Source organism: Notolepis coatsorum, assembly GCF_963971535.1.
Source record: "Notolepis coatsorum genome assembly, chromosome: 8".
NCBI lineage: Eukaryota > Metazoa > Chordata > Actinopteri > Aulopiformes > Paralepididae > Notolepis > Notolepis coatsorum.
Window position 1 is genome coordinate 56,088,380 of NC_140172.1, and position 144,179 is coordinate 56,232,558.

Genomic DNA, 144,179 nt, shown 5'->3' on the forward strand with positions numbered 1-144,179 from the left:
ACCCACAGGAACACACACACATGCACTGAGTCGCTGGCGAATTGTTCTCTGCACCTCCCATCCCGTCGTCCTTCCCCCCAAGGGCAGCCGGGAGCAGACGAGGGCTTGGTTAAAATAACTGATACACTCTAAAATGTCATTATTATCCTGGCATGTCCAAGAAGGAGGATAAAAAACCAAGGCACTCTTATGTGTTAAAATGTCATTATTATCCTGGCATGTCCAAGAAGGAGGATAAAAAAAAACATGCACAGCGGCTTACTTTGCCTTCATCAGGGTGTGGACTAATAGGCTGTCCCTGAAGAATATAGATTAAAGGTGCTATAGATAACATTCAGCCACTAGATGTCTGACTAGAGCACCAGCATGTAATTGATCCACGCAGGTGCATTCCACATGGGTAAATTGGAAATAGGGAGGGGATACATGCCTGCAACATGTAAACAACAACATTGATTTTGGATCCGCACATTTCTTTTTATGAATTCATTAATCAATCATCTTTTTGGTGAAAATCTTTTATTTTGCACCTTTCTAAAAGCTCTGTGGATATATTGTTATTTTTAAATGATTACTTTATATACAAATGTTATGTATAGCACCAAAAAACCCTGACCCCGTGGCAAGGCCGTAGCAGCGGGGCGCGGAGGAGGCCCCGGCCCCAGCCCCAGGCCATATCCCGGGGGCCAGGACCCCCCGAAAAAGGGGCCTGGGGAGGTCAACGAGGCCGCGGCATCGAGACCCCACCAGACGGTCACTGGTGACACCCCCCCCCCCACATCGCCAGCTTATCGGACAGGGCCTACAATAGGTGAAGGCCCTTCTCCACCTGGCACACTGCTCCGAAGCGCTCCAAGGAGGCTTTCCCCCCACAATGTCGTGGGGCCAGCTGGCGCACCGGAGAGACAACCCTCCAAGGAGGTTGATCCCTCAATCCAGGCCGACAGGTCTTAACAAGAGCAGAACTCGACCTGCGCCCGGAGCACTGCGGACTAGACAGGCACCTAAGGGGCTAACTGTAAGAACAGTATCCCGGCGGAAAGGGTGTTCGGTATGCCGTGCACCATGTCACAATCTCATGGGGTCACGAACCTCGCGGAGTCGGAGTTAGCCAACTCCGCCAGCGAACAGATTCCACCATGAACCCTGACCCTGCCAATTTATTAATCCTGCGGGGTCGAGGTTCAGAGAAAGAGTTTGACACAATTGGCAGACATCATGAAACATGCGGGGGCATACTCTCGGGCAGCCGGGGTCAGACCCGTGCTCAACTGGAGAGTCGACTCTGCTACCAACACACCAGGGAGACAACCACCCCCCTATGTTTATTAACAGAAAATGGTTGCTCCCTTAACCCATTAAGAAACCCCGGAAACATAACTGCGCATATACACAGGCTATACAATGCAGTTCAAGGCGTTTAAGGTTTAAAAAGGGTTAACCCAGGCCAACAGGTCAATGAGGGCAAGGCCCGACCTGGGCCTGGAGGACCGGGACCTACACAGGGATGCATAGAGGAGTTGACAGAAGCAGCCTCCCCGACAGCCCCCTCCCATCCCCGGTTTAGCAGGGAGGGAGGGGTGAAACGAATAGAGAAGGACCAACCCACCTAACAATGTGCAAAAAGGTACAACATAGTATGGACCAATGCACACCACTGTTAAGGGCAACTTGTAGTGGCATCTATATGACACACACATTCATGACATCAACCCCTGTGACGTCTGGCCCGCCCTGGCATTTCCCCCCCGGAAAAGCTCAGGGTCCTTCGGGGTACCAGAACTTGTCTGCGCCCCGGCAGACAACGGGTTAAACTGATCCGGTCCGGCGCGACCAGGACAAGTCCCGTGCCCTTGTCACGCCGCCGCCCCCAGTCCTAAGAGGGGGGTAGGTACGCGTGTCGATCCAAAACATCACAGGAGGCGCCACCAAGACGTTCAGTACACGAACGCACCGCTCCCGGTGGCCCACCTAACCTAATGTACGCGAGTCCTCGAGTCTAACCTAGTGCACTGGCGCTCGGTAGAGATAAAAATCTCCTTCCCAGCCGACCGCATAAAAAACGCCATTTTTATGATGTTGGGCAACCAAGGTGCGCCGGTCCCAAAAAGCGAATTAAATCATTGAAAAACGCACTGGGCCAGTGCTGATCGGTCTCGTAAGACCAAACGCTGATTTATGAAACAGCGTGTATGCTCGTAAAGAACCCGAGAACAGTGACGGCGAATTTCTAACAAGAAAGAGCCCCACAATGTTTCTCCTCTCTGTGTGGGGGACGAGCAGCAGGAAGCCGAGACACGGGCTCTTATACGACGAGCCTGGGAATAAAAACCGCGTCAATTCAGATCTTTATGTAAGAGGGGAAGACAGCGGTTTTCCCAGAGAGACCTCAACGTGAGTGAAACAATTGAAAAAGGTTCATGTAACAGATTGGACCAAGTAGACAAAACGGCCCAATATACACTACTGTTAGAGAGCAGAGCAGAAGGACCAACAGTCTCGACTGCATCGCATCATATATCCTTTACAATGACAGCGGTCTGTAGCACAGGCCCTGTAACTCACGGACATGTCTCTTGGCCAATAAGAAAACGCGCCTGTGACGTCTTCAATGGCCTCTTCTTCTGTTTCTTCTCAAGCCTTGGAATAAAACCCCTGTCAATTCTGCTCTTTATGTAAGAGGGGAAGACAGCGGTTTTCCCAGAGAGACCTCAACGTGAGTGAAAACAATTGAAAAAGGTTCATGTAACAGATTGGACTAAGTAGACAAAACGGCCAAAATATACACTACTGTTAGAGAGCAGAGCAGAAGGACCAACAGTCTCGACTGCATCGCATCATCTATCCTTTACAATGACAGGCAGCGGTCTGTAGCACAGGCCCTGTAACTCACGGACATGTCTCTTGGCCAATAAGAAAATGCGCCTGTGACATCTTCAATGGCCGGGGAAATCCCGTGTCCCACTATCCTAATTTGGTGTGGGAGACAGGGAAATCCCCCCCCCCTCCCTGTGACGAGAGAGAGAACACCTTCGTCAGGGAGACTGATAGGTAGAAAGGCACAACCTCTCGGCCAATCTGTTTCATAAAGGATAATAACTAAATCCGGGGGGGGGGGGGGGGGGTTATTTGTCCACCCCCCTCAACCACCTCACCCCTGATACGATGCAATAAAAAAGGCAGAGCCGTGACACCAGTTGTATAGTGCGCTAAATGAAAGCACATACACCTGTAATGTAATAGCTTCACATCCTGTCATAATCACGGCGAGAGCCTTCTTCACTCCTCCTCATCCTCCCCCACATTCACCACGGAGGCCCCACACCTTCTTCACTCCTCCTCATCCTCTCCCACATTCACAATGGAAGCCTCACACCCATATATGGGCAGCACCTCTTCCCCGGATTCACACGCTGTCAAGCTCTTCACTCAACACGGCTGTACCTCATCCCCTGATTCACACGCTGTCAAGCTCTTCACTCAACACGGCTGTACCTTATCCCCTGATTCACACGCTGCCAAGTTCTTCACTCAACACGGCTGTACCTCATCCCCTGATCAGCAAGACGGTACATCTACCTGCAGATCCTGACCAGACCTCGTCGTAGTGTTAATCTAGCTACCTAGGTACGACGACTCAACCTAAAGCCTTGCTAACCTGCTCGTATTATTATTCCTTGCTCTAACCTTGTTTCTCTGTGTGCCCAGGACCTCCGCTCCAGTGCACCCCCCTGCCTGGACATCTTGTGCTGCACAAGGAGTCTCCTGCTCTCTCTTCCACGACACAGACCTGTGTCTTCTGCCCACAGCTGCACAGGGAGTGCACCGGTCCTCACCCCCCAAGAAACATTCCCAATACCTGTCTGTTGCACATTTCCTGATGTAACTCTGCTTGGGGAAATACAATTAAAACACCCTAAAACGCGCCATTCTCTCTTCTCCTGTGTTCAGCTATTGGGCTCTGCCTAAACCCATTCTCACAGAACACTACGACCACGATGACAAGTCCAGCTGCACATGAGCTCGAAGAATGGAGAAAGTTCCAGAGGGTCAACGGCCACACCCTTCTGGTAAACCAACTCTCACACTCAATGGATGTAATCACTGCTCAGCTTAACGCGCTCATGCTCAGCTCCGCGGAGCGAGACAAACAATGTGACTGTTTTGATGCATACGTCACAACCCAGCAAGACTCGCTAGATGCCCCACCTGTGGCTGTGGTATCCCCGCACAGGGAGCCCCATGTCCCCGCACCAGAGCGTTATGACGGAAACGTCTCTAAGTGTCGAGTCTTTATTTTTCAATGTTCATTAGTATTCGGGCAGCAGCCACAAACCTTCCAAAGAGATAAGTCAAGAGTCTCTTACCTGTCGGGTTTGCTCACGGGTCCCGCGCTAGAATGGGCAACCGCTCTCCACTTCAGTAATTCCCCCCTCTGCCATTCATACTCCGCATATATCGACGACATGCGCAAAGTCTTCGACCACCCTCCTGGGTGCTCGGATAGAACCGCCAGCTTGTTCACAATCCGCCAAGGAAACCGCAGTGTGAGCGAATATGCAATTGAATTCCATATCCTGGCAGCAGGTTCCGATTGGGGTGACACGCCATTACGAGGGGCATTTCGCCAAGGCCTCAGCGACGTCCTAAAAGATGAAGATGAATTGGCGTCTAAAGAGAAGCCGGATTCCCTAGACAAGTTAATTTATTTAGCCAGAGAACTGGACATGCGTCTTCGCGAACGCCGCAGAGAAAAGGCTAGCAGCGCTCGCCCTCCATTGTCCAGCTCACCTCACGGGCGCACCGTCCGAGCCGAAAATAGTTCCTCTGAGCCCATGGAACTAGACCGCTCTCGCCTCCCCCCCTCGCGACAGGGGCATGTTTGTACTGCGGCCAACTCGGCCACTCCGTTGCTTCATGTTCGATTCGCCTAAACGACAGGGCTCGGCAGTGACGCTGGGCGCATGCTCGAGCCTTGACTATGCTCCCAGCTCCGGTCCAAATATGCAATTCAGTGCCACGCTGTGTCACAATGGTCAATCGCTCCCGCTGTCCGCACTGGTCGACTCAGGCGCTGACGAAAACCTCATTGACGCTGGTGTGGTTTCCCGCTTCCGCATTGCCACTGATACCCTACCAATACCCCACGACGCTCACGGTTTAAAGGGGAAGTTGCTCACGCGAATAACTCACCACACCGAACCTCTCTGCCTCCTGCTGTCAGGGAATCATAGCGAGATTATCCGCTTTCATGTCACTAACTCCCCCCATAATCCCATTGTTCTTGGCATGCCGTGGTTAAAGCTACATAACCCTGTGATAAACTGGCCAACAGGCCTGGTTACGAGTTGGAGCGCCCACTGTCACGCCTCTTGTCTACAATCAGCTCGGCCACCACTGGAGGTCGCTGGTTCTCGTATTCCCAATGAACCCATTGACCTGTCTGCCGTTCCTCCTATTTATCATGATTTAGAGGCTGTTTTTAGTAAACCAGTGGTTCTCAAACTGTGGTACGTGTACCACTAGTGGTACTTGGGCCCCCTGCTGGTGGTACTCGGAGGGATCCCTGGAATCTCACGCCGGTCCGTGACTTCATTCTTAAATTGTATTACTTAATGGCCCGCCAGCACCGTCAAACAAGAATGAATTATTCATAAAAGTTCAAGTTGCAATTTCTTTCTTCACCTCAGGGTAGCAGCACCTTCTCTAGCAATAGCTGTCTCCACGTGACCACCATATTAAGTCCGGAATGCTGGCAATGAATGCTGCGAGCCAACCGTATACTGCGCACGTAATACTGGAATACAACTCCATTCATTCAGCGAGGCCATGTATCCTGCAATATAGCCATGGCCAATGCACATAAAAAAGATATTAAGATACTAAATACAGAAGCAAGTGGGTGTGCCTAATTTGCAAACATAGCGTTGCCGTTCAAAGGAAAACTGCACCAAAGCAAGCCATGAAGTGGCGATGTGAATGCAAAACAGCGCAACCCTTTTACAGAAGGCGAGTTTAGACTGATGAAGGCAGTGGATAGCATTTTCCCAGAAAAGAAGCAAGAGTTTGCTAATATGTGTCTTTCTCAAAACACCGTGGCTATAGGAGAGTTGAAGAATCAGCGGACATTAAGGTCGCTTTCACACAGGGGCTGTTTGGTCCGGACTTTCGGACCAGAATTCGATAGTCCGGTTTTTCGGGTTTGTGTGAATGCGTGTCGAACTCGGTTCGCGGACCAAACAGGCGAACTCTGGTCCGCCTGAAAACGTCGGTCTCGGTTCGGCTTCATCGAACCAAACGCGAACCAAATATAGGAAGTGATTATTATTACCACTGCTCGCAGCATTCATTCACTGCAAAACAAGCACACTGCATCTATCTCTCTATCTATCTATATATCTATATATCTGTGCATCTTGGGAAGAAGGAAGAAAAAATGCGGCTTATTATATTATTAATAAAACAGCTACTTGTGGGGCACTCATAAAAACACCGTGGTCTACAAGTTGTTTAGCGAGAGGATGGTGGTAATGTGCTTCAATAGAACAATGGATCAATGCCATGTCAAAACTCGCCTCCGCTACGCTGCGATCTGGAGGGCTTGCACTAGTCCACACACAGACACACACACGCGCGCGCGCGCACACACAGGCTCGCAGGGAGTCGCAGCCACACACACATTTCCACTGTCCAATAGCCGAGCGCCCTTTTCGACCGCGTGACATTGTTCAGAAGGTCTCGGTCCGCCTCACAGATTTCGATGTGAACGCAGGCGAACCAAATGTCCACCAAAATTATATGTGAAAGCGACCTAAGAGACAAGTGGGACAACTGTTTTTTCAATAGCCAGCTATGGCTGGTGATCAAAGGGGATTCGCTGCTTTTGTCATCTCCATTCTCCGTGGACCCCGACACTGTCTGTCCCGCATCAACTGCATTGAGATGCAATGCGACGATGAGTTGCGAGGCCGACAGCAGCATATCTCACTTTTGAACTTTTACAGACAGCTGGATAAAAGGTAAATACCCCAGAAATGAGAACATTTGCAAAGATAATGCTGAGCTTGTTCGGCTCTACATATAATCTGTGAGCAGACATTGTCTGTTATGAACTTGAACAAGCGTCGCGTGAGGTCCAGACCGACTCCCACCTGCTCTATATTTTACGCATCTCAACCACTGCTCTCAAACCAGACTGTGCATGTGTACTGCAGTCCAGATCTCAGTTTCACCACTCTCATTAGTTTCAGTAAGTTGCTTGTCTCTTGTCTTGCTCATGTGAAATTGATCATTTGTAGTTTCTGCGTGGTATGAGTGAGTAAAATGAAGCCTACATGGGATGTTTCTCAGATTCACAGATCTTTAAGGATCTCTATTTCTATGTGTACAATTCTCTCTTGGTGATGGGTGTCTAGACGTGGGTGAGATGAGAAAAACACTGATTGTTCAGTAAGAGACCTACACCTGGTGTCTTGGCTACACTGTCATTTGAAAAAGAAAAAAAGTATATTGTCATTGCACTGTAAATCTTGTAATCCAGTAGTTGTGGCTTTGTTGTGTTCAAACAGTATGTGACATTTTTACATTTAAGTTTTACATTTTTAGTACATTTGCTGAAATACAGTTTAATTAACTTAATTTTCTCACTTGCTATGTGAGAGTTATTATGTTTTCAATGCCCCTTGCATTGTATGAGAATTGTGTGGAAGAGTTTGCTAGTTCTAGTGCTACCCCTTTGTACATTGTGGCTGTGTCTGACAAAAGTTAACAATAAATAATGTTATTAGGAATAAATTTGCCTCCTGCGTGAAATGTGCATAGCTGAATAGTATTTTAACGTCGGCCATATGGTGGTACTTGGAGAGCCAGCTACGTTCTCAGGTGGTACTTGGTGTAAAAAGTTTGAGAACCACTGTAGTAAACAACAGGCTCTCTCCTTACCACCTCATCGCCAGTACGACTGTGCTATTGATCTGCTCCTGGGAGCCCCGCTCCCCGCTAGTCGCCTGTTTAACCTCTCACGCCCGGAGAGGGAGTCCATGGAAAGATACGTCCACGAGTCCCTGGCCTCAGGCATTATTACCCCCTCCTCCTCTCCTGCCGGCGCAGGTTTCTTTTTCGTTTCCAAGAAGGATGGCTCCCTTCGCCCCCTGTATTGACTACCGGGGTCTCAATAACATCACGATCATGAACAAGTACCCCCTGCCATTGATTAACTCTGCTTTTGAACCCTTGCAAGGTGCCACCATTTTCACGAAGCTGGACCTCAGGAATGCCTATCACCTTGTCCGTGTCCGAGAGGGGGACGAATGGAAGACGCTGTTTAAGACCCCGCTCGGTCACTTCGAGTACAAGGTAATGCCCTTTGGGCTGACCAACGCCCCTGCTGTCTTCCAGGCCCTTGTCAATGACGTTCTCCGTGATGTCCTTAACCGCTCTGTTTTTGTTTATTTGGATGACATTCAGATTTTTTCCCGCTCTATGGAGGAGCATGTCCAGCATGTCCGCCGGGTCCTCCAATGCCTACTGGAGAACAAGTTGTTCGTCAAGGCGGAGAAGTATGAGTTCCACGTGTTCTCCATCAGGTTCCTCGGCTATATTATAGAGAGCAGCCGGATCCGGCCGGACCCCGAGAAGATCAAGGCGGTGTCCGACTGGCCCCGGCCCACCAACGTCAAGCAGCTCCAACGCTTTCTGGGGTTTGCTAATTTCTACCGGCGTTTCATCAGGGACTACAGCCGGGTCACTGCACCCCTTACCCAACTCACCTCGCCCTCCGTGCCCTTTGTCTGGTCTGACAAGGTGGACTCCGCCTTTGCCGAGCTGCGCCGGCGCTTCACCTCCGTGCCCATCCTCGTCCAGCCGGACACGTCCCGCCAGTTCGTGGTGGAGGTGGACGCCTCAAGTACCAGAGTGGGGGCGGTCCTCTCCCAACGCTCCGCTCTCGACCAGAGACTGCACCCCTGCGCCTTCTTCTCTCGCCGCCTGACCCCAGCAGAGGTCAACTACGATATTGGAAACCTGGAGCTCCTGGCAGTCAAGCTGGCTCTGGAGGAATGGAGGCACTGGCTGGAGGGTTCGGAGATCCCCTTCCTGGTCTGGACGGACCATAAGAACCTTGCCTACGTCCAGACGGCCAAGCGCCTGAACTCCCGCCAGGCCCGCTGGGCGCTGTTCTTCGCCCGGTTCAATTTCACCCTGACCTACAGGCCAGGCTCCAAGAACACCAAGCCGGACGCCCTCTCCCGGCAGTTTGTCCCCGAAGGAGGGTCCGCACACCCTGACACCACCCTCTCCTCCTCCTGCTTGGTAGCCTCCGCCACCTGGGAGATCCAGTCCGTCGTCCGGGAGGCTCAGCACGTCCAGCCTGATCCAGGTAACGGTCCACCTAACCGGCTTTTTGTCCCCGACCTTGTCCGCTCCCAGGTGCTCCAGTGGATCCACGCCTCCCGGTTCGCCTGTCATCCTGGGATCGACCGTACCCTGTCCCTGCTGAAGCGGCACTTCTGGTGGGTTTCCATGAGGGAGGACACCCGCGCCTTCGTCCTTGCCTGCACCGTCTGTGCTCGTGGGAAGGCTTCCCACCGACCACCCGCCGGGCTCCTCCGTCCGCTCCCTGTTCCCGGTCGGCCCTGGTCACACGTCGCCCTGGACTTCGTCACCGGTCTGCCCCCCTCACACGGTAACACAGTCATTCTCACAATTGTTGGCGGTTTTTCGAAAGCCGTGCACTTTGTTGCTCTCCCCAAACTCCCCTCTGCTTCAGAGACCGCAGACCTGATGGTGCTCCCGGTGGACATCGTCTCCGACAGGGGCCCTCAATTCATCTCCCAAGTCTGGAAGGCCTTCTGCTGGGCCCTGGGGGCCACGGTCAGTCTCTCCTCCGGATACCACCCGCAGACCAACGGCCAGTCGGAGCGGGCCAACCAGAACCTGGGGTCCGCCCTCCGCTGCGTGACGACCCGGGACCCCTCCCGCTGGAGTGCTTTCCTGCCGTGGATCGAGTACGCCCACAACTCCTTGTCCTCCACGGCCACAGGTCAGTCCCCCTTCAAGTCCTCTCTGGGCTACCAACCCCCACTGTTCCCTGCGCAGGAGGAGGAGATCTCTGTCCCCTCGGTGCAGGAGCACCTTCGCCGCTGCAGGAGGGTGTGGGAGGACACCAGGGCCGCGTTTCTCCGCTCCGCTGACCAGAACCTCCGCTTCGCCGACCGCCACCGGACCCCGGCCCCCGACTATCAACCAGGTCAGATGGTTTGGCTCTCATCTTGGGACCTGCCACTCAAATCAGTTTCCCGAAAACTCACCCCCCGTTTTGTTGGTCCCTACAAGATTCTGTCACTCATTAACCCCTCCGTTGTCAGACTCCAGCTTCCCTCCCATATGCGAATTCACCCCTCTTTCCATGTCTCCCAGCTGAAGCCGGTGGTCTCCAGTCTCCTGTCTCCCCCAGCTCCGGAGCCTCCACCTCCGCTGGTCATCGACGACCACCCGGCCTACATTGTCCGGCAGTTGCTGGACGTACGCCGCCGCGGCTACCAGTACTTGGTCGACTGGGAGGGCTATGGCCCAGAGGAGCGCAGCTGGGTCTCCCACCAGATGGTTCTGGACCCGGACCTCATCCGGGACTTCCATCGGGCCAACCCTGACAGGCCTGGAGGGCCGCTAGGAGGCGCCCATAGAGGGGGAGGTCCTGTCATAATCACGGCGAGAGCCTTCTTCACTCCTCCTCATCCTCCCCCACATTCACCACGGAAGCCCCACACCTTCTTCACTCCTCCTCATCCTCTCCCACATTCACAACGTAAGCCTCACACCCATATATGGGCAGCACCTCTTCCCCGGATTCACACGCTGTCAAGCTCTTCACTCAACACGGCTGTACCTCGAATGAATGAATGAATGAATGAATGAATGAATGAATGAATGAATGAATGAATGAATGAATGAATGAAAACTTTATTTAACAGATTGCAGAATGGGTACAATACAGTACGGCTCAATACACACAATTGTTAAGGGGATGCAGACCAGAGAAAGACGTTTGTCTTGTTTACATCAGGGTCCCCCATTTTCAATTCATAGTGACATTTATGACATACACAACATACATGACATTTATGGCATAGGGACATACATGACATACAGGTATTTAGTACTGTTACATTTGTGACATATACAATATTCAAATATACAGTACTGTGTTACCCATAGATCCTGACAGAGTATATACATATGATGGGGAGGGGACTGTACATTAGGAGGGGGTGGGTGGGTGGGAGAGAAATATACATACGGTGGGGAGAGAATATATACATACAGTGGGGTGGAGACTGTACATTTGGAGGGGGTGGGTGGGTGGGAGAGAAATATACGTACGGCGGGGAGAGAATATATACATGCGGTGGGGAGGAGACTGTCTATTAGGAGGGGGTGGGGGGGTTTGGACATTTACGGTGGCCAGTTTGAATGTGGGTAGGGATTCACATTCCTTTACAGCTTTGGGTAGGGCGTTCCACATTGATGTGGCATAATTGCGAAACGTGTTTAGTCCCTTGTTTGAGCCGAATCTGGGTTTAACATGATTTGTTGAGCTTCCTCTGGTGTTGTGGTTGTGGTATTCACTGACCTTTGGGAAGTATTTTGACATGTACATCGTAACGTTGTATAGTGTATCTTGTAGACCAGGCCCATTGCAAGTTGCTGTACTCTGTCGTCTACTCTAAGCCATCCTAGATTGTCAAAGTGGGCAGGGGTGAGGTGGGTTCTAGGGGTAAGGTCAAGTAGAAGTCTGACCAGTTTGTTTTGTGATGTTTGTAATCTTGTTTTTAGCGCCTTTGAGGTGCTTTGGTACCATGAGGTGCAAGCATAGTCGTAGTACCCTTGAAAGAGTGCTCCTGCCAGAGTCTTCAGGGTATTCTTGTTTACCAGAGAGGAGATCCGGTACAAGAATCTAGTTCGTTGGTTGACTTTTTTTATTACCTTGGATGCCATTTTGTCACAGGAAAGATTTGCCTCTAGGATGGAACCTAGGTATGTAATTTCATCTTTCCTTGTGACAATATTCTCACCCACTGTAACTGAGAAGCCGTCGGTCTTGCTGAGTTTGTTATTTGATCCGAAGAGAATGGACTCTGTTTTACCCAGGTGTAATGATAGTTTGTTATTAGCGAGCCAGGTGCAGATTCTGCCGAGTTCAGAGCTGAGGGTTTTTCAACCTGTAACTTGTTCTTGTCAGAGAACAGCAGGGCTGAGTCATCCGCGAACAAGAACAAGTTGCAGTCACAAGCTGACGACATGTCATTTGCATAAATTAGGAACAGTAGCAGTCCTAGTATGCTTCCTTGTGGAACACCACAGCTCACTGTGAGGGGGGGGATAGAGTACCATTTACCTCCACCATCTGTTCTCTCCCCTCCAGGTAGGATTGCATCCAGTTCACTGATAAACTATCAAAACCAATTGCTTTTAGCTTGTCAATCAGAATGGAGTGATTGACAGTGTCGAAGGCCTTTTGTAGGTCCAGCATGACCATGCCGCAGTATTTGCCCGCGTCCACCTCTTGTTTGTTGTGGTTGTTCAAATAGAGTAGGCATGTGTCAGTGGAGTGGGATGTTCTGAAGCCAGATTGGAATTCGTAGATTTGATTTTTTTCCGCCAGGTACTTTTCGACCTGTTCGTAGACTATTTTCTCCATGACTTTCGAGATGGCGGTAAGAATAGAAACAGGGCGGTAGTTGCCTTGGTCTAATTTGCTGCCCTTTTTGTGCAGAGGGGTCACTCTCGCAATTTTGAAGTCCTTGGGGACGTGTCCCTGTTTTATGGAGAGGTTTATTATGTGTGTGATGACTGGGGTGATGGCGGCTTGCTGAGTCTCTGAGGAATTTGGAGGGGATGTTGTCATGGCCAGTGGCCTTGTTAGGTTGGAGGGCGCTCAGTTTTTTTAGTACCTCATCGGTTGTTACCATTTCTAGTTTGAAGTCGTCTTTGTGGACCCCTAGGTTTTTGTGTTCTACCCCATAATGCCCTGAGTGGGGGGGTATTTGTTTACCAGTGTTGTGGCTATGTTTGTGAAGAAGATGTTTAAGTAATTGGCTACATCCAGCTTGTCTGTGATGAGCGTGTTGTCCGTCTTTATGTTTATGTTTGCGAATCTGGTTTTAAGTTTTTTACTGCAGCCTAGTTGATTATTGAGTAATTTCCAAAGTTCATGTGGTTTGTTTTTGTTTTCCTCAGTTTTGTCATTGATAACATTTTCTTTTGCGGTTTTGATCATGGTGTTTACGTCATTTCTTAGTCTGTTTCTTTGAATTTTTTGTTCAACCATGTGGGCTTGGAGTTCACTGTTTGAGCTTTTGGAAAGCTTTGTCTGACTTTTATGAAGTTCAGAGCATTTTTTGTCTCTGGTTTTCATAGCGGCCAGTATTTCAGTGTGCATCCATGGCTCAGCGCGATTTTTAACCCTGGTGGTTCTTAGGGGTGCCATGTTGTTGAGTATTGTTGTGAATTTGGTTTTGAATCCAAGCCATGTTTCTTCAACCTGTGTACCACTGAGTTCATCTGACCAGTCCATGCTCTCCAGTTCTTGGTTAAAGGCCTCTCATCCCCTGATTCACACGCTGCCAAGTTCTTCACTCAACACGGCTGTACCTCATCCCTTGATCAGCAAGATCCTGCAGATCCTGCAGATCCTGACCAGACCTCGTCGTAGTGTTAATCTAGCTACCTAGGTACGACGACTCAACCTAAAGCCTTGCTAACCTGCTTGTATTATTATTTCTTGCTCTAACCTTGTTTCTCTGTGTGCCCAGGACCTCCGCTCCAGTGCACCCCCCTGCCTGGACATCTCGTGCTGCACAAGGAGTCTCCTGCTCTCTTTTCCACGACACAGACCTGTGTCTTCTGCCCACAGCTGCACAGGGAGTGCACCTGTCCTCACCCCCCAAGAAACATTCCCAATACCTGTCTGTTGCACATTTCCTGATGTAACTCTGTCTGCTTGGGGAAATACAATTAAAACACCCTAAAACGCTCCATTCTCTCTTCTCCTGTGTTCAGCTATTGGGCTCAGCCTAAACCCATTCTCACACATTCTGCACGCCAACACAGCTCGTTTGTGTAAAAAACTGGTTTTATCCACGGCTCTGGCTTACGTGCGATAAACTTGCCACCCGCTATTTTTTATCTTTACCCTTAAGCAAAGAAAAAATATCAGACTGAAGAGAGGGACTCAAAAAGTCCTTGGTTTACATGCTACATATGTACAACTCTGTAAGCTAACAATAGCACACCATAGTTGCGGACTCAATGCTACGTTTTATCCTAAAACATATTTACATGAAACACACAACCCTCATCGTACAATGAAGCCGTCAAGTTCACTTTTACCACGTAAGAAAGAACACTGGCTTAGGTAGAGAGAAAGGACATAAGCCCTTGGCTAAGTGCTAGAAATACAGGCCTTGCAAGTGTAGTATAATTTGACTGTTAAATTATACATATTCTTAAATAACTATTACCTCCAAATTGGGAATTCAGGAGGAAGCCATTTAGAGAAAATCCTCCAGTGACCAAACAGCTAAATCAATAAAGGGGACCAGTTGTCCCAGGTCATGCGAGCCAGGATGTCTCCACAGAAACTAAATTTTGTATACAGACACCTCAGTGAGCTTCAAAGCAAGGCAAAACAGAAGAAACCAAGGAATATGATTCATCCCCGAAGACTCAAACAATGGTTCGGCCAATAACGGTGATAACATTCAAATCACATGTATATGTAATAAACAGCTGTATCAACACAGTGTTGTGTGAGCAGCTAGGCTGCTCTTGGAAAATCACTTAAAATATAATCATGAAATAAAGCTTCTGGTTGAATCAAGACTTTAAAAAAAAGTTTTTAAAGCATTACATCTTCAAAGTATTATGTGGGATAAAGTATATATCTTTTAAGATTAACTCATTCTGTAACTAATGCAAGTAATCAGAAAATACTGTGAGTAGCTGGAAAGGGAGACCAAGGCATTTGCATGCAAGCAGGCTCAGCAGCTGTTTCTCTCAGAGGTGGGAAAAGCTCCAACTTCTGCTGGGGCACAAATAGACAGGAGGAAGGAGATAAGGTTTAGAAATTAGGACACATTAGAAATGTATTTTTCTATATTCAATTTAAACCAGATTAAACTACAATTATCACTGAAATGATGTGTTTAACCTTGATGTGTGTAAATTTGGAGTGGTTTATAGCCAAATGTACAGGATTAAGGGAGGTCAAGTGATTTTACTAAAGTGCAAAACTATTGTGTAAACTAATTAAGTTTGAGTATCAATGGAAACTGGTTGAATTAGTATAATTTAAGATAATTATTTAGAAAAACTCTGTTTTAAAGAAATCTAGGTAAATAAGTTTAATGAATAAGTCAAATAAGGTAATATAGATCTTGATACTCTGAACTGGAAATAACTCCTGAGAGAGATTAAGGAGGCATAATGTGTCAGACCTTATAAGGAAAGTTTGATTGATTGTAGCCACGCCCCTTTTGAGAAGATTTATGGCCCCCTAAGTCCCGCCCCCTTCTCTGATTGGTCGAGGATTCAAGGAGGCGGGACATCCGGTTTTGAGGGGAGGGACATCCGGTTTCGGAAGGGGAGGGACATCTGGTTACGGAAGGGGAGGAGTTTTCAGATTTTTTTCAAAATAAAAGTTTTAATTATATTTTTTTTCAAAATAAAAGTTCTTCGAAATAAAAGATTCAAAAAATAAGTATTTTTTTATTGTCAGAAATAAAAGATTCAAAACGTTTTTTTTAGATTGTATTTGTGTATTCCAAGGTTTTCAGAATAAACATTTCACAATATGTATTCCAAAAGTCTTAAGAAAAATACAATATCTTCACAATATGTATTAGTGTTTCTTCACAATATGTATTTTGTGTGTTCCAAAAGTCTTAAGAATAAATGTGTTTTTTTTTCAGATTGTATTTGTGTATTCCAAGGTTTTCACAATATGTGTATTCCTAGGTTTTCAGATTAAACATTTCACAATATGTATTAGTGTATTCCATGGTTTTAAGATTGTGTGTATATCTTAAGAATAAATGTGTGTGGTTTAAGTTACAGAATTAAGAATAAAGTTTCAGAATAAATGTAAAATACAATGTATTATTCTTCAGAAATGTTCAATATATCTGTGTTCAGAATAAGTGTATCTTAAGAATAAGTGTATCTTCTGTCTGTTTGCTGTTGGTGTGTAGAAAGAATTCTCCCCATGCTCTGTCTGTCTCCACTCTGTAGACTGAATATTTCTCCCTCTGTCAAACTACAGCTTCTCTGAAGTGACAGCCCCCTTAGCTGTCATAGTAGGCGGGTGTTTAACGAGGGCTAATGGGATGGCTCAAAACTGCCGTATGTAGCTTCTGTCAAAGTAGATTTATGACCCTCCGACTTCTCCTTTCTGCAGAAAAAAACGGCCCCCAAGGTGTGGGTGTGCGTGTATGTGTCTGTGTGTGTATGTGGTCTAAGTTACAGAATTAAGAATAAAATACATTTTGTGTATTCCAAATGCCAAATGTAAAATACAATGTCACAATCTTTAGATAATTGTGTTCAGAAAATTACAAATGTAATGTGTCTATATTTTATAGTTTCATATGGAAGAGTGTGTTTAAGCAAAAGTCTAAATAAAAGAAAATACAAATGCAAGTGAATAATAGGTTGATGTAGTTTGAAAAAAAATTGTGATAACTTGTAACCACAATAAGTATGTATGTATGTATGTATGTATGTATGTATGTATGTATGTATGTATGTATGTATGTATGTATGTATGTATGTATGTATGTATGTATGTTTGTTTGTTTGACAAGTCTGAACTTGTTACGTCTGCCTTTTTTTTTGATGCACCAGCTTCCTAGAATGATCTTCAACTCACACTAAATTCTAAAACATTCTAAAACATTATCACAAACCTAATTCTTTCTAATTTTAATTTGATCTTTGTTGTTTTCTCTTTTCACTTGAGTCTTTGATAGTGTCCTGAAAATATAAAGTGCTGTAAATATCTGTGTGTGTGTGTGTGTGTGTGTGTGAAAGGTGTGAACAGGGGGCCCGGTAGGTGCTAAAACACTGCATGGGGGTGTGAAGATTAGGGGACATGCAAACTCAACTATAGTCACATTTACAGTCATCATTCAAATACAAATGGTTTATATCTTTGTAACATGAAAGTTAGTGTACAACATTTTACTCATAGCATATTTTTTGTTCACACAATGGAAGGGGTCACATGAACACAATTTAAAACAGGTACTAGAATTAACGGATCAGATCCCAAATCCACTGTAACCTCAAGCCTACTCACAAAGGCTATGGTTAATAAAACGTTCTATTATTCTAACCTATATGGGCACTTGTACAATGGACATTCAATTCCATCCATTTAATTCACACAACATATATATCTGAGTTAAGGGGCTAGGGGTTAATGTTTATGAATGTAGCATAAAATCATTAGAATTGTTAACGTGTAGCAATAAAACACAAAGTAGGTTCATGAGAAAATGCAGATTATTTATTAATTTCAGATTATTTGATTTGTTCCAAGACCAGATGACATTTGAAGGAAAGTCAAGATATTATATGAGATGTTTTTAAAAGGGGGAAGGAACTCATTTACTAGATTGAGTCAGACCGGGGTCTGAAGGTGTCCAGGGCTAGGGGTGTCTGTCTGCTGACAGTTTGGGACACAGTGCTTACAGAGAAGCTGTAGTTATTATTTCTTATTTCGTAAAACTAATACAATGTTGACTGGAAAATGAGTCTTTGACAAGGTTAAGAGGTAACAGATCAGAGAAAGACTTTTGTCTTGTTTACATCAGAGTCACCCATTTTCAATACATCAGGGCATACATGACATACAGATAGACATTAATGTTACATCCAGACATTTAGGACATACCAGATTACAAATACAGCACTGTTTGTGATAACTTGTAAGGGTCTGTCTGTCCAAGCTGTTCTAACTGTTTCAATAGGGTATTTCATCCATCTTTAATTAAGACTTATTTTTGGATATAGATCACCTCAAGGCCTGAATGTCCATACACTGTATCAATGCTAAGCCTACATTTCTAGGTCAAATACCCTTTTTAGCATGGTTCAGACCTAACCAACACATCTACCCCAGTGTATTACAAAATCTTTGTATCTAATGTAAACAATATACAATTATATAATTGTCACCTGAAAACATATTGCAGAAACTATGGTAAATGTACTTTGTTTATAGGCTGAGGGTCAATGATACACTTGAAATAGACATCTAAAATCATGAAACAGGTCGATTTTTAGTAGATTGAATCATTAGACAGAAGGATAATGTTAATTTGTCAAGGGGTTGGCATATATCACTCCCTTGACACCTCCCTACTTTTGTAAGACAAGCAGTTTGATGTTTGTTGTATAGTGTTATTGCTCGTTTTCCTGTTTTCATTTTTATCAATCTACTTTTTGTGTATTTTTAGGTGTTTGGTTATGTTTTATCTGTCATTTGGACCAGATCTAGCTAAAGGGGGATCTATGATCTCAAATGACTAAGATTTACCAAGTGTCATGCAAGAATGCAACTCTAATGTGCTACATAAGTAAAACAGACTATTTGCAAACAGCATTGTTCTAAACAGTGTATTACAAATACAGTGTATTTGTATTTATATTTTAGCTAAATGTAAAAAACATGAGAACATAATCCTAGTGAATTCTGAATTTGTTGTTTATTAATTGAGTGTCAAGTCTGCACATAAATTATAAACATCTAAAACCATGAAACTGACTGATACACTTAAAACAGACATGTCAACATAGTTTTTTTTACCTGTTTGCATAATGATAAGGTAAAAAAAACAAAGTGTTTCAATACAAATGTATTTTTTAGAAGTTTAGTACGATCAAGCCCCAAAGGTATTTTCTTTAACCTGATCTAAGGTAAACAAATAGCACATTTCTGAATTACTTTGCAGTGTCTAGTTTTTTTCAGGTGTAATAAGAAAGCCCCCTGAGTTTTATGCTCTCAATATTTCGATAGGCATTAAATCCTACACACGATAGGAAATATTCAAACAGCTCAAAGATGATCATTCTAAGGCAAATACATTTTAACTCACTCACCATAGTTAGTGTGTAGTATGGCTAACATGTATGAAAGTAGCATAAAGCCGTTATTAGAGTTGTTGATACAATATTATAATTCATAATAATTTTGCAGAAAAAAGCTAAATACAGAGTATTACCGGCGAAGTTGTTTGATCTTTGTCCCGATGATCGAAGGAAATTCACTTTAAGAACCATTTAGCATGAAACATCTTAAAGCAAAGATGTATTTTATACATTATAACCATGAAAATAATGCAATGGTAGGTTTTACCGTGATTATAGTGTTCACAGATAGGAATGTATCCAGGACACATTCAGTAACATCAACATCAGTAACCCTGAACAGACTTGTGAAGTCAGAGATAGGAATGTATTATTCACATTCAATTATCCAAATGTACTCTGTTTGAGTCAAATTTACTCTGTGAAATGTATTGTGTAGCAAAAACAATTCATATTGTTTCAGTGATGGTCTTGTTGATAGGTCTATTGTCGACTTGTCTTATTTCTACATGAAAGATTTGCTTCATTCACACAATAAATATGCTGTTTGTGAAAAAAGAATGTATAATATCTGGACTGATTCACTGTATAGTGAATCCAGGGGTATACTGGATCGATTATATTTTGTATGAAGCACCTTAAGACAATGAGGCATTTCATTTATAATATCAAAACATGTCTTATGTTCTATAAGATGTTCTTATATATCTACAAGTCTTATATAGAATGATGGAAAAAGAGTTCTACTAATATATTTCACTTAAAAAACGTGTACAGAAAGATAAATATACGACCCCCGGAGCCCTGTCGGAGTGTATACAGGTTCTGTACAGTATACCATATGCAAATCCCATATGGTCTAGTGGTAAGGATGCCCTGGTTTCAACAGGGAGGCGCAGGTTCGACTCCTGCTATGGGAATTACACCTTTTTCTATACATAGCAAATGTGTTGGTATGCTTTATTGTAACTGTTGGACTGTTTGGTTGTTTTAGTGCAACACTACTGTCACCAACATCTAAGAAGGATCTAGGGCAGGGGTAGGCAACCCTAGGCACGCGTGCCTGCATAGGCACGCGGGGGCATTTTCATAGGCACAGGGGGCAGCATTAAAAAAAAAAAGAAAAAAAACATTATAATATTTATTTTTTATTTTCTTTGCTTTGAAATATTATAGTGAAATATTTTGCACTGTTGTCGCATTTATCTTGTTGAAATCCTCCCACAGGTTCTTTTTACTACCACATATTTAATTGAGACCCTTTATTTGTTTATTATTTCAATTTAGCTGGAAATACATTGCTACATCATACAGTAACATTTGCAGAGCCTTATAACAAATACATTATTACGGTCACCATTGTTACCAGTGGGATTAATCAACAAATTTTATTATTTATTTTTCTATTTCATTGAACATTGCACATGTTAAAAGCCATTTTTTTACTCAAAATGTGAGTATTACCAAGTCAACTTGTGTTCTTAAAACAATGACAATAAACATAGTTTTATTAGGTTGAAATAATGTGGTTGTGTACTTATTTGTCTGTTAACTTATTATGGATTGAAAACTGAAAACCTTAATGCACAGTAACTGAACTCAATATTTTAAAGTTCTGGTAACTTATTATTATTTATTTTTTTACAGTGTAGTCTTGCGATCAATCAAAACTTATTTACACGATATACCTCACATTCACCCTCCATTCACATCCTGGTGTTCTCCTGGTGTTCTCCATTAGGCCTGTAGGTGGAGCTATGACAGCACACGTACAGTACACACACCGATGGTGTGTGATGTGTCCAAAAATGAATGGACATGAATGAGTGAAATGGACACTGCATTGCATCCCCCCCCCCCCAACTCAGATTTAGGGTTGATACAACCATCATAATAATATTGTTAATAATAACAATAACAATAATGATGTAATAATGTAAAAATTATCATTAAAAATACCTGATTATTAGAAGAAAAAAATTACGATGCATGGAATATTGTTGAGGCACACTAGTTGTCTAGCACAGTCTCTGGAGCGTAACAGTAAGAAGCATTTTGTATGAAAGTATTCTGTACTTCTGTATGACAACTATTAAAGAACTTGAACTTGAGTTACAACTATATTTCAAACAGGCACTCCATGTCAAAAAGGTTGCTGACCCCTGATCTAGGGTTATCTCCTCAACACTAGGTCTGAGATGCATTTAAGTCCTATTGATAGGTTTTTCCATACCTTTGCAAGGATATGTATGACTGTGCTGCATTCATTTATTTTAAATTTGGTGGACTTTATGGTATCTATGGCTTATTCATGATTTAATGTGATACTTCTTATTGAATTGTTTAAAGAATATGTGTTTGACCCAAGGGGGCATTAATGTATTGTAGGACCTTACAAATATGATTTGATCCTAACAAATGTTAAAAATGTTTTCAAGCATTACATTTAACAGACAGTGGTGACATTTCGAAGTTTTAAAGGGTTCCAATTCACATACCTGAATATAGTTAGACAACAGGATAATATTTGTATTATTACTAGGATGAACTTAAAATCATTCAAAAACAATTATTACACTTTTGAGGTAGAATGAAACGCAGTTGTGTATATTATAATTTTTTTTATTAAAGAATATTGCAGATCATGCTGTAACCTTTTTTATCAATAATATAAGCGTGCATAACATCAATAATGTGATTAATATCTAAAGTTTCTAAACACTTATGATTTTTCAGCTTAAAAGCCGTAACATCCACTATTACGGTGTATAAACATAACAGGTGTGCTCTGTTAAAATGACCATTCATATGATCTAAAATAGTAACTAAGCCATTTTCAGATAGAAGACTTTCATCCTCTGAGAGTGTCTCTATCATATATTGCCAATTATTTAGCAAGCCTTTCTCTCTCACCAGCTTCAACATATTTTCAAAAAGCCTTAAGCGCAGGCTATTGACATTCCCGGTTACAGTGTACAAGTGGGCATCGTTGACTTTATTAGCTATAGCATGTTTTAAAAGCAATGCAAGATCATAGTTTATAGAGCTCATAATACAGCTGCTAGTCCTGCTGAAGAAATTACCCATTTCCTATGCTACGATCCTGGTACTTTAAACAATAGCTGATACTTCAAAGTTTCTGTCAAGGACTGCGCCTGTCAAAAAGATTATGTGGGTGTGTATTACTGTATGGGGGTGGGGGCGAAGCTGCGGACGGGTCTGTATGACGCTATAGATGTGTAGGATAAAAACCTATATATTTAGAGAGTTACCTCTTAGAGAGACCCTAGAAAGAAAAATGGCGAGCAGTCTAGCTACATCTACTATACGCACGTCAGCCCGAGTAGCGCATTTTAAGGCAGAGTTACTTGCACCATCCAAATTTGGTAGTGTGTTTTACACAGAGATATGGCCCCTCAGGGAAGGTGTGCTAGGATTCTGTTATGATGTTAAATTTGAGAGAGTTGTCTTCTACAAGACCTCCTTGGAGAATTTCCAGGGTGTTGGAAGAAGATCTGAGATAGACCTATCGGAAAGTGAATTTTGGCAACTAAAAAAAGCTTCGTATGAGGCTATGGACGGATTAGTGGGTAGAACGCTTAAGGACGGGCTTATATTCACCCTGGTAATAAGCTCAATAGACTACGGGTATGTGTATTACGGGCGGATATCTATAAAAAGTACTCTGGCTTTTGGTGTAGAGACTAATCTAACCATCTTCTCAAGGTTCTTTAATACAAGTCATGAGTATATCCTATTCTCAGTACCGGTACCGGCCTGGTTAGAATGTCTTAGGACTTGCGGAATGGTTACTAAAGAAGGGGTTAAGGTGAGGACAGATCTGGCATATTTTAGAAGAAGGCTCCATCCAGCCGACGATTTAGAGGAGATGGATTGGGAGTGACCAAGCGAGGGGGCGGAGGATGGGGCGTGTCAACCCTAAATCCTCCTTTAAAAAGACTTACAGTGCATTTTGTACTTTTAGATAGCAATCATGGCTTTGTATGTGTCACATGAGGCTGATCCTGCTAACTCTGCATTGGATACACTAGATAGCCTGTCTCCACTATACACGCCTGACGATGTTGAGACAATACCCGCTGGCAGTTATAGATTCGGTGACCCTACTTCAACGCGATCAAACTTTGCTTGGTATGAGGCTGATCCTTCTAAGCATGCCTCGGATACACTAGATAGCCTGTTTCCACTATACGCTCCAGACGAGGAAGTTGAGACATTACCCGTACCCCTGTATGGTTCAACTAAAACTTTTTCATTGCAAAGCCTCCTAGACACCCCTAGGACTAGTTACAGCCCTCTTACAACGATTTGGGAGACTTCATCGCCGGATTCACCACCGTAAAACCCCGTCAGGTGTACGGATCCTAATAGCCCCTGGTACACGGGTCCTTGGGAGACTTCGTCGCCGGATTCATCACAGCCAAACCCCTTCAGGCGTATGGATGTCCCTCCTAATAGCCCCCGGTACACCCCGCCTACATCAGAATCTAATGTATTCTACCCCGACCCCGAAGAAATACCTATCGTTGATGTAACGAACAGAGCATCATCACTGCCATCCCCAACCGGGGGTACAGTTAAGAGACTGTGTCCTACTAGAAGAAAAACCTTCCACTTCCCAATCAAAGTATCTACTCTTAAAGCCTTAGTGAAAGCCGCGGAGCTGTCAGGACAATTGTACATCGATGGGTAACCGGGAATGTCAATAGCCTGCGCTTAAGGCTTTTTGAAAATATGTTGAAGCTGGTGAGAGAGAAAGGCTTGCTAAATAATTGGCAATATATGATAGAGACACTCTCAGAGGATGAAAGTCTTCTATCTGAAAACGGCTTAGTTACTATTTTAGATCATATGAATGGTCATTTTAACAGAGCACACCTGTTATGTTTATACACCGTAATAGTGGATGTTACGGCTTTTAAGCTGAAAAATCATAAGTGTTTAGAAACTTTAGATATTAATCACATTATTGATGTTATGCACGCTTATATTATTGATAAAAAAGGTTACAGCATGATCTGCAATATTCTTTAATAAAACAAATTATAATATACACAACTGCGTTTCATTCTACCTCAAAAGTGTAATAATTGTTTTTGAATGATTTTAAGTTCATCCTAGTAATAATACAAATATTATCCTGTTGTCTAACTATATTCAGGTATGTGAATTGGAACCCTTTAAAACTTCGAAATGTCACCACTGTCTGTTAAATGTAATGCTTGAAAACATTTTTAACATTTGTTAGGATCAAATCATATTTGTAAGGTCCTACAATACATTAATGCCCCCTTGGGTCAAACACATATTCTTTAAACAATTCAATAAGAAGTATCACATAAAATCATGAATAAGCCGTAGATACCATAAAGTCCACCAAATTTAAATTAAATGAATGCAGCACAGTCATACATATCCTTGCAAAGGTATGGAAAAACCTATCAATAGGACTTAAATGCATCTCAGACCTAGTGTTGAGGAGATAACCCTAGATCCTTCTTAGATGTTGGTGACAGTAGTGTTGCACTAAAACAACCAAACAGTCCAACAGTTACAATAAAGCATACCAACACATTTGCTATGTATAGAAAAAGGTGTAATTCCCATAGCAGGAGTCGAACCCGTGCCTCCCTGTTGAAACCAGGGCATCCTTACCGCTAGACCATATGGGATTTGCATATGGTATACTGTACAGAACCTGTATACACTCCGACAGGGCTCCGGGGGTCGTATATTTATATTATATTTATATTTATATTTAACTTTCTGTACACGTTTTTTAAGTGAAATATATTAGTAGAACTCTTTTTCCATCATTCTATATAAGACTTGTAGATATATAAGAACATCTTATAGAACATAAGACATGTTTTGATATTATAAATGAAATGCCTCATTGTCTTAAGGTGCTTCATACAAAATATAATCGATCCAGTATACCCCTGGATTCACTATACAGTGAATCAGTCCAGATATTATACATTCTTTTTTCACAAACAGCATATTTATTGTGTGAATGAAGCAAATCTTTCATGTAGAAATAAGACAAGTCGACAATAGACCTATCAACAAGACCATCACTGAAACAATATGAATTGTTTTTGCTACACAATACATTTCACAGAGTAAATTTGACTCAAACAGAGTACATTTGGATAATTGAATGTGAATAATACATTCCTATCTCTGACTTCACAAGTCTGTTCAGGGTTACTGATGTTGATGTTACTGAATGTGTCCTGGATACATTCCTATCTGTGAACACTATAATCACGGTAAAACCTACCATTGCATTATTTTCATGGTTATAATGTATAAAATACATCTTTGCTTTAAGATGTTTCATGCTAAATGGTTCTTAAAGTGAATTTCCTTCGATCATCGGGACAAAGATCAAACAACTTCGCCGGTAATACTCTGTATTTAGCTTTTTTCTGCAAAATTATTATGAATTATAATATTGTATCAACAACTCTAATAACGGCTTTATGCTACTTTCATACATGTTAGCCATACTACACACTAACTATGGTGAGTGAGTTAAAATGTATTTGCCTTAGAATGATCATCTTTGAGCTGTTTGAATATTTCCTATCGTGTGTAGGATTTAATGCCTATCGAAATATTGAGAGCATAAAACTCAGGGGGCTTTCTTATTACACCTGAAAAAAACTAGACACTGCAAAGTAATTCAGAAATGTGCTATTTGTTTACCTTAGATCAGGTTAAAGAAAATACCTTTGGGGCTTGATCGTACTAAACTTCTAAAAAATACATTTGTATTGAAACACTTTGTTTTTTTTACCTTATCATTATGCAAACAGGTAAAAAAAACTATGTTGACATGTCTGTTTTAAGTGTATCAGTCAGTTTCATGGTTTTAGATGTTTATAATTTATGTGCAGACTTGACACTCAATTAATAAACAACAAATTCAGAATTCACTAGGATTATGTTCTCATGTTTTTTACATTTAGCTAAAATATAAATACAAATACACTGTATTTGTAATACACTGTTTAGAACAATGCTGTTTGCAAATAGTCTGTTTTACTTATGTAGCACATTAGAGTTGCATTCTTGCATGACACTTGGTAAATCTTAGTCATTTGAGATCATAGATCCCCCTTTAGCTAGATCTGGTCCAAATGACAGATAAAACATAACCAAACACCTAAAAATACACAAAAAGTAGATTGATAAAAATGAAAACAGGAAAACGAGCAATAACACTATACAACAAACATCAAACTGCTTGTCTTACAAAAGTAGGGAGGTGTCAAGGGAGTGATATATGCCAACCCCTTGACAAATTAACATTATCCTTCTGTCTAATGATTCAATCTACTAAAAATCGACCTGTTTCATGATTTTAGATGTCTATTTCAAGTGTATCATTGACCCTCAGCCTATAAACAAAGAATTCAGAATTCAATAGGATTATGTGTTATCACGTAACGAGCAATAACACTATACAACAAACATCAAATGCACTCACAACACACACATCCAAACGCATACATTCACTTTAAACAAACAACACATTGCAGCACCCATTCTCCACATTTTAGAACACCTAAAGACACTTTATATTTATTGGTATTGGATTTGCAATGCACCCCATACCTTTGTAGACCTTACTGTAAATTGTACCTAAATTGTACCTCATCCCATTTCTGCTTTGCACTATATAGTATTGTATATTAGTACATTGCATAGTATATTGTATGGTAACTCTGTTACTTCTATTATGCAACGCACATTGTACATATGTCTATACTGAACACTGTGACCTCTATTTTTACTTCTATTTTACATGGTATACTATTTTATTTCATAAAATAACAGAAAGCGTAGCAGATAGAAGCATTTTGTATAAAAGTATTCTGTACTTCTGTATGAAGTTGTATGAAGTTTTTACATGCACCAAAGTACATTTACCATAGTTTCTGCAATATGTTTTCAGGTGACAATTATATAATTGTATATTGTCTACATTAGATACAAAGATTTTGTAATACACTGGGGTAGATGTGTTGGTTAGGTCTGAACCATGCTAAAAAGGGTATTTGACCTAAAAATGTAGGCTTAGCATTGATACAGTGTATGGACATTCAGGCCTTGAGGTGATCTATATCCAAAAATAAGTCTTAATTAAAGATGGATGAAATACCCTATTGAAACAGTTAGAACAGCTTGGACAGACAGACCCTTACAAGTTATCACAAACAGTGCTGTATTTGTAATCTGGTATGTCCTAAATGTCTGGATGTAACATTAATGTCTATCTGTATGTCATGTATGCCCTGATGTATTGAAAATGGGTGACTCTGATGTAAACAAGACAAAAATCTTTCTCTGATCTGTTACCTCTTAACCTTGTCAAAGACTAATTTTCCAGTCAACATTGTATTAGTTTTACGAAATAAGAAATAATAACTACAGTTTCTCTGTAAGCACAGTGTCCCAAACTGTCAGCAGACAGACACCCCTAGCCCTGGACACCTTCAGACCCCGGTCTGACTCAATCTAGTAAATGAGTTCCTTCCCCCTTTTAAAAACATCTCATATAATATCTTGACTTTCCTTCAAATGTCATCTGGTCTTGGAACAAATCAAATAATCTGAAATTAATTAATAATCTGCATGTTCTCATGAACCTACTCTGTGTTTTATTGCTACACGTTAACAATTCTAATGATTTTATGCTACATTCATAAACATTAACCCCTAGCCCCTTAACTCAGATATATATGTTGTGTGAATTAAATGGATGGAATTGAATGTCCATTGTACAAGTGCCCATATAGGTTAGAATAATAGAAAGTTTTATTAACCATAGCCTTTGTGAGTAGGCTTGAGGTTACAGTGGATTTGGGATCTGATCCGTTAATTCTAGTACCTGTTTTAAATTGTGTTCATGTGACCCCTTCCATTGTGTGAACAAAAAATATGCTATGAGTAAAATGTTGTACACTAACTTTCATGTTACAAAGATATAAACCATTTGTATTTGAATGATGACTGTAAATGTGACTATAGTTGAGTTTGCATGTCCCCTAATCTTCACACCCCCATGCAGTGTTTTAGCACCTACCGGGCCCCCTGTTCACACCTTTCACACACACACACACACACACAGATATTTACAGCACTTTATATTTTCAGGACACTATCAAAGACTCAAGTGAAAAGAGAAAACAACAAAGATCAAATTAAAATTAGAAAGAATTGGGTTTGTGATAATGTTTTAGAATGTTTTAGAATTTAGTGTGAGTTGAAGATCATTCTAGGAAGCTGGTGCATCAAAACAAAAGGCAGACGTAACAAGTTCAGACTTGTCAAACAAACAAACATTTGAGTGGGTCAGATAAGGTCCATAATTCCATTCTAGCATAATTGTGCCTTAAAGATAAAGATAAACAGATACCAATGCCTATTTCACCTCTCTGATAGAGAAGACCAACCCACCTTATCATACAGGATGAATCTTAGATTCCAGTAATGAATCTAAGAGAAGACTGATAGACTGTGTAAAAATACTGATTATACTAAAATACTATTACACTATTATACACTATTACATTAGCACAATAGTACACTATGTATAGAGACACACTATGTACACTGTATAAAACATACATTAAACATTACAGTTAACACAAATCAACACATTTAACCACTTAAGCGGGGGCTGATCGCAACGAGAAATGGGTATTTTGAGATACCCTTTGTTTTGACTAGAGCCTCGGAATCAATCTGTCCTTTATTCATTTGCTTAGATTTCTTGTACAGGTGATCTCAAGAAGGTGCTGAATGAGCTCAGTGGCAATTGTTCACGCCTGGTCAATGTTAGCATGGTGTTATTCACTGTCAAAGATGGAAAAAACAGATATTTTTTTATATCCTCTATCAATATAACAAAAATAATCACACACACCCACAGACACACATAGATACATACATACATAGATACATACATAAATACATACATACATACTTATTGTGGTTACAAGTTATCACTTTTTTTTCAAACAACATCAACCTATTATTCACTTGCATTTGTATTTTCTTTTATTTAGACTTTTGCTTAAACATATGAAACTATAAAATATAGACACATTACATTTGTAATTTTCTGAACACAATTATCTAAAGATTGTGACATTGTATTTTACATTTGGCATTTGGAATACACAAAATGTATTTTATTCTTAATTCTGTAACTTAGACCACATACACACACAGACACATACACGCACACCCACACCTTGGGGGGCGTTTTTTTCTGCAGAAAGGAGAAGTCGGAGGGTCATAAATCTGCTTTGACAGAAACTACATACGGCAGTTTTGAGCCATCCCATTAGCCCTCGTTAAACACCCGCCTACTATGACAGCTAAGGGGGCTGTCACTTCAGAGAAGCTGCAGTTTGACAGAGGGAGAAATATTCAGTCTACAGAGTAGAGACAGACAGAGCATGGGGAGAATTCTTTCTACACACCAACAGCAAACAGACAGAAGATACACTTATTCTTAAGATACAATTATTCTGAACACAGATACATTGAACATTTCTGAAGAATAATACATTGTATTTTACATTTATTCTGAAACTTTATTCTTAATTCTGTAACTTAAACCACACACATTTATTCTTAAGATATACACACAATCTTAAAACCATGGAATACACTAATACATATTGTGAAATGTTTAATCTGAAAACCTAGGAATACACATATTGTGAAAACCTTGGAATACACAAATACAATCTGAAAAAAAACACATTTATTCTTAAGACTTTTGGAATACACAAAATACATATTGTGAAGAAACACTAATACATATTGTGAAGATATTGTATTTTTCTTAAGACTTTTGGAATACATATTGTGAAATGTTTATTCTGAAAACCTTGGAATACACAAATACAATCTAAAAAAAACCGTTTTGAATCTTTTATTTCTGACAATAAAAAAAAACGTATTTTTTTAATCTTTTATTTTGAAGAACTTTTATTTTGAAAAAAAATAAAAGTAAAACTTTTATTCTGAAAAAATTCTGAAAACTCCTCCCCTTCCGTAACCAGATGTCCCTCCCCTTCCGAAACCGGATGTCCCTCCCCTCAAAACCGGATGACCCGCCTCCTTGAATCCTCGACCAATCAGAGAAGGGGGCGGGACTTAGGGGGTCATAAATCATCACAAAGGGGGCGTGGCTACAATCAATCAAACTTTCCTTATAAGGTCTGACACATTATGCCTCCCTAATCTCTCTCTCTCCTGTGAATGTCAGCTTTGTGGTTTACTCTGGGACAAAACAGTTAATGTGTTATGTTGAAATATGTGTCTTTGAGAGAAGTACCTTAATATTCATATATCATGTGTTGTAAATGTAATAGTAACAATGTTTTAGTCTTAAAATGAGTTGGAAAGAAATACTGTCTTCAGCAGGGCAGTTAGCGATAAGCCAAGCCTAATTGCACAATTGGAGGGGGGCTCCCCACCCTCCAGAACATTTACAACAAGCGTTGCAGGGGCAAGGCTAAGAGAATCATTAAGGACTCCAGTCACCCGAACAACTGCCTCTTTGAACTGCTGCGGTCAGGCAAGCGATACCGGAGTCTCAAGGCGAGCACAGAAAGACTCAGAAGAAGCTTCTATCCCCAGGCCATCAGGCTGCTAAACGAACAATGAATGAACACTACACAACAACAACCACCAAACGCACATAGCACACACATCCACACGCACACACTCACTTTAAACAAACACACTGTAGCACCCACTCCACACACTTTATAGCACACACCCACTTTAAACAAACACACTGTAGCGCCCACTCCCCACACTTTATATTTATTGATGAAGGATTGCACTACAACTCGTACACCTTACTGTGAATTGTGCCTAAATTGTACCTCATCCCATTTCTGCTTTGCACTAGATAGTACTGTACATTGGTACACTGCATAGTATTGTATATTATATGGTAACTCAGAACATTGTACATATGTCTATACCGAACACTGTGACCTCATTTTCTTCTTCTAAATTACATGCTATACTATGTTATTTGATACTATCTTGTCTAGCACAGTCTCTGGAGCGTAACAGTAAGAAGCATTTTGTATGAAAGTATTCTGTACTTCTGTATGACAACTATTAAAGAAACTTGAACTTGAAACTTGAAACATTTTCAAACTGAAAACTAACTGTTTGTAGATTGGAGGAAAACCTGTTATGATGTCACTAGCTATGATGTCATCAGCTGGACCCCGGCCTGCTACAAATACAGGGCCATCAAGACACTAGATGAGAGTTGAAAGAGAAGATGATGAAGAAGAAGAAGATTACGTCGGACGGACTGCCCCATCGGTGAAGGATAAGCTATATCTATGTTGCCAATGACGGAATACGATCAGCGGACATTCTTGTTAGATTAGTTTGGAGAACGCTGATTCAAACCTTGAATTATTGTATACATCCAGTGTTTTTTAGCGACAGCAAGTGTTTTTAAGAAGCAGTCATTGTGTGCTTTTGTTAATAAACTTGCAAGAAAGTCAGGAGCGCATGTCTGGACATCCCATTCTTAACACTTTCAGTGCCACCAGGGGGCGCACGACTTAGTGCTTGAATGCCACCATCCACTTCAATGTTAACGTTAATATCGCCTAATCTATCCCCGTCGCTTATCAAAGAATCATTTTCCAGTCAGTGCTGTCAAGGCAGATTGGTTTTTTATCGCTTCATTTCCGTTTGAGAGCATTTTGAAAAGCACCCGTTTTGAGGTAAAAAAACAGCCCATTCTGGGCCATTCTGTGATAATCGTCTTTTACTGGAATATTCCAGAACGTTGATATTTGTTGGCCTATTTATGAATAGTTTTCAAATAAACGCTAGATGATCAATATTATACGTACACGCACGCCCATTCGAGGCGCGCACTGATAATAGCCGTTTTCATTTCCTCATGGATTTTACAGTGAAACCGCTGGAGCACATTTCACAAAACAGCTTATATCTTCATCAAAACGAGTCTGATTATCCTAACACTGATAACATAGATTCCTTACCTGACATCAGATGGTATCCAACTGGTATATTCCAATTCCTGATCACCATTCAAAAAAATCGATAAGTGTATAGATCTAACGTGTATACAGTAGAACTCATGATCCGCGGCGCTCAGAGGATCCAGAATGAACTCTGGTAACCCCGTGGACTGGAAAATGTGGACTGGAATAATTTTTTTTCCCCATCCATTTTCATTGAGTCCATTTCAAAATCCCTGATGTCATCTGGGAGACGATAGGGGGTGCTTTTTTCACATCTGATCGCCGGCGGTCCTTGGGTAGGCTAGGGTAGGCTCGCGTGATGCAATAATTATGATTTCAGATCGCTAAAAAAAAGAAAATCTGAGAAATCTCGTGAGTGGCTTTTAACGTAACTATTATAAATCCGAGAAAACTCGTGAGTGGCAATCAAAGTGTTAACAAGAGTATATTGCTGGTCTGACAACAACGCAGGTACCTAGTATCATTACCAGATACAACACAAGTTATACAAAACAGCAACCAAAGCACATTTCGGAGAAATTTGCACAAACTCCCAAGCAAGAACGCGACCCTAGCATTTTTAGCTGTGGGTTTATATTGCACATGTCATATCCCCCAAAATACAGTGAAGTAAACACACGTTTTGCAAAACAAAAAACAATCCCCCTTTAGGAGGGACCCTTTATGTTATTAACCAAAATCATTTTGGGGAGGGGGGGGGGGGCAGAAGGGGTAATGTGTCCTACCTGTACCCCCGGGTCACAGGACGACTGGCAGCAACAATGGTGGTCTCCCCGTTGACGAGGCCTCTTGCTGGTGGGGCCAGTAGTGGCGACGGCTGGAGTCCTGCTCCGGCGTTTCGCCCATATCCTGCGGCCGGCCGTGGTGCAGGCCGACGACATCTTCTGCCAGAGATGACGCTGAATCCGAGTGTCCAGGGCCCGCTATCTCCCTGCGGCTATCGCTAATGGTTAGCCACAGGCTAACTGCTAGCTATATCAGGCTAACGGCTAGCTACTGAAGCTGCGTTAGGTGGAGTGCAGGCCTGGTCAGGCCTAGACTCTCCGGTGGTGACAACATTATTATTTCTTTCTCCCGTAAATTAGTGAGAGAGGGAAAAACAAAAAACAATGTCAACACAGCTCCAATAACTAACTAACTACTTCAGCACTGAACTTGAAGAGGTGCACTGCAGCACGGACTTCCAGGTGGTGAAAGTAGGGAAGGAGCTGGTAGTATGGCCATCACCCCGCTTATATGTGAGCGGATGTGGGCGTGGTCAGGCAGGTGTAGGTGTGTGCACGTGGTTGAACGTTTTCATGATAGCATATGATTAAAGGGACAGTTCCAATAGAGCAGAGCGTAAAGCCATATGAAATATAACCAAGATGCAATAACAAACTGCTTGAACTATGTGTTGCAGGATGCCTCCCCCACAGCTGTGTCCAGAACATTACTGACATTATTGTTTGAAATCTTTTTATATAAAAAAAATAAAATTATCCTCTCTTTCTCAGATTTTTCTCTGTTTTCTACCCGTCCCAATTTAGTCGTTGTGCCAAACCAATGGTGCTATTCATTCTGGTCTGTACTCTCAGACTCAGACCACCCAGTCAGACATGTTGTACTTGTCTCATTAAGGATGAGTGATATATAAAAATCCTCTAACAGAAAGTTATGGTATATGGATAGGAGGAAACGTGGCCAGTTTGGTGTGTGGAGGTACTAGAGAAATTGAGATTTTTTGTTTTATATGTAATACAAACTCATAAAATCTAATTTTGAGAAAAACACCTTTAAAGTTTTGTATTGTCTGTAAATCAGGCTATGTATGACATATCAACAAACCCTTTGGCACAAAGAAGCAGGATATAGATATGAATAAATGTGGACGTTTTGGTCCATCTAGGTACTAGGAAAATGGGTATTTCATGTATTGGTGTTAGGGGTGTGCTGTACGATGGGCTACCCAGGCTGAGTGACAAGGTGGCATCCAGGAGGAAAAAAATTCACAAACTCAAAAAAAGAAGATGGATGATATATAGATATTTTCTCATGGTTTTTCATGTTACTACATTAAAAAACTAACTTTTTGTTAGAGGATTTGTTGATATGCCACCCGAACAGGGATTTATGACCTTTTACATTTACATTTACATTAGTCATTTAGCTGACGCTTTTATCCAAAGCGACTTTACAAGTTCTGTATGACAAGTCATCAGGAAGGGCACAACTCTATCAGCTGAGTATTTTTTATTTTTTTTTATGACCCCCTAGTCATAAAAAATCTATTTTTCGCATACATTTTTTGTATAAAATGTTCAAAAAATCTGGATGAGTGATATATCAAAAAATCCTCTAACAGAAAGTTGTGGTATATGGATAGGAGGAAACGTGGCCAGTTTGGTGTGTGGAGGTACTAGAGAAATTGAGATTTTTTGTTTTATGTGTAATACAAACTCATAAAATCTCATTTTGTACCCCCTAATAGGCAAAAAAGATATTTGAATAGATATCACTATGAAACTTTCCCAGTTTGTTATGTACATATAAACTAAGAAAAAATATATTGCAAGTTTTCTGAATTTTATGTTTATATATGCAAATGAGGCACTTCCCCATTCAATATATGCACATTTATGGATGCAATCATGCAAAATGAAGCAAAATAAGAAACTAAATGTGTTTTTTTGACGTTTTCTTGTCACTAGTTTGAAAGAAGACATGTAAGGCTATGTGTCCACTAAAAGCCTTTTTTTCAAGGCGGACCGCTTAAAAAAAAAAAAAAAAAAAAGCTCCGAGCGTTTTTCTGAGGCTCGCACCAGCCGCGGCTCCGCCCCGTCCTCGATGAGTTACATTGATGAGCGCGCTCCTTTCCAAAAGTTTAACTAGTTTCAACTTTATGAGCTGGAAGCGCTCCGACCAAAAACGCTGCCGCCGAGAGCTCATAAAACGTGAGGCGCGGCGCTGGGAAGAGGAGCGCGCCTGTCGCGTCTCCAGCATAGAAATTAATGACAGAAAGGAGCTGACAACTCATAAAACGTCCCTGGTGGACACAAGCCCTAAAGGGGCAACATTATACAGAAATTGCCCCAAAATCTGGAAAATGGTATTTTAGGTGGGTGGTCTCCCTTAAACAGTCTGATGGCTGAGGGGACAAAAGATACCGCTGGGTGGGGCTAGGTGGTGGAAGAGGGGACGGGTGGGGCTAGGAATCTGAAATAACCAATTCCAGGTGGATTTCCTCGTCCTGTGACATGTCCATCCCTGTGGAAGTGTTCTTGAGCAAGGCATTGAAACCCTATACTGGTTCAGGGCAATGATTTGTACTGTATGTCAGGGTTCAGGGCAATGAGTTGGACTTTATATCAGGGTTAAGGGCCATCACACATGATTGAAATGTATACATTGTCTCACAGGGATATGCCTAAGAATAACCTTTTAGCAGTCACCCAAGGAGGCTGAAATTTTGCATGGAGGTCAAGTATGTGTTCATGCCAATTAGCTAAAAGGATGCGTGGCAATGGGAGTGACCTATCGCAAAAAGGCGCATGACTTCTAATGGATTCACAGACTTGCACAAGACTTTGTGGAAAGGTCAAAGGACAGCTGATGAACTGTTGATGCCAATTGGTAAAAAGGTGCAGTGGGAGAGGCCTATAACAAAAACATGCATAACTTCCTTCTAACACTTTGTGGAAAGCTTGCTCATGGAGCAAGGACACACACACAAACACATAGATAGACAGACATAAACATACACACAATTTTCCCACACCCCCTTTCATAACTGTAGACACTTGTGGGAGGAGTCATTGGTCTCAGTGGAGAGGGAGTTTCCCCCACCCCCTATACTTTAGCCACACCCCTTTCATAACTCTTGATTCATTTGTGGGAGGCATCATTGGGCTAAGCAGAGTTCCCTTTTCATTTATAAGGGTTAGCCCCGCCCCAATTATTTAGCCATGCCCCCTTGTATAACTAATTAACCGTTTCCCATAGAAACCTGCCGGAGGCATCATTGGGCTCAGTTGAGAGTAGTTATAGATCGTATAGCTTTACGCTCTGCTCTATTGGAACTATCCCTTTAATCCATTCTAATAATGAAAAAACGCTCACATGTACACACCCACCTGCCCACACCCACATCCGCTCCAATATAAGCAGGGTCGTGGCCACACAATCAGCTCCTTCCCTACTTTCACCACCGAGAAGTTTTTGTGTATACACCACTTTAGTTTAGTGCTAAAAGTAGTTAGTTAGTAAAGGAGCTGCGTTGACATTGGATCTTTGTTTTTTCTCTCTCACTATTATTTCGAGAAAATAAAGCGACAATGTCTTCACCACCAGAGAGTCTAGAAGATGATGATCATTCTGACCTCCACCGGCGCTTCGCATTGGGGCGCATGTCGCTGAGCAATCCCCTTTGTTTACCATTGTTTCTTAGCTATGTGGACTTATATTAATAGGATCTATGTCTCTAATTCTCATATTGGCGCATTCTTCCAATTCTCCTCTCACAATATTCACCCTCACTGAACTGAGTCATCTGAAAATGTGCATATCTGTGATGTCAGAGATTTCTCAGCTGCATAATAATGTGGCAGTTGGCACCAGGCCACACAGTGGTTGGAGCCCAGCCTCAAAAACGGCTTAAGATCTTGAGTTAGAATAATTCGGTTTTTAGTACTTGATTAGAAATACAAAACAATGCATTTTTTTTGAAAAAAACCTAGGTGTTCCATAGACTCACAGGAATTGTGTAAAAGTGCCCAAATAGTGAAAGAAATAGTAAAACAGTTCCCCTTTAACATTTTTTAAATAAACATTATTTTTTTAAATGGCTAAAAGTGATTTTGTAATTTTGCAACCGTGGGTCTCACAGGGTACTTTTAACCCTGTGAGGCCCAAATAAAAAAGACATTAGCAACTTCAGAGGCCAGAGGGTGAGACCTATAAACACATGAAGGGTGCCGTGACTGAAAAAAAAGGTTGAGAAACGCTGGTATATGGTGTGGCTCTTTGTGGTACCACAGTAATTTTTGTGGCTCTTAGTCTCTGACTGGTTGGCCACCCCTGACCTACAGCGTTGTACATAGTGGCATGTGTTCAAGGGCTTGAGTTCCTCTCTTAGCTTGTTATTTTTCTTGCTTAAGGGTAATGATAAAAATAACGAGTGGCAAGTTTTCACACATAAGCAGAGTCGTGGATAAAACCTGTTTTCAAACGAGGTTATCGGCTGTGGCTGGCGTACATGATGTACAGCTTTACTCTACGGGTGAGTATGTGCTTCATCTGGCGCGCCATGCGCCTGGTGTCACGGCTCTGCTTTTCTTTTGGCGTCGTATCAGGGGTGAGGTGGTGAGTGAAATTATTCCCCGGTTTGCCCCCCCCCCCCCCCCCCCTCAAATATGATTTTGTTTACAAAACGTGTGTTGATTCACTATATTTTTGGGGATATGGTGTAAACCCTCAGCTACTGCTGGGGTTGCACTCTTGCTTAACACTTTCAGTGCCAAAAACGACTTTATGTTTCTGGGCCCATGTCGTACAGTGCCATAAATGACTTTTTACGTTTCTGGGTAGTTTTTCCTTTTTTTCGATATTTTTATTCATTATCCACCCAGGGAGCCTGTTGTTACCAGGGAATGAGTCTGAGGTCGCCAAAGTGCAATACCGGCCGCATCCAGCTAGACAGCGGTATTGAGCACCCTTTGTAATATTGTATCTTGGCCTGTGCGTCGATCTAATGGGTCCGGGTAGTTTTTTTCTTTTTGCTCAAGCTGAGCGGTTATAACGGCCGGATTGAGAAGAATCAAATGCTCCCGACACATGATGTGTAGTGGATTATGTTGGCTCCACGATGGACATCAATACTTGGAATCACAATCAGATAATTGGAATATTCTTTTTGGGGTACATCCTAGTCAAGGTAAGGGCTATATGATATCAATCTTGCGTTGATCCAAGAAGACTTCATATCGATCAGAACGTGTGTCTGTAACGTTAGTCCACAGTGTATGCCGTTGGTGCCGATCAAAGCATAAAAAAACTACCCCCCCCCCCCCTTTCATGCATTCATGATGAAACATAATACCTATTATATAGATTTGATTTGAGAATAATAGCGGGTCCAGGCAAGAAATGACAGCGGTTATAGTATAATACGGCTATAAGGCTATTCCTCAGCATTTCAGAAATTACCCCAGACCGATCTAAAAACATACTTATATTCACCACGGTATAACGCGCAAATGTATGCATGGAAAATGTTTCTCTTTTTTGCATCTTGACCGGAAGAAAGTCACTGGCAAATGACCATAGTATTGTATCCATAGCTATATTCTAGCTGGTTCCACTCCATATTAGGATGGGTGGGTCACGGGATTTCCCCCGGCCATGGAATAACGTCACTGGACGCGTTTTTTCCTATTGGCCATGAGACATCCGTGAGTTTTCAGGCTCTGTGGTGCAGACCGCTGTCATTGTCAAAGTTGGATGATGTGATGCATTCGAAAACTGTTTGTTTTCTGTTCTGCTCTCTCTTAAAGTGTGTATTGGGTCGTTGGTCACTTGGCCCAATTTTTACATGTATCTTTTTCAATTGCTACTCACGTAGAGGTCTCTCTGGGGGAACTTCTGTCTTCCCCTCTTATGTAAAGAGCAGAATTGACAGGGTTTTACCCTCAGACGCGTCATATGAGACCCGTGTCTGTGTCTTATAGGCCAGCTTCCTGCTGCTCGTCCCAGACAGCATGGAGGAAACGTTGTCTGGTGTTTCTTATTAGAATTCGCCATCAATGTGTTTCGGGTTCTCGACGTGCGTATAGCGCTGGCCCTGGGTGCTTTCCATGTTGAACCACTTTATGGCTGGCGCGCCTTGGTTGCCCAATTCATAGAGAGATGACGGGGAGATGACGGAGTAGATCAAGACATTGGCGGAGGGGTCTCACGCCCATGAGGTGGGCCACCAGGAGCAGTGCGTTCGCGTACTGACTGTCTTGGTGGCGCCCTCTGTGATGTTTTGGATCGACACGCGTACCTACCCCCCTTTTAGGACTGGGGATGGCGGCGTGACTAGGACACGGGACTGGTTCTGGTCCCGCCGGACCAGGTCAGTTTAACCCGTTGCCCACCGGGGCACAGATCTGCTGGTACCCCAAAGGACTTTGTGCTTTTCCAGGGGGAAAATGCCGGGTCGGGCCGGGCGTCGCGGGGATTGATGTCGTGGATGTGTGTGTCATATGTATGCCACCCGGTGTGTTGGTAGCAGAGTCGACTCTCGGGTTGAGGCCGGGCCTGACCGCCTGAATGCTTTTACCAACGCGTTTGTGTTTCCGCGTCTCTGATTGGCCAGGTCATGTGACATGTACGCCCAATCGTGGGACCGCAAGTTTCTACACTGGTTAAGCTTAGGCGCTCTTTCGAAGTTGGTTAAGGTTAGAGTTTGTCTTAGAGCATGGCGATAGAACGCCTGCCCTGATTCCAAACTCTACCCTTAACCAACTTCGAAAGAGTCGCCTAAGCTTAACCAGTGATGAACTAGGCGTTAGGTAGTTTGCAGGCTTTCCGACCCGGAAATAGGCGCAGAACTTGCCGTCCGACGATTGGCGCACATGTCACATGACCTGGCCAATCAGAGCGCAAAACGGGAACCCGGAAAAACGAACGCGTTGGTAAAAGCATAGACGCGGGCCTGACCCCGTCTTTCATGACGTCTGCCAATTGTGTCAGCCTCTTCTTTGAACCTCGAACCCGCTGGAATTGGCGTGTCGGGTTTGTGGAGGTTGTGACATGGTGCACAGCATACCGAACACCCCTTCCGCCGGGATACTGTTCTTGCAGTAGACCCTTAAGCGCCTGTCTAGTCCGCAGTGCTCCGGGCACAGGTCGAGTTCTGCTCTTGGGGCCTGTTGCCTGGATTGAGGGATCAACCTCCTTGGAGGGTTGTCTCCCCGGCACGCCGACTGGCGCCAGTGTTGTGGGAGGGTAGCCTCTTGAGGAGAGTGCTTCAGAGCGGCGTGCCAAAGGGGGGGAAGGGCCTTCACTTGATTTGGGCCCCGTCCGATACACTGGCGATGTGGGGGGTGGTGTCACCAGTGACCGTCTGGTGGGGTCTCGATGCCACGGCCTTGTTGACCTCACCAGGCCCCTTTTTCAGGGGGTTCTAGTCCTCGGGTTGTCCTAGGGCTGGGACCTCCTCCACGCTCCGCTGCTGTGGCCTTGCCACAGGGTTGGGTTCTTGCCCTTCGACCCCGTGATGTTGGGGGCTGTGACGTTTTTTTTTTGCTTTACGTCCGTTCCCTGGTGGCATGTGGGATGCGCGCTCGAGTCCGATCTCCCTCCCGTCCTCCACTAGGGGGGGCCGGGGGGGCTCGGATCCTCCCCGATTCTGATGGTTGTAGGGGGCCTCAGCGGGTAAATTTGTCGAGCTTTTCGCTCTGCTCAGCTCCTGTGTTCCAATAGAGCAGAGCGGAAAAGCTATATGATCTATAACTTAAGGTTATTCTATAACCCTAGTTATACGAGTATAGCGAGCGCTCTGCTCTGACTCACTGAGGACCCCACGGTCTTCTTCTTTGGTGGTGAAAGACTTGGGAAGGAGCTGATTGTGTGGCCACAATCCCGCTTATATAGGAGCGGATGTGGGTGTGGCCAGGCAGGTGGGTGTGTACATGTGAACGTTTTCTCATTATTAGAATGGATTAAAGGGATAGTTATACACTATATATATATATATCACATTTAATAACTTGTACACTGTATATTGCACTTTACGGTTATATTTGCACTCTGGTTAAATGCCAATTCCAGTGTACTGTACTTGTGCTGTGCAATGACAATACATTTCAATCTAATCGAATTACACATTACCACTTTAACAAAAAAGTAGTTTTTTCCCCCTTTAGAATTTAAGACAAGAAACGGATTTAGAACGTATCCAAGCAGAGTTTATTCACTAGAATAAAAAAAAAGAAGAATTCCTCAAATCCAGCATTGGCTTTTATTTTGTTACATTGTGGATGTGCCTTTAAAAGCTTGGTGGTGATATCAATACCCTTTCCAAAACACAGAGTCATTATGTGTATGTTGCTTGTATGTGGGTACAGCACTGTACAGAAAAGTCTGAAAAGGTGGAGGGGGAGGGCTGGGTGTGGAGTGTGGCGCGGAGCAGTAGGCTTAGACCGTCTCGTCAGGGGCGGGAATCTTCTCCATGCTGGGCTCCATGCCCCAGATCTCTCTGGCATACTGGGCAATAGTACGGTCGCTGGAGAACTTGCCACAGCCAGCAATGTTGTGAATTACCATCTTGGTCCATTCCTTGGGGTTCTGTTGAGATGATACATAAAAGGTATGATCAGTAAAAACAATAGAAAAACAGTTCCTGAACAAGCCGTTTGGGCTGAAGACAACGTTGGAACGGTGTCTGTAGCACGAGCATAGACAGAACTGTGGAGGTTATGATGGGGGTATGATGTTATGATGGGGTGTGGCTTAAGAACAGGGAGCATGTTAAACAATGATGTACAGCGATAGGGGGATGAAATGAAAAAGTCTACAGCTGGGGTGCCCAACCTTTTTTGAACCAAGATCTACTTTTTCATTTGCCACCTAGCCGAGAGCTACCAGCCCAAATTTGACTACTCTCTGCTAGTATTAGTAGTAGATTAATAATACCCATTCAATATGCACATGACAGAAAATATTATATGGCATATAATATTTTCTGTCATGTGCATATTGAATGGGTATATAATATAATATGATATTTTATATATCATTGTAACGGTGTAGTGTAGGAATTACAAGAATGTTAATGAAATGAATGAATATTATCAAACGGAATTGTTTCTGTATACACATTTATAAAACGATCCAAAGCATATTTAGCAATTTTTTATGCGTTCACATGCGCTTTAAGAATAAACAAAAACGAGACTTAATGGGAAGGGTGTGCTTGTACATTTGAACATAGTTCCATGATACGTGACTGCGTTGTGCTGAGAAAGAGGCGCAGATCTGCTTCTACTCTGAGGCGAGATCTGTATTTATTTTGTATTAATGTCAGAGCCGAGAATCCCGCTTCACAGAGGTATGTTGACGCAAACAGGACAAGCTTTTTCAGCGCAGCATTACACAGCACTGGGTAGTCGTTCCGGACTGATATCCAGAACTTTGCGAGGGCCAGTCCAGTGAACTTGACTTTCAGTAGCTCGTCACACGAAAGATCGATCAACGCCTCCTGCTCAGACAGAGGGAGGCCTGTTGCGAGCGTCATGCGCAATGAACGGATCTTGGATCCAGTTGTTCAAATTGTCCGTGCTCTCTCTTTCGGGGAAATTATTCCGAAATTGATCAATGAGCCCTTCTATGTGGCTACAGATGATGGGCTTCAAATCATTAAATACGGGCTCTGCTTAAGTTTTTCCACAACTTGGCTCTTAACATCGTCCGACATGCAGTCAATTCTTCTTGAAATAGTGTCAGCTGACAGCGGTATTGTATGGAGCTGCTCTGCAACACTTTGTCCACAAAGGACAGAAACCAAATATTTGGTACAGGGCAACCAAAAGCTCTCTGCAAGTGTGGGGTTTCCCAGTCTTTGCGATCCAATTGGCAACAATAAACAAAGCATGTAGTCCTTTTTCGTTGACGGTTGTTGCCGTTTTCAGCACAGTTTTCTCTGCTCTAAAACCGTAGTTGTGAGTGTCCAGGTTAAATTAATCAAATCAGCTTTATATGCTTGGCCTGGAAAGTCCCCTCCCCCTGGAAGTGATTTAGTTATGAGACAAGTGTCGATCACAAATATCTGAGTACACATTGACTCACAAAAGACCAGACGGTCTATATACCTGCGCAGGGCTGTCACGCACACTCACGCATGCACGTCGCGGCACTTTGCGCTCCTCCTCTGACACAAAAGACCAGACGTGGCCTGCGCTGATGATGTATGAGATGTGTATTGGAATACTGTGCCTCCGTTGATGCAGGGGCGAGACATGGCAAATACACACAGCGGCCAGGTGGAAAACTCGATCCGAGTTGGGCTTGGTCTTTTTTTTTTTTTGCCAATGCGCATTGGCAGGGCTAACCTACACCAATGAAAAACAAATTTTTACTGAGACCAATGACACTTCCCACAAGTGTCTACGACAAGCGGTTCATGAGTTATGAAAGGGGCGGGGCTAAGTAAGACCACCATCACCATTGAATTTGCCAAGCAGCAATACAGGAGTGGAGCTGACCAATGGCAATGAAAAAGGAGTCTCTGTGTAGACCCTGCTGAGAGAGAACGGGCAACTTGGACCGCTCCTTGTGTGGGAACAACACCCTTTGGCCTGCAAACCACCACCGGAAAGGGAGGAGTGTGCAGTTGGTCCAATGGCACGACCTGGCCAGCAGCTGACACTGACCTAGCAGAAAAGCAGCTGGAAATGCAAACCATAATTGCTCTCCTCCTCTGCCATGTCAGGCATGCTCTCGTTACCAGTACAGCCCCAGATACTTGACCCTTCTCAGTGGGGTCAGGTGACTGTTCTTCGAGTTCAGAGGCAGCCCAGTGATCGGAGATGAGCCAACACAGCCTGTGAGGCTAAGTCCAACTCTAATTGCACACATACTGTACAAGCCAGTCAACCAGATAGCTGTAGACCCAAATGATAGGCCCTTGACCTTGATATAGTAGGATCAGCACTGTGTCCATCGTGTAGGTGTGTGGAGACAAAGACAGGCCGAATGGCAGGACGTTATACCCTTGAAAGGAGAGCCTGAGGAACTGCTGTGATCTGGCCCTGTTCCTGACACGCAGTAAAACCTTAAAACCTAAGGGTCTCTCAATATCTGTATTAGATTATACATTAACCCTGGAAATCTATGTGTGCCTAATTAAATTAGTAAAGGTTCCTCCACACACTGCCTGCGATATGATATGCCTTTGATACGATATTGCTAGATCTTGAGTCATATTTGATCTGTAATGCCTAGTTTGAACGTTTGATCAGTCTATGTCCGATTTTGCCGTTTCAGCCTACATAATCTGAATAAACACATATTGGTGCTCAAGTGACATCTAGAGGCTGAAACTACATAGTATGCATTTAAGAAATAATAAGTTGCATGTAGGCCTATAATAAGTTGCATGTAGGCCTATAAAGTGAAAACTAACTGCAAAGTCTGCAAATGTAAACAAATCCCACTCCCCCAGAAATGCACAGTGCACCTTTAAACATGAGGATTTCAACATCAATATATGATTATGTCAATTCAATGTCTACGTCTTGGCAGGATTACCACAAAAACATAATGAGACTGACAAGAATCGATGAGACTGTCGGCAGCCTCTATATTGTATCCATAATGTGAACCACCAGGTCAGAGCCACAGCTGCTCTGCTGAACTTAAAACAAAAACAGCTCCACATTCATGGTTATCAAGGGCTGCTAACCCTCTTTTTTCTTCTTCAAAACAGACAGGAAACAAATGGAAACATCTCCTTTGAAACAGGAAGCAACAGAGTTTATGAGAAATATGGACTTAAGTGTGAGAATTATGCTACCAATAATAAATTCAATTTGTACCGCACTTTATATTTGTGAAAATCTCAAAGTGCTAATCGTCTCGTCAATGGTCTAATTTATTCACAGTAGTTATACCAAGGTACTAATCTGATTTTAAGATCTTAACATGTGATGTGTTTTCATTGTTGACAATTCTATACAGAGTGGCTTTAAGAACACAAAAACATTGGATGAGAACCCAGGGTTTATAAAACCTTATGGGGACTTAATATACTTATATATTTATAGTTATTGGCCCCAATTACTGTCTAATAGGTGAAGCCTTTAACTCATTCATGGCCAACCACGACTATAGTCGGGTTTTCGATCATTTATCGTTTCTTCTTTTATTTGATTTTTTAAATTCTATACAGTCTCATGGACCTCTATGTTACCGTTGAAAGCCATACTGAGACCCCGAGAGTGCAATACCGGCCAGATCCTGCTAGGTGGAAGTATCGCCAACCTTTGAAACCCTGTTCCAGACTGTGTATCACATCTAATGTGGTCCGGGCGGAGAATTTAGACCAAGCCAAGGAAATCGCTTCATCCGAGCACTTTGAAACAAGTTCAGCACACTTGAGGCATATCTTGTGCTACTTCATGTCAGGGACACGATGGACATCAATACTGGAAATCGCGATCAGACAATTGGAATATTCTTTTTGGAATAACCCCGATCAAAGGTAAGGACTATCTGACATCAATTCCATCTTGATCCTACAATGATTTCACATCGATCCAGCCGATGTGTATGTAGTATTCAAAACAAATGCTGGCGATCAGAGCATCAAAAAACGCCCCCCCCCCCCCCCCTTTGATGCATTCATGATAAAACATAATACCCATTATATACCTTTGATTTCGAAAACAGTAGCGTGTCCAGGCAAGCAACACGAACGCCTTTAGCAAAATTCACATATCGCTCAATAACGCAGCTTCCAGGAATTAGCCAGGATCACTCTGACACTATACAATATTCACCACGGGATAACACGGGAACATATACATGAAAAAATTTACTATTTTTTTACATGTTGGACGAGAGATAGTGACTGTCAAATGAATATAGTATTGTTTCCATAGCTATAATATAGAATATAGATATAGCCCTGTAAACATCGTGACGCACAGTGAAAATCCATATCTTTTAAAGCGTGGCCCATTGACTACAAGGATGGATAAAACGGCTGGCGCTGAAAGTGTTAAATAGAGTGTTACCCACCTTGTAGAGAGCATTAACCTTGTCTTGGCATTTGATGTAGTCTTCGTAGTCAGCAAACGTCTTGTATCTAGACAGGAGACAATGTGGAGAGTGAACATGGATACTTTTTTCCCCCATTCAAGTGTAAATCTCAAATAGCTTGTTGTGATTATTTACCCCGTTTGGTACCCATTTATTTATGCTTGCATTATGTCTAGCAGTGTGCAATTTTCAAACTCAGTCGCCGTTTAATATAGCTCTATTGTAAACTAAACTAAATCTGTAATGCGCCCAAAGAGCACACTTTAACGATGTGGGAGATGTGGAATAGTTTGCAGGGTTCCCACAGACATTGCAAAATGAAATTCAAGGACTATTTTTAATTTTCAAGGATTTCACTTGAAGAGGGCGGCTAAGTGGTGCAGTGGGCAAGGCGCTCGCCACTAACGCAGGAGATGCTGGGTTCGAGCCCAGCTCTCAGCGCCGCTACCAGCGTGGCTGGTCGTTCATACTAACACAATTGGCAGTGTTAGGGGTGGGAAAGCTGGTGGGTGGGGATTGGACATTGTGGACAGCGACTCCTACAGGTCGGTTGGTGCGCCTGTACAGCAGAATCAGGAAGTAACGCGTTACTCCTCGCCACGAGAGATTGCGCTGTACAGGTGAAAAGATGCGACAGCTGCCTCCTCGTGTACCGGAGGGGACACGTGATGCAAGGCTTGGTCCTCACTGCAGCCGACCAGTGGGAGGCATAGTCTAGCAACGTTCGAGACAGGGGAGGGGAGAATTGAAGGGAGAATTGGCGAGGCGAAATTGGATAATAAAAAAAAAAAAAAAAAAAAAAAAAATGATGTCACTTGAAGGATACAATTCACCTTTAAATGCTGCATCTTCTTGGCCTGCTGATACTATAGCCTGCTAGAGCAAGCTAGAGCATCATGCGAAGAAATGACGAAAAGCAGTTGGAGCGCACGAGACAGCGACTTGTCAGATTTGATTAAAACAGAAAAAAAAGAAAAACGAGAACAATTTGATCATGGATGAACAAAACATCCAATGAGAATGGTTGATTTGAATTTCAAGGACTTTTTAAGCACCTCGTTAAAAAATGGGCTGTTTAAGGAATTCCAGGCCTTGACTTTTTCTTTTAAATCAAGCACTTTAAGCACTTCAAGGAACTTGTGTGACCTTGTGTGAACCCTGAGTTTGTCCACTTACCAGAGACAAACGGACTGACACAGCTGCAATCACCAACTCGCCTGACAAACTCAAGTTTTGGATTTAAATGCAGCAGGGCATTAATTACTAATGCTTAAGTATTAGTTACTTAGTATTCCTTATTCTTAGAAAAGTCAAAGGCCAGTTACCAAACCTCCATACACACCCCAGGAGTGATGTATTGGTGAGGGGTTCCACAGTACCACAGTAAACCTAGGTGCCCTAGGTAGTGGTTGAACCAAACGGTTTGGATTCTTTACACAAACCGGTCCATCCCTAGTACCACTAGAACCAGCGGATCCGTGTTGCGTCACCCCACCCACCTTTTCAAGCCACAGCGTTACCAAACAGGGACAGCCAGAAAGACTTCACCTTCCACCTGATAGTATTTGCAACTCGGCCAGCCTTGAAAATAGAGCCCTGGAGGTCAGTCTTTACCTGTCGTGATGCATCAGAATGTCGATGATCTCCTTGAAGAGGTCAGGCTCTTTGGGGCTGAAGTGGCCTCCGGAAATCTGGTCAATGCACTGCTTCAGCTCAGGGATGCGGTTGTAATACTCGGAAGCATTGTATCTAGGGAAAGACAAATAGAACATTTGTATCTGTGGGTTGTGTAGAGATGGGTACCATATTATTGGCATATAATGAAGTCAAGGATATTTTATTCATTCTATAGTATAGGGACAATATTGTGGAATTCATATAAAGCTGATGTGTAAGATTAGATTTATTTGTTAGCATTTTTTTATATAATGGATTTTGTGTTTGTTTAAATGCTCAACGACTCTGGTCAATGAGACTCACTGCTGCTACACTGATCAATGAGACTCACTGCTGCTACACTGATCAATGAGACTCACTGCTGCTACACCGATCAATGAGACTCACTGCTGCTACACTGATCAATGAGACTCACTGCTGCTACACTGAGTCAGTGTGTCCACGTTAAGATATGTTGATTGAAAATCTTATGTGATTAAAGGTGCAATCTGTAATCCAAATTTAAACAAAGGGGTTGCCCCACCACTGAAAGCAAAACAATGGGATTTGAGCGTTTTCCCCCCTAGTAAGCTCTTGATAGGACCGACTGTATGTTTGTGTCAACTCAACTGAATGTGTTGTTTACAATAAAATATATTTGTAAATGTTGGTTAACACAATAACTCGCCTAATAATATTGCCTGCCATCAGAATATCGCCAAAAACGAGTTTATTCGCTATATCTATTCATAATTCATGGCTGCAGCTGGCAGACGGTCAACACCGCCCTCTACTGCTTTGCGGAGCTATTGCACTCCATTGGAAATGGGCTGGTGTGTTTTCTGAGCCGATCTGAGCCGTGGGGGTGGGGTTTAAATACTCAGGCGAGGCAGGCCTTTACAACGATGGCATGGAACACTAACCCCGCCCGCCCGTTCATGTATAACACTCGGTAATGTCGGGTACAGGATCGCTGTGGATAACTGGAATGGCGATCAGATAATTGGATTATTTTTTTTGCATTACATCAGAGACAAGGTAAGGACTCTATATATAAAACCTTGCGTTGATCTGATATTTCTTTCTTCCGCGATCAAAGCTATCTGTGTGGACGTGTTGTGCTTTCTACCGTTGGCTGCGGTGGGGGGCGCCCCGCTAAGAGGGCCATTTCATGTATGCATGAGGAGATATGATAATCTAGCGTTGATTTCAGGATGATTAGATAATCAGCCGAAAAATTACAACGTGATGACTGGATTATACTAAAAGGCCTTTTTCACGTCTTTTTCTGGAATTACTCAGAATCACCCAAACGATACTCTTATTCAAAACGGTATCAAAAGGAAATGTACGGATGAAAAAACAATCTGTTTTTTGCATGGTGACCAGAAGCAACTCACTGACAGTCAACAGCGTTATTAGATCCATAGCTATAATATAAAATATAGTTTTAGGACTTGCAAGTCTGGCATTCTAAAACTATATCCATTGAATAAAGACCTGGCGCTGAAGGGGGATCAGCGCCCCCTGCTGCTGGCGGTCAATGTGTTAAAGGCCCAATCCAGACTGTTTTTGTTATGCTAAATTAGTTATCTTGACTGCCTAATGCTCAATGACAATGCTCTGCAGCCTAGCTTCTCTGTTAGTTCAATAATCAATTGGTCTTAGCCGACCAAAACCTTGGTAATTTTTCAAATGCCTTTTTCCCCCCATGCTGAATGAGTTATAAAGAGTAAAAACAGGTATTTGTGTATGATGCACACCGATTTGTCAAAGCAATGAACTGATTAATCACCCCTTCCTATCCCATTAACCCCCTCACCCCTTCTTCTCCATTGCTGTGACGTCGTCCACTCTCATGCCGAAGATGAAGAAGTTGTCCTCGCCGGCCTCCTCGGCCATCTCCACGTTGGCTCCGTCCATGGTGCCGATGGTCAGCGCTCCGTTCAGCATGAACTTCATGTTGCCGGTGCCGGAAGCCTCTGTGCCGGCGGTGGAGATCTGCTCCGACAGGTCGGAAGCAGGGATGGCTGTTGGGAAACAAGAAGAAGGGTTGAGACTGGATGGCGCAGCCCACGGGTCAGATCCGGCTTTTTCCAGTGGCCTGCAAGGACATTTAGCTCAGATAGTTCAGATTTTTGGACATTAAGTTGTACAAAATACTTGTCAGTAGTGTAGCCGATGCAAAGCCTTTATCTTACATACAGAGTCCCGGAGTTCTGGCCAGGTTCCGAGCGAACCAATAGCAAACTAAAGTTACAAAACCAAAAAGTTAAAAATCTACACACCAAAGTCAGTGTATTACTATGCATTGGAGCCTCTCTGTGCGTTCAGTAGAAAGCTAACCGGTCATGTCCCGTTTCCATTCATTGCGCAGCCATGATAGCTTCTTACTGAACGCACCTGTAGAGTAAGCCAATTTCCCCAAATGTTGGCGTGTTCCTTTAAGTAAAGGTTACTAGGGCTGTACCGAATAGTTCGAAGCTTCATTCATAACGTTGACATTCGAATTCTAAATCAACATTCGAAATGTTCTCTTTTCTTTTATGAGTCTATTCATTCTGTTTAACCAATGGGGTTTTTCTTCACAGTTGCAGATACACTAATATTATATGACTCGTCATATTTTTTTTTATAAAACATTTATCATAAATGATGTAGCCTATCTGCATCAGCTTGACGCTCGATCAAGACGTCACCATCACTTTTGTACCAACCGTGCCCTGATTGGATTATTTGTGTTGACGAAACTGACAAGTTATATTCATTACAGAAAGTAAATTAAGGGCGTTTTCACACCTGTAGTTTGTTTGCTTTGTTCCGATTCAGGGACTATAATGATACAATGTTGCACTGTCCCTTAGTTTGTTTGTGTTCACACGGCAGCGACCAAAACTTGTAAATAAACGTCAGGCGCGTATTATTTTAGCGCAGCAGCTTGCGCAGGTCCAATGCAACTTAGTCACGTGACTCAGTTGTTATTGCTGATTGGCTCGAGCACGGCATGTTTGTATACAGAAAACAGGTGATCGGCATAACAAGTCGAGCTGACTTTTACTACACCATGTGACCCCTTAGTGAATGGCGTAACAATAACAACCGATGTTGTCTATAACCGTCACCAACAGAGACAGATGATAAAAGTGCTTAGTCGGAATATAGTTTACTGTGTTTTTGTAATCTTATTACGTAACGTTGTGTGTATATATATACACCCTGATCAGCATAACAAGTGGAGATACTCACCATTTCAATCATCCGATTCAGCATCGGCAGAATAGATGGTGTTGTTAGGAGTAACGTTAGAGCTGTCATCACATGAAGACTCCACAATATCCACAGGATCAACCACAGGTTTAGTCCCTATAATTTTGTCCAACTCGTCAAACCAGGGAAACGTGTCCCTTTCCTCCCCCGAACTTCCACTTCTACCAAGACTATCGCGTAGTTGTTGTCGAATTTTTTTTTGCTTTTGCGCGACACTGTTCGACAGACCGTTCAAAGCCCCTTTCCCTCATTCGGTCACTAAACTTTGTGTACACTTCAGTGTTCTTGTGCGTGTTCTCCAGCATCTGACGAATGTGATCGTCTGCCCAAATATCAACGAGGCAGTGTACCTCATCGCTGCTCCACGTTGACCCACGACTCATTATTATTTGCAACGTTGACCAACTGCCTAACAAAAAAACTACAAACTGATCCCGCCTACAATTCAATGCGAAAGCGTCATCATGCAACGCATATATAGTACGGCAAGTCGGTTTGTTAAGTCGATTGCATTCTCACAAGTCGCTCCGGGTTCGGTTGGAAGCGCGCTGAGACCACCCTCTCTAGGCATCTCGGCCCGCTTGTTTTGTTCCGCAACAGAATGCGATTGCTGTGTTCACATATGCCCAAACGAACCGAAATAAGGGGTAAACGCTCCAGATTCCGGAACAGCTCCAAACGAGCTAGGTGTGAAAACGCCCTAAAACATTTATTAGATGAATCACTTTATTCAAATTGAGGATTTTCTTTTTATTACTTATATAAATAAAAAAATATGACGACAGACATTTAAAGCTTCATTCAAAAACTTCAATAGAAGCTTAAAATGTAAAAATAATTACATTTGGTACAGCCCTAAAGGTTACATTTAAAAAGCATTACCTCTCTCAGCCAGTGTGACTCTGTAGTTCTCCAGGAAGATGACTTTGAGGCGATCTCCAACCACAGCGTCATTGTTAACCACCTCACCGATAGCTGTGATCAGACGGATGATCAACTTAGCTGTATGGTAGCCAGGGGCAGCCTGCAGGACAGGCACAGGTCAAGGTTATTACAAGAAACAAAAATTATCTTGTAATGTTTGTAGTCGGGAACAAAACAAGAGATTACTGTTAATTTAGCTTGCTAGGATTCTTTCTTTACTACCAAAACCGTCGAGCTACACTTGTCACCCTGCGGTCAAACACAGGATAATGGTTGTGGGAGGTGTGGTCAGAATATTTTACCTCCTGAAGTACCCAAACTTTTTTCAACAAAAATTAGGGTGGTGTAACGGAGGGTGGTGACAGGTGATTTTCAACCCCTTTATTGCTTTGTTAATTTATTGTAAGATGTCCCCCCGAGCCTACTGTATATGGAGAATAGCACTAGCCACTAGTCAACCTGTGCGTTTCTATGTCTATGGTTATACACTTGGGCAACATCCTGTGAGCGAAATTATGTTATGTATATAGAGCTCAGCACAGACCCCACACACCAGGGCCATCATTTATCAATGGTGCGTACGCACAGATATGTGCGTAAACCGTGCGTACGATCATTTCTAAGCAAAGTGTGGGACTTATCAATTTGAACGTGTGCTTGAGATTGTGTGTAGATACACACAGCTCAGACAGTGGCGGCTGGTCCAATGCACTTTTGAGTGGGCGCACAGGGTAGGGGGAGGGGGGTGAATCAAATAAATTTAGCAAGAGTCACTTTGTGAGTTGTTCTACATTTAGGTTAAATGAATGAATTAATGAACAAAGGGACAGCTACAGTATGTAAATTGTAAAGCTTTTTTAAAATGTTTTATTCCAGTTGATCATAATGTAATGATCATGAATCAACGCGTACTGCGTGTGTGAGAGAGAGAGAAAGAAAGAGAGAGAGAGGAGAAAGAGAGAGAGCGAGAGCTATCACGGCCAGCCGACCCTCATTTCACTGCACGCCTTGTGTATGTATGCGACAAATAAACCTCTTGAATCTTGACTTGCCATATTCAATCAGTTTCAGTAACTACAGAACAGTACATATTGTTAGACTCACTTGTTTTGTTGGAACGAGCCTCGAGCCGTCGCGTTAATCGAAATGAAAATACTGGCTCCTCCTCGCATTCTTTTCTGTCTGATGACTGACGACGTGACGAGTACAGTGGCGCAGAGCTTGCTTCGAGCGCTAGAAAACGCGCCCGAGACATCATATTTGAAGACCCTGATAGGCGAAATGTATTTGCTTGAACTATTTACATTGGCTGAGACGATACAGTGACGTCTATGCGCCCAGGTTTGAAGGTATACTCTCTATCAGGAGAGAGAGAGTGACGTCATGTGAATCACGCACAAAACAATGATTTATATTTGATATATCAACGTTATTGTGCATTTGAAACACAAACCTACTTAAAATGAGTAATTATTAATTTTAAACATGTTTAGTTTATTTTTAGTGGTCCAAAAATTAGTGGTCCAAAAATCTAAAAACACAATTTCTTCTTCTCCTCTCTTCACCAGGGGGGGGGCGGCGCCCCAGCGCCCTCTATCGGCCGGCCGCCACTGAGCTCAGACCGTGCGTACATGGCGCCCAGCGGTAGAATAATAAGACTGCACCATGAGACGGACTTTCATGCATTAGTTTCAACACTGACGTGTTCTGTATGACCCGTAATTCATTATAGTTAATTGTAAAATAGCGACATTAGTGTAATTATTGTCAAATAGCATTTGGAATAGGTATTTCCGAATTAATTCAGCCTGGTTCATAGCGTTATTATAGGAATACTTCTCGCGGTGTGCGCTCAGATGTTTACAGAGATATAGGGCAGTCTATTTGCCGAGAGAGAACATACCGCTACCCGAGACACATTCTCCTTGATTTGTACCGCAATTTGGGACCCAAATTGGAGCAGCTTGGACCAAAACGCAGTGTTGGATGTTGTAATTTCCCCAACCCCCAACTACATACAATATCCATATATCAATAATAACAGCAGGCCGAGGCCAAGAGAGGATTTTACGCCAGGTTACCCAACATTTTCGGAACAATAGACTGTACCTGTGTAGCTTTCAAAGCTCCATCAATAAACAAATCCAGTTATGTGGACGGGATTCCACTCTGGCAATGTACAGATAATCTGCAATGCGCATTTTGGCTGATAATGTCGTTGCCGGAGTCTCATTCAGGCCTAATTGTATTTAATTCAATTGTAATGTTATTAGTGGGGTATCTGTAATTAAAACATCACTTAAATGCAGATCGGGATTATCCACTGAAGCCATAATGACTCTGACCAAAACCCACAGGTGCACACAATAGGCATTGTAGAGCGCAGAGTTGGCCTGCTGAAAGCACCAATTCAGTCAAGAGGATCAGACAGCAGTTTTACCCTTTACCCCAAGTCTACCCTTGCAAGGTCTTAATCTAACTTGAAAAAACCTCAACGAAAAAAGGTTTTTTTATTTGAGTATATGTATGGTATATGAAGAACGCAAGCGAAAAATAGTAGTTACCCATTGGGTTGCACATACAGTGTGCTTCAGCGACTCATTCATTTCAGTCATTACAGTGCTTAATGTCGGCTCAGCTTGTCATTTATTTCTGTCAATGTGCTGGTTCTGTAGCAGGACTGGGACGGTCAACATCCTTGGTACTGAAGATAGTCTACACGCTCCCTCCTCACATCCCATGGGGGTGTTTTATTACCATATATGGATAATCATGCACAAGCATAGACGGTAAGAACAATGGTATTTATCAACACGGAGGGTGCATACGACCTGTGCACGCACGGTTGATAAATCCCAATTTGTATGTGCGTAGAGACATTCTAAATTCCGTGCGTAGGAACGAAAATAGAACACTTTCTATGCATTATTGATAAATGAGGGCTCAGGTCCATACAGACCCCACACACAGGTCTATACAGACGCCACAGGTTTAGAAGTGATAGCCTCTAGCCAAAATGAAGCTGGACAATTTTACAGTCAAACACAGAAAGCCAAACTTTTTTAAACAGTTGTGTAGATTTCATATAAAATTGCGACAGTGGCCACAGGTTGTTCAATAATTTAGAAAGACCCATTTCCTGGTTTGAACAAGCATTAAAAAGAAATATTGACGCAGGAGAACCATGGGTTTCCATTTTGTCTATCTTAATTATCACCAGAGGCTATGGCTATACAAAAAATACTTCTAGAACCAGAGAGGGCAGGCATTGTGGAGCTCCATAGCATTGAGATGCCCAGTTATGTATTACTCATCTATTAGAGCAGCTGAGGCAACATACCTTTCCTCCGATCATAACTGTTCTGGGAGTCCACTGCTTGTTGGGCTCCTTCTTGATGCCTGAGAGAGACATATATATATATGTATCACAATTCAATGTAAACGATAAAGGCATTATCAAATGACCAATGTATAAATTAAGTATGTATATTTATCCAGTATGTCGTTTTTGAAAATCTAGAATAATTAGGTGATAAGCACCATGGAATAGCTGCACCGCACCAAACCGTCGAATCATAAACTTTCCAGAGGGGTGGAATCCATCATTTAGTCGTGCCAATTCCCCCCTCCCCTGTCTTGACCGTTGCTCGCATGTGCCCCCCACTGGTCGGTCGTAGGGAGGATTGAAGAATCTATCGCATGTCCCCTCCGATACATGCAGAGTCAGCCAGCCACATCTTTTCACCTGCCAGCGCGGACTCTCATTGGCGAGGTGTAACGTGTGGGAGGCTCACACTACCCTCGCCATCTCCTGTCCTTGCTGTGCAGGCGCCCTGACCGACCTGTAGGAGTCGCTGTTTACAACAACCAGATTACCACCCATCGACTTCCCTCCCGCTGACTCTGCCAATTGAGTCAGTATGACGGCCGGCCAAGCCGGAGGCAACGCTGATACCGGTGTCTCTCGCGTTGGTGACAAGCGCTTAGACCGCTGCGCCACCCAGCCGCTCCAACAAACTAGATTCTTGTACCGGATCTCCTCTCTGGTAAACAAGAATACCCTGTAGACTCTGGCAGGAGCACTCATTCAAGGGTACTACGACTATGCTTGCACCTCATGGTACCAAAGCACCTCAAAGGCGCTAAAATCTAAATTACAAACATCACAAAACAAACTGGTCAGACTACTGCTTGACCTTACTCCTAGAACCCACCTCACCCCTGCCCACTTTGACAACCTAGGATGGCTTAGACTCAGAGTAGACGACAGAGTACAACTTGCAATGGGCCTGGTCTACAAGATACACTACACCACGCAGGTACCCATGTACATGTCAAAATACTTCCCAAAGGTCAGTGAATACCACGACCACGACAGGGAGCGCCACAAATCATGTTAATCCCAGATTTGGCTCAAACAAGGGACTAAACACGTTTAGCAATTATGCCATCAAATGTATATACTCTCTTTTTAGACTCCTTTTGTACTCATAAACAGTACTGTATATTTGTAGATCTGGCATGTCCTAAATGTCTAGATGTAACAGTACTGTCCATCTGTATGTTATGTAAGTCACGTATGTCATATAGGGATGTCCGATATTATCGGCCTACATTAAAATTAGGGCTGTCAGTTTATCGCGTTAATTAGATTAATTAATTACACAGCAAATTATCACGTTATGAAAATTAACTCAAAATTAATTACAAAAAAATTTATATATATATTTTAATCTCATTCATTCCATAACAACGTAGAATACACATTTACAGACTTTTTTTTTATATGGGCTATTTGCATGTTCTTGGTATCTGATTCTTGGGACATCTATGGATCTCAGGGAATGTATTCCCAGTGTCAGAAATACTGTGTCTGTTACTAGGCTTGAGTAAATTGTAATGAACCAAATGAGAATATCAATAAAATTATTTTATCTTTGACTGTGAATAACACCATGCTAAAATTGACCAGACCTGAAAAATCTAAGCAAATGAATAAATGGAAGATGATTAAACAGAAGGTTTTGTAGATACAGTACTGAATTCTGCCATCCGGACACATGCCATTTGAAATATCATTATAGAATATCAGGCCTAAAATGGTTATGCGATTAAAATGCGATTAATTCGATTAATTAATTACAAATCCTGTAATTAATTAGATAAAAAAAAATTATCGCCTGACAGCACTAATTAAAATGTGATATAGGAAAATATCGTTATTGGGTTTTCAATTTTTTTATTTTTACATTTCTAGAACCTTTATTTCCCCAGGCAAGCAAGTAAGAACAAATTCAAATTTTATTTATTGTCAAAAGTATGCATAATGTTGTGTTAATTCCACAACAAGAGATATGTAATGTTAATTACCTGAAATTATTCAGTTTGGGGGGGAAACCCTGCATATATCGGTATCGGTTGATATCGGTATTGGAAATTAAGAGTTGGACAATATCGGTATATCGGTAAAAAAGCCAATATCGAGCATCCCTAGTTGTCATATATATTATGATGAATTGAAAATGGGGGACCCTGATGTAAACAAGACGAAAGTCTTTCTCTGGTCTGCATCCCCTTAACAATTGTGTGTATTGAGCCGTACTGTACCCATTCTGCAATCTGTTCATACAATTTTCAATCAATCAATCTTAAGTATCAGGAATGTCAATTTGAATATTGTAAATAAAACAAGTCAAAACTAGCCTAAATCGTTAGCCTAGCTTACCCTTGCCGTTTGTAAATAGTCAAAAAAGCTGAAATACGTCATCAGTATGCACCCAAAATATAACAGAAATCCCTTTTTTTAAAAGATAGGTGTAACATTCCGAGTTTAAAATGTTTCTAAGACCCTAAACATTACAAAGTTGTTGCTCAATCGAACACGCCTCCTATAATAGTGTGTGTGTTTGTTGTCCTGTACTTACGGTTGTAATAGGTGATTATGTGCAGACAGTTGAGCAGCTGTCTCTTGTACTCGTGGATTCTCTTGACCTGAACGTCGAACATGGAGTTGGGGTTGATCTTCACCTTGTAGTGTTCCTCAAGGTGCACAGCAAACTTGAGCTTGTTCTCCTGCAGGACAGATATACCCATTACCATTAGTTGTTGTAGTAGTAGTAGTAGTAGTAGTAGTAGCAGCAAAGTCTCTCCATCTCTGGTAGTAGTAGTAGCCCACTTGTATTAGTATTAGTAGATAATGGTTGTAGCAGCAGCAGTACACGTAGTTGTAGTACTAGTATCTCTGACATAGTACCGATGTTTAGCCAGTCCCTGCCTACTGCTCTCAGGCAAACTCAGCATCATATTCTCCATCTGTGATTCTGGGAAGTAGGCGTAGTCCCAGTTCTGCAGCAGCGCATTATAAATATATTATTAAATGATTGTTATTATTATTACATCACCAGATCACCTGCTTGATTTTGGCGATGTCACGGATGAAAGCCTCATCATCGATGAACTTCAGCAGCCCCCGCAGCTGGTCCAGGTCACGAATGAACTCTTCTCCAATTTTCTAACAAAACAGAAGTCAAATTAGAATAAGTAGCATTTTAGTACTTTCCTGCACAAGGCATTGTTGTACATTTACCTAAATGCATATTTAATGCACAATTTCCTGTTTGCATAGCTTGTATGGCTGTCTTACATGTGCAGTCGAAAACATTTCACAATTAGGTGAAACCCATTAGCCTAGATCCAGAATTGGCTCCCTACTAATTGTTAACAATAACAAAACTAATACAAAAATTTTATTATAATAATAATTCAAAAACTAAATCAGTACACACAAAAAACTTCATGGCACATCATTTTGGATATCATAACAGTAATGCCAAATAAATACATTTATAACACCTTTACTTCATCATGACTCAGTTCTAGATTGTCTGGATCTGGATCAACTCCCCTCTAGAAGCTTTATCGGGATTACAATGCATTGCTGATGGAAAGATCATAACTGCACCTCTGGGTATCGTGATGCTTTTGCTGGACCTGAAAAGGACCAGCCTACAGTCCTCGAGTCAAGTCAGAGTTTGTTTTATAGGAACCATCAACCCAGAGATGCTAGATTGGGCAGTAGGGCTCCTCCCTCTACAGTAGGGCTCCTCCCTCTACTCCGGCAAGGCCAGACCGTCATGATGGCCAAAATGGTAATGGCAAACTAAATGACCATAACTATTAACATAAGTTAAGAAATAAACGTTCCCTTTATACATATAAACAGGTCCAGTCTGTTAAAAGTGTATAACCTACAAAGTGGGTCATCTAGAACAGGATTTGCTACCGTCACCCATCTGCTGTGTCCAATCATCATAAAAATCATATACAAAGAACTAGTCATGAATGATGAAGTTGTTTTAAAACAATTCCACTTGTTTCAAGAGAATGTCCTGAAACAATTTTATTATCATGAAACTGGTGACATTTCTTGAAACGGATTTGAATTACTTAAAATATGAGATTGTAAATATGAATCAGGACAGGATTCTTCTCCTCCTCCTCACCTCAGCGATGATCTCAGCCAGGCCAGGGTTGCACATGACCAGCCAGCGGCGAGGAGTGATGCCATTGGTCTTGTTCTGGAACTTCTCTGGCTCCATCTCATAGAAGTCCTTGAAGCTGCAAACAGATCACAGCATCACAGAGAGTAAGAGTGCAGAGACCTCCGCCAGGCCTAGCGGTGTCCCCATGTTGTTGTTACCAGCACACATAACATTGTAGTGGCTAGTTGACAAAACAAGAGTTACCGATATTGCCAGGGTCAATACACGCAGGCTAGAAATCCATGTATTATGTAGCAACAATGTTGATGTAAATTACCTCACAGCACACAGATGTACGACAATTTCAGTTAATTTCAAACCTTTCTTTCAACTTGTGAGACACTGAGGTTACCCTCATTTACAGGGATGACAAGCTTATAAAACACCACAAGTTATCAGCAGGTTCATACATAAAGGCACAACAAATAAGAATAAACAATAGAAATCTGTTCAAACAAGTCGATACAGTGGTCGAAATCGTACTTTTAAATGCAGCAAGAGAAGACAGAACCTCCAACTTCAGAGTCAGTTGGAGAGCATGCCAGGTGTTTGACACATCAAACGGAAAAAGCAGTTTTTCCTAGTTCAGAGCAAACTCAAGAAACCCCTAAGATTTGAACATGTGGAATAAATTCCAAGATTATATTCCTGCAGTGTTGTGATGTACGGGGGGAGTTTACCAATAAGCGTTTTAAAAAATAAACAAATACCAATGATAGTTACATCTTTCAACCAGAGAAGTCATCCAACCTTTTCATAAAAGTTTGATATGAAATACCAATTCAGCACAGAGGAAAAACACGTTGTCGTTGACATCACTCCCAATACCATCTAACTTTTAAGTGTCGACAGGCGTTTCTCCGACAGCTTCCCTGATGGGCCCGAAAGTCAGAGCCCCACTTAAACATTCAGAAGCCACGACTCTTCAGTGGTTACACTGAAACTCTCTCACGTTGTCTCAACTTGTGTCAGAATTCAAACAAACATTTAGAAGAAGTTACCTACTGCTGGTTTAGAGTAGAATGTAATTGATGCAACAGTAACTCTACTTGTAACTCTTTCGAACTGGGTTGTGTGGGTCAGTAGTATGTGAGAGACACACGTACATGGTGGCTTTGAGAATGTCAGAGTGGATCTGGGCGACTCCATTGACGGCGTGGGAGCCAACGATACACAGATGAGCCATGTTGATCCTCTTCCCTCCACCCTCCTCAATCAGGGACATACGCGTCATGCGGTCCACATCACCAGGGAACTTGGCAGCAACTCTCTGGGGAAATGGAGGGAAAACCCATGCAAAATCAATGAGTCTGTCAGTCCATCATTAACCGGTCTGTCTGTCTATTAATCATTATCCTGTCTGTCCATCATTATCCTGTCCATCTGTCCATCATTCTCCCGTCTGTCTGTCCATCATTATTCTGTCCGTCTGTCCATCATTAACCTGTCTGTCTGTCTATCATTATTCTGTCTGTCTGTCCATTAACCCTTTTTCTGTCCATCATTAACCTGTCTGTGTCTGTCGGTCCATCATTATCCTGTCTGTCTCACTGCATCATTAATAACTTGGTTGATGGCTTGATAGCCAGGTAAGGACCAGACCAGTCATTTTTCACATGTGGGATTCACCACTGCTATAAGCTTCCATTATATCTGAAAATGTGTCTTAAACACCTCATGAACCCATGAAGGTCACCACATCTGATTAAAATAACATGCTCAAATCTGAGGTGCATTTATTTTCCTGAGAAGTTTTAGTTTTCCCCCCTGAAAAGCTGCTCTATTGTGCCTTAATACAGTATCTAAAAAGGAAGATGATGAATTCTGCCTGAGATACTGTATTACATCACAAGAAAACAAGTGACACATAACAGTTAGCATGACATTTTAGTAAAATGTGGTGACTTTCTTCAGTTTGTGGTGTTTCAGATACACTGGAAGCCTATGGTTGTGGTGAATCTAAAAAAAAAAGATAATAATTGTATGAGGGCGCCTTGATTTTTGTATCAAGGCAAAAATTACTTGGAGCCCACATGTCAAAAAGAACGGTTTGTTCCTTTAAGAAGAATGACTTGGAACGCACATGTGAAAAAGACTTTAACTCATTGAGTGCCAAAAACGAGATATCTCGTTTCTGAGAGCCAACGCTTGAGCGCCAAAAACGAAATATCTCGTTTCCGGTTCCTTTTTCCTTTAATATTATTCTAAACACTCGCACAGGCCTTTGTGAGTGTGCCTGGGACCGGCAATGATGATTGAATCCTGACAGGTGGCAGTATCGCCTACCTTATGAACTGCATGGGCCAGTTTAGTGTGGGCCAGTTTAGTGTGGGCCAGTTTAGTGTGGGCCAGTTTAGTGGGGGCCGACGAGAGCTCCCAAAGCACTAGGGAGAACAGCAGTGAGCAGTACAGCCAACTAACGTTCGACAATGGCGATCGCCTAGAGCGAACTATTGGATATTAGAAGAAGACAAAACGGATTATATGGATGATGATTATGGATGATAAGGTGCGTTTTCACCAGACTATGTTGGACTCAGCACTTCTGGTAAATCATAAAAATACTATAGTCAAACCGGCCGATGAGGAAACCTATTCGGCTCCGTGGTATAGTCTGGCCCGAGCAGACTATAGAAGAAGAAGACAATGGATGAGGGCCACCTAACGTTATATGTATTGATCCTGTTCCGATTCAAGACACTTGGAGCGAGAGTGGAGTACCTTCTAACAAGGTAACGTCTATTTTACCAAACCCCATCATAAAACATGCTTTTGTAATGATCGCAGCGTCGGAAAACGACCCCCCCCCTCCCCGATAGCTTTGAGTAATAATTTAAATTATATATATATATAATAATACATCCACAGAGCTTTTAGAAAGGTGTGGCATAAAAGTATTGCTGTCCCCCCCCCCCTGTATTGTAGACCATGTATCAAGTTACGCATCATATGGGCGGCTGGGTGGCGCAGCGGAGATTGCGCTTGTCACCAATGAGAGAGACTCCGGTCTCGAATCCGGGTGTCAGCATTGCCTCCGGCTTGGGCCAGCCGTCATACTAACTCGTTTGGCTGAGTTAGCGGGAGGGAAGTCGATGGGGTGGTAATCTGGCGTTGTGGACAGCGACTCCTACAGGTCAGGTCAGGGCGTCTGCACAGCAAAAGACAGGAAGTGGTGAAGGCAGTGTGACCTCTCACGCGTTACACTTCACCAATGAGAGGCCGCGCTGTCAGGTGAAAAGAGACCCGCTGGCTGTCTCCGCATGTGTCGGAGGAAGCATGTGGTAGACCTCAGGGCTCCCTTGACCGACCAGTAGGGGGCACGTGCGCACAACGACCAGGTAGGGGAGGGGGGAATTGGCATAACGACTAAATTGGGATGGGAGGAAAAGCACAGAAAATCAGGCGGAGAAAAAGAGGATTAAAAAAAATATAAAGTTATGCATCATATTGTCTGAGAAGGAGAGATACACACCTCCCTAGGACCCATTCTCCCCTCAGAACTGCCCTCAGAGCTGCAGTACTATGCCCCACTGACCTCCATGTGGCGTCTGTTGATCTCGTAGATGATCTCCAGGTGGCGGGGCAGCAGGTAGGCAAACAGGTCAATGGGCCAACGCTCCAGAGCCTCAGGGAGCACGGTGTGGTTGGTGTAGGCACAGGTGCGCACACAGATGTCCCAGGCCTGACCAGAGAGAGGACACGTAAAGACACTGAGGACTTTGGTTGCGCACAAGGAGAATTAGAGAACAGCTCACCTCAGACACTGGCGATCTGAGCTGTTTTCATGATGGCAGCCTAGGACTGCAGAAACATCAGTCCAAATTCCCACCAACAACATGTTTTTATGGATGTTGGGCTATGCATTCCATCCCAATTTAAAATCATTCAAGCAATGAATACAATATTTTAATCCGTTAATCACAACAAGCTATTTATCCTTTACACTTGTGGTTATGTGTCATGTGGTTATTGATCATGTGGTTATTGATCATGTGGTTGTTGATCATGTGGTAACAGCATTTGTAGACAGTGTTTCATACAGAGAAGTGAGTCCAAGTGCTGCTCGATACGAGATTTGTAGTGTATGTTTCCCTTGGTTTCTTGCTCCAATACGAGTGGTCAATGCTCAATGTAACTTTTGATACAATACACTAGGACAGTGGTATGGTTTTGCCAAAGACAGGAGGGTAGTGACTAGAAGGCATTCTCATTACAGCCGGCTGTCTATGAGCACAGAAGAAGAACACTCTTCATTCTGGACTCCTAGGGAAAAAAGGGGGGAGGATTTGAGATAGATAGATACTTTATTAATCCTCTTGGGGAAATTCAGGTGTCCAGTAACAGCTCAGGCACTTAACAGACAATAGAGAGCCATAAAAAAGGACAACCAATACAACAAACAAACAATGAAGGTCAGCGCTGAGGTACAAAGTTATAGTGAATTAAATAAATAAATGGTGAGCACTATTGCAGTGTTAAGTCAAATAAAATCGAATTGCTATATAAAACTACAGTATACACATTTAAATGAATTGCACATTGTCCCAATGGGGGGGGGGGGGGCGCGCCCAGGTCATGAGAGAGAGAGAGAGGGGGGGGGGGGGGGGGTCATGATGGTGTTGAACAGTCTGATGGCTGTGGGGACCAGTGATGGGACAGGGTTGCACGCAGTGCAGCCAAAGTTTTGTGAGCAGAAGAGCGTGCATGCACACGCACGGATGTGCACGGCATGCACACAGGAATGCGCTGCACTCGCCAACTCGCTATAAGTACCCACCTGGGCTACTTTGCATTTCAATAGCGCCGGTCGTCAGGTGTGTTAAATACGTTCTCAGATACATTCACACAGAACTTGTGAATGAAATGTGTTACATTTCATTCGTAGAGGCAATTAGGCATTGTCTTTAGTCTGTGCTTAAGCGAGGGAACATTTATACGCATGCGCGGGAGCGCGCGCACGTGGCGGCATTAGCATGCGTGCAAGCAGTGTTGATATGAGGAACGCAACACTGGTGGGGACAAAGGACAGCCTGAACCGCTCAGTCCGCGAGCGCAGCAATATGAGTCGTCCACTGCGACTGCTCCTCTGTCCTGTCAGGGTGTGGTGGAGGTGTGGCTGGCAGGTGAAGCAATTCTGTTTTTCTTAGGTTCAGTTTGAGTAAATGGAAGATTGCTCCACTTCTACAAGGTCCATTTGCATGTATCTAGGGACATCTATGGACCTCAGGGAATGTATTCCCAGTGTCAGAAATATTGTGTCAGTTTAGTTACTATGCTTGAGTAAATTGTAATGAACCAACAGAGAATATAAATTATTATTATCTTTGACGGTAATAACATTGACCAGACGTGGAAAATTGCCACTGAGCTCATTCAGCACCTTCTTGAGATCAAGTGTACAAAAAAATCTAGATGATTTAGGGTTTTTTGTAGATACAGTGCTGCATTTTGCCATCCGATTCCGGACACATGTAATTTTAAATATGAATATGAATATGAATATAGAATATCAGGCCTATAAATTACCTTATTATGGTCAAGTCATGCATCGGGCCAAATCTCCTCTTTCCAATAGCAGAGTTAAATCTGGATTTAGTACCACCAGGTGCCCGTTACAGGGCAGCAAAGACCATGAATGAAATCTACTGTAAGTACAGTTACTTTTTTATATTTTTTATCAGATTGAGACGCCTTTTTCCCCCCTAGAGACGCCCCTGGAGAAATTCACAGAAAGGTAAAGAAACAAGCTACGTTGTATTTTATGGCAAAATAAAGAATTTTTCCAACAGCTTTGACAGAGGCTGGTGTGGGCTGGGTAGTGTAGTTTTATGAAATTTCAATGTCCATCGAAAGCCCTGGCTCTCCTCTCTCTTAGGACTACAGCGGTTTCATGACACGTTATTTCCTCACGTCTAATTAATCCGGTTTCCACCGGGATGCGCAGAGATATTTATAAACTAATATTTTGCTAATAATAGGTCATTATTATAAATCGATAGGGTTAGGGTCTATACTCTTGGCTAAATTTGAAAAAGAAACGCAACATTAATTAATACGGACTGTATTGATCTATTTATGACTTGATATTAATTTCGGCCCCGTACCAGGCCCGTCGGATTTAAGGGATTAAAGAAGTGCGATGCCCATGAACCTCCACTGGAGGCAGATTGGGTAATAGAGAGGGTGTGAGTGACTTTGTGGTGCTTAAGTCTATGTGTAAGAGGACCGTGTTCAGTCATGCAGCTGCTATTCATGTCTCACCTTGTCCCAATCCAATTTCTCCTCATCTATCAGCACCCTCATCAGCTCAGGGATGGCCAGGGCAGGGTGAGTGTCGTTCAGTTGGATCGCAACCTGCAAAGATGTTCAATAACTTAGCAAACTATTCATGAGAAAGGATTAGTTAGGTATTCAAAAATGTCATGTGGTAAACAACACGTGACTAACACATCTTTAATACTTGGGGGATTACAGTAGAAAAATGTTTGTGCATTCAACAAATACAATAAAAGACAAAGGAATATATATCACACTCTGCTATTTTTAACAATTAACAGTTTACATTACAGTACCTTAGGCTGTTACTGTGTTTTTCTTAACACTTTGGTTGCCACTTGTTAACATGGTAAAACATGGTTGGATGCCAGCACCCACTTCGATGATAGCGTTGTGAACGCATAATCTCTGTCTTAAATTATGGCTATGTGTCTAATCTGCCCGTCGTTTATCAATGACTTGTTTGCAGTCAACATTGTCGAAACGGATTTTTTTTTTTATTTGGTTAATTTCCGTTTTATAGCATTTTGAAAAGCCCTCGTTTTTCAGGAAAATATATAGATTCCGTGATAAACGGCATTTACTGGAATATTCTGGCATACACAAAAAACGTTGTAATTTTTCTGCCTATTTATGAATCGTTTTCAAATAAACGATAGATTATCGATAGTATATGTGTACTTATGCACGCTATATAAGCGACCTGAAAAATATATTCTCTCATTTCCTGATCAGCGCGCACACACACACTGATATATAGGTCAAAACATATCCGATTACCCCAAGACTGGTAAAATAAATTGCTTACCTCAGATCAGATGTTCTCCAAAGAGATTATTCCAATTCCTGATCGCCATTCCAAATATCGATCGCATTTATTGATTCAGCGTTGGGTACTGTAAATATGTATTCCACGTTGTTTTGCGGCTCTGCGATCACTTGGATCCTTCAGTTGGCTTGACGGGAAAGTAAAATGAGGAAACTGGCCCCCCCCCCCCTTCATCAGTCTAATATAATGGGGTGCAGTTACACAGGGAGAGACGATAGGGGGCGGTATTTTCCCAAGGGAGCTCAGAGAGAGTCTGCAACACTAGCGTGAGGCTCGATTGATGAAATATGAATTCAAAATCGCGAATAAAAAAAAATACGACAAACGCTATATAGTGTTGCTGGCATTCAACTGGCGGCATGAACTAACGACAAAACGCGTCCGTGGCACTCAAAGTGTTAATAGTTGTCGTTCGTTATTTTTTTAAATATTTTGTGTATACCAGAGGTCAGAGAAACACATTTTGATCCTCTATATGTCCTGTACATAATGGTAGTATTGACAATAAAGCTTGAACTTGCATTATATTCATATATAAACTTGATTATATAAATTACATATAGTATAATATATAATCACATGCCTGATTTCCTCCTCACCTTGTCAGGCAGTTTGCTGAAGTCTGTGCGAACGATCTCCCTGGAGCCGAACTTGGAGACCTTGAAGCGACGGACAATGTCCTGGAGAGTGGCAGAGACCACAAAGTACTCCTGCTTCAGACGCAGCTCCTTGCCCTCGAAGAACTGCAGATACGGAGAAGTGTTCAAATGTATCAGCCATCAGTATGTATCAAGATATGTTTAATTTGAGTATTCCAACGTAAGCAACAAGAAGAAAAAGTGTAGTCACATTAATATACACAAGGAGACAAAGCAAAGATAACTCTTAAAAAGCTTCTTGTGTGATTTAAAAAAGGAACACGCCAACATTATGGGAAATGCACTTATCGTCTACTGTCAGAAAGCGCATGTTGGCGTGTTCCTTTTAGAGAATCAGATTTTCAAGTGGCTTGATCCTTCCACAGCCTAAAGCTCTTGACATCATGTCCACTCAGTGACAAAATAACACCATGAGAGTGAAAAGTCATTGTAGGGTCAGGTTCTTACGTTGTCATTGGGATACAGCACACGAGAGATGTTCTCAGCAATGTTTCTGTCCAAGACGGCCTGGATGTAGCCACCAACGTTGACTGTGAAGGGAAGTCAATTACATTTTTCAAAAGCTCTCCATTTCACAAGTAGAGATTCATTACGCTGCAAGATATCCATTTTAACAAGAAGTGTATTCTTGTTGAGTCACAAAATCAATTTTTTTTATACTCGTTTGTTAAAACTGAAGATAATGATGTTTATTAGTCAAAGTATTGAAACAAGTGAAATTATGTCACCATATTGGCATATTTTTCACTTGTTTCAAGGGCTTTAAGGGCATGCATAAAGAATTCCACTAAAATGCCAATCCAACCTCTCTCCTCTCTCCAAAATGAATATATTCTTAATAAATAAGAATAACCAGAATAGACCAGAATAACCCATTTATGGAAGCTCATAATTACAGGGTCACAATTGCAACATTTAAAACGACGTACAGTCTTTGAGGTTGAAATCACAGGGTGCCTTAGCAGACCACAGCCTCATGGTGTTGACAACGTTGTTCCTGTAGCCAGGGATCGGGGTATCGTATGGCAGAGCCAGTACCGTCTGGAAATGGAATCATAACGGGGGATCAGCACATGAAAATAGCGGTCAGAAAAAGCATTCACATTTGCACGTGATTATATAAGAACTTGGTCAAATGTCTCGTGCAAATATTTTTCTATGGTTATAGTTTCACCTATGGGGACTACCAGATGGGTGGGGTTTGTCAAACTATGGTAGGTGGGGAATATGTGTTTATTATTATATAGACAGGTTTATATCTATATATATTATATCAGACACAGTGTGGATCAAAGGGGCAAACAAGGACAGTAAATCCTGACCAGAACAACTGGGCAGACTACAATATATTTGCTATACATGTTGGCAATCTAAACAATCCTAGAGTCACACTCTACGCCATGATGATTTGGCAAAAATGGCATCCAGCCATTTTCACTTGAAACTATTTCTTGTCAGGGGAGTCCAACTCAGTCCCGTGATTCAGCGGGTATTGCCGATTGTAAACACACTGTGCTCCAGCCAAATAGGACATCTATACCACCTTGGGTGCATGGAATTAACATTTCTGCACCAAGTTTCAAGTTTCAAGTTTCTTTAATAGTTGCCATACAGAAGTACAGAATACTTTCATACAAAATGCTTCTTACTGTTACGCTCCAGAGACTGTGCTAGACAAGATAGTATCAAATAACATAGTATAGCATGTAATTTAGAAGTAGAAAATGAGGTCACAGTGTTCAGTATAGACATATGTACAATGTTCGAGGCAGAATAGACGTAACTGAGTTACCATATAATATACAATACTATGCAGTGTACTAATGTACAATACTATATAGTGCAAAGCAGAAATGGGATGAGGTACAATTTAGGTACAATTTACAGTAAGGTGTACGAGTTGTAGTGCAATCCTTCATCAATAAATATAAAGTGTGGGGAGTGGGTGCTACAGTGTGTTTGTTTAAAGTGAGTGTGTGCTATAAAGTGTGTGGAGTGGGTGCTACAGTGTGTTTGTTTAAAGTGAGTGTGTGCGTGTGGATGTGTGTGCTATGTGCGTTTGATGGTTGTTGTTGTGTAGTGTTCATTGTTCGTTTAGCAGCCTGATGGCCTGGGGATAGAAGCTTCTTCTGAGTCTTTCTGTGCTCGCCTTGAGACTCCGGTATCGCTTGCCTGACCGCAGCAGTTCAAAGAGGCAGTTGTTCGGGTGACTGGAGTCTTTAATGATTCTCTTAGCCTTGCCCCTGCACCGCTTGTTGTAAATGTTCTGGAGGGTGGGGAGCCCCCCTCCAATTGTGCGTTCGGCTGAACGTGTCACTCTTTGTAGTCTGCTTCGGTCTTGTGCAGTGCTATTCCCAAACCAGGAGGTGATGTTGCCAGTCAGGATGCTCTCTATTGTACATGAGTAGAAGTTCTTAAGGATCTTCTGACTGACTTGGAACTTCCTTAGGCGCCTGAGGAAGTAGAGGCGTTGTCGTGCCTTCTTCACAACACTGTCAATGTGTGTGGTCCATGTCAAGTCCTCGGATATGTAGGCTCCGAGGTACTTAAAGCTGTTGACTCTCTCAACCGGTGCCCCGTCGATGCTGTAGTCCTTGACCCCCGACCTCCTGAAGTCCACAATCATCTCCTTTGTTTTGCTGACGTTCAGGGAGAGGCTGTTTTCCTGGCACCATCCCGCCAGGACCTTGACCTCTTCCAGGTAGGCCCTCTCGTCGTTGGCAGAGATCAGGCCCACCACCACTGTGTCGTCAGCAAATTTGATGATTGTATTGCTACTCCGCTGAGCCACACAGTCGTGTGTGTACAGGGAGTAGAGGAGGGGACTCAGAACACAGCCCTGGGGGGCCCCTATGTTGAGGGTGATGGATGAGGAGGTGCAGTTGCCTGCTCTCACCACCTGGGGTCTGCCCGTCAGGAAGTCCAAGACCCACTGGCAGAGGTCATGAGTCTACCTGCCACTCATATGATTGGATGACTGGCAGGTAGACTGGTGTTCAAGAGCCAATGGCTTTTGGGGGATTACTCATGAAATACCCAATAAATGACAAAATAATTATAATACAATAATAAACATAAAAAATAAAGCCAAATTAAGTTAAATGTACAGATGTACCAAGAGAAAATGTACCATTACTATTTACATATACTACATTTATATATATAGCCATACCTAGCTGACTAACATCCCAGCTGGTTGAGGTCAGGGTCATTGCAACATGAGTCACTGAAGTAATAGGGTGAAATGGTTAGGACAATTGTTTGAAATGTGTTACACTCTTTTTCAGAGACTTGCTAACAGCTAGGCTAACAGACCCCACTGACCTCGACTAGCATTGCCTAGAGGTCACCGTTTTGACATTAGATTCTACCTTTAAACACCAACATTTATTTGTAAATAAATAATATAATGTATTATGATCTACAGATCATGTAATAATGCTCCGTGTTATCAGTGTATTATCTTGTCATATACACAGAATTAATAATGCTCTGTGTTATCAGTGTATTATCTTGTCTTATACACATCATTAATAATTAATAATGCTGTTATCGGTGTATTATCTTGTCATATACACAACATGAATAATTGAATGCTCCGTGTTATCATCAGTGTATTATCGTGGCATACATACCTGACAGTCAACCCATTTCACGCCATCAGGATGGTGCTCAGTTCTGCCGTAGTAGTGGACTGGACGCATGTATTCAGGGCGGGCCTTCTCCCAGGGGTTGCCATAACGCAGCCAATCATCAGCCTCTTCAACCTGAACAGCAAAACAATTGATCATTGGATCCAGTTGAGTAAAGCCGAGACATGTCACTATAGATATCGCTCCCAAATACACTGAATTTTCATGTTCATCACAAGGTATTTGCTAAAAGCCCCTTTTGGGTTTCTCATTTCCTGCTGCACTTGCTACTCTTCGTCTTTTATCAAATGTAATTGTGTCTAAAAATCAAGGAAATAAATCAATAAACTAGAATGACACCGCAGACATGTGGTGTGAGTGAGCCAAGCCTACAAGTGCTGCTCTCCTCCATCTGGGTGGAGACATCAGCTACGTCAGTAGCCCTACTAGCCACCACTGAGCTACATCCAACTACAGTACAGCAACTACATAACCACACCCAACTACAGTACAGCAACTACATAACCACACCCAACTACAGTACAGCAACTACATAACCACACTGAGCTACATCTAACTACAGTACAGCAACTACATAACCACACCCAACTACAGTACAGCAACTACATAACCACACTGAGCTACATCTAACTACAGTACAGCAACTACATAACCACACCCAACTACAGTACAGCAACTACATAACCACACCCAACTACAGTACAGCAACTACATAACCACACTGAGCTACATCTAACTACAGTACAGCAACTACATAACCACACCCAACTACAGTACAGCAACTACATAACCACACTGAGCTACATCTAACTACAGTACAGCAACTACATAACCACACCCAACTACAGTACAGCAACTACATAACCACACCCAACTACAGTACAGCAACTACATAACCACACTGAGCTACATCTAACTACAGTACAGCAACTACATAACCACACTGAGCTACATCTAACTACAGTACAGCAACTAAATAGCCACTACTGAGCCACACCCAACTACAGTACAGCAACTACATAACCACACTTCTCTCGCTCCCTCTCTCTCTGCCCTGCACCCTGACAAGCATGGTCGACTCAGATGTCATGATATTCCAAGCTACTGACTTCCCAAGCAAATGGAATGCAACATTAGCATGTGTATGACATAGATACTGTGTTATCCCGATCACAATAGTTGCCGTCAACATGTTTGCTCATTCTATGACCACACTATACAAATTTGAGTAATTGTACAGTATGTGACCATTTTCAGCAAATTAATGAAGGGGAGATGATTTACAGCGTTTTTTTGTAGATAGTGATACAGTACTGAATTTTGCCATCCGGCCACATGCAATTTGAATTATAATGCATTTGAATATATAATATAGAATATCAGGCCTATAAATTACCTTATTATGGCCAAGTCATACATATATGGATAGGGCCAAATCTCCTCTTTCCAATGGCAGTGTTAAATGTTTAGTAATTTCCTCACGTGACTACTCACCTTTTTCTGATGCAATGCACAGAGAGTTCACATTATTCAGAGAAACTCTTATTTTCGAAAAACATTTAAATCAACGGTAAACAAACGTAGTGCTGAAATTATACATGTTGACTGCTGTTTTGAGTTTGGGTTTTTACTCTTGGCTAAATTTGAAAAAGAAACAACATTAATTAATACGGTCTGTATTGATCGATTTATGATGAGAACAGCAGGGTCACAGCTTAACAGGTTAAATGTTTTTGATGTTTGGAAGGTGTGTATGTCAGGTGTGACAGTGCTATTATCTTGTCATTATGGTTCAAATGTCCACTGGCTGAGAAGAGGGACATAACTTTGGATAGATTCAAATGCTTGTGCATATTATATTTACACCAGCGGTTCTCAACAGGGTTTTTTTTTTTTATTATTATCTTTTTGGATTACAGAAAATTATCACTAAAGTGCTATCTGTTGCAGCTGCACTGTTTTCCATGAAAATACCACATTTGGATAAGTTTGACCATTTCTCAAAATCTGAAAATCATTATTTAATAAAACACAGACACCAAGTTACTCTGGATAAAAAAAACTTTACAGACAACATTGAGACAAAGCTTCCTGACACATCTCCATCCAAACTCTTGGAAGAACTCATTGAAATCTCATCTGATACCACTTGGAGAGCTAGTTTCAGAGTGTGGTGCTGAGTACCAAGTTTCTCATGATGCAGCAGTTAAGGTGTTGATACCATTCAGCACCACATATCTGTGTGAAGCTGGCTTTTCATCCATGACAGCTCTGAAAACAAAATATAGGGCCAAGTTGAGCCTTGTGGATGACATGCGTGTTGCCTTGTCAAAGATCTCCCCACGTATTGACCGTATTATTAGCCAGCAGCAGCAGACCTCGCATTGAGCTAGAAATGTCCAACGAGTGCTTATTTTCTGTATTTATTTATATTTTTTGAGAAATGGTAACTTGGTGATCCTTTTCTGTATTGAAAAAAAAATACATGATTTTCTGTTTTTGAGAAATGGTCATACTTATCCAAATATGCTATTTTTATAGAGAACAGTGCAGCTGCAACAGATAGCACTTTAGTGATCCTTTTCTGTATTTAAAAAAAATATGCTATTTTTATGGAAAAGTGTGCAGCTGCAACAGATAGCACTTTAGTGATAATTTTCTGTAATTTTATTTAAAGAAATATGCTATTTGATTTACTACTACAAGCAGTGTAATGTCAACAGTACTAAGCCATTTAGACCTGAAACACCTGTTAATAATGCATTATATAGCCTGCATATACACACAAATGTGTTTCCCGGTTTCTTAAATAAACATTATTTTGAAAGCAAGCACTTTTGTCATCATTGTAGCAAAAAAGACAGGACCGGAAAAGTCTTTATCGTATGTAGGGGTGCCCTGGAATATTTTATTGAACACAGGGGTGCCTTGGCAGCAGAAAGGTTGAGAACCCCTGCTCTACACAATATTTTGTGTTGTACAATGCATGACTACTTAAATGTCAAATAAACTGAGAAGTTTGTTTCCTCAATCTCAAATTTTAAAACGAACTAGCCACACTAGATTTATCAACTTCTAATATGAGTTTCACGTGAGCATTTCCTGGTTGATAACAAAATCACAGGGGCCAAATAGGCGATAGCATAACATTAAATATTTAACCTGCAAACAAAATACTTTTCTGACTGCACAATATTGATGTTACCAAAATATTTGCTTATGTTTTTTTAATACATAGGTATATCAACTACAATATGAAGTTTACTCTGGCATTTCCATGTTGTAAACAGGTGATTACCAGTCAATGAACCTGTGTAGTATCGCCCTCGTGTGTTCAAAGGGTGTAAATGTATACTGAATATCTATTTCCATGGGAAAGAGAGAATTGCAGGTCCTTGGTCTCCTTGTTCAAATTGGATAAGAGCTGTAGGAATTATGGCTGGTGCAGACAGACAAGACACATGGACAGGAGTGATCGCAACACCCCCCCACAGCACTCCGCACTGTGGTTGTAATAATCAAGAATAGATGTGCGAATTAAAAGAAATCAGGCTGAAATCAGGCTGCAGGGACGTACTGCCCAAGAAGAGCATGAGTCCCGAGAAAACGGAAGAATGTCTCACCTGCCAGCCATTCTGGATTTTCTGGTTGAAGATACCAAACTCATAACGGATACCGTAGCCATAGGCAGCCAGCCCAAGAGAAGCCATGGAGTCCAGGAAACAGGCTGAGGGCCAGAGAAAGGAGAGATATAAACCTTAGACTAAGTCAGCAAATGTAGCAAGTCAGTGAACACCATACAGTCAAACAGCCATGTGGACAAGCTAGCAGGGGTGTAAAGTACTTGAGTAATTGTACTTCGTTACAATACTTAAGTACTGTTTTTGGGGATTTGTACTTTACTCAAGTATTATTAGGTTTGTATACTTGTACTCAATTACATTTCAGAGGGGGAAAAAAACACACTTTTTACTCCTTACATTTAAAATTCAGCCCTACAAAGTACAAATCTCGCAGGTCCAACCATTTTAATTAGTATATTTGTTTCTCTGGCCGAACTAACGTTAATGTTATTAATCCTGCGGCCACACTTTATTTAAAAACAGCCAATCAAATCCCCATCAATGGAAAATGAACCCACCCATACCCAAAGGCATGCTTGGTCCTTGTGCAAGACTAGAAAGCGGGGATCTTTGATTAAACACCTGCTATTAGAAGAATAGACCGTCAGAAAAAAAGTTTTACTTTTACTCAAGTGTGTTTTTAGCCAGATACTCTGACTTTTACTTGAGTAAGATTTTGAGACGGTACCCATACTTTCACTTAAGTATAATTTCTGGGTACTTTTTACACCCCTGCAAGCTAGTAGTATAGGAAAAGGTAAAAAAAAAAACACCAAATCCAATATGGCGGACATGGGCGGTTATAAGTGTACAGAATCTGTCAATTGGACTTTGTGTATGAGTTATGACTTTTCATAGTTGGACATGTTGACCTTTGACTATAGCGCCATCGTCGGGCCAATTGGTGTGGATATTTGTTGTGATGCATTGGCATGCCAATATTTATCATTTTGACAAATTGCACTTCTCCATCATGTACCTTATGTCTACAAAGCCTTCTAATATACATGCATCTTTATGATAAGGCAATGGATTTTCTTATTTTAAGCAGATCCGGTCACCCGACGTCACCAGCGTTAGTGCCTTCTCTGCAACATCTGGTCATTCAGGGTTAGCAATTTGGCTTTTCAAAATGGAAACGTTAACAAAACATAAAATCTTTTGGTGAAACGCTATTTTATTTCCCATTAAACCCACATGCAGCATCAAGGACAGAATTACTGGTAAACGGGAAAGGAAAAGACTAATTATGCACCAGGGCTCGTTATAATGACGTGACGGTGACCATGCGAGAGGTCTATGAGTTATGAAAGGGGGTGGGGCTACAGTACAAGGGGTGGGGCTTACTGAAAAAAAGACTCTACTGAGTCCAGTGATGCCTCCCAAAGTGGTTGTATTGCTGCTAGCTTTAAATGCATTGTGTATTATATGTACAGTAGTCCACAACTCCCTTCTTATAAGAAATACTTGTCCTGTATTTTGAAAAACAAACAATATATAATACTGTCTACTGTCTAGGCCTAAGTTTAATTCACATTAAAAACAAGCAATGAAGAGAGAGAAGCATCTTACCGGCCAGACGACCAAGACCACCGTTACCCAGACCAGCATCCTCCTCCATGTCCTCCAGCTCCTCCATGTCAAGACCCAGCTGCGTGACACGAGACAACCGTCATACCACTACCTTAAGCTCCCTTCACACATATTGTATCCGGATTGCATCTAGATATGGTTAGGTGGATTACATTTCCACCGGGGGGACCTTGTGAATAAGTGCCATGGTTTCTCCATATAGCTCCATTATACTTTTAGGTCAGGAGAGTGCCATGGTTTCTCCATAGAGCTCCATTATACTTGTAGTCAGGAGAGTGCCATGGTTTCTCCATAGAACTCCATTATAGTATGTTATACTACCTGACTGAAGACAACTGAAATTAATGTTGTGTTTAACTGAGGAGTAGATTTCAGTTGTCTTCAGTCAACTTGTACAGGTAGGAGCTCAACCCCATTGACTTTGCATTGGTTTGTGGCCAACTAGTTGGAGCAACAACATCATGAAGCAAATAGGGCTAGGCGTTCAAAAGTATCTGAACTATTCCTTTAAAAAGGGACCGAGTTTGGTTAGTTTTAAAACGACTACATGTGAAAACATACATCATTGTCTATCCTCACGTCTCTTCCATTTGGCTTCCAATTAAAAATTTTAATCAGTTTCACTCCAATGACTTCCATATGAGCCGTGACTGTATATTTGTATATCTTCTTGTATGTCATAAATGTCTAGATGTAACCGTACTGTATATCTGTATGTTGTGTATGTCATAAATGTTATGATGAATTGAAAATGGGGGACCCTGATGTAAACAAGACAAAAGTCTTTCTCTGGTCTGCATCCCCTTAACAATTGTGTGTATTGAGCCGTACTGTATTGTACCCATTCTGCAATCTGTTAATAAAATGTTCAATCAATCAATCAAGTCTGGAGAATACTCATGCAACCTTTATACAAGCCCCGGGTCTCACCTGGTATGTGGCCTCATCGCAGGCGTTCTCCAGAGCCAAGTTCACCATGGTGTTCTGGAGAGTACGACCCATGTAGAACTCCAGGGAGATGTAGTACACACGCTGCACATGGGGAAGAAGAAGTCAAGTGTCAATTCATTTGAAAGCATTTTTAAATAATAAAGAAAACCAAAAACATTAAAACAGACTAGATAAACACCAACATGGATGGGGAGGAACAACCTCCATAACATATCGTTATTCATCTAAAAGAATACCACATTAAGACGGCAAGAAAAAGTTCATACTGTGATTTTGTACAAAAAAACATTTGTGTACACATTTTGGCTACTGGATTTCTTTTTCTGAAAATGGCTCAGAAAACCCCACTTATTGTCAATGTACTTTACCTACTGTAGGCAAGCCATCCTCTGAATGTCATACATCTCTAGTATCCAAGAGGTCGCAACAGGTAATTTTATACAGTGACGTCAAGTAATAAAAAATAAGAAAATACACACAAAAAAACTGACTACCCAGGGTCCTGACTGAGGTGGGGGAGGGCGCTCAGAGGAACCGACTACCCAGGGTCCTGACCTGGGGGAGGGCCCTGGGTGGTAAGTAGGGATGTCCGATATTATCAGCCGATATTGGCATTAAAATGTAATATCGGAAATTATCGGTATCGTTTTTTTACACTTTTTTTTTTTTTTTACACATTTATTTAACCTTTATTTACCCAGGCAAGCAAGTAAGAACAAATTCTGATTTCATTTATTGTCAAAAGTATGCATAATGTTGTGTTATTTCCACGACAAGAGATATGTAATGTTAATTACCTGAAATTATTCCGTTTTTGGGGGGGGGGGGGGGGGGGGGGGACCCTGCATACATCGGTATCGGTTGATATCGGAAATTAAGAGTTGGACAATATCGGTATATCGGATATCGGTAAAAAAGCCAATATCGAACACCCCTAGTGGTAAGTTCAGCTAAAGCGTGAGAAATATTGCATTATTATTCCGTCTACAGTATATGAACATTTACTGCTGCAACACTGAGCCTCTTTCTTTCACCATAAGATTGAGGCCTCGGCTAAGAATCTCGACAGACTTCAGGCCAACATATCCTCACCCTCCGCCAATCTCTGCGGAGGACTTCCAACATCCACAGCTGCTTCTCCCAACCCCCACCCACTCCAAGTGCTGAAACAGGAACCTTGTCTTTCTCTCCCCTTACAGACTGATGTTCAGAACCGTCCCACTACATGCCAGCTGGACCGGATACCCTCCCCACTCCTCCAGACCACAGCACCAGCCATCCTTCCATTCCTGACCGCAACCATCAACCCCTCTCTCAACTCCAGGGTGGTTCTCACCTCTCTAAGACAAGCGATAGTCACACTGCTAAAGAAAACAACCCTGAACCCCACCTTTATAGTCTTTAATAACTATTGCCCCGTTCTCTCTTCTCTCTCTAAAATCACTTGAACATACCGTATCCAACCAACTCACTGATTATCTATTACAGAACTGAGAACAGAGCTGGTCCATATCCGCTTCCATTAATTTGTGCTAAGCTAGGCTAACTTGCAGCCGGATAGCTTTCTACTGAACACAGAGAGAACATTGGTAACTATCCATCTTCTTGGCTGACTCTGGAGAAGACGGTAAGTGCATTTCCCATAATGTTGGCGTGTTCCTTTAAGTCATATTTTAGTGTAATAACAATAGGCTACTTCTACTTGGGTAGAAGGGTAATATCAGTACTTTTTCCACCTCTATGAAACATCTCTGCCTTAAGAGAGACTGAATCACCAAGGATTGACATTCAGTGCTAAATGTGTCAACAATAAAAGCTCTAAACCAAATGCAGATGCCATGATGGTATTAAGACATGAAAGCTGTCTAGGGAATTCTTCAGGTTTAGTGACGTGGCTTTATGGCAGGTCTATTTATGAGATCATGTTGTACACTCGAGACCTGAGCCGGGGGGTTTTACCCTTTGGCATTTGGTAACTTTTTTCCCTCCTCTTGTTTGCCACAGGGGTCTGAAAGCGAAGGGGGCAGGAAGGGAGAGAAGATTAAAAGAAAAGAGAAGGAGAGGAACGGAATGGAGACAGAGGAGAGAAGGGGAGATGAGGTTTGGGGGGGGGGGGGGTAGATAGCTTTGGGTATTACGCAACGGCAACCCTTTGGCCCGGGGTTAAAAATAGCTCCCATAAAGGTCAGGTTGAGGGTGATACCCATTCATTGTAAAATAGTTTGTGGTCATATATACAAGGATGGTACAGTATTTCTCTATAAAGTACGCAAATATAGGCCATTGAAATTGATTTGGGCAATGTCCTGGTCTTTATAGAAAGGGTGAAATAATTGTGAGAAATTGAGAGTAAAAAAGTATAAATCTAGAAACATCCACAATAACTTTTAAGAGCTTTTAATAGCCTTAAGAGAGATTGTGTATGGCACTAGATATCAGTAATATTACTAGCCAGTCAAAGATGTACAAGAATGATATGCAAATCTGGAAATGTATAAAGATTGAGATCTGGAAATTAATGGAACTTTAAAATGTACAAATATATATATTTTTTATTACTAATGATCAATCACATGATCTCACTGATCTTGCCATTATATCATCAGTACCTGCCATTGATGCATATTACCCATCTAAAAACACGCATGTCATAATGCTACTACTTTCTGATGTAAAGTTAAACCAATGTGATTTGAGTCATTGGTTTTTAATAAATACATTTCTACAAAAGGATATAGGAACCCTAGAGCTAAATGCCCTCCCTCTTTCCTTCCGCCCTTGGAGTTAGGTCTGACCTATAAAGGAATAACTTTTGACCTTTTCAGTCTGGGTCACTGGTACTAGGCGATGAACTTAGAAGGTCAAAAGAGACCTGTTCCGAGTACGCATTTTGGTCAAGGTTACTTTCAAAATGCACCGCAAAGAAATAACCATCTTTACAAGCAATTTCCCATCCTATTTATCTCTTTAAAAAACGCATTTTAGGGTCAGATCAGCTGAACTTGTCTCGTTTCACAAACCTTCTCCAAACAAGTGACAATAATGTTGACATAAGGCAGATCACCTCACATTATTTCAAGATAATATTGAAGGCGCTCTGAGATATTTAGTTGAGGGTGCACAAAATCATCGGTCAAAATTCCAACAAGCCATTTTTATGTCTAAAGTGGTCTGCACACGGCGGACGACCGACGTCGCCTGGCGATGCGATCGTCTGTTGCTCAACGACAATCGCCTGTCCCCCCACACCAGAGCCGACCGTCGCTCTGTCTAGCTGGGGGTGTGGTTACTTGTTTCCCCCCGGAGGGAGATATCAGAAAGATTAACCTTCTGTAGTGTGGTAGTGAAAGGTTAACCGTCTGTAGTGTGGTAGAGAAAGGTTAACCTTCTGTAGTGTGGTAGTGAAAGGTTAACCTTCTGTAGTGTGGTAGAGAAAGGTTAACCTTCTGTAGTGTGGTAGTGAAAGAGTTAACCTTCTGTAGTGTGGTAGTGAAAGGGTTAGAGAGGTAGTGGGTCTCTTTGAACTAGCCCAATTACTCTACACAACAAGTCTTCCTTAGGGGTGTTGCTGGACGGAATGAGGAAGCCTGAGGACTGTAAGACAGTACATGGCCCACAGATTTTACAGATTACAGATTTTAACATGTTATTTACATGTTATGTACAGTACATGTTGTGTGAATGTATCCCTTCCCTACTTCCCATTACCCCACGTGGAATGCACGTGATTCGATGGATAAAAGTTCTGCTAGTCGAGAGGTCCCAGTTTTTCTGCTCCCGTTTTCAAAAAGAAAATGGTGGCTTGCTTGCAAAATTTCTCTTGTTCAACCTAAAGTTAAACCTAGAATAATATATATATAGAAATATAATATTGTAGCACTGGCTTTTCTAGCATGCAAATGGATTATTTTAATGAACTGGAAAGAACGCAAACCGAACTGCTTCAGTTTGGAGAACTGGCGCAAGGACTTCATGGACTTGCTATCGATGGAACAGGCTGCTCTGTCTCTTCAAGAGAGTGATAGGCCCGATGGCCATCAAGGTCCCCTGAACTTTATTAGATCACTGTGTACTGAACCTTTGTAACGCTCTGCAACCCCCCCCCCGCCTCTCGCCCCTTGTTATTATTATTATTATTATTATTATTATAATTTCTTGTCTTGTCTTGTCCTGTATGTATTGTCTTGTTTGTGAAAAATAAAAACTCTAAATATCAAAAAAAAAAAAAAAAAAAAAAAAAAAAACTAGGATACGTTTCTGACAACTAGTATAAACTAGGTTACAGTTTGATGGTACAGTGTACAATAATTATCACACTATGTAATCCTATGTAAGTACAGGATGGTGCTCTAGTGTGACATCTAGTGGTTGAATGTTATCTCTAGCACCTTTGAGTACATCAAGTTTGTTGTTGTAAGGTTTGTTTTAAAGTTTTTTTTTAAGTATACTTACAGCATATTAACAACTCAGCATATCAAATCAATGTTTTTGCAGTGTGCTGTTGTATTATAATTTAAAAAAAAATTGCATTGAGATAATATAGATATAGAAATATAGAATAACCTAACACTATCCAGAATCCTTTGGAGGCCCCAAAAACCTTTTTGTGAAAGGTCACCAAGAAGGTCAGGGAAGGGATAAGGTGAATGGATTTATATTACAGTACACAATGTACCACACTGCAGGCTGGTCTAGAGACATACCGTCTAAATGTCATCCCACAGCTGTGTCACTGCAACATTCAAGAAATTAAGTCTTGTGTATTGAATTAAGAGAAAATAAATAATTTCACTCGTTTCAATGCATTTTGTGAAACGAGTGACAATATCATGAAATAGGGCATACCACTTAACTTATTTCAAGACACTGGCACTTGCTTTGAGCAAATTGTGGTCAAATAAATAGATAATACAAATTAAAAAAAGTTTAAATATATTGAAACTAAGCTAATATTATCCCTTTAGAATGTCTCACAAAATATTTGAAGGCTTGAAGTACCTCGCCATTTGTTAAAATACATTGTAGGGCTCTACACTATGTTTGAAAGTGTAAAGTTGAAGAATAGCTGTCAAAATGTTAATATTATAAAGCATGCATTCCCTTCCTTATAGTAACAAAGGCTAGGTCAGAAGTTAATTGGAAGGCTATAGGTAATTAGACAGTTGATTATGTCATGTTGATTAACACAGTCATCCCACTAAAGGACAGCAGCAGGGATGAAAGTAGCACTTTTCTTTTCTCCCAGTATTATTATTCTGTATTCTCGGGGGCATAAATGTAATTTGTATGCGACACTAATAACTTCAAATGCATATCCACACGGCACATCATGAACGATGAACTTACTTTGGGATCTTTCTCATAGTAGTGCTGCTGGGTACGGATCCACCTGCTGACCAGGTGATCTCGCACGGTGTGAGCCAGAGCGAAGTAGTAATCCCTTTTGGTAGCGACATTTCGGTCTTTCACCAGGGTGAAGTGGAGGTGCCTGTTGAAGTTATTCTTCAAATCCGTGACATTCTCGACCCCGGCTAAGCCTCTCACAGAGATCTGCTTCTTCTTCTCGTGGTCTGACAGTGGCTTAGACATGGTGACTGACAGCACGAGAGACGGCTACCTATAATATCAACAGAGACGGAGCACACAGATCCAAGTCCTGGGAGGTCGTGTTCCTCTATTTAAAGCGCCGGGGCTATGAATATTGAGCAGGGGGCGGAGCATAATAGAAGAAAGTCATAAATATAAGCAATAAAATGAAACCTGAATGAATGAATGAAAACTTTATTGCAGAATGGGTACAATACAGTACGGCTCAATACACACAATTGTAAGGAGATGCAGACCTGAGAAAGACGTTTGTCTTGTTTCCATCAGGGTCTGAATATAAGATATGATACAATTAAACAGTTTAAACAAAGGTGCAAATGAAAGTCTGTCATAATATGTTACAATAAATAGGCAATACAATAATGCAATCCGAATATATAGACCACTGCACTAACTTCCGTGTTACATTGAGCTGGAGAAAATGAATGTGGATGAGAGCCTTGACTGAATGAATGAATGAAAACTTTATTTAACAGATTGCAGAATGGGTACAATACAGTACGGCTCAATACATACAATTGTTAAGGGGATGCAGACCAGAGAAAGACGTTTGTCTTGTTTCCATCAGGGTCCCCCATTTTCATACATTAAGTGGTTGTTTGTAGCTACGGCTGTGGGGGTGCTGGAGACATGATCCAATATACTTTTATACGCTGTCACGTTCACGTCTCCTGAACACGGCGCGACCAATCTCAAGTCGATCCTAGATCCTAGAGGCTAATCTCTCCTGTGACAAAATGGCATCCAATGTAATAAAAAAAGTCAACCAACGAACTCGATTCTTGTACCGGATCTCCTCTCTGGTAAACAAGAACACCCTGAAGACTCTGGCAGGAGCACTCATTCAGGGGTACTACGACTATGCTTGCACCTCATGGTACCAAAGCACCTCAAAGGCGCTAAAAACAAAATTACAAACATCTCAAAACAAACTGGTCAGACTACTGCTTGACCTTACTCCTAGAACCCACCTCACCCCTGCCCACTTCGACAACCTAGGATGGCTTAGAGTAGACGACAGAGTACAACAACTTGCAATGGGCCTGGTCTACAAGATACACTACACGACCAAGGTACCCATGTACATGTCAAAATACTTCCCAAAGGTCAGTGAATACCACGATCACAACACCAGAGGGAGCTCCACAAATCATGTCAAACCCAGATTCGGCTCAAATAAGGGACTAAACACGTTTCGCAATTATGCCACATCAATGTGGAACGCCCTACCCAAAGCTGTAAAGGAATGTGGATCACTACCCACTTTCAAAACCTCTCTCAAGGGACACCTACGGGAGACTGCAATTCAACACTGGCCCCTGTAAATATCCTAACCCAATCATTCCAACCCCCTCCAATGTACAGTCATTTACCTAGTATGGTTTTGTCAATAGTTCAATGTACAATTGTGTTTGTTTGTACAGTGTCTCCTCCCCCCCCCCCCTCAATGTACAGTGTTACTTGTTTATACAGTGTGCCCCCCGCCCCCCCCCCCCCCCCCCAACCACCTCCAATGTAAATTACCCAGTATGGTTGTCAATATCCCAATGTACCCAACCCCCCCCACCCAACCTCCAATGTACAGTTTCTACGTCAAATGTATATACTCCCTTTTCTTGACTCCTTCGGTATCACAAACAGTACTGTATTTGCAAATCTGGTATGTCATAAATGTATAGATGTAGCAGTACTGACTATCTGTATGTCATGTATGTCATATATGTCTATATGAATTGAAAATGGGGGACCCTGATGGAAACAAGACAAACGTCTTTCTCAGGTCTGCATCCCCTTAACAATTGTATGTATTGAGCCGTACTGTATTGTACCCATTCTGCAATCTGTTAAATAAAGTTTTCATTCATTCATTCATTCATCGGCACTCCAGAACTACGCATGCGCATATTGATGAACATAGACTCCGTGGGCAATCTGCGCATGCGTAGTTCGGGAGTAGGTGCGGACAAGTGACTATAGCTGATTGATTGATTGCTTGAAAAGTTTATTAACAGATTGCAGAATGGGTACACAGTAGCCTACAGCTCAATACATACAATTGTTAAGGGGATGCAGACCAGAGAAAGACTTTCGTCTTGTTTACATCAGGGTCCCCCATTTTCAATTCATCATAACATATTATGACATACATGACATACAGATAGACAGTACTGCTACATCTATACATTTATGACATATCAGATTTGCAAATACAGTACTGTTTTCTCGGCCGAGAAAGTCGACTTTGGCGACTAAAAGACTCAGGCATATTATATAAAAGTATTGGATCATGTCTCCAGCACCCCCACAGTCGTAGCTACACAACCACTTAATGTCGAGGTTCTCATCCACATTCATAAATGTTCTCCCCCTGCTCTCTCTCCCAATTGTTATATGAATTGAAAATGTGGGACCCTGATGTAAACAAGACGATTGATTGATTGATTGATTGATTGATTGATTGATTGATTGATTGATTGATTGATTGATTGATTGATTGATTGATTGATTGATTGATTGAAAACGTTATTAACAGATTGCAGAATGGGTACAATACAGTATGGCTCAATACACAATTGTTAAGGGGATGTAGACCAGAGAAAGACTTTCGTCTTGTTTACATCAGGGTCCCCCATTTTCAATTCATAATCATAATCATCATCATCATCATCATCATCATCATCATCATCATCATCATCATCATCATCATTTAATTTATTCGTACATGGGAATTGCCACAGTCCAACAGTACATATTAATATAATCCACCAAATTCCATGGCCAAAAGGAACAGGAAGAAGACAAATTCTTATATATACCTGCCCCTACACACATACACACATATACCTGCCCCTAAAACCAAACAGAAAGATGCCTGCCTTACCTATAAAATCCTACATGGCTTGGCTCCTCCCCCCCTCTGTACTTTCATAAAACAGAAAGCATCTGCTGATAGATATACCAGGTCTGTAGTCAGAGGGGACTGTGTAGTCCCAAACAGGAGGTCTGCTTTTAGTCAGACAGCCTTTTCCGTGAGAGCAGCCCACACCTGGAACAGTCTGCCAACACGGCTCAGGGAGTATCAAAGTTACATCTCATTTAAAACTAACTTAAAATCATGGTTGAGAGATGGTCAAGTGTGCGACCATTTTAACTGAGGGGTTGTATTTTAATGTATTTATTTGTATGTATTTTAGTGTATTGTAACCTATACTGATTCCTACTGTGTTTTAATTATTGTACTATGTTTTTTAACTGAGGGGTTGTATTTTAATGTATTTATTTGTATGTATTTTAGTGTATTGTAACCTATACTGATTCCTACTGTGTTTTAATTATTGTACTATGTTTTAATTATTGTTGTGCTCATGTCACCTGCCCCAGAGACTACAGTTGAAAATTAGCCAACTTGGCTAAACTGGCATATTTACAGTCAAATGTTCCTTAATATGCACTGTCTCTGTATTTTAAACCAATAAATACAAATACAAAAAATACAAATATACCCATTTTGCAAAAATGGAAACATCAACACAACTAAATTAAATCAACATAAATAAACCCATTTTGTGTATCTATCAGTCAAACTACATATTTAGGTTCATTCATTTATACACACACACACACACACACACACACACACACACACACACACACACACACACACACACACACACACACACACACACACACACACACACACACACACACACACACACACGCGCACACACACACACACACACACACACACACACGTATCTATACATTTATATAATGTATTATTCTATATTATACTTCTATACTATATAATTTTATAATTTTTATTTTATTATAATATAACTAAATCATACTATTTACACCATATTGGTATACAGTATTATACAATATTTTAATATATTATTATTCTATGTTATGCTGCTATATATACTATATTACTATACTCATATTAGCCTATACTGCAATGCTATGCTATGTTATGCTATGTTATAATGACAGACATACGCAACATACAGATATATATCTTGACATTTCTGACATACATGACATACAGGTATACAGTACTGTTACATTTGTGACATACAAGATATGTAAATATACAGTACTGTTATCCTAACAGAAAATCCTAACAGAAAAATATACAAAAAGAGGGGGAGGAAACTGTACATTAGGAGGGGGTGGGAGCGGGGGTTTGTAAATTTAAGGGGGCCATACAGATATACAGATATATATCATGACATTTATGACAATACATGACATACAGGTATATAGTACTGTTACATTAATTTGTGATACAAGATATGCAAATATACAGTACTGTTAACCAGAGATCCTAACAGATAATACATACGAGGGGGAGGAAACTGTATGTATATATTAGAGAGACGAAAAGTCTTTCTCTGGTCTGCATCCCCTTAACGTGTATTGAGCTGTACTGTGTATTGTACCCATTCTGCAATCTGTTAATAAAATGTTCAATCAATCAATATTATTTCAATGATTTCAGAATCCCGGAAGTGTTGCGGTGCTCTATACAATGAGTAAAAGTAAACAATAAACACAATTAGGTGCAGATGAGGGTCTGTACCCGATTGGTTGATTGATTGATTGATTTAATTTATTTGTCAATTTAAAAATACATATGAAGCTGCTCCACAGGAAAACAGATGTCATGCTGGGAGGTGGGGGCAGTGACAGCTGTCTTAAAGGTAGCATCTGCAATGTCGTGAAACAGTGACCTCTAGGCAAACAAGTCCTGCTTGGTATTGCTTTGTTTATTGTTTACCTTTTTTGTTTTGGTCTGGGCCCCGTTCCCCGTACCTGGCTAACTGAGTTAGCCGGATAATTTTCAGCATAGCTTGACTTAAGCCAGACCTTTCCATTCCCCGACGCTCGATTGTCTAAATCGCTATGACAACAGATCAAAAAGTTTGAACCTGGTCGAGGGCAGGGTTAAGTTCAGTTAGCTGGATGAACTATGGCCACACCCCCGCAAAGAAATCCCAGCTCCCTTCCTGAAATATTTCTCACAGTCTAGATCCCATTATGCCATTCTGAATTATGTTTTTGTGCTTCGTTTGAAATGTAAAATAATAGGTCTGCATCTGCAGTAACGCTGATAATAAATCATATTCAGCCTATGAATTTACTTTGTCCTATATAATGCACGTCATATTTATACGGATACGGCGCTCGCGAGTCGCGACACACACAGTTATTTTAATAACGGACTAAACGGATCATTGCAAATGTGAATCCCGCTGGGATATTTTTAATGAATGAAACCTATCGGGTGTTTGGCTCTGATTAGTTTAATATTCTTCGCTGTGTATTTGCTTAACGGAGCACCCGGATGCGTTTCATTCAAGCTGAAGCGTCTATGCGCGGATTGTGGATATGAATTATGAGGAATCTGAATCTGTGGAGTATTTAATTGTATCACTGTGACAGTGTCACACGTTATTGTGATATTGTAACTGGGATTAAAATATATGAGGAGATGCGCTGTTTGATGGATTTGATGACGTGACGTGACTTGATAAATTGAATGAGCCTTTGACGTTTTTGATGAATGAATTTGAGAAAATGCATTTATCTTTTCAAGCACTGTTATCTGATGATGAACATGAGGTGTCACTGGTATAAACCAAATGGTAATCAATTCAATGCATGTATGGATTAGGTCCGAAACAGATTAAAAACCTGATTAATAGTGTAACTGCAAGCCTCCCTCCAAGCCTCTCTTTGGAAACCATGTATTTATATAGTAGGCTACATAATACCTAAGCACATACAGATATCCTCATGATATAATTCGTATCAATTAGATATACTATTTGGGCTTGTTTTTATCGTTATTCTGAAAGAGCTGAACTAATTATTTTCGCTAGCAAGATCTCATTTGATTATTCATTCCATAAGCCTATACTGCCAGCAGGCACGCCCATTCTGCAATCTGTTAATAAAGTTTTAAATCAATCAATCAATCAATGCCGTTAGAAGATCAGGATTTCTGCTATCGACACTTGCTGTCTTTTCAGCTGAGGCGGGCGCGCGCAATTATCCTGAGTCTCAAGTCTGGTTCAAATGAACGAGACTGAATCCACCTTCGAGGAACAGGAAAATCCCGGATTCAAACATCGGGTTAATTGAATCTGGATAATGGGACTCTTGATCGACTTAGTTGAACCAGGTACGGGGAATAGGGCCCTGATGTGTAGGTTGGAGTTTAGTAACTTATTATACTGTGAATTTCTCTAGACCTCTCTTGGCAGAGCCTGAGGTGTGGCCAGCGGTAGCAACCCCTCCCCATACTGTATCCCATTGAAATCCAACCCACACAGACATGTACAAAAAATTTAAACAAAGCACGGTACAAAGGGGGGCTCTTTTGCATAGAGGTCACTGTTTGATGACATTACATATTCTACCTCTAAAGCCTCTTTCAGTTGCTTGTGTTTTGCAAGAGGCAGATAATCGGTTCCATGGAACACAAGCTGTTTACAACAAACTCACCAACAAACTCTAAATCATCCAAAACTATGCTGCCAGACTCCCCACTCACACACATTCTTATGATCACATCACACCCATCCTCACTCAGCTACACTGGTTACCATGCATTTCAACAGCACACCCATCCTCACGAGTTCCACAAATCATGTTCAACCCAGATTCGGCTCAAACAAGGGACTAAACACGTTTAGCAAATATGCCACAACAATGTGGAACGCCCTACCCACAGCCGTAAAATAATGTGAATCGCTACCCTCCTTCAAAACCACTCTCAAAGAGCACCTACAGGAGGCTGCAATTCGGAACTGGCCCCGGTAAATGTCCAAACCCCACCCCCTCCAATGTACAGTTTCTTCCCCCTCGAATATATATATATGTATATATTTTCTTTTAGGATCTCTGTCTCTTAAACAGTACTGTATATTTGTATGTCGTGTATGTCATAAATGTCATGATGAATTGAAAATGGGGGACCCTGATGTAAACAAGACGAAAGTCTTTCTCTGGTCTGCATCTCCTTAACAATTGTGTGTATTGAGCCGTACTGTATTCTACCCATTCTGCAATCTTAATAAAGTTTTCAATCAATTAATCAATCAAACTCAGCTACACTGGTTACCAGTTCAACAGCACACCCATTCTCACTCAGCTACACTAAGATAAGATAAGATAAGATAAGATAAGATAAGATAAGATAAGATAAGATATTTCTTTATTGATCTCTTTGGCGAAATTCGGATATCATAGCAGCATGGGGGAGGGGGGGTTGAGGTACAGGTATGGGCAAGGTAATAGAAGAAAGATGTAAATATAGGCAATACAGTTTTATCTGAATATAAAACTTTGTAAATCTTTTTAAACTATGGATATTTTGTATCACATTTTTATCATGCATATTTTATATTTTGCCCCATGTAAGGTGACCTTGAGTGTCCAGAAAGGCACCATTTCAAATCAAATGTATTTTTATTATTATTATTACAAACGTACATTTGACCCCATGGAACTATTGAATCTGTGTCTAATTGTATAATTCTGTCCTCTTGTAGAGTACCTGTGCGCATCACTGACCCGACTCAAGTAACCTTCATAACAGCTATGAAGGGACTGTGCCATTAATTGCTTTAACCCTTTATAGGGCACTCATTGAAATCCAAAATTTCAACCCTAGGGTGTTATTGGAGTGTTATTACAAGATATTTTTTTCAATTGTACTTTTTTTTCAAAATCTTTCATTTTCATGTTGCAAATCAGGGTAATTGAATTGTACAATACATATATATGGTTCCTTGCCGGTCTAGGGTAAAATATCAATATCAATGAAGTGTTCAAATATGGTTCCTCGTGGGGCGGCTGGGTAGCGCAGTGGACTAAGCGCTCACCTACCACCGCACCCCTACGCTCTGCATCTTCTGGCCGCCTCAGATCTACTCCTATCCAAGCTCCCAGAGGGTCATCAAAGAGAAGCCGCCTATTCTCAGTCCTTTCCCCACAATGGTGGAATGAACTACCCATCCCAGTTAGGACAGCCGAATCCCGTCCAATCTTTCGCCGTCGACTAAAGACTCACTTCTTCAACCATTATCTGAAATGATAAAAAAAAAATAAAAAAAAAATCGAACCCCGACTAACCTTAATGTCATGCACTTGTCCTAATAAACTAACCTACACTGTAACACGCAACACTTTGATGAACATTGTTACTCAGCTGATAGAGTTATACCCTTCTTGCTGTCTTGTCGCACAGAACTTGTAAGTCGCTTTGGATAAAAGCGTCAGCTAAATGACTAAATGTAAATGTAAATGTAAATGCAGAGACACTGGGTTCGAATCCAGCTGTCAGCGGTACCTCCGGCTTGGTCAGTCGTCCCTACTAACACAATTGGCAGTGTTAGCGGGTGGGAAGCCGGTGGGGTATGTATCCTGGTCGTTGTAAACAGCGACTCCTACTGGTCGGTCGGGGTGCCTGCTCAGCAGGGAAGGGGTCTAGGGGAGGTAGTGTGATCCTCCCACGCGTTACACTCCCCCAGTGAGAGTCCTCGCTGTCAGGTGAAAAGAAGCGGCTGGCTGACTCCACATGTATCGGAGGAGACATGTGATAGTCTTCAACCCTCCCTAGGCCAGCAAGTGGGGGGAAAATGCATGCAACGACCAGGAAGGGAATTGGCATAACGACTAAATTGGGATGGGATAAAAATACGGAAAAAGGGGGAGAAAAAATAGATTAAAAAATATATATGGTTCCTCGCCCTTCGAGGGGAAAACATTTTCCAGAAAGTGGATGTATAAGAAATATAAAAAAACGTAAAATAATATTTATTTTGAAACATCAGCAGAGGTGTGGGGTTGCCTGGAAGTATTGATCTTCTACGGGGGCGAGATGTGACTGGCCTCTGGCTGCTGGCACTTTTGAACACCTGGATCCTGAAGTTCTTTAGTGATGGGCCCTTCTCAGCAAGTGATGACTCAGGCATGCCTGTTGTGAGGCTGACATCATCAACATAGTCACACGTACCACAAGGGACAGCCTTCTTCTCCATCTCCTTGATGGACTTGAGTGGAGGTACCTGCTGAAGTACTTGAATGGAGTCTCAACAAAGTCAGGGGGAGGGTGCTGGTACTCAGGCATGGCTGCATTGTCCAGGTCAATCTTTCTCCAGGTGGTTACCCTGGCTGCAGGCTTCCTCTTCTTGGTGGGCCTCTTGGCTTGTGGTAATGGCTGGTCTTCGTTGTCATCATCGTCGTCATCAGTGTCATCCTCCTCAAGTACACGTTGCTGTGAGTGAGTGCTGTGGTCCATATCGTATCATCATAATATTATTAAAATCATTAGGACAAGGGTTCCCTTGATAAAGATGCACAAAAAGGCTGTATAATATACAACACCTGTAGCTAAACTGCAACTGCAAATTTATTCCTACTTATGTATTAGCCTACAGGGAAAAAACACATTCACAACAGGCAGCAACGTTTCTTTTCAGCCAGGTATGGTGGTAACTATATTAGGATATATGGATTACTTACTGTTATTACTATCTGTGGTAGCTATCTAGTCTCCACTTACACAAATAGTTTTTTTGCTGCTGTGCACACGTGGTAGGCACATTAACTGTAGGTCAAACTCCCCAAACAAACAAGCACACCATTGATTTAATTGCCATATAAATCACATACAAAGTTTGTTTCTTGTTTCTTGTTTCTTGTTTCTTTAATAGTTGTCATACAGAAGTACAGAATACTTTTATACAAAATGCTTCTTACTGTTACGCTCCAGAGACTGTGCAAGACAAGATACGTATGAAATAAAATAACCTAGTATAGCATGTAAATTAGAAGTAAAAAAATGAGGTCACAGTGTTCAGTATAGACATATGTACAATGTTCGATGCAGAATAGACGTAACTGAGTTACCATATAATATACAATACTATGCAGTGTACTAATATACAATACTATATAGTGCAAGGCAGAAATGGGATGAGGTGCAATTTAGGTACAATTTACAGTAGGTGTACGAGTTGTAGTGCAAATCCTTTATCAATAAATATAAAGTGTGTTTGTGTGATCTAAAGTGTGGAGAGTGGGTGCTGCAGTGTGTTGTTTGTTTAAGTGAGTGTGTGCGTGTGGGTGTGTGTGCTGTGTGCATTTGATGGTTGTTGCATAGTGTTTATTGTTCGTTTAGCAGCCTGATGGCCTGGGGATAGAAGCTTCTTCTGAGTCTTTCTGTGCTCGCCTTAAGACTCCGGTATCGCTTGCCTGACCGCAGCAGTTCAAAGAGGCAGTTGTTCGGGTGGCTCGAGTCCTTAATAATTCTCTTAGCCTTCCCCCTGCACCGCTTGTTGTAAATGTTCTGGAGGGTGGGAAGCCCCCCTCCAATTGTGCGTTCGGCTGAACGTGTCACTCTTTGTAGTCTGCTACGGTCTTGTGCAGTGCTATTCCCAAACCAGGAGGTGATGTTGCCAGTCAGGATGTTCTCTATTGTACATGAGTAGAAGTTCCTAAGGATCTTCTGACTGACTTGGAACTTCCTTAGGCGCCTGAGGAAGTAGAGGCGTTGTCGTGCCTTCTTCACAACACTGTCAATGTGTGTGGTCCATGTCAAATCCTCGGATATGTGGGCTCCGAGGTACTTGAAACTGTTCACTCTCTCAACCGGTGCCCCGTCGATGCTGAGGGGGCTGTAGTCCTTGACCCCCGACCTCCTGAAGTCCACAATCATCTCATTCTCCTGACACCACTGTGACAGATTCTCTACCTCTTCCAGGTAGGCCCTCTCGTCGTTGGCAGAGATCAGGCCCACCACTACTGTGTCATCAGCAAATTTGATGATTGTGTTGTTGTTCCGCTGTGCTACGCAGTCATGTGTGTACAGGGAGTAGAGGAGGGGGCTCAGAACACAGCCCTGGGGGGCCCCTATGTTGAGCGTGATGGATGAGGAGGTGCAGTTGCCTGCTCTTACCACCTGGGGTCTGCCCGTCAGGAAGTCCAAGACCCACTGGCAGAGGTCATAGTTAAAGCCCAGGTCCCTGAGCTTGGCTATGAGTTTGGAGGGGACTATGGTATTGAATGCTGAGCTATAGTCGATGAACAGCATTCTCACATAGTTCCCCTGCCTCTTGTCCAGGTGTGATGCTGCTGTGTGCAGCACATGGGCTATGGCGTCCTCCGTGGACCTGTTGGGGCGATATGCAAATTGCAGGGGGTCCAGGTTGATGGGGAGGGAGGAACAGATGTAGCCCTTCACTAGCTTCTCAAAGCACTTTATGGCTATGGAGGTGAGGGCTACAGGGCGGTAGTCGTTGAGGCAAGCGGGCGTAGATTTCTTTGGTACAGGGATGATGGTGGACTTCTTCAGACAGGTGGGGATGACAGCCTGTTCCAAGGACAGGTTGAAGATGTCAGTGAATACCGGGGCCAGTTGGTCGGCACAGACTTTTAGGACGCGGCCGGGGATGCCGTCCGGTCCTGCTGCCTTCCTGATATTCACTTTTTTAAAGATCCGTCTCACCTCATGCTCTGTTACCCTGAACACTGAGTCTCCATCAGCAGACCCCCCCCCCCATTGCCGTGGTTTGTAGGCTGGTGTTGTTATTCACAGCCTCAAACCTCGCATAGAAGGAATTGAGATAATTTGCTAAGGAGATGTCACTGTTCAGTTTGAGGGAGGTGCCTTTGTAATCTGTCATTGTTCTGAGGCCCTGCCACATGCCTCTAGAGTCAGCCTGTTCAAACTGAAGTTCAACTTTATCCCTGTAACGCCGTTTTGCCTCTATTACTGCTCTCCTGACGTTGTATCTTGCCGTCTTGTGTTCTTCCATGTTGCCTGTCACCAGCCCGGTGTTGTATGCTGATGTGCGCACTTTCAGAGCCTCACGGACGGATTTATCTACCCAGGGCTTTTGATTTGGGTAGATTCTAATTGTGGTAGAGGGGATTGTTTCTTCTACCAGAGTACAGACAAAGTCAAGCACCGTTTCAGTGTATTCGTTAATATTGGCTGTGTTATCACGGAATACACTCCAGTCTGTGCATTCAAGTGCAGCTTGGAGTGTCTCCTCTGACGTCACGGTCCAACGCTTAACCTCTCGCGAGACCACCGGCGTTCGCTTGAGACTTTGTTTATACTTTGGCAAAAGAAAGATGGCGGCGTGATCGGACTTACCGAATGGACTAAGAGCCTGTGACTTGTACCCATTCTTAAATTGCGAGTATACATGGTCTAATATGTTCTCGCCTCTGGTGGGACAGGTCACATGCTGATAGAAATTCGGCAACACCTTTTTAAGACGCGCGCTGTTGAAATCGCCCAGAATATAAAGATTTGTATTACTATTATTCCTCTCTGAACATGAATATAAAACAAAAAGGTACGTGATCTAACTGTGTAAACCTTATGCAATATTCATGATTGATATTTGGATACTTGAAATCTGTATGAACTGAGTAGTTAGTAGCACATTAAATAAGATGGAACAGCTCCATGCATTAATTGAATAAACAACTATTTTCTCATTACCAGTATGGTATTGTTTAAATTGTATAGCGTTTTGCACATCTTTGTTAGGGAATTCCAACCATTCTGGACCTGAATGTACCAGTTAATTGTAATCATCTTTCTCTCTCCTTATGTCTGGTCATGCCAGGTTGTGGAGGAGAGAGACAGGGAGGAACAGGCTGTAGACTACTTTGCCCGTCCTGAGCCTGCTATGATGCAGGTGTTTTTACATCACCACCCAAAACAAGTTTCATCCAAGAGCGAGTAAGTACACTGGTCCACTTGCACTGGTCCACTTGTCCATGGCACTTACTACCCAGCTTTGTAGTGGTTTGGGGGAATAGTACAGTAGACTAGGTACGCATATTTAAGGGGACTGCAAGGATCGTGTACTGGTGGGTGGTGTCCGACCGATTGTGGTGGGCCGGTCTAGGCCAAAAATGCCAGGGCCGATTTTTTGTCGCAGTCCAGCCCTGTCAGAGGCCATTAGTTAATGATATAACTACTGTATCAGACCATTAGTTCATGATATAACTACTGTATCAGAGACCATTAGTTCATGATATAACTACTGTATCGGACCATTAGTTCATGATGTAACTACTGTATCAGAGACCATTAGTTCATGATATAACTACTGTATCAGACCATTAGTTCATGATATAACTACTGTATCAGAGACCATTAGTTCATGATATATATCAGAGACCATTAGTTCATGATATAACTACTGTATCAGATCATTAGTTCATGATATAACTACGGTATCAGACCATTAGTTCATCATGTAACTACTGTATCAGACCATTAGTTCATGATATAACTACTGTATCAAACCATTAGTTAATCATGTAACTACTGTATCAGAGACCATTAGTTCATCATGCAACCGTTAGTGTCTTCCATTTCAGTTTCACTGCAGCTTGATCAGGTCATGAAGATCCGACCAGCATCCAAAGTCAGCAGAGTGTGTTTCTACCTTTCCAGTGGGTTTCTTCCCAAAGCCGCAGCGACTTTCCTCCTCTTTAAGTCCAGAAGGAGAGAGGCTCCTCGCCATCTCCTGGACTGTAGTGTCATCACTGCATGTTGATGAAATAATCAGATCCTCTCCACATTTGGAACCCCAAGCCCTTCTTCACTTTGATTCATGAAAATAATATCTGGAGTCTGGGTCTCAACCGTTTCAGTGTTTCACTTTTTCAGTTTTATTGTTCATGTCTCACTGCCTCTAGCAGCGTCACCCCTCTCACTGCCTCTAGCTTCATCGCCACAGGTAGGGGAAGCATAGTTCAAGCCCGTTGGTGTATTCAAGGGCCAGCTCTCACACATGTTGTCCCCACTCACCAGCAACATTAAACCTGTGCCAAGATAACTGTTTCATGATGTGAGTAATCTGTAATGGTTCACCAATAATTAGGGGGGAATACTGCACATTTGGCATGTTTCACTTCTAACCCTGACCAAAGTAGAAATAAATAATTGGTGGGACACAGTCACAGAGCCATTTCAATTTGGGTAGGCGGGGTGGGGGGGGGGGGGGGGGGGGGGTAACTGTACATTGGATTATCGACGAAACCTTACTTGGTCCCAAGAAAAGGGTCTTGTGTATTATTGGGTTAGGACATTTACTGTACATTGGAGGGGGTTGGGTTAGGACATTTCATTTACAGGGGCCAGTTTCGAATTGCAGTCTCCCATAGGTGCTCTCTTTTGGTGAGCACCTATGGGAGCTGTGGGTAGGGCGTTTAGTCCCTTGTTTGAGCCGAATCTGGGTTTAACATGGTTTGTGGAACTCCCTCTGGTGTCTACTAGTGGATCTACTATTGGATCTACTTTCTCTGTGGATGGTTTTGTGAATAAATCTCCATTATGCTTCAATTACTGTGTGTTTATTGTATAGCAATAAGGTTGGGTGAATTCGGTCATTGTATAAATGCATTACATCACTTGAAGTTGTGTGTTATACAAATTAGATCACACCTATGGGGGTCTAACGACCCTGGGCTGCGCCTCAGGCCTAACAACCACCCATAGGCATGATCTAATCTAATCTAATTTGTATAACACACTCCGTTGCATGATGTAATGCTTAAGCACTTCAGGGGCAACCTGGAGTGGGAGAGGGCCAAAATTAATTGATAAATAAATTCAGTCTGCAGGCCATATGTAGGGGCTTTCCTTGTAACCTACACTCAACATGCTTAATAGCCTGATTTGGACTGAACAGAACTAGTTTTTTTGTGAGATCACAGGCCATGACTGCAGGGCCTACAGGTCAAATCAGGCAAGCAGGCCATCGGGAATTGTCCCACTTCTCCTGATTGCCAATCCAGTAATCTTTTCACAAATTTTTGCACTATTTTTGTTTTCTACGCCACTCACTGTACGTACGTACGTACATACATACGTACAAGTGCGTTCTCATACTGGAAGAATACGTGATACACAAGTTTCGAGAAACAGTTTTCTCCTACTGTGCACTATAGCCAGGGGCGTGGGTTTGATTCAAGCTTTGGTAGGGACACGTAATATGTGAGCACGGGCATAACATCTTTTTGCACAAATTTGAGCATAAATACAGTTTTGTTTTAGCTACAAAGAGCATCAGATGATCCTGATGACTGTTTCTTTAATTAACCTCCTGAACTGATGCATTTTGCTGCATACTGTACAAACTGATTGGGTACAAGAAAGGATAGCTTGCTGATAGGTTCTTGATGCAGCTGTCAACCTAAACTTTCGCAACAGATAAAAAGGCTCTGTTTTACAAGACCACAATGTTGTGAATTATAATACTAAAATTACAGTTTTCACACAATATATTTGGTAGAGACAATTCATGTTTTTGTGGCTTTGGTAGGGACAAGTCCCTAATGTCTCTATATTAAACTACAGCTATGGCTATAGTGCCAATTGGTTCTACTGGTTAAAAACTACATTGGATACGTTTAACTATGTAGAGATTTTGATGGCCTTGCACTGTAACTTGAATCCTGTTCATCTAACCTACGCAGAATAAAATTTAACGTCATATACAGTTCCAGTTTGCCAAACTGTAAGCATGTCACGATCGGGGCCCGAGCCTGCCTGATGAGGATCAATCAGCGCGGCTGCAAGGGATTACCTCATCAAGCAGGCTCTATATCATCTGGCAGAGCCTGTTATCCGGCGTCACAGTGTTAAACTGCGAACCCAGGACCTCCGTTCCAGCATTGCCCGTCTGGACCCCTGGTACTGACTACGAGGTTCCTGTTCTCCACCCCGACACAGCCGGTGTCTACCATCCTCTCGCACTGCACTAGGTGTTCGAGCATGTTCCCTGGCTGGGACCATGACAAGGAGTGCACCTGCTCAAGGACCATTCTCTCGTACTGCACAAGGAGTACCCCTGTGCTACCCCCCCAAGAACATTCATCCCCATCTGTTGTACATTCCTGCATGATTCTTGTCTGTTTGGGGGGAAACAATTAAAACACCCTAAACCGCTCCATTCTCTCTACTCCTGTGTTCGCTATTGGGCTCCACAATAACGATAGGTTATGAATATAACCGTAGTTCTATGAGTATTAGTGACGCTCAGCGTCAATCTGCACATATCTCACTTAGTGCATATGCACTGAATAAAAACTCATAAATGCACCTTTACATACCAACATCCGTCTGGCCACACCCCATCCGCTACCTACATAAGCAGGTGTGTGGCCACACACTCGCCTCCTTCCCAATCTTTCACCACAAGGCAAGATCAAAGGCCGCAGTGGCGTCTAGACGCTGAGCGTCACTAATACTCATAGAACTACGGTTATATTCATAACCTATCGTTCTATATCGTATTAGCTGCCGCTCAGCGTCAATCTGCACAACAGGAGCTGAGCGGGAGCTGAAGCTCGACAAATGTACCCCACTGAGGCTCCCCACAACCATCAGAACCGGGGAGGACCGAGCCCCCCGACCCTCCCTAATGGAGGGATACCCTCTCTATTGGAGGACGGGAGGGAGACGGATCCGACCGTGCGAAGAGGAACTCAAGCAACTCAAGCAACTTGACCCCACGACCCACATGCCACCAGGGAACGAACGGAAGGAACAAACCTCGTTACTGCCCCCAAAATCACGGGGTCAAGAGCAAACTCAACCCTGTGGCAAGGCCGTAGCAGCGGAGCGCGAAGGAAGACCCAGACCCAGAAGGGACTGGATACCCCCGGAAAAAGGGGGCCCGGAGAGGCCAATGACGCCACAGCATCAAGACCTCACCAGGCGGTCACTAGTGACACCGCCCCCCACATCGCCAGCGTATTCGGACAGGGCCCATCCAAGAGCAGGCCCTTCCCCCCACTAGCACGCCGCCTGGCACACTGACCCTGGCATACTCAGGCAGTCAGCATGGCTGTAACTCGAAGCACTCAAGAGGCTACACTACAGCGGGAGCAGGCAGCGCACTGGGGAGACGACCTCCAGAAGAGGCCGATCCCTCAATCCAGGCAGCAGGCACTTGACCCGAGCCTGGAGCACTGCGGACGAGACAGGCGCCAAAGGGGTCAACTAAAAATAGCACCCCGGCGGAAGGGGCGTATGCTGGCATTGTTGAGCACCATGTCAAAGCCTCCACCAAAAAACCCTGATGCTCTAGAGGGGCCGAGGCAGAGAAGGCTGACACGATTGGCAGACGTCATGAACGTGCAGGGGCACACTCAACCGGGTAACCCGGGAGTTGACTCCGCTCCAACACACCAGGGAATCAACCACCCTCTTGGTTCCACATGCGGTGGTTGTTCCTATAACCCCTCAAGAAAAAACTCCAAAACACACCTGCGGGTATACACTGGCTATACCGCAGTACAAGTGTTTTAGTTTTCAAAAAAAGGTTATCCCAGGCCTACGGGTCGACGAAAACAACTTCGGACCGGGCCCGGCGGACCGGGATGCACACAGGGATGCCAGAGGAGGTCTATAAGACCACCCCAACAGCCCCCTCTCAGCCATGCGTAAGAGAGGGGCGAAAAGAATGGAGAACCAGCCACTTCATGACAGCACAGGGTACAACATGTACCCAACAACAGGGTCTCCATAACGCCCAACACTGTGACACCCGGGCCGACCCGGCATTTTTCCCCCTGAAAAAAGCACAAGTCCCTCAGGGTACCAGAACAGAAGATCTGCGTCCCCGGCGGTCAACGGGTTAACTGACCTGGACCAGCGTGACCAGACCCAGTCCCGTGCCCTAATCACGCCGACATCCCCACTCCAAGTTTCAAGTTTCAAGTTTCTTTAATAGTTGTCATACAGAAGTACAGAATACTTTTGTACAAAATGCTTCTTACTGTTGCGCTCCAGAGACTGTGCATGACAAGATAAGTATGAAATAAAAACATAGTAAAAATTAGAAGAAAAAAAAAGAGGTCACAGTGTTCAGTTTAGACATATGTACAATGTTCGTAGACGTAGTTACCATACAATATACAATACTGTGCAGTGTACTAATATACAATACTATATAGTGCAAGGCATAAATGGACGAGGTGCAGTTTAGGTACAATTCACAGTAGGTGTACGAGTTGTAGTGCAAATCCTTTATCAATAAATATAAAGTGTAAGTGTGTTTGTGTGATCTAAAGTGTGGAGAGTGGGTGCTGCAGTGTGTTGTTTGTTTGAGTGAGTGTGTGTGTGCGTGTGGGTGTGTGTGCTGTGTGCATTTGATGGTTGTTGCATAGTGATTATTGTTCGTTTAGCGATTATTGTTCGTTTAGCAGCCTGATGGCCTGGGGATAGAAGCTCCTTCTGAGTCTTTCTGTGCTCGCCATAAGACTCCGGTATCGCTTGCCTGACGGCAGCAGTTCAAAGAGGCAGTTGTTCGGGTGGCTCGAGTCCTTAATAATTCTCTTAGCCTTCCCCTTGCACCGCTTGTTGTAAATGTTCTGGAGGGTGGGAAGCCCCCCTCTAATTGTGCGTTCGGCTGAACGTGTCACTCTTTGTAGTCTGCTACGGTCTTGTGCAGTGCTATTCCCAAACCAGGAGGTGATGTTGCCGGTCAGGATGCTCTCTATTGTACATGAGTAGAAGTTCCTAAGGATCTTCTGACTGACTTGGAACTTCCTTAGGCGCCTGAGGAAGTAGAGGCGTTGTCGTGCCTTCTTCACAACACTGTCAATGTGTGTGGTCCATGTCAAGTCCTCGGATATGTGGGCTCCGAGGTACTTGAAACTGTTCACTCTCTCAACTGGTGCCCCGTCGATGCTGAGGGGGCTGTAGTCCTTGACCCCCGACCTCCTGAAGTCCACAATCATCTCTTTTGTTTTGCTGACGTTCAGGGAGAGGCAGTTCTCCTGACACCACTGTGACAGGTTCTCTACCTCTTCCAGGTAGGCCCTTTCGTCGTTGGCAGAGATCAGGCCCACCACTACTGTGTCATCAGCAAATTTGATGATGGTGTTGTTGTTCCGCTGTGCTACGCAGTCATGTGTGTACAGGGAGTAGAGGAGGGGGCTCAGAACACAGCCCTGGGGGGCCCCTATGTTGAGCGTGATGGATGAGGAGGTGCAGTTGCCGGCTCTTACCACCTGGGGTCTGCCCGTCAGGAAGTCCAGGACCCACTGGCACAGGTCATAGTTCAAGCCCAGGTCCCTGAGCTTGGCTATGAGTTTGGAGGGGACTATGGTATTGAATGCTGAGCTGTAGTCGATGAACAGCATTCTCACATAGTTCCCCTTCCTCTTGTCCAGATGTGATGCTGCTGTGTGCAGCACATGGGCTATGGCGTCCTCCGTGGACCTGTTGGGGCGATATGCAAATTGCAGAGGGTCCAGGTTGATGGGGAGGGAGGAACAGATGTAGCCCTTCACTAGCTTCTCAAAGCACTTCATGGCTATGGAGGTGAGGGCTACAGGGCGGTAGTCGTTGAGGCAAGCGGGCGTAGATTTTTTGGGTACAGGGATGATGGTGGACTTCTTCAGACAGGTGGGGATGACGGCCTGTTCCAAGGACAGGTTGAAGATGTCAGTGAATACCGGGGCCAGTTGGTCGGCACAGACTTTTAGGACGCGGCCGGGGATGCCGTCCGGTCCTGCTGCCTTCCTGATATCCACTTTTTTAAAGATCCGTCTCACCTCATGCTCTGTTACCCTGAACACTGAGTCTCCATCAGCAGACCCCCCCCCCCCCATTGCCGTGGTTTGTAGGCTGGTGTTGTTATTCACAGCCTCAAACCTCGCATAGAAGGAGTTGAGATCATTTGCTAAGGAGATGTCACTGTTCAGTTTGAGGGGGGTTCCTTTGTAGTCTGTCATTGTTCTGAGGCCCTGCCACATGCCTCTAGAGTCAGCCTGTTCAAACTGAAGTTCAACTTTATCCCTGTAACGCCGTTTTGCCTCTATTACTGCTCTCCTGACGTTGTATCTTGCCATCTTGTGTTCTTCCATGTTGCCTGTCACCAGCCCGGTGTTGTATGCTGATGTGCGCACTTTCAGAGCCTCACGGACGGATTTGTCTACCCAGGGCTTTTGGTTTGGGTAGATATTAATTTTGGTGGTGGGGATTATTACTTCTACCTGAGTACAGACATAGTCAATCACCGTTTCGGTGTATTCGTTAATATTGGCTGTGTTATCACGGAGTACACTCCATTCTGTGCTTCCCAGCACTGCTTGGAGTGACTCTACTGACGTCACGGTCCAACGCTTAACCTCTCGCGAGACCACCGGCGTTCGCTTGAGACACTGTTTGTACTTAGGCAAAAGAAAAATTGCGGCGTGATCGCTTTTACCGAATGGACTAAGAGCCTGTGACTTGTACCCATTCTTAAATTGCGAGTATACATGGTCTAATATGTTCTCGCCTCTGGTGGGACAGGTCACATGCTGATAGAAATTCGGCAGCACCTTTTTAAGACGCGCGCTGTTGAAATCCCCCAAGACCAAAATGGCCGCGTCAACGTTAGCTGCCTGGAGTTTGTTTACCTCGTCGTGAAGTTTTGAAAGTGCGACCTCAGTGTTCGCGTGTGGTGGAATGTACACTCCGATGAGGATGATGGACGTTAACTCTCTTGGGAGGAAGAAGGGTCGACATTTTATCGTGATAAACTCCAGGTCTGGGGAGCAGTGGTTAGACATTTCCTTTGTGTTGCCTAAATCGCACCACTCCTTGTTTATCATGAAGGCAATGCCGCCTCCTTTCTTCTTTAGTGACTCTAATGCCGTCCGGTCTTTTCGTAGAACGAAGAAGTGGTCTGCCGGTTCTATTGCATGATTCGGGACATCTGGACTCAGCCAAGTTTCTGTGAAACAGAGGACGTTACAATCCCGAATGTCCCTCTGGAATTGGATCCTTGCTCTGATGTCGTCCAATTTGTTTCCTATCGATTGCACATTGGCCAACAATATGCTGGGCAATGTGGTTCTGTGTCGTTTGGACCTCAGTCTGTTCCGGACCCCGGCTCTCTTTCCTCGTCTTCGCGGCGGCTTTTTGTCTTGTCCGTGGCCGGCATAACAAAGGATCTCGGCTGGCCATTTCTGCTGTTCAGCGATCCGATCCAGAGAGCAATCCAAACGGTAAGTTTTTCTTAATCCAATGTCAATGATTGACTGACGGTCATACACATATAATGCACCAACAGTTGGTGCAAATAAAACTCCTAATACTAAAATTATCCAGGAGAGGGGGTAGGTACGCGTGTCGATCTAAAACATTATAGAGGGCGTCACCCAGACGGTCCTATTCGTACCGCGCTCAGTGGCCCACCCCAAGGGTGTGAGACCCCTCTACCTATGCTTTGATCTATTCCGTTAACATCCCCCAGATATGAACGAGAATTCGTCGAGACAACCTAGTAAACTGGCACTCGGAAGAGAAAAACTCCATCCCAGTTGCCCTATAAAAACGCTGTTTTAATAACGAGCAACCAAGGCGTACCAGCCTCATGCGTGATTTTGATCAGAAACACCCAGAGCCAGCACTATGTACGCGTCGAGACCCAAACACATCAATGGATAGTCTAACAAGACACCAGACATTGTTCCTCCAAGTCGCCTGGGAGAACGACAAGAAGCCGTCGCGCTTCATTTCCTTTCCTCTTTTTATTAAAAAAGAAAGAAAAAACACAGACTGACATGGATCCCATGTGACGCTTGCTGAGGGAAAAAATCTTTTCATTTTTACACCCCGCCAACCTCACCACAGGGAGGAGACGGGAATCCTCAGAGAGACTTCCCACGTGAGCCATGAATTGAAAAGTCACAGTAACATTGAGCCAGGTGACCAACAGACTCAAGTTACACATACATCGAGCGTAGCAGAACACCAAGTTTCTACGCTCTGCCCCGACAAGTTGACAATAATAGAGAACCACACATGGGTCTGTAAAAAACTCACGGAAGCCGTCGTCCAATAGAAACGTGCCCAGTGACGTATTCTATGACGGGGGGAATCCCATGACTCAACTGCCCGTGATAGATGCGGAGTCAGGGAAACCCTGTGTAAGCTGCAGGCCTTGCTTAAGCAACATGTAATGTAGCGACCAAACAAGACTATAAGTCTAGCCCTCCTATCAAACCCACACTAGCAAAGGTTCATACATCGTATCCCCATCATATGTAGTGAATAAACACACCGTTTGTAACAAAATACAGTCCCTCCTTTATTCGGTTGGAAATGAGGCTGGAGCACGGACCGCTCCTCCTGCATTTCCCTGCAGGTTGAGGTCATCAGCTGCAACGCCGACCCGAAGAGCCCAACATCGGAGAGGGGTGCCGTCAGAAGTGGTGTCCTCTTCCTCTCCGGCACACGCGCCTGCTCCAGCCAAAGGTGGCGCTGGGCTAGAGTGGCCAGGGCGCGTACCTTCCCAGCGGCGACGGCCTGCAGCTGGATCAGATGCAGGATGGCTCTGGCCGCCTGGGCGAGCTGATCACGTTGTGTTTCGGTCAGCTCCGTACCGCCCGTAATTATCCCGGACATGAACCTCGCTAGCTGCGCGATGTTAGACGTAGCAGCTAGGGATTGAGTCGCGGTGATGAACGACTGGTCACTCCAGTAAGCCAACCGCCTCGCTGATTTCCCGTGGGGAACCGGCTTCCGTAAAGGCTCCCACACCACCTCAGGACAAAGGAGAGCCGCCATCGGCCTATCAAGCCGAGGCACCCCCTCCTTCATACCTTCTACCAAACCCACCACCCTCGTGACTCGCACGTAGGCGGGAGTGAGGCCCGTGATGTGGGAGACCACCTGTCCCTGACGGACATAGGCCTCCATTGAGGGGAAAAATGGGCAGACAACGCCTGTCTCCCTCACAGGACGACGTTGCCATAAATGACCTATGAGATCATCAGGGACAGGAACAGGCAGTGGCTGCGGCAGCACGCAGTTCCCCCTGCATACTTTCCCCCACCGAGCCCGCGTCCCTCACATGCGGCAGACTACTGGACATCGCAGAACCACATTCCGATGTGGCTGATAGCAGGGCAACCCAACATCAGCGTACGAGGGACCCCAAGGAGACATATCACCCCCTGCCAGTTTATCCTGAATGGGAGGCGGACATGTCTCCACCGGGGCGTCGAACAAGAACCCATCTGCCTCTACCATGTAGTCCTCAGTTTCCATCGGCCACGGAGAAGCAGACGCATCCTCATCCGGCTCCAGCAACTCCCCCAAACCAGGCTGTTCGCGTCTGCAAGCCACCATCTTACGACGGGAGCGAGCAGACGCAAAAAGCTTGCGTCTCAAATCCTCCGCCACCAGAGGAGCCGGCCGCCCAACAGCGGACGACTCTCCGGCGGCAAAGGAACCAGAGCAGGAACCAGGCCATCTCACAGGAGACGCCGCTGGTGCACCAGCTCCTTGGAGAGGCAAGCTATCCACCGGACGCCTACCGGGCGCGGATGCCGTCCACGACAGTGGCGTCAACCCCGCTCGAAGACGCACGGCAGAGGAGGAAATGAAGAATTGCTGGTGAAGGGTAACGTTGCTAGCGCGACCCCCCGAGGTAAACATTATGACTTAGCTTTTTTCTTTTAAAAGTATGAGAGAAAGAAAAAAGCAAGAAATAATGTGAACACTTAACTCAACTTTCTTCAGCTAAATACCCTTGTCAAGTGATTGGTATACAGGCACTCTCTTGTGGTGAAAGTGAAGAAGGAGGCGAGTGTGTGGCCACACACCTGCTTATGTAGGTAGCGGATGGGGTGTGGCCAGACGGATGTTGGTATGTAAAGGTGCATTTGTGAGTTTTTATTCAGTGCATATGCACTAAGTGAGATATGTGCAGATTAACGCTGAGCGGCAGCTAATACGATATAGAACCCCTATCCTCACAAAGCAGAATTAAAAACATTTTATACATAGTTTATTTAAACACTGACGATTTAACCACATATGCTTTGGGCAAAAATGGGGCTAGTGTGGTAACATTGACTGTGTATTTCATAACTAATATGTGTGAATAATTAGAGAACCATAATGTAAAAGCCAGGTGTACCTTTCAACAGCAAAATGGATTTTCAGTGCTAAAGGAGCTGATACTGGTGTCACAGACAGCCACTCAACCCCCACTCGTGACTAAATACTGTATGCAAATGTACCCCACTAGAAACAAAGGAACTGAAAAGTTACACTCAGCACCAGAACAAAGACTAAAGGTCACACCTTACTGTGAGCAGATAGTAGCAGAGACAGCTGGGCTAACAGAGACCAGAGGTCACAGACTTGCTAAAGACAAATGCAATTACATTATACTAGATTAGAATGAAAAACAATATTGGAATAATAACTATATCATATTAATCTATCTGAGGTATTAGATCAAAGAATATTTGAATATCATTTAGAATGTCAAACTGGATATTTAAGTAATAATGCTAGTTCACTCTGGTTGTAAAGCTTGCTAAAACCTAAACCTTAGAACTATAAATTTAGTCTGGGAAAAAGCAGGCTTGTGATACTTAATATGGGAAATCTGGTATTAAAATATAGACAAACTCCACATTGGGTAAATGCTGAATAAATATGTAACTTCTTACATTTAAGGTACAGATTAGAAAAAGGTTAGTGTTAAAACTGTCCAGTCGTCAAAAAAGTCACATGAATCCTCGCTGTGGATACTGGAAGAAGACACAGACGGGGGCTGCAGGAACCAGCCCAAACACAGACAGGAGATCGATTGGGGACCGCCTCCCAGAAGACCAACCTGATTGGACCAAAACGTATTATTAGACTGTTATTATTGGTGGAAATCAGAGTATTTAACAGAGAGAGCGGTGTTTGAGAGGCAGGCCAGAAACCCAACAGGGGGGTTTCTGTGTCCTCTCTCAACCGATCCACCACAGACTGCTGATTATACGTGAGTAAATCATGGGAAAAACCAATGTTGTTTAGGTTAGAGTAATGTACAGATCCCTGCTATCTGTTGACCAGATTTACTCATGTGTAATGCTCACAGTAGATTCTATTTAATTTATGTTGACATGACTGTTTTAGGTACAGACTGGGTTTGATGTGCAAACCTTATTAATCCTTTGTACAACATGTGTTAATGTACTCTGAAATAATCCTTGTATGTAAAAAGCAACCTTCTAATTCACTCTGAGCCCTGAGGCAAAATAAATAATGAGTTTTGAACCATAGTTCCTTCTTTGCCTGGCCTGCACAGTTTATTTCTCCACTAGAAAGACCATTCTATCATTATGACCTTCTTCCTTTTCTAGATAGCAATCTCATTGTACTGCAAATCACCTTAGATATTGATTAGAATATACCACACTAGTTTTGCACAACATGCCAGATGATTGCATACCCAAAGTAAACTGCGATTTATTATACTTTATACTTAGAGCACATGCATGAGTCTGGTCTCTTTTGAAAGGAAACATTCGGATCCTTCTTCCACAACAAAGAAGAATCACTGAGTGCTAATGACATGAATATTAGGTTTTTGTCCCGCCAATACAATTAACAATAGCCTACAATACAATTAACATTTTTGAACAGAAGGTATGTTGATGTAAAATAGATTGCATAATCTACTCTGGTTACCTTGATTGGTCCATCAGTCAGTCTATCAATTGTCAGTAGTTGTAAAGGATATCAGCTAGCTAGCCCACAAACAAGTAATGAAACTGGTTCAAAAACATCTACAGCAATTGTGACAATGTATTTATCACCTGCTAGCACTATTAATCGCCCATAGCAACTGGTTCCATACATTTTATTACATTTGAAAGCGTCATGTATTATGATAATAACTCAATATCTCCTTTCAATGAACAGAGGGCCACACCCCCTCTACATACTGAGAGGTGGCTGTGCTCAGAGAGGGTGACCTTAAACAGTTACAAATCAAATTATCTGAAGCTGGACAAATGTCACTCCTGACATTAACATTCCACAAGCATTTTCTGACTGAAATGTACTGATTCTTTGATCTACTTACACTTGAAAGGTGGATGTCCAGAAGCGTGGCTACATGAGTAGAGCTCCGGACTCATGATCGGAAGATCACCGGTTCGAACCCCGGTCAAGGCTGTGTTGTTGTTGTCCAGCAGGGGCACTCTGTCCTCTGGATTAGTCAGTAACAATGCCCCTGTTATGGGGATATGGACACCGTATAGCTGCGAGTGCCGTCCTTCGGATGAGACACTAAACCGAGGTGCTGACTGAATCTCAGTCGTTAAAGAAGCCAGGACGCTTCATTACTTAAGGCAACCTTCTTGCGTTCAGCGCCCCACGTGCCCACGCCTAGCACGGCGACGCGGCAGCGCCAGAGCGGCAGAGGCGTGCAGGTTGCCGCACGCAATCCCCCCTGTTTTAACATCGACGGTTAGCTCAACTCGTTCGCCAGTTTGCTGTGGAGCCTGTGGTCCAGTTGGTGACAAGTTTGAATCACTTCAATTTTTTTTTTTTACGTTTAATTAATTTATCGCCTCTCTATATAAACGTAACTAGCGTCTGTCTTTCTTTCGCCGGTTAAGTTTAGGCATTCTTTCGGAGTTGGTTAAGGTTAGGGTTAAGTTTAGGCATTCTTTTGGAGTTGGTTAAGGTTAGAGTTTGTCTTAGAGCATGGCAATATTTCTTTCGCCGGTTAAAGGATAACTCCACTATTTTGGGAAATGAGCTTATTTAACATCTTCCCTGGAGTTAGACAAGAAGATGCATACCTTTTTTGTCTCTGTGCGTGCATTTTAGCTTTGGGAATAGATGCTCCGTTAGCATAGCTTAGCTTCATCACTGGAAGTGAGGCAGGACAGTAGCCTTACAGTGCCTTACAGTGTATTGCAAGGTCTGACATTGACCAAACTTGATATGCATGACCTTGGTGGGCTCTAGGTCAACTCCTGAAAAGGGGGTCAATGTCAGACTTTGCAATCAAAAGTTAGGGGGCTAATAACCCTTGCCATAATTTCAGTGCGCCCCTAACTTTTGATTGCAAGGTCTGACATTGACCCCCTTTTCAGGAGTTGACCTAGAGCCCACCAAGGTCATGCATATCAAGTTTGGTCAATGTCAGACCTTGCAATACACTGTAAGGCACTGTAAGGCTACTGTCCTGCCTCACTTCCAGTGATGAAGCTAAGCTATGCTAACGGAGCATCTATTCCCAAAGCTAAAATGCACGCACAGAGACAAAAAAGGTATGCATCTTCTTGTCTAACTCCAGGGAAGATGTTAAATAAGCTAATTTCCCAAAATAGTGGTGTTATCCTTTAAGTTTAGGCATTCTTTCGGAGTTGGTTAAGGTTAGGGTTAAGTTTAGGCATTCTTTCGGAGTTGGTTAAGGTTAGGGTTAAGTTTAGGCATTCTTTCGGAGTTGGTTATGGTTAGAGTTTGTCGCAGAGCATGGCAATAGAATGCCTGTCTTTCTTTCGCCGGAGCAGCAGCCTATTTCCACTCTGCCGCTCTGCCTCTCTGCCGCGGTCACATGGGCGTCGTGGCCAATCAGAGAAACGCTGAACGCAAGTAGGTTACCTTAAGTGTTCACGCAGCCAGGACGCCTATCGCAAAGAGTAGGGGGTTCCCAAATTCCCAATCAGGTCTTTGACATCAAGGCATAAAACTGCAACAACTATACACATGAATCTGTGGTGGTTATTAGGGAAATAGCTAATGGACTGTTTAAACCAATAATATTCAGCATTGGTGGCACGTGTTAGGGCCCGCGTCCACTTGGCGCATATTTCTGACCGCACGCATCTGTTTTCAATGTATTCCAATGGGGAGGGAGCGCATGCGGCCGCATGCGGCCGCCTCTAGGAAGTGCGCTGCCGTCGGCTTCTTTTCTCAGCTTTTTTGTGCGGCGGAAAGTTGAAACTTTCTGAACTTTCAGAGCGATGCGCTGGAGCTCATTTTCAGACAACCAATCACAGCCATTCATCTACCACTCTGTTTGTAACCTGACACCGGAGCTGCCTGCCTGTCTGGCTGTCTCCCACAGACCATTGAGATTCGCGACAAAACTAATAATAATAACTACACGAATACACTACTAAAAAGCTAATAAAAAGCAAAGGGCGAACTGTGGTGTCAGGCAATAACTATATATATAATTAATATACAATAAAGTTATTCAAATATGCTATAATATGTGCAAAACCGCGGCATGGCTGTAGATTTCTTTCTGTCATCTACAAAATGCGCTTCAAGCCAGCTCTGCCGGCGCACTCCCAGCATGTTTCACGGAGAAATATGCGCTAGGTGGACGCGGGCCCTTACACTCCCACCCACCAAATAGAAATGTGTCCACCCATGTTATAACACTAAATTGGGAAATCACAGCACACATTTGGCTGAAGGTCCCTCACACCATTTCAAATGACACAAGTATATTTAAAATCATGTCCATGATTGTGTATTCACCGTTCCCTCCCCCTCAAGGCTCCTGACTCACTTCCTTGTGAGTTCATAAGAGTTCATGAACTGACCCCTGCACTTGTCCACATCTGCGTCGCCCACTGCAGATCCTCTGTCACAGGTCAAGCTTCTCTGGCGTCACTCATCCAGGGGAGCGACCCCCGGTTGGCTTGCAGGGTCTCCCAACTGACACGTGGCTCCAGCACAAGCTTGGCAGCCACCCCAGCCCCCTGTTGCTCACCCACTTGAGTATGTGTCACAGGTTCAGGCACATAGTTCAGTCACAGACTCATACCCATGACACTCAACTAACCGCCTCGGCCAGTCCCTCATCAGGCTCCACAACAGTGGGCAGGGACTGCTGCCAGACATCCAACTACTAGGAACCTAGTAGCTGACTCCCACCTAAAAGGACAATATATACTTACCTTATGCATACCGCACCTTATGTATACTGTATACTTCATCGAAGCATATATTTAGCATTTAGCATTTTTAGATTATATATTAGATTAGATTTAGATTATTGGATTATTAGATTATATATTGTAACTATATTTATTGTAGGGCAAATATAACAGAGGGCATAGGGGAGAGTGGGGTGAGTAGTGCCACTTTTTACTTAAAGTGCCTTTAAAGCAAGGGGATTACAGTAATGCCCCCAACTAAAATATGTACATATAGTTTAGGATGTTGTGCATCCCTGGGGACAATCACTTTGGATCTTAAATAAACTGTTTCAGAAATATAGCTTTAGAAAGAAAAGTGGTTTTGTGGCACAACTTGCCCCCGGTGCAGGGTAAGTTGTGACATTAGAGAGAATACACTTGGGTAAATTGTGCCATTGATAATTTTACGTAAAACAGATCATTTTAATCTCAAAAGCGGTAAAAGCATCCTGCAGATCTTCATCTCCTTTCCAACCTGACGTATAGTCTTCCCCTGTTGCACCTTTTTCACTGCTCTTTCCAACTTCTCAAGAGGAGTTGAAACCCTGTCTGTCTTCCGTTTGTATATCTGCGTGGCATGATGGATTTTGGTCTAAAATTAAGAATATCACATAGTTTTAGTGATCAAATGCAAGAATGCAATGTACAATAACAATAAAATACAATAAAGTAATATATATAGTTAATAAAATAAGTTGGGGCAACTTAACAAAGAGAATATCTGGCACAACTTAACCCAGGCCCTTTGGCACAAATCACCCCAAGCCTACCATTTTGAAAAAAATTCATCCCCCAGCTGTTTTGAGCTAGCATCATGCTAACTGTATAGACTCATGGTGTAGCTTACTAAAGCACTAAAACATGTGTGAACTGTTTTCAAAGTTGTCTATAATTGTTCAAACACAGCAATAAAAAAACCTTGATCATACAAATTTTACTTTGGAGGGCAAAAAACTGTTTTTTGAACTTAAATGTGCTTACCTCTCAAGCCAGGTGTCTCCCTTCTCTGCAGGTTGAGTGAAATGGATGCCTCTTCAAAAAAAAACTTCTTCTATGGTTTTCTAGATAACAGGGGTGGAACTACATGCCCCTTGGCACTACTCACCCCACTCTCCCCTACATACCCTAATCTTGCAGCTTGTTGCCCATATGCGGATGTCCAGAGTTAATTATATTGTTATATTGTTTACACATCTTTTTATTCTATTTTTATTTTTACTTCTTCACTGTACTATAATTATATGACCTGTACCATGTTTTCTATACCTGTACCTCCCCTCCCCTCTTCCCCATCCTGCTATGATTCCTGAATTTCCCCAAGGGGATCAATAAAGTAATATCTTATCTTGTCTTATCTTATCTTTTAGGATACTTATTTGGGGCTCCTCAATGCACCATCTACCTCCAGCTAAGTGCCTTTCTGTTACCTACAGTAGCTGTGTATGGTTGATGTTAAACTGATAGCAAGCTACCGATAGCAGTTTCCTCTCCATTAGGTATAATCAACGAAACCGTCAATTATTTTGACCATATTGATCAAATTGTTTACACTGCCTGTGTTGTTTTTTACTACCTGTACACTGTGTTGTTTTACTACCTGTACCCCCCCCCCCCATGCTGCTATGATGCCTGAATTTCCCCAAGGGGATCAATAAAGGAATATCTTATCTTATCTTCTTATCCTGATCCACTCCCTCGGCACTTCCCGCTTGGATTACTGCAACTCCCTTCTCTTTGGTCTCCCCCACAAACTCCTCCATAAGCTCCAACTGGTCCAGAACGCTGCTGCCCGTATAATAACCAGAACCCCTGCCATCAGTCACATCACCCCCGTCCTACGCCAACTATACTGGCTTCCCATTAAACACAGCATAGATTACAAGATCCTTCTCCATAGCAAGAACATCCAAAGGCTACAATGTATCCAAAACAGTGCTGCTAGGATCCTGATGAGAGTGCGGAAATACCACCACATCACTCCCATCCTCAAGTCCCTTCACTGGCTCCCTGTCTCACTCAGGATTGAGTTCAAAGTCTCCCTGCTCACCCACAAATGCCTCTACGGAAACGCCCCCCTATACCTCAAAGAACTCATCACCCCTCACTCCTCCTCTCGACATCTCCGCTCTGGCCAGGCAAACCTCCTCCAGCGCCCAAGGACAAATCTCTGCACTATGGGAGATCGGGCTTTTTGCTCCTCCGCTCCCAGTCTGTGGAATGCTCTCCCTGACTACCTGAGAGCACCACAGACTGTGGATGTTTTTAAGAAAGGCCTCAAAACTCACCTTTTTAGTAGAGCCTTCTGTTGACTTTTTATCAAATCTTTTGCTCCACATTTTATGTTCTTTTACCAATTTCTTTTATCAGTTTTATTATTCTATGTTTCTCTATGTTATTCTATGTTTTAGTCTTGCCTATTTTTATATTCTTTCTTTCCTTTATTCTCGCTAGCTTTTAAGTTCCTTTAACTGTAGCTGTTATGGTTTGTAACCGACCCCAATCGCACAACACAAGACAGGTATGATGGTTTGCCAAGAAACAGATATTTATTGAGAGACAGGGAAAAAAGGGCACTGTCCCTTTAAGGGAGAACACAAATACAGGAATATAACAAGAGGGGAAAAACTAGGTGCCTTTAAGAGGCGGGCAGGAAAAGGGAACACTAAGGGAAGGTTAATGAACGCTAGGGGAAACATTAAAGGAACGCTAGGGGAAGGTTAAAGGAACACTAGGGGAAGGTTAAAGGAACAGAGGAACTAGAGACTAGGAGAAGTCGGGACAAGGAGAGCTAGGGAACAGGAGAACTGGGGACTAGGGACAAGGAACTAGGTGGAACTAGAAGGGGAGAACTTGGGACCAGGAACTAGGTGGAACTAGAAGGGGAGAACTAGGGACAGAGGGGACTGAGGCCCGCGGAGGCGGGCTGGGGACAGGGAGGAACTGGGGACAGAGACCCGCGGAGGCGGGCTGGGGACAGGGAGGAACTGGGGACTGGTGGGAAAACATCTGGGCCGCTCTGCAGAACAGAGGAGAGGGTTAATATTCAAAAGGGAACAAACAGAGCAGATGCAGAACAGTCCAAATAAACAAAGTAAACAAAGTAATAATATCTTCGTGTGACAAACACACAGGGGGAGATGTAATGTCCAAAAATACTATCTAAGTGAGAACAAAAACAGAGTGGGAGATGAAATGTCCAAACTACTAACTAAGTGAGAACTAACGGAGGCAATACGCTGGGTGAGTGACATCACAGTCAAAACTCACCCAGGCGTATGCGTAATGGTACAGGAACAGCAGCGGGAACGGGGGCAAGAGGCATTACGCTGGGTGAGTGACATCACAATCAAAACTCACCCAGGCGTATGCGTAATGGTACAGGAAACAGCAGCGGGAACGGGGGCAAGAGGCATTACGCTGGGTGAGTGACATCACAATCAAAACTCACCCAGGCGTATGCGTAATGGTACAGGGACAGCAGCGGGGCGAGGGCATCGCCACCGGGTGGCTGGCTGTCCGAGCCGAGGAACAGAGTGCTGGAACAGTGGCGGTGGCGAGGGTGTCGTCCACCGGGTAGCCGACTGTCGGAGCCGAGGAACAGAGTGCTGGAACAGTGGCGGTGGCGAGGGTGTCGTCCACCGGGTAGCCGCTGTCGGAGCCGAGGAACAGAGTGCTGGAACAGTGGCGGTGGCGAGGGTGTCGTCCACCGGGTAGCCGCTGTCGGAGCCGAGGAACAGAGTGGCGCGCCACACCTTGGTGTGCGCGTCGGAACCGAGAGACGCATCGGGGTGCGTCTGCGAGGAGGAGTGTGCCAAGCACGAGGATCTTTGGAAAATGCGCGTTGGAGACTGGAGAGCGTGCCAAGCCCTTGAAGATGCGCGTTGCGCGCTGGTGACTGGAGAGCGTGCCAAGCCCTTGCAGATGCGCGTTGCGCGCTGGTGACTGGAGAGCGTGCCAAGCCCGAAGGTCTAGGAGATGCGCGTCTGCGCGCTGGTCGGGAGAGCGTGCCAAGCTCGAAGGTCTAGGAGATGCGCGTCTGCGCGCTGGTCGGGAGAGCGTGCCAAGCTCGAAGGTCTAGGAGATGCGCGTCTGCGCGCTGGTCGGGAGAGCGTGCCAAGCTCGAAGGTCTGAAGTGGAACACTGGAATACCTCCCGTAGAGGATTAGAGAGCGCAGTACAGTGTCTCCCTCCAGGCAAACGGCGACAGGTGGCGAAGGCTTGAGCGCATCTGGCGCGCTGGTCTGGAGTGGAACACTGGAATACCTCCCGTAGAGGATTAGAGAGCGCAGTACAATGTCTCCCTCCAGGCAAACGGCGACGGGTGGCCAAAGCTTGCACCTCGTCTCACGCCGGGCGCTGGTCTGGATGTGCGTCAGGACGACAGCTGCGCGGGGGGTCTGAAGTGGATGACTGGGATGCCTCCCGTGGAAGTCTAGGGAGCGCAGACCAGTCCCACTCTCAGGCAACGGCGACAGCAGGCGAAGGCTGGAGCATACATCTCTACGCCGGAGAATCAATACAGCATAGGCAGAACAGAGGACCTCCCGAAAGAGTCTAGATGTTTGAGAATATGATACGGCATGTTTACAACACGACCCCACGCCGAAACGAGGGGAAGAGCCCTGGTATTTAAAGCCCACAGGGGAACTAATTAGCCTGCCACCACAGGTGCGAGAGGTAATTGATAATAGTCCAGGTGTGGCCACTGAGAGTAAACGAGAGTAAAGAACGAGAGGGTGGGGGCTAGAGAGAGTGAGTAGGGAATTCCTAACAGTAGGCTTAAAGAAGACAGAGAAAGTTGGTGAGCAGCGGACAAAACCTCACAGTACCCCCCCCTCAACGGGAGCCACCTGGCGACCCAAAACAAATACAGACAGAGTGGCAGGGGGCAAAACAAGACAAAAACAAAAGGTACTGGCCAAGCCAGCAGGGGAAGCCACCACAAGAGTGGGGCTAGCAAAAGAAACAGGGTCGCCGAGGGGTAACTAGGGTAGCAGAGGGGCAACAGGAGGAACTGGCCTAGAGGAAACCGGGCCTAGAGGAACCGGGTCAGGAGGAACTGGGTCCAGAGAACTAGTCCAGAGGAACTGGTCTAGAGAACTGGCCTAGAGAACTGGCCAAGAGAACTGGCCTAGAGAACCGGTCTAGAGAACTGGTTTAGAGAACTGGCCTAGAGAACCTGAGGGGCAAGCAGGGTAGCTAAGGGGTAACCATGGTAGCACCGGGAAAGGGCTAGCAGAGGGAAAGTTAGCTGCCAGGGCACTGATAGCTACAGGGCCTATGCTAGCTGCACTGCTACATCAACATAGAGGCTGCGCAAGCTGCCGGAGCTAGGCTAGCAGAGGGAAAGGGTAGCTGCCAGGGCACTGATAGCTACAGGGCCTATGCTAGCTGTACTGCTACATCAACATAGAGGCTGCGCTAGCTGCCGAGCTAGGCTAGCAGGGGGAAAGGGTAGCTGCCAAGGCACTGATAGCTACAGGGCCTATGCCAGCTGTACTGCTACATTAACATAGAGGCTGCGCTAGCTGCCGGAGCTAGGCTGGCAGACAGGGCTGGACCAGCATGAGAGAACAAGCTAGCTGGAAGGACAGTCCTAGCTGTGTGAGATAAACTGACCTTGCTAGCTGAAAGGGCAGTCCTAGCAGTGGGAATACTGACCTTGCCAGCTGAAAGGGCAGTCCTAGCAGTGGGAGCAAACTGACCATGCTAGCTGAAGGGGCAGTCCTAGCAGTGGGAGAGAAACTGACCTTGCTAGCTGAAAGGGCAGTCCTAGCAGTGGGAGATAAACTGACCTTGCTAGCTGAAAGGGCAGTCCTAGCAGTGGGGATAAACTGACCATGCTAGCTGAAAGGGCAGTCCTAGCAGTGGGGATAAAACTGACCTTGCTAGCTGAAAGGGCAGTCCTAGCAGTGGGAGATAAACTGACCTTGCTAGCTGAAAGGGCAGTCCTAGCAGTGGGGAAACTGACCTTGCTAGCTGAAAGGGCAGTCCTAGCAGTGGGAATACTGACCTTGCTAGCTGAAAGGGCAGTCCTAGCAGTGGGAGAAAACTGACCCTGCTAGCTGAAGGGGCAGTCCTAGCAGTGTGAGATGCTACACAAAAAAGTGGAGGCCATGCAGAGGGACCGGGTTAGCTGCTTGGGCCTGGCTAGCTACAGGGCCTATGCCAGCTGCAAGGCTGCATTAACATAGAGGCTGTGCTAACAGCCGGGGCCAAGCTAGCAGACCGGGGCCATGCTGGTAGTAGAGGCCTAACAAGCTGCAGGGGGGTCAACAGGGCTAACAGGGAAGCCAACAGGGCTAACAGGGGAGCTAACAGGCTAACAGGGGAGCTAAACAGGGGAGCTAGAGGGGAACTAGAGGGAACAAGAAAAAAAAAGGCAAACTCAACATACACCGTCTGTGCTGGCTGGGGTCGTCGATTTGGTGGGGTCGTACTGTTATGGTTTGTAACCGACCCCAATCGCACAACACAAGACAGGTATGATGGTTTGCCAAGAAACAGATATTTATTGAGAGACAGGGAAAAAAGGGCACTGTCCCTTTAAGGGAGAACACAAATACAGGAATATAACAAGAGGGGAAAAACTAGGTGCCTTTAAGAGGCGGGCAGGAAAAGGGAACACTAAGGGAAGGTTAATGAATGCTAGGGGAAACATTAAAGGAACGCTAGGGGAAGGTTAAAGGAACACTAGGGGAAGGTTAAAGGAACAGAGGAACTAGAGACTAGGAGAAGTCGGGACAAGGAGAGCTAGGGAACAGGAGAACTGGGGACTAGGGACAAGGAACTAGGTGGAACTAGAAGGGGAGAACTTGGGACCAGGAACTAGGTGGAACTAGAAGGGGAGAACTAGGGACAGAGGGGACTGAGGCCCGCGGAGGCGGGCTGGGGACAGGGAGGAACTGGGGACAGAGACCCGCGGAGGCGGGCTGGGGACAGGGAGGAACTGGGGACTGGTGGGAAAACATCTGGGCCGCTCTGCAGAACAGAGGAGAGGGTTAATATTCAAAAGGGAACAAACAGAGCAGATGCAGAACAGTCCAAATAAACAAAGTAAACAAAGTAATAATATCTTCGTGTGACAAACACACAGGGGGAGATGTAATGTCCAAAAATACTATCTAAGTGAGAACAAAAACAGAGTGGGAGATGAAATGTCCAAACTACTAACTAAGTGAGAACTAACGGAGGCAATACGCTGGGTGAGTGACATCACAGTCAAAACTCACCCAGGCGTATGCGTAATGGTACAGGAACAGCAGCGGGAACGGGGGCAAGAGGCATTACGCTGGGTGAGTGACATCACAATCAAAACTCACCCAGGCGTATGCGTAATGGTACAGGAAACAGCAGCGGGAACGGGGGCAAGAGGCATTACGCTGGGTGAGTGACATCACAATCAAAACTCACCCAGGCGTATGCGTAATGGTACAGGGACAGCAGCGGGGCGAGGGCATCGCCACCGGGTGGCTGGCTGTCCGAGCCGAGGAACAGAGTGCTGGAACAGTGGCGGTGGCGAGGGTGTCGTCCACCGGGTAGCCGACTGTCGGAGCCGAGGAACAGAGTGCTGGAACAGTGGCGGTGGCGAGGGTGTCGTCCACCGGGTAGCCGCTGTCGGAGCCGAGGAACAGAGTGCTGGAACAGTGGCGGTGGCGAGGGTGTCGTCCACCGGGTAGCCGCTGTCGGAGCCGAGGAACAGAGTGGCGCGCCACACCTTGGTGTGCGCGTCGGAACCGAGAGACGCATCGGGGTGCGTCTGCGAGGAGGAGTGTGCCAAGCACGAGGATCTTTGGAAAATGCGCGTTGGAGACTGGAGAGCGTGCCAAGCCCTTGAAGATGCGCGTTGCGCGCTGGTGACTGGAGAGCGTGCCAAGCCCTTGCAGATGCGCGTTGCGCGCTGGTGACTGGAGAGCGTGCCAAGCCCGAAGGTCTAGGAGATGCGCGTCTGCGCGCTGGTCGGGAGAGCGTGCCAAGCTCGAAGGTCTAGGAGATGCGCGTCTGCGCGCTGGTCGGGAGAGCGTGCCAAGCTCGAAGGTCTAGGAGATGCGCGTCTGCGCGCTGGTCGGGAGAGCGTGCCAAGCTCGAAGGTCTGAAGTGGAACACTGGAATACCTCCCGTAGAGGATTAGAGAGCGCAGTACAGTGTCTCCCTCCAGGCAAACGGCGACAGGTGGCGAAGGCTTGAGCGCATCTGGTGCGCTGGTCTGGAGTGGAACACTGGAATACCTCCCGTAGAGGATTAGAGAGTGCAGTACAATGTCTCCCTCCAGGCAAACGGCGACGGGTGGCCAAAGCTTGCACCTCGTCTCACGCCGGGCGCTGGTCTGGATGTGCGTCAGGACGACAGCTGCGCGGGGGGTCTGAAGTGGATGACTGGGATGCCTCCCGTGGAAGTCTAGGGAGCGCAGACCAGTCCCACTCTCAGGCAACGGCGACAGCAGGCGAAGGCTGGAGCATACATCTCTACGCCGGAGAATCAATACAGCATAGGCAGAACAGAGGACCTCCCGAAAGAGTCTAGATGTTTGAGAATATGATACGGCATGTTTACAACACGACCCCACGCCGAAACGAGGGGAAGAGCCCTGGTATTTAAAGCCCACAGGGGAACTAATTAGCCTGCCACCACAGGTGCGAGAGGTAATTGATAATAGTCCAGGTGTGGCCACTGAGAGTAAACGAGAGTAAAGAACGAGAGGGTGGGGGCTAGAGAGAGTGAGTAGGGAATTCCTAACAGTAGGCTTAAAGAAGACAGAGAAAGTTGGTGAGCAGCGGACAAAACCTCACAGTAGCGCTCTGAGAGTTGCCCTGCAACTGTAAAGCGCATTACAAATGAAATCTATTATTATTATTATTATTATTATTATTATTATTATTATTATTATTATTATTATTATTATTATTATTATTATTATTATTATTATTATTATTATTATTATTATTATTATTATTATTATTATTATTATTATTATTATTATTATTATTATTATTATTATTATTATTATTATTATTATTATTATTATTATACATTCAAGGCCATCCATAACCTCGCCCCTCCATACCTGTCCGACCTCCTCCACATCAACATTCCCACTCGGTCCCTCAGGCCTCCTCCATCAACCTGACCGTCCCCCCAAATGCATTATTATTATTATTGTAGGGCCAACGGTAACGTGGTGTTTGTGCATGCCATTATAACCACTGGCATTTGAGTTAGTCCTGTGACAACTTATAAACAGCGTGAGCAATTACAACTGAATTCCTTTGTGTGCGACTACTGGGCAGCCGAATTTATGATTTATTGTTTGTTTTGTTTTTGAGTTAGTTATTATTTAGTGGCAACTGTTGTGAAGGATCAGATTAAACCGAATATATATATTTATTTATATATATATATTTAATTGTATTTGTATATCGTTTGATATCCCCTGTATATTCCTTGTACAATATGCACTGAATATCCCTTTAGTCTACTAAACAGCCCATAATAGTTTCATTCTACCATTGGACGAGAACCTGGCGCCAGGTTGCCATACCCCTAGGTTCAAGTTCAATCGTGCCGCCCAACATGTCGTGGCAAGCCCCGGTTCCGTGTAGGAATACGTCTGGCGAAATACGAATGGTACTATTTGTTCATAGCGCATATATATATGGCGCACGTAAAGTAGAACTTTCTTTTAGTCCAGTTCTTTACCCTCCAACAGAGTAACAGACGCGAAGCCTCACCCACGACGCACGTGTGGTGTAGTAAGGCCTACTTGGCCTCAGAATAGGCATTGAGATATCGTGTGGATTAATAGTTGAATAGTCATAGTTGGCACTATACCGTCGAGTTGGACGTATTCTATTAAGCTAATAATAGTCTATTTATGTATGGTGCATCGTTCGGTTAGAGTTATAAAGTTATCAGTACCCCCATCGTTCCTGACGTTATCTGGACGCTTAACCAGGCTGGGCAGACCACTAGTGGTGCTTGCATCCGAGGAGCTCCGGGCCAGGGCGACTGGACCTGTATATTGGATTACTCTACCCGGACGACGGCGAGCCTTCCACGGCTTGGATTATGCTTTGGGTGCTTTGATTATTCCATGGATAACGGCCAACACTGCGGAGTGTTGGAACTACCCCCCGGAGAGGACTCCAGGTGAGACGGCGCTCTACCCCAGTGAGGTCGCCTCACGTCTCTCCGTTGTGGACCGGCAGCTACCGTCCACCAGAGGGTCCAGCTGTATTCGTCTGCGGACCGAGGTTCTGTGGGCACCGTGTTCAAGACTTTGAATTCTCCCAAGAAATCGTCGGCCAGATGGGATACCGCCAGCGGCTTCTCTAACCCCCCCCTCCTACTGTCTTACAACCAGCGGGACCCCCCCCCCCTTAGTGTATCCAGCTATAATCATCTAAGTACCATCGCTATAGTTTCCTAAATATCCAGGTTGTATACTTACTCCCTGCGTAACCAGAGATTGGACATTCAATGTTGATTTACCTACGAATACTCATTTGACATACAAGTGCATATTTCAAATCATAAGTGTAAACAAATGAACGTTGTATATACCTTTTGCTATATTAAATATTCGATTTGTACATTTGTGTGGACTTCGTTTCTTCAGGTGGGAAAGTGTTCATCATATTTATATCATGTACTGGATGGCCAGAAGTTAAAGTACAAGAGGTAGTGGTATTAAATACCATATCTAACAATACAGTCAGGGAATTGTACCCCTCAGTTACAATTGGTCCTTCGAGCCGGATGGTAACTAGTGTAATATTAATATAGTGTTATTAATATTGAAATGGCCTATGATGAACACTCCACGAAACGGTCCTCCTAACCTAGAACGCCCGCGGCGCAGACGACAGCCACCTCAGTACTTAGAGGATTACACTGTCAGTCAACTACCTAGCCTTCGACAAACGGTAAACGCGGTAAAAGTAGAAAGTAAAATTATGTCTGACCTTAACGACCAGGTTTCCCCGACCACAGAGGCCCTAGTAGGTCCTAATGTAACTGACCAAGCTCACGGTGGGGACCAGGAGGGAGCTGACATGCCTTTACCCCCCGCCACTACCGAAGAAGTAGTCCCCGACCAGCCCCGGGAGGAAGACAACCCTACAGAGAGAGAACTCTGCACGGAAGAAGAGGAGGAGAGCGCCGAGGAAATAGAGCTCCAGGACTCCCCCAGGAGCGGCTCACCTCCACAACCGCCTTCCCCCAGCGAAGCGGAGAGGATGCTACAACAGGCGTTCCTCGTCAGCCTGACAGCCTCTACCGAACGCGACTTCAGGGTGAACGCGATCGTCTCCAAGCACAGGCACTCAGCGAGCGCGAACAACTCCAAGCGCAACAACGGAGCGAAGAAGAGCGCACACGCCTGGAGATGAGACGCCTTCAGACGGAAGAGAATATGGCAAGAGACCGGGCCGACGCCCAGCGCGCCGCTGCCGGTGCCCAAAGAGAAGCAGATCTCACCAAGCGCGAAGTCGAGCGCGACAAGTTACAAGCGCAGCTAATGGAGCAGCTGATCCGCAAGGCAACACCCTCTCCCTCCGCCAGGGGTTCAAGGAACTCGTCGAGACAACAGTCAAGGGCAGCGTCTCCTCAACGAGCAAGCGACCCTGAACTTGACCAACAGACCGAGCCTATACCCCCCGCAGACCCCCTTCCCAGACCGGTCCAAGCGAGACCCAGCTACAAGGAAGGAGCGGCATACACTGCGGAGAAGCTAAATAAACGATTACAGGATCTGGAAGATCTGATAGAGGAAGAAGAGGGAGAGGAGGAGAACCAAGCCCGACGACAGCACAGTACTCCACCGGACCAGGAGGTCCAGTACAGCCCAGGCTATACCCCCGCGGCGCTGCGCTACAGACCCCCGACTCTATTCACGGGTGAGCACGACGCACGACCAGCCCCGAGGAATAGCACCTGGACCAGCGGGCCATGGTGCCCTGTCAGTACCAGCCCACAGAGAGGCGCAAGAGGGGACTCACCTAGGAGGTCTCTCCCCCAACGCTCGCCGATGTATCAGCCATCCACGGCGTCATACATTGCCACGCCGTCATTTCCAGACTTCGCCTATGAGAGTCGAGCACAGTACACGGAGCTCCGGATGTGCTTAGAGACAATGATGGTGGATGTCGCTGATGAACGCCACAAGTATGCAATATTACTGAAGCACCTGAAAGTACCGCGAGCGCACAATATAGCGCTGGCCTATGCTACCTCTTCGACCCCATACACAGCGGCCCTTGCAGCGCTGGACCAGAGATATGGACGTATATGGGATTACGTAATCCAAGAGATAAGGCATATTGATCGCCTACCCCCAGCCACAGACAATCGCTCATTAGACGACCTGTCAATCAAAGTGCAGTCCCTGGTAGGGATGCTGGGAGCGCAATGGGAAAAGGGCATGCATGAGCTATACGCCAACTCTAACGTCGAGAGGATTTTGGAGAAGCTGCCACCCGCAAGACAAGAGCGTTTTAGGCGGCAGAGAGACCACCGGGATCCCAACGGCCCCGAACCATCCCTCCTTGATCTAGCCGACTTCCTGGCGAGAGAAGTCAGCAGCTTACGACTGGATACATTCGGGCGGAGCACGCCAAGCTCCAGAGAGGGACCCAGGAGAATAAATGATGGAAGAAGATCGGTGACTGTCATGCACCAATCCGAGTCAGTACCGAGCAGTAAGAGCCACAGTACCCCCTCGAGAAAGGAGAAGTGGAAGATAGTGTGTCCCTACTGTGAGAAAGAACACTGGCTGTCACAATGTGACCTATTCACAAAGATGAATGCAGAAGAAGTGAGTCAATGGATAAAGTCCAACAGGCGCTGTTACCGATGTGCGCGACCACACATGGCAGCCGAATGCCGCCTAAAGAAAAGGTGCAGTCGGTGCGATGGAGCCCATCTAGATATACTACACGAAAGTAACAGAAGACGGCCTCCACCTGCACCACCGAGCGGCACCAAGGCAAGTGTCATGTACATTGACCCCGCCAGCAGCAGCGGCGCCCAAGTGCTCTTAAAGGTAGTCCGTGTGACATTGAGCTACCAAGATAAAGTCATGGACACTTACGCCGTCCTTGATGACGGGTCAGAGAAGACCCTTCTGCTCGCGTCCGCTGCGGCCCAGCTGGGACTGCGGGGGAGCAAGAACGAAATGACGATTCGGACAATAAGAAGAGATTTAAAGACGATAAAGGGCGAGAATGTCTCCTTCACTATCGCAGCAAACGGGCAGCCAGAGCGACGGTATAAGATTACAAATGCTTTCACCAGCCAAGAAATAGGACTATCGCAGTACACCTACCCTGTCGCCAAGTTGATGGATAAATATGTGCACCTGCGCCAATTACCTATCCCGCTCATAGACGGCGCTACCCCGACCCTGCTGATAGGCTCCGACCATGCAGAACTCATAGTCCCGATTGACCGGGTCCATACAGGACCCCGAGGCTGTCCTGCAGCAGTCGAGACCCGCCTAGGGTGGACCCTACAAGGCCCCCTCGCTAAATCTCTCAACCGAACAGCAGCCACTAGCTGCCTCCACTCCAGAACGACAGAAGGAGACACCACACTCCTGCAGCATGTCGAGAAGAAAATTGACTGGCGACGTCGTGCGCTGCTCCGCGCCTCCCTGATCAAAGACGGCTTTGATCTCCGGCAGCAGGCCAGCAGCGACCCCCCAGTATTATTTGCACTACAGAAACACGTCGCAGAGGACCCAACAGCAGATGAAGAGGTCCGACACAGTGTGAAGAACAGTTTCTACGTGGACAACTGTTTACAATGCCTTTCGACTCAAGAAGAAGCCGAGGCTCTCCTAATCAAGCTACGCGCCTCCCTGATCAAAGGCGGCTTTGATCTCAGGCAGTGGGCCAGCAGTGACCCGCACGTATTGCGCAGCCTCTCCCCCGCGGACAAGGCTGCCAGCAGCGAGACCTGGATGGCGACCATCCCAGGAGAAGCCCAAGAAATGACACTAGGACTAGTCTGGCGCTTCAAAACAGACTCGCTCCACTATAGACACAAACCCTTGGCTCCAGAGCAGGGAAGGTCGACGGCGATACCGACCACCAGACGGAGTGTGTACAGAACACTCGCCAGACAATATGACCCGTTGGGATGTATTCTACCTTACACCACCAGGGCAAAGATGATTGTACGAGCACTATGGGACAAGGACCAGGGCTGGGACGACCCAATACCCGCACACCTTGCCTCAACATGGAGAGAGTGGGAGACGGAACTCCGCTCACTCCCAGGCGTCAATATACGCCGCAGCTACTTCCCATCCACAGTGAGGCCAGAGACATGCGAGATTGACCTACACGTCTTCAGCGACGCCTCCGAAGTAGCCTATGGATCGGTGGCCTACTTGCGTGCCCAAGAGAAAGAAGGAAAGATACACACCGCTTTCATCCTGGCCCGCTCAAGAATAGCCCCACGTAAGCAACAATCTATCCCACGTCTAGAGCTCTGCGCAGCCCTAGCAGGAGCGCATCTAGCCACGTTAATCCAACGTGAACTCACCATTCCGGTGCACAGAACAATCTTGTGGTCAGATTCCACGACAGTACTCACATGGATCAAGTCTGATTCATGCAGATACAAAGTCTTCGTGGGAGTCAGAGTCACCGAGATTCAAGAGTTAACAGAAGCAGCGAGCTGGCGGTATGTGGACACCAAACACAACCCAGCTGACGTCATCACCCGGGGAATGTCTCTGGATGACCTAACCCGTCGCAACATCTACAGTGACGGACCAGAATTCCTCAAGCTCCCGGAAGGAGAGTGGCCTACGCCCACCCCACGGGAAGCAAGTAACGAAGAGGCTGAGAACAAGAAACCTATGTTCTGTGGACTGAGCACAGTCGCCTCCACAGACCCCAACATAGATGACTGCATTACCCTAGAGAGTGCGCAGCAGAGGACATTCCTGTGGCACCACCCAGAGATTCAGTCCATCACTGACATGTCAGCAGCTGACTACGAAGAAGCAGAACTTCTTCTACTACAACGAGCCCAGAGAGACTCGTTCCCCGATGAGCTAGACTGTCTACAGGGAGGAAACCCCGTCCCATCAGACAGCAGACTGCTCCACCTGGCACCAGAGAGTGACGCCCATAATCTCATCAGAGTGGGTGGTCGCCTGCGGAGAGCCCCCGATCTACCGGATGACATTAAGTACCCGATAGTCTTGAACAGCCGACACAAGGTCACAGAGCTGATCATAAAGAAATACGACGAGGATGTACACCACGCAGGAGCAGAGAGAGTCTTCGCGGAGATCAGACGTCGTTATTGGATACTGCAAGGGAGAGAAGCAGTGCGGCGCTTCCAGCGAACCTGTCTAGACTGCCGTAAGTGGCGCGCGCAGCCCAGCATACCACGGATGGCTGACTTACCCCCCTGTCGCCTCCGACTCGGCGACAAGCCATTCCACTCCACAGGCATGGACTGCTTTGGCCCGTTGTATATAAAGAGAGGAAGAGGAACCGAGAAGCGGTGGGGTATTGTATTCAAATGCATGACCACCAGAGCGATACATATCGAGCTCCTTCCGACCATGAGCACAGACTCATTCCTTATGGCCTTCCGAAGATTCACATCACGGAAAGGAAAACCGTCTACATTGTTGTCTGATCACGGGACAAACTTCAAAGGCGGAGAAAGAGAGCTGAGAGAGAGCTTCCAAGCTATGGGCCCAGAACTTAAGACCCACCTCGCTCCATCCCAGATTGACTTCCAGTTTAATCCCCCGAACGCACCCCACTTTGGTGGAACCTGGGAACGAGAAGTACGTTCTATAAAGACAGCCCTGTACGCCGTGCTTGGGGCCCAGACTGTGGCGGAGGAAGTCCTAATGACAGTCCTCACGGAGATCGAGGGAGTATTGAACTCAAAGCCCCTCGGTTACGTCTCCAGTGATGTAGCAGATGTCGACCCAGTCACCCCCAACACACTCCTAATGGTGCGGCTGGACCCCGCGCTACCCCAGACAATGTACAGGCCTGAAGAAGCGAACGGCCGAAGAATGTGGAGGTACAGTCAAGTACTAGCTGACAAGTTTTGGAGCAGCTTCCTACTCCACTACCTACCGTCTCTACAGACCCGCCAGAAGTGGGTAAAAGAGAGAGACAATTTGACAGAAGGAACAGTCGTCATGATTATCGACCAGTCACTACCCAGAGCTATGTGGCCGGCTGGCCGCGTAAGCAAAGTGATCACCGGTGCCGATGGCAAGGTCCGAGCAGCTGAAGTACTCGTCCAAGGGCGCACTTACACACGACCCGTGGCGAGGCTAATAGAACTGCCCCGACTCCCAGATACTATCGATGATGACCATGACCCCATGACTTTGTGAGTTGACTGACCCTTACAGCGGACCTTGAGTGGTAGACAGTGCGGTTAATCTGTCTCTGCTTAGCTAATTAGGTGGGACTAATTAGGGGGCGGCTGTTGTGAAGGATCAGATTAAACCGAATATATATATTTATTTATATATATATATTTAATTGTATTTGTATATCGTTTGATATCCCCTGTATATTCCTTGTACAATATGCACTGAATATCCCTTTAGTCTACTAAACAGCCCATAATAGTTTCATTCTACCATTGGACGAGAACCTGGCGCCAGGTTGCCATACCCCTAGGTTCAAGTTCAATCGTGCCGCCCAACATGTCGTGGCAAGCCCCGGTTCCGCGTAGGAATACGTCTGGCGAAATACGAATGGTACTATTTGTTCATAGCGCATATATATATGGCGCAAGTAAAGTAGAACTTTCTTTTAGTCCAGTTCTTTACCCTCCAACAGAGTAACAGACGCGAAGCCTCACCCACGACGCACGTGTGGTGTAGTAAGGCCTACTTGGCCTCAGAATAGGCATTGAGATATCGTGTGGATTAATAGTTGAATAGTCATAGTTGGCACTATACCGTCGAGTTGGACGTATTCTATTAAGCTAATAATAGTCTATTTATGTATGGTGCATCGTTCGGTTAGAGTTATAAAGTTATCAGTGTAACTGAGGGGTACAATTCCCTGACTGTATTACTAGATATGATACTTACTACCACTACCTTTGTACTTAATATTCGGCCACCCAGTACACGGCATAAATATATTATGATGAACACTGTCACGTAGATGAAACGGATCCAACACAAATGTACGAATTAGAAATAGGTCTTTATTTCTACACAGCGATGGTGTGTAGAGCAAGCACTTAATCAAATCAATCACATTTATGAATGGGAATTAGTATGCACTTTTATGGCAAGAGTATTCGTCGGTATATCAATAGAGAATGTCCAATCTCTGAAGGCGCAGGTGGTACATATACGACCTGGAATAGTTTAAGGAATAACAGCAATGATACTTCAATGATTACAGACTGGATACACTAGGGGGGGTTAATCCGGTCGCTTGTAAGCCGACAGGAGTAGGAAGGGGGGGGGGGTAGAGTCCGACTGCCTCATCCGGCCAAGGGTATCCCAGGTGAACCCACTGTAGTGCCGTTCAATGCGCCGGCGATCCTTGGACCACAGATGAAAGCAGATGGACTCTTTGTGGGCCGGCGTCCTCCGGTCCACGGAGGAGAGACGTGAAGCGACCTCGTCTTGCAGAGCGTCTCCTCACCTTGCGTCCTCTCCAGGGGGGGGGGTTCCAACACACGGCAGTGTCGGGGGTCTTTATCCATGGAATAATCAACGTATACAAAGCATAATCCGTGCCTGGGAAGGCGGGCTGTCGTCGGTAGAATAATCCGGTATACAGGTCCACTCGCTCGTCGGCTCTGGGGCTCCTCGGGTGCAGCTTCACGTGGGGTCAACCACCCTGGATAAGCAGCCAGTTCTCTGCCCGAAACGATGGGGTACTGACTACGGTAGTATTCTCACCGTACGAAGCACTATATATTAACAGACTATTATTAGCTTAATAGACTACGTCCAACTCGACGATATAGTGCCAAATATGACTATTCAAATAGTAATATACACGATGTCTCAATACCGATGGTAGGCGAACTTGGCCTTACTCCCACACGTGGCGTCGCGGGGAGGCTTTACGTCTGTGACTCTATTGGAGGGTAAGAAACTGGACTGAAAAGAAAGTCCTACTTTAGTAGCGCAGTATATATACGCACTATGAACAAATAGTCCCATTAGTGGTGCGGTAGCCAGATTCCTACGCGGAACTAGGACTTGTTCGTACATGTTGAGCGGTACGTTTGAACTGGGTCTGAGGGGTATGGCAGCCTGGCACCAAGGTCTCGACCAATAGTAGAATGGAGACTATTATGGGATGTTCAGTAGGCTAGAATGGATATTCAATGCATATTGTACAAGGAATATACAAGGGATATCAGGGAATATTAGAGAATATACAAATACAATTAAATATATATATATAAATAAATATATATATTCGGTTTAATCTGGCCCTTCACAACAGCCACCCCCTGATTGGTCCCAGACCTAATCAGTTAAACAGAGACAGATTAATCGCGTTGTCTATTTACACATAAGGGTTTGCTGTAGGGGTCAGTCAACTTCACAAAGTCATAGGGTTATAGGGTCATGGTCATCATCGATTGTGTCTGGGAGTCGGGGCAGTTCTATGAGCCTCGCCACGGGACGGGTGTAAGTGCGACCCTGGACAAGCACTTCAGCTGCTCGGACCTTGCCGTCGGCACCGGTGATCACTTTGCTTACGCGGCCGGCCGGCCACATAGCTCTGGGCAGTGATTGATCAATAATCATGACGACTGTTCCTTCTGTCAAATTGTCTCTCTCCTTTACCCACTTCTGGCGGGTCTGTAGAGACGGTAGGTAGTGCAGTAGGAAACTGCTCCAAAACTTGTCGGCTAATACTTGGCTGTACCTCCACATTCGTCGGCCGTTCGCTTCCTCAGGCCGGTACATTGTCTGGGGTAATGCAGGATCTAGCCGCCCCATCAGGAGTGTGTTGGGGTCTGCGGAGATAACAGTGCTCAATCCACAGAACACAGGCTTCTTATTCTCAGCCTCCTCCTGACTGGCTTCCCTCGGGATAGGCGTGGGCCACTCTCCTTCCGGGAGCTTTAGGAATGCTGGGCCGTCACTGTAGACATTGCGACGGGTGAGGTCATCCAGGGGCATCCCCCGGGTGATGACGTCAGCTGGGTTCTGTTTTGTATCAACGTAGCGCCACTCTGTTTCTCCGGTTAACTCTTCGGTTAAGTCTTGAATCTCGGTGACTCTGACTCCCACGAAGACTTTGTACTTGCATGAGTCCGATTGGATCCAGGCGAGTACTGTCGTGGAATCTGACCACAGGATTGTTCTAGACACCGGTATGGTGAGCTCACGTTGGATGAGCGTGGCTAGGTGCGCTCCGGCTAGGGCTGCGCAGAGCTCTAGACGTGGGATAGATTGTTGCTTGCGTGGGGCTATTCTCGAGCGGGCGAGGACAAATGCTGTGTAGATCTCTCCCCCCCTTTCTTGGGCCCGCAAGTAGGCTACTGATCCGTATGCGACCTCTGAGGCGTCACTGAAGACGTGTAAGTCCATTTTACATGTCTCTGGCCTCACCGTGGGTGGGAAGTAGCTTCGGCGTATATTAACGCCTGGGAGTGAGTGGAGCTCCATCTCCCACTCTCTCCAGGTGGATGCAAGGTGTGCAGGAATGGGGTCGTCCCAGCCCTGGTCCTTGTCCCACAATGCTCGTACAATCATTTTTGCCCTGGTGGTGTACTTTGGTTGAGAGATTTGGCGAGCGGGCCTTGGAGAGTCCATCCTAAACGGGTCTCGACTGCTGCAGGACAGCCTCGGGGTCCGGTATGAACCCGGTCTATCGGGACAATGAGGTCTGCATGGTCGGAGCCTATCAACAGGGTCGGCATAGCATTGTCTATGAGCGGGATCGGTAACTTGCGCAGATGTGCATATTTCTCCATCAGCTTGGCGACGGGGTATGTGTACCACGACAGTCCTATTTCTTGGCTGGTGAAAGCGTCTGTAATCTGGTACCGTCGCTCAGGCTGGCCGCTTGCTGCGATAGAGAATGAGACATTCTCGCCCTTTATCGTCTTCAAATCTCGTCTTATTGTCCGAATTGTCATTTGGGTTTCGCTTCCCCGCAGCCCTAGCTGGGCCGCAGCGGAGGCGAGCAGAAGGGTCTTCTCGGACCCGTCATCGAGGACGGCGTAAGTGTCCAGGACTTTATTCTGGTAGCTTAGTGTCACACGCACTACTTTTAGGAGTACTCAGGCTCCACTGCTGCTGGCGGGATCGATGTACATGACGCTCGCTTTGCTGCTGGAAGGTGCGGGTGAAGGGCGCCGTCTGTTACTGTCGTGAAGTATGTCCAGATGGGCTCCATCGCACTTGGTGCACCTTTTCTTTAAGCGGCATTCGGCTGCCATGTGTGAGCGCGCACAGCGAAAACAGCGCTTGTTGGACTTTATCCATTGACTTGCTTCCTCCGCGTTCAGCTTGGGGAAGGAGTCACATTGCGCTAGCCAGTGTTCTTTCTCACAGTAGGGGCACACTATCTTCCACTTATCCGTTCTGGAGGGGGTACTGTGGCTCCTGCTGCTCGGTACTGACTCCGATTGGTGCATCACAGTCACCGATCTTCTTCCATCATTTAGTCGTCTGGTTCCTTCTCTGGAGCCAGGGGTGCTCCGTCCGAATGTATCTAGCCGTAGGCTGCTGACTTCTCTCGCCAGGAAGTCTGCTAGATCGAGGAGGTTCGGTTCGGGGCCATTCGGGTCTCGGTGGTCTCTCTGTCGCCTAAAACGCTCCTGTCGAGCGGGCGGCAGCTTCTCCAAGATCCTTTCCACATTTGAGTTGGCGTAAAGTTCATGCCTCCCCTTCTCTCTCTGCGCTCCCAACATCCCTACCAGGGACTGCACTCTGATGGACAGGTCGTCCAGTGCTCGATTGTCTATTGCTGGGGGTAAGCGGTCGATGTGTCGGATCTCCTGGATCACGTAATCCCATATGCGCCCATACCTCTGGTCCAATGCTACCAGCGCTGCTGTGTATGGGGTGGTGGAAGTCGCGTAGGCGAGCGCTATATTATGTGCGCGGGGTACCTTTAAGTGCTTCAGTAGGATGGCGTATTTATGGCGTTCATCCAATACATCCACCAACATGGTCTCCAGACACATGCGGAGTTCTGTATACTGGGCCCGGTTCTCTTGGGTGAAGTCGGGTACCATAGGCGTGCCAATGTATGACGCTGACTGTGGATACATCGGCGAGCGTTGGGGGAGAGGCCTCCTAGGCGAGTCTCCTCCCGCTCCTTGGTATGGGCTGGTACCGGCAGTGTACCATGGCCCGCTTGTCCAGGTGCTGTTCCTCGGTGCGGGTCGTGCGTCGTGCTCACCCGTGTATAGAGTCGGGGGTCTGTAGCGCAGCTCCGCGGGAGTATAGCCTGGGCTGTACCGGACCTCCTGGTCCGGTAGAGTACTGTGCTGTCGTCGGGCGTGGTTCTCCTCCTCTTCCTCTTCGTCTTCAGTTAGGTCATCCAGTGCTTGTAGTCTCTGGGTTAGCCTCTCCACAGGATATGCTGCTCCTTCCCGGTTGCTAGGTCTCGCTTGGACCGGTGGGGGGAGGTGGTCTGTGGGGGGTATAGACCTCGTCTGTTGGTCAAGTTCAGGGTTGTTTACTCGGCTAGGGGATGCCGCCCTGGAGGTGTGTCTAGACGAGTTCCTGGAGCCTCTGGCGGAGGGAGAGGGTGTTGTCCGTCTGATCAGCTGTTCTATTAGTTGCGCTTGCTGTCTGTCGCGCTCTGCGTCCCGTAGAGCACCAGCAGCTGCTCGCTGGCTGTCTGCTCGGTCTCGGGCCACATTCTCTTCTCTCTGAATGCGTCTTATTTCTAGACGTATATGCTCTTCTTCGCTCCGCTGCTGGATCTGCAGTCGGTCGCGTTCAGCAGCGGCGTTCAGGCTGATGAGGAAGGCCTGCTGTAGGGTCCTCTCTGCCTCGCTGGGAGAAGGCGGTTGTATAGGGGAGCCTTCCCTCGGGGTACTCCTTGCGGAGCCTTGGAGCTCTATCTCCACGGTGCTCTCCCCGTCTTCTTCCGTGCCGAGTTCTCTCTCGGTAGCGTTGTATTCCTCCCGGGACTCATCGGGGACTACTTCTTCAGTACTGGCGGGGTGTGAAGTCATGTCTGGTTCCCACTGGTCCCCACCGTGAACTTGGTCAGTTACATTAGAACCCGTAGGGGCCTCTATGGTCGGGGTAGTCTGGGCGTTGGGGTTAGACATACTTTTACTTTCTAGTTTTACCGCGTTTACTGTTAGTAGAAGACTAGGTTGTTGACTGACAGCGTAAGCCTCTAAGTACTGAGGGAGCCGTCGTTCGCGCTGCGGGCGTTGGTTAGGAGGATCGTTTCGTGGAGTGTTCATCATAGGCCATTTCAATATTAATAACACTATATTAATATTACACTAATTAGTTACCCTCCGGCTCGAAGGACCAATTGTAACTGAGGGGTACAATTCCCTGACTGTATTACTAGATATGATACTTACTACCACTACCTTTGTACTTAATATTCGGCCACCCAGTACACGGCATAAATATATTATGATGAACACTGTCACGTAGATGAAACGGATCCAACACAAATGTACGAATTAGAAATAGGTCTTTATTTCTACACAGCGATGGTGTGTAGAGCAAGCACTTAATCAAATCAATCACATTTATGAATGGGAATTAGTATGCACTTTTATGGCAAGAGTATTCGTCGGTATATCAATAGAGAATGTCCAATCTCTGAAGGCGCAGGTGGTACATATACGACCTGGAATAGTTTAAGGAATAACAGCAATGATACTTCAATGATTACAGACTGGATACACTAGGGGGGGTTAATCCGGTCGCTTGTAAGCCGACAGGAGTAGGAAGGGGGGGGGGGGGGGTAGAGTCCGACTGCCTCATCCGGCCAAGGGTATCCCAGGTGAACCCACTGTAGTGCCGTTCAATGCGCCGGCGATCCTTGGACCACAGATGAAAGCAGATGGACTCTTTGTGGGCCGGCGTCCTCCGGTCCACGGAGGAGAGACGTGAAGCGACCTCGTCTTGCAGAGCGTCTCCTCACCTTGCGTCCTCTCCAGGGGGGGGGGTTCCAACACACGGCAGTGTCGGGGGTCTTTATCCATGGAATAATCAACGTATACAAAGCATAATCCGTGCCTGGGAAGGCGGGCTGTCGTCGGTAGAATAATCCGGTATACAGGTCCACTCGCTCGTCGGCTCTGGGGCTCCTCGGGTGCAGCTTCACGTGGGGTCAACCACCCTGGATAAGCAGCCAGTTCTCTGCCCGAAACGATGGGGTACTGACTACGGTAGTATTCTCACCGTACGAAGCACTATATATTAACAGACTATTATTAGCTTAATAGACTACGTCCAACTCGACGATATAGTGCCAAATATGACTATTCAAATAGTAATATACACAATGTCTCAATACCGATGGTAGGCGAACTTGGCCTTACTCCCACACGTGGCGTCGCGGGGAGGCTTTACGTCTGTGACTCTATTGGAGGGTAAGAAACTGGACTGAAAAGAAAGTCCTACTTTAGTAGCGCAGTATATATACGCACTATGAACAAATAGTCCCATTAGTGGTGCGGTAGCCAGATTCCTACGCGGAACTAGGACTTGTTCGTACATGTTGAGCGGTACGTTTGAACTGGGTCTGAGGGGTATGGCAGCCTGGCACCAAGGTCTCGACCAATAGTAGAATGGAGACTATTATGGGATGTTCAGTAGGCTAGAATGGATATTCAATGCATATTGTACAAGGAATATACAAGGGATATCAGGGAATATTAGAGAATATACAAATACAATTAAATATATATATATAAATAAATATATATATTCGGTTTAATCTGGCCCTTCACAACAATCAGTACCCCCATCGTTCCTGACGTTATCTGGACGCTTAACCAGGCTGGGCAGACCACTAGTGGTGCTTGCATCCGAGGAGCTCCGGGCCAGGGCGACTGGACCTGTATATTGGATTACTCTACCCGGACGACGGCGAGCCTTCCACGGCTTGGATTATGCTTTGGGTGCTTTGATTATTCCATGGATAACGGCCAACACTGCGGAGTGTTGGAACTACCCCCCGGAGAGGACTCCAGGTGAGACGGCGCTCTACCCCAGTGAGGTCGCCTCACGTCTCTCCGTTGTGGACCGGCAGCTACCGTCCACCAGAGGGTCCAGCTGTATTCGTCTGCGGACCGAGGTTCTGTGGGCACCGTGTTCAAGACTTTGAATTCTCCCAAGAAATCGTCGGCCAGATGGGATACCGCCAGCGGCTTCTCTAACCCCCCCCTCCTACTGTCTTACAACCAGCGGGACCCCCCCCCCACCCTAGGGTGTATCCAGCTATAAACATCTAAGTACCATCGCTATAGTTTCCTAAATATCCAGGTTGTATACTTACTCCCTGCGTAACCAGAGATTGGACATTCAATGTTGATTTACCTACGAATACTCATTTGCCATACAAGTGCATATTTCAAATCATAAGTGTAAACAAGTGAACGTTGTATATACCTTTTGCTATATTAAATATTCGATTTGTACATTTGTGTGGACTTCGTTTCATCAGGTGGGAAAGTGTTCATCATATTTATATCATGTACTGGATGGCCAGAAGTTAAAGTACAAGAGGTAGTGGTATTAAATACCATATCTAACAATACAGTCAGGGAATTGTACCCCTCAGTTACAGCAACCATTTATCCCCCATTTCCCTTGTTTCTGTTGTGCCGCCATCTTGGGTGTCCCGATCACCCCAGCTATAATAATAATAATAATGGATTGGATTTATATAGCGCACTTCATGACACCCCAGTGACCCCAGAGCGCTTACAGAGTCCATTATTCGTTCATACACAGTCATACCGGTGGTGGTAAGCTACAATTGCAGCCAGAGCTGACCTGAGGCAGACTCACGGAAGCGTGGCGAATAATCATCGCCTACGGCCCCTCCGACCACCACCAACATTCATTCACATGCATACACATTCATACGAGGCAAGTAGGTTAAGTGTCTTGCCCAAGGACACAACGGCAGTGGGATGGACATGGGCTTGAGCGGGATTCGAACCACCAACCCTTCGATCATTGGACGACCCGCTCCACCACTGAGCCACGCCGCCCCACAAACACAGTGTGGCTTAAGCTATGTTACTGTGTTACTGTGTTGGGAATGATTTCAATATATGCCACATCATTGCTGTTGGATACGGGATGACCTCATCACCATGCACCAGCTGGCACCATCTCCAGTACAATCCACACCAGCACAGCTCAGGCCCAAAGGCCACCGTAGCATGCTGAGCCTCAGGGATGAGCCAGTTCCAATGGTCTGCGCGGACCCAGCTGAGCACATTTTGGCAGTGGTGGAAAGTAACTAAGTATTTTTACTCAAATACTGTACTTAAGTATAATTCTGAGGTACTTGTACTTTACGTGAGTATTTTAAATTTAGGGAACTTTGTACTTTTTACTCCTCTACATTTCACAGACAATATTGTACTTTTTACTCCACTACATCTACATTCATCTGAGCCCATCAGCTACTTGTTACTTTGAAGAAAAGGATTTTGCATAGAAAACATGGCAAGAATTGATGAAGATTGTGTACTTTCAAATGTTTAAGTCTGTCAACTTCAAAGTTGTTGAATGTAATCAGAGCAGCATAATTGGACCACACCACTTTAACATAACCTTTAACCAGAGCAGCATAACTGAACCACATACCACTTTAACCTTTAGAGGTCAATGGTTCAAGGTTTGAATGCTCCCAAGCACTGGAATACACAAATATCATGTAGAACGCATACTTTTATTTTTGATACTTAAGTACATTCAATATCAAATACTGTAATATCAAATACAGCTAATAGTACTACTGAGTAATAATGCTAATCAGTATGTATGTACAGTGTTATAGTATTATTATGTACAGTGATAAAGGTATAAAACACAATGGTAGTAAGTCATACTGGTCAGCGGTAGAACTAGTAGGTAAGGTATACAGATATAGTATATACAGGTACAAAGGATTACTGTATATGCAGGTATATTCAGACAGATGTGGATACATTAATATATATATACAGTATGTACAGCATTATTGTACGTGCTGTCATACAGAGTTATATAGGTAGTAGATAAGAGCTCAGACCCATGTTTATTCCCTGTTGTACTAATATCACTAGCTGAGGAAATCAAATGCAGTCTGTTTTCAAATATTTATGTTGAAACTATATCACACCCAGAGTCCGCTGCAGAAGGATACATGAACACAATCCTCCATGGTCAGCAATGCCACTGGTCAGCCAAAACCACACTGGAGTCCTGCTCCATGAATAGAAACTGTGACCCAGCCTCCAAATGCCATGATATTTGAAAGGCATGTCTGCTTAATGTCAGCAGGAGGTGGCAGACAACTGAGCAGGACAGCAGTAGGAGCGTCACCCATTGTTCACAAGGAAATACCTGTTGTTTTAGGGGAAAGACAACTTCTGCCAACATCTTTCTGGGCAGTTAGGTGTCATTTTCATTTCAAATTACACCTGCTGTAAGCAACTTGTTTGAGGCTTGTTTTCCTTCCTCCTGGTGTCTTCAGTATGCCCGTTATTTGCATTGAACACTGTCCAAACGGCTGTGTGCAGGAGGGTCAATCTCTTTTTTCTGTTTAGTTTTTTCAGAGAAAGTTCACGTAGCTTTCTGGCTGCTCTTGTGCAGTGAGTTCACTGCTCTGTGGAAAACAGCCATGACTCTGTACTCCGAGAGAGATAGATAGAGAGAGAGTGGGGGGTGGACAAGAATGGTGTGTGAGTGAGTTGACTGCTCTGTGGAAAACAGCTGAACAGCCATGACTCTCTACTCCAAGAGAGAGAGAGAGAGAGAGAGAGAGAGAGAGAGAGAGAGAGAGAGAGAGAGAGAGAGAGAGAGAGAGAGAGAGAGAGAGAGAGAGATAGATAGAGGTGTGTGAGAGTGAGTGAGTGAGTGAGTGGGTGAGTGAGTGAGTGAGTGAGTGAGTGAGTGAGTGAGTGAGTGAATGAGTGAGTGAGTGAGTGAGTGAGTGAGTGAGTGAGTGAGTGAGTGAGTGAGTGAGTGAGTGAGTGAGTGAGTGAGTGAGTGAGTGAGTGAGTGAGTGAGTGAGTGAGTGAGTGCTAAATTTGCACATTACGCATTGATCCCCGGACAGCACATAGACATGGAGGAGGTCCAGATCATTCCCAACTAAATCAGGCCAGCATTATTCTACAGGCTTATCTTTCACATGATGTGACATACAGTATGACATAGACCAAGTCTTTCTGCATGCAGCACCACTCAACAAAACAGCTGGCAGTATTATCTACAGAAAGTCAAAGACAAGGAGGCAGTTATTCATCGGGAAGCTACTGTTAACATACCGAAACAGCTATGTTAATGATACTAATATACTGTAATAATACTAATATACTGTAACAACTATTATAATGATACTAACATACTGTAATGATACTAACATAATGTAGCAGCTATTATAATGATACTAATATACTGTAATGATACTAACATACTGTAACAACTATTATAATGAATTAAATACCCTGTTGTATGTCTGTTCCATTTTATAATTCTTAGACTATTTCTAAACCGAATCATTTTAAACTATTTTTGTCATTTGTATTACTGAATGAAACTGTAAACAGAGAACCTATTGGGATACTAGGTCCTAATGTGAAACACTGTGATTTACCTTACCTTGCTCATGCTCGCTTATGCCTATATTTTTACTGTTGTGAAGCACTTTGAACTGCAACTTCTGTATGAAAAGTGCTATACAAATAAAGTATTATTATTATTATTATTATTATTATTATTATTATTATTATTATTATTATTATTATTATTATTATTATTATTATTATTATTATTATTATTATTATTATAATGATACTAACATACTGCAATGATACTAACATAATGTAGCAGCTATTATAATGATACTAACATACTGTAACAACTATTATAATGATACTAACATACTGTAATGATACTAACATACTGTAACAGCTATTATAATGATACTAACATATTGTAATGATACTAACATACTGTAACAGATATTATAATGATACTAACATACTGTACTGATACTAACATACTGTAACAGCTATTATGATACTAACATACTGTAATGATACTAACATACTGTAATGATACTACTAACATACTGTAACAGCTATTATGATACTAATATACTGTAATGATATTAACATAATGTAACAGCTATTATGATACTAACATACTGTAATGATAATAACATACTGTAATGATACTAAAAATACTGTAACAACTATTATGATACTAACATACTGTCACAACTATTATGATACTAACATACTGTAACAGCTATTATAATGATACTAACATACTGTAATGATACTAACATACTGTAATGATACTAACACTGTAACAGCTATTATAATGATACTAACATACTGTAATGATATGATACTAACATACTGTAACAACTATTATGATACTATTATTGTAATGATACTAACATATTGTAATGATACTAACATAATGTAGCAGCTATTATAATGATACTAACATACTGTACTGATACTAACATACTGTAACAGCTATTATGATACTAACATACTGTAATTATACTAACATACTGTAATGATACCATCTAACATACTGTAACAGCTATTATGATACTAATATACTGTAATGATATTAACATAATGTAACAGCTATTATGATACTAACATACTGTAATGATACTAAAAATACTGTAACAACTATTATGATACTAACATACTGTCACAACTATTATGATACTAACATACTGTAACAGCTATTATAATGATACTAACATACTGTAATGATACTAACATACTGTAATGATACTAACACTGTAACAGCTATTCTAATGATACTAACATACTGTAATGATATGATACTAACATACTGTAACAACTATTATGATACTATTATTGTAATGATACTAACATATTGTAATGATACTAACATAATGTAGCAGCTATTATAATGATACTAACATACTGTAATGATACTAACATACTGTAACAACTATTATAATGATAGTAATGATACTAACATACTGTAACAACTATTATAATGATACTAACATACTGTACTGATACTAACATACTGTAACAGCTAATTTGATACTAACATACTGTACTGATACTAACATACTAAGCTATTATGATACTAACATACTGTAATTATACTAACATACTGTAATGATACTAAAATACTGTCACAACTATTATGATACTAACATACTGTAACAGCTATGATAATGATACTAACATACTGTAATGATACTAAAATAATGTAATGATACTATACTGTAACAGCTATGATAATGATACTAACATATTGCAATGATACAAACTATTACGTTACCATTGACTACTCTAAAATGCTTGTTGTCTTGTCAATGAAACATAATATGAAACGGTAGCCAATGTAACAGAAAGAGGTTTAATTATAATTACCATGCATTTCAAACGTGAAGGGATAACATCAAAAGTATAACAAACAAATGACAGCACTGCACAGACAGGATCAGCCACACACACAGGGGAGAACAGAGCACATATGCCAAAAGGGATGACGAGACAGGAAACACCTGGGCTGATTACAAATGGACACACCTGGGAGGGAAACGACAAAGAACTACAAGACCAGGACAGGGGACTACAACCAGACATTACACATCACACTAGGAACACCGGATCAGGGTACAAACACACCCACACGTAACACCCCCACACCCAAATGTATGTACATACCCCAGAGTACAGTGGGGAAAAATCTGTCTGTTTAGTTTTCCTTGTATTTTATTATATAACCCAGAAACAAAACCATTTTTAACATTTATGCCACTCACTATAATCATTAAAGGATGAACTGGTAAAGGCTGATTCCATGGGACACCATAAGTGTGCATTGCAGTGCGCAACTGTAAATAAAAAAAGAAGGATGTACTGTAGGGACATTATTGATTTGTTTGAGCTCTTGAAAGGATCTGAGACCGTATTCACTGTATATGTCAGATAGTTTGTGAATACCTTGTCTTTGCCATTTGGGAAATGTAGCTGGTTTCCCTCCCAACACAGTAAGAAGTTGTTATCGAAAATAGGGGTATCTAGGTGCCATTTTGGGTCCCACTGTCCCATTTCGGCAATATATTTCCAAACGTAAATTGAATGTGCTATAATTGGGCCGAATTTAGTATGGCAAAAGCTTTGGGATAGACCAGAAAAGAGGATATCTTTGAGTGTATATGGAGATACAATGTGCTTCTCCATATTCACCCATGGTATGTCAGAATCATTATTGAACCATCTTAGCAACGGCCTGAGCATAAAAGAGAAATAGTACTGTTCGAACCGATATCCCTTCTGCTTTCCTACTGTTTTGGAGTGTGGAATTGCTGATTCGTGGATGTTGTTCACGCCATATAAATTTGAATACTAGCCCCTGTAGTTTCTCCCAAAATCCCGGAGGTGGCGGTAAGTGAATCATGCTTACCAGAAAATTGATCTTAGGGAGAATATGGGTCTTGACTACTGAAAGCCTGACTGAAAATGGGATTAATAATAGTGACCAACGGTTTAACTCGTCAGATATTACCTTCTTAAGACTCTTGTAATTTTTTGAGACAATTTTGTCAATGGATGGGTATATATCTATACCTAAATATCTGAAACCAGAACCCACTGGTATTTCTGTATGTAGTTGGGGACTACTTGCTGCTGTATTTAGGGGAAGTAAAATTGACTTATTCAAATTGATCTTGTAACCTGAAATAAAACTAAAATGTTTAATAGTGTCTAAGACTACAGGTAGGGACCATGGTGTATTGTCAAGAAATAATAACAGATTGTCTGCGTACAGACACATTTTATGGTAAGTGTTATTTACTACTATGGGTTTTATTTCGGCACAATTTCGAATTTTTTGGGCCAAGGGTTCGAGAGATAATGCAAAAAATAGTGCGGAGGCGGGGCAGCCCTGCCTGACACTATCTGATAGGGAAGGGTGTGGAACATTGATTGGATGTGATAACCATGGCCGTTGGATTATGATATAAGATTTTGAGCATATTTATAAATGTGTATCCAAATGCCATATTCTTCATGGTGTGCCATAAGAACTCCCATTCCAGCCTATAGGCCTTTTCGGCGTCACTTTCTGTTCACTGATATACATTGAAATGTCGTCAGGCAAACAATAAGTCCTCTTTAGTGCACAGATTTAACTTGGCAACCGTTGGTTTGGCTACAAAATACTCCAAGTTAAGAGGCATTATTGTCCTAGTATAGTTGCACAACTCAGATAATAGGGAAAAAGAAAAACTAAACAAATTATGATAAACTTACCCAACATGGGACATGTATGTTCTGGATTTGAGACGGTTAATGGAGGTGCTCATCCTCCTCTGGGAACACTGATGTCACCCAGACAGGGCTATGAACACTCCCTCTTTAAAGCTACACAATACTGTCAGAAGTGGTTAATTGGATATGCATAAAATCAAGAGAATCTAATGATTTCCCCAGGAACTCTGTAAATGGCTTAGCGTGGCTTACCGGGGGCTGGTTTGAAAGCCAGTTCAATAGCAACCGTAACTAACTATATGGATATTGTGTTTTCCAAATGTTTCAAATGTCTCTGCTGATAAGAGAGCAGCTTACACAATACATTAGATGTTTTTTCTTCCCCTCCCGTAGGAATCTTGTTTATCTCTGCCTTTGGGTTGTGCATCTCACACCTTCCACACCAGAACAAGGCATCTTCATCTCAAAAATAAAATACATATCATAATGGGCTTCACCATAACCGTTTGCACAGCCTGCTTTTAACAACTCTGGCCACCATTTCACTACTACAATGTTTAGGGTCCTTAGTGGAACACCCAATCAACATTACTCACTATACAACTACAATTGCACTGTTGTATATTCACAACATGAATATCCATTAATTACAGCACAGTAGTGAGGTTGCTAACTAGAGGAAGGGAAAGATCACAGTGTGATAGAAAACATGGTCCTCATCTGAGCTCCCAAATTTAGCCAGTAGAGAATAAGTTTGTACAGCCAGACAACCAGCAGCTATGGTCCAATATTCATTTAATTGCAGCGTGGGCCGAGTGGAATAATGCATTGGTTACATACAGGACACTTCAAACACAATACATGATTTGTACAAAAGGATTTGATGCAGGTAAATCACAATAGCCCTCGTTGGCTTTTTACATCAAAAGACAGTATTGTACATACATTTTAGTCATGTTATGTTAATGAAATAAGACCATAGTACTCTCTGTCACCATATGATAAACCTGGGCCTAAGATAGGCATCTTACTCTAGTTATACAGTTTCTACTCACATAGGGACAAAGTAGACCATGGTCGTGGTGGTGGTGGAGGACGCAGACTCAGACCCCCTGGGTAACGGTGTGTGGCGGGTGTCCTGAGCTGGCCTGGCCTTCCTCACCAAAACCCACTGTTTTATACTTATAGATTTCATGACCTCACTTTTCTTAACCTAGTTCCACCAATCACCAGTATCTAAACACAGGCAGTCCTCATTTGGTGTCTCCTGGTCGTATGTGTCTGTAACAGCCATGGGTAGCCCCCTCCTTTTTGGCCAGAGGGGGGGTTGGACTGTGGCCTCCTTTGAATGAATCACTCATGTTA

The 144,179-nt window shown here is 43.9% G+C and overlaps 1 protein-coding gene across 1 annotated transcript; it reads right to left on the minus strand.

The window, feature by feature from the left end:
- Positions 1 to 41,154: 41,154 nt before the first annotated feature.
- On the minus strand, positions 41,155 to 82,633 carry LOC311233264 (glycogen phosphorylase, muscle form). The gene is made up of 20 exons (XM_084320198.1): positions 82,347 to 82,633; positions 76,980 to 77,081; positions 76,029 to 76,107; positions 74,457 to 74,560; positions 70,816 to 70,947; positions 68,110 to 68,221; positions 67,628 to 67,710; positions 67,121 to 67,264; positions 65,678 to 65,770; positions 62,952 to 63,098; positions 60,523 to 60,686; positions 59,378 to 59,492; positions 58,285 to 58,386; positions 57,800 to 57,947; positions 55,216 to 55,274; positions 51,834 to 51,975; positions 49,507 to 49,714; positions 47,643 to 47,777; positions 46,008 to 46,074; positions 41,155 to 41,555 (listed from the first exon to the last, which is right to left on the minus strand). Exons 1-20 carry the CDS (start codon positions 82,587 to 82,589, stop codon positions 41,406 to 41,408), a joined length of 2,529 nt encoding a protein of 842 aa, XP_084176324.1. The 5' UTR covers positions 82,590 to 82,633; the 3' UTR covers positions 41,155 to 41,405.
- Positions 82,634 to 144,179: the final 61,546 nt, after the last annotated feature.

Excerpts from the sequence above, each read along its gene's own strand:
- LOC311233264 (XM_084320198.1), bottom strand. The coding sequence starts at position 82,589 with ATGTCTAAGCCACTGTCAGACCACGAGAAGAAGAAGCAGATCTCTGTG. Across the intron at positions 59,493-60,522 it reads GACATTCTCAAAGCCACCAT|CTTCAAGGACTTCTATGAGA; the intron begins GTACGTGTGTCT and ends ATCTGTTTGCAG. Across the intron at positions 46,075-47,642 it reads ATTCTGATGCATCACGACAG|ATACAAGACGTTTGCTGACT; the intron begins GTAAAGACTGAC and ends TCTCCTGTCTAG.